Below are 142,971 nucleotides of genomic sequence, written 5' to 3' on the forward strand. Positions count from 1 at the left end.
GTGTTCGGCTGTAGTAAAAGAATTCACTTAACTCAACAGAAAAGGGGGGAATTGATAGGGGGCCATATAGAAAATATATTTTATAACCAAAGATATATCGAAAATATTAATAGGGAGCTACATAGAAAAAGCTAAAACTATTAAAACTTGCTTCCCAGAACTAACATACAGGCAAGTAAGCAATTAGTCACTAACCCCTGCAAATTGCTTGAGAAAGAAGCTGATAAGGGAAACAGAAAGGACAGAAACAAGGACATAATTCATGGTTCAAAGGCGTCAAAGGCAGGAGGAGCTAAGGGCTAAGGAGGGCTCGCTAACACCCATCTCTAAACAAGAACAAAGAGGAGATAGCCAGGTGTGCACACAAGGACAGACCAGGCCGAAACCGGTCTGGGACTGCAAGCTCAGCCAAATTAGAGATTCCAGGGGAGAGGTGAGGAGTACACAGCGAGGAAGACCTATGGCCTTCATCCCTGAAGACCCCTGCCCAGAACCACCAGGAGGAACTGCGCAAGCGCCCCGAGGAGGAGCCCGAGGCGGAGATTATGGAAATGGAGTGACCAGAAGGAACTGCCTTTTCGGGGATAGATCACAAATATGTACAGGCGTTTTGAAATAGGTGATGTTTTAACTGTGTAAATCCTGGACAAGCGGCCACGGTGGGTATGCCCGTGTGTGGAGGAGCGATCCCCCGTGCATCTGCGCGCAATAAACACACCTACTGTGTAACCTTGCAGGTTGTAGAGTCTTTTCTGCACGTCATGTGTCACTTTCCTTATTATCATTTAAAAAAAAAACAAACCCAAACAGGACTTGCTTATTGATGATCATGAAAGGGACTTAGCCCGGCATTGGCTACGAGCTGCCGTTCAGGACTGCCAGGAACTGCCCCCCCCCCCCAAGCCCCTTCCAGCTGTGAGTGAGCGCAGGTCTCACTGCTGCAAGCTGGGGTGCCCCTGGGGTAACAATGCACGGGCCCAGTGAGGGCAGAGCTCGCTTGCCCTGAGGAGGAGCAGGGGGACAAGGGGAAGGAAGCCAGTGCCTTCTGCCGGGCGAGAGGGTGGCATTTCCCAGCACCCACTGCACTGGAGAGCTGGAGCAGACACTGGCAGCAGCACTGAGCTTGCAGGTACTGCAGGAGTTCAGAAGACAGGTCAGCTTCAAAGTGCCCGTGAGGTGGAAGAAGGGTCTGAGCTGAGCTGTGCTGTGCTTCCTCCCCCGTTGCTGAGAAGCTCGGAGCATGAACCTGTCCCCCCGTCTCCCCTGTCCTGGCTCATGTACATAGAAGAGTGGTTGGCAGAGCAGACTTTGGGGGCTGCTAATGCTGCTGCCTCTGAACTCCGAGGGGGAGAGAAAATCAGATGAGGAGGGAAGAAGAATGGCCTGAGGCAAACTGCAGAGGAAGTCAAGCACCAAGTAAACCGACAGCCGCACTCTTAAAGCCAGCCCTCTGCTGTGTTTCACCACGGCAGGGATTCCAACAGCACAACCTTTTACCTTGAAGATACTGTTTTCTTAGATGACTAAAATAAGGTAATCTACCTCAGCTGTTTGATGGATTTTTCACTGACAGCTGAGGATTTGAAACCCCCCTCTAAACTACAGAGTACTGAACTAATAAACTGCTGCTTGAAAGTGGAAACGGGAAAAAGATTAGAAAAGGCTCCGATCGATTGACACTGTGTTGTAGCGCGGTGCTCGACTGCCTTGAGTCACCCATGCCAAGGTGTGAGGCAATGGATGAAGGTTCACAAAGCCTGAATGCTGCCTACAGCAAGGAATCACAGAACTAATTCAGCTCTTTACAAGGTGCTTGTGCCTGGGGCAGCGACAGCCCCAGCCGAGCGCTTGCTTGCGGGGGGGGGGGGGGGTCAGGAGTTTGGGGAGCACAAGGGGGACCCAGCATCCCCGTGTCCTGGAGGTACCTACAAACCGGACGGAGCAGCCGCTCAGAACGGGGATTTATTCCCACCCCACGCAGCCAGCACTCCACCAGAGTGCAGTACAGCTCGGGGGCGGCTGGGAATATCACACTCCGCGGCTTGGCCCAAGAATGCCCAAGTTTCACCATCGATCCTTTCGGCACGATGACCCCACTCACAGAGGGGGAACCGGCCCATGCCCGGTGCCCCGACCCTGCAACCACTCACTGACGGGCGAGGGGTTGCTCACGGACAGAATCTGCGGGGTCTCCACTCACCCAAGGCCCCCGGGGGGTGAGGGCCCTCAGCCCCGGGCAGCGTCCTCGGGCACGTCCCAGCCCCCAGGAGAGTCCCTGGCCGCAGCCCTGCTGCTCCCCGGAGGCCCGGAGTGGCTCCCAGCACCTCTTGGTTGGGCTCCGGCTGCGCCCCCTCGGCTCGGGCTGGGGTCAGCTCTCATGAGCTGGGGCCAAGTGCCAAAACCGTGAGGTAAACGCCATGATCAGATCTTACTGGCCGAACTCCGATCGTTGTCTTTGGCAAGTCCCTGTCAATGTTGGCTCTTTGCCAGGGCGGGTGCATCTGCCACAACCCACCCATGACCACAGCCGTTACTTAACTGGTTTCCTGGGAGCGGTCGTGCAGCCACCTCTTGCCTCCAGCGTTAAAAGCGAGCGTGACCTCGGGGAGCTTTCGTGCTCGCTGTGGATCGTCATTCCTCAATTATCCTTCTGTCCAACACGGACAGAACAGGTTTCAAGGGGGTGCACTCTACCGTTAACAGGTTTCAGTACTGCACGCCTACTCTGGCTTATTACAATACAAATTACAATAATCATAACTGCAGTCACCTAGTAAAATCCAAACATTCCAAAACTTTCCCCGACCCATTAGTCCCTGGTACAGCAACAACTGCCTCCCAGCCTTTTACCACTTTCTTCATTTCGTTGGCCTGATCCCGAGGTGGCATCGACACATCTCGGATGTGGATGCAGCCCTATTCCACACACTCCTTCTCCTTTGGTCACACAGCATTGTGTTCCACTGAGCACCACACTCAGCTGTTGCCCTGGGAATGTTGAAACGCAGGGTAGTGCCATTCCAGTCCCCACCCCACGGTGTCATGAGCAGGTAGGAAGGAATAAGTTCATAGCTCAGGTGAATCCCACTGGCATTTTTGCCACCACATGGTCATCCAGGTCCTGGTTGTCACCATGGCCAGCAGGGACACCAGGGCAATCGCTGTCCCTGTAAGACAACACGGCTGGCCTCAGCTTGGAAACTGGGCTTCAGGGTTAGAAGTCAGGGATTATCCACCGGCACCAATACAGTGGATTTCCCACTCCCATCCAGGACTTCCCAGGCAAATACGCCTTTGGGTTTCGCCAGGGTCATGGGCACAATGCCGAGGGAGGGCAGCCTCACCATTACAGGTTGGCCCACGTATGTCCACAGTGTCCCTTTTATCATCTGGTACAGGGGCGATGCCCATTAATGGTCCCACAGGACAAAACGCTCGAATTTTGGGGTTTCCATGACGCCCCCAGCGGTTCTTGTCAATAAAGACCGCCTGTGGTGGCTGTACATCCCAGTTACGGTGTCAGACATCGGCACATCTTTCAATCAAACCACGGGTTCATTCGACTGCATGGTCAGCCTGAGTATGAGACCGTGGATGAACACCCACCTGATGCCCTCCCCTCAAGCCCAGTGCTGCACCGCTGTGGCCATAAAGTGTGGCCCATTGTCATTTTGGATGCACTCAGGAGTGGGTAAAATACCGTGCCTTGCCGGGCACATTCGATTGCGGCAGCGCAGGAGCGAGCTGCAGGGGCCTGATCCACCCCCAGTTCCCGAAACCCCAATGCTGAGAAAAAATGTGGATTAGAAGGAGAGATGTTAATGCCATGTGTGGAGGAAAAGGAGAAAAAGGAAAAGAAACATCTGCCTGGATGTTGGGGGGTGACAAACAAGAGGATGGGCAGTTGCGAGTCCCTTCTTCCCCTCCCCCGTGTGACCCCGGTCCAAAGGGGAAGAGAGGCAGGAAAACCCAGACAGAGCAGAAAGGACAGAGAAGAAATGGGGAGTTCGGGGCTGTTTCAAGCGGCACTAGAGGGCACTCAGCACACACACACCCCCCCCCCACACACACACAGGTGCCGCTGAGCCAGGCTGTCGGGGTGGATGCTGTGGCATTTTTGTTTCTCCCATCCCTGCACCCCCAAATCTGGTTATATTCCCACCTGCACCCCCAAGTCCAGTTAAATCCCCCACCCTGCACCCCTAAATATGGTTAACTCCACAACTTGCACCCCCAAACCAGGGTGTATCTCTCATCCTGCACCCCCACATCCATGGGTGCCTTGGTGCTGGGGGACCACCCAGGCAGGGTGAGACACAAAAGATGACGCGGAGGCCACGGCCTCGCAGGACGCAGCGTTTATTTTTGGCAGGGGAAACTGAGGCACGGGGACGCGGACAGACCTGTGGCCCACCCCCTGCCACCCCATCCCGGGGGATGCACCTGTGCCTCAGCAGGCAGGGCCACTGCCCCCTTGGGTTAAATAGCTTAAAAAACAACCAACCAAACCAAAACAAGCCCACAGAAAAAAAAAAAAAAAAAAAAAAAAAAAAAAAAAAAAGGAGATTTTAAGGGAAATAAAAGGGTGAGAAGCCCCAGAGCTCAGTGGGGACCAAGGCCGGGGCTCCTAGGAGCCTCGCAGGGGAAACTGAGGCAAGCGGCAGTGTCATGGCCAGCACCCCAAGGGATGCGGTACCACACCTTCCCTGAGAGTTTGTTTAGTGTTAAACTGGGCAGACCGGAGGCTGCTGGCTGGACCTCCTCAGAACTAGCCCTTGGGGTGGGGTCTGCCCCACGGTCAAGGGGAAACTGAGGCACGGGGTGGGAAGAAAAGTCAGTCCCTCATCCCTGCAAATGGGATCCTACTTTGCTGTCAGCAGGGGAAACTGAGGCACGGACTCATCCTCCACCTCTCCAAGGTGCCCCAAACCAGCTCCCAACTGAAGAAACTGAGGCACGGACCCACTGGTGCTCCCCCCCCAAAACCCCAGCCCTGCTCAGCAGGGGAAACCAAGTCACGGATCCACCTCCCCCTCACCTCCCCGCCCCCTCCCCCAACAACTCCAGCAGCCCCACTTCTCCCAGTCGCGCCTTGGAGTGCTCCCCCCAGCCCCGGCTGGTTTTGGGGCTCGGGTGGGGGTGACCCCTCGCCGCGGAGGGCCGGGCCGGCGGCTGCCACTCACCCTAATGCCCCCGCCCGCCCCCCAAACACCCCCGGCCCGGCCGCGTTGGGCGGGGGCAGGTTCGGGCCGCGGAGGCGAGCAGAGAGGTGGGGCGGGGGCCGCCCCGGGCGCGGTTTCTCCTCCCTCATGAGCGGGGGGCAAGTGCCAAACGGGCTACTGAGCCCTGCGATCAGGCTTTTGCAGCCGAGGCCGGTTGGTGGGGGGTTGGCCGCGCTGGGATGACCTGATCTCCGCCACACTTTGGCAACCCCTGGCCGCTGCCGGGGCTTTTCAGGGCAGGGCCACGAGCCACAGCGGGGGATCGGTGAAACCCCCCACTCGATCGCTCTTCCCTTCCGACCAAAGCTCCGGTCATACCGCCGTGTGGGGGGCTGCTCCAGGCGCAGTGATTTGCCACAGGAGAGTAAAATCATTTTGGACGTTGATACAACGGGGAGGAGTCGGTGCAGCTCGGCAGTCAGGAGCGCTGACCAGGATGATGCTGGACTCCCAGTTCATGGGGAGCGTGTGAGCAACCACGCTCAGCTCAGTGTGGGCACTTGCATCATTTAAAGGTCAGGCTCGCTGAAACACTTCCCTGAACCGAAGCCGCACTGGGTTGTGCCCTAAAAACCCCCGGGACCGCCCCGCTGCACCAACCCCAGGCGTCTCCACCGGCGCGCCGTTCCTTGCAGGCTGGCCCGCTCCTGCCAGCGCAAGCCCCGATCCCTGCTGGCTCCTCGGGACGAGGCGGGTCACCCCGCTGCCGCCAGCAGCACCTGCCCCAGCAGCGGGGCCGTGTGCCCAAACCTGGTGTTTCCCTGGCCATGGAAGTGCAGCTGGAGTGAGAGCCGAGGGCCAGCGGGGACTGCCAGCGCTCACGACACCCCTCTCATCCGAAGGGTCTTTGCTGGGGCAGTGCTGAGGGACAGGCTCTATTTAGACCATGCACAAGGTGTATTTATTTTTAATCAACTTCCTTGCTGACAGGTGCACATTTCAGTGAGAAAAGATCATTAAACAGCTTTCTGTACCATGGAAGTCTAACCATGCAAAAGAAAGATTATTCTGTTTTTCCCGGAAGAAAACAAACTCCGAAAACAAGTCTCAGCACTGAAAGCAAATTATTAATTTAATAGCACTGTAAAACCAGATCACAAAACCACACATGCAAGACATACGATTAGGATGTCTAACTTGGAGCCTCTTTCCCTTGAGAATCAAGACAAAACCGATTTCACTAGAACGGATGGGTTATTTCTGTTACAGCAGCAGTATTTGGACAAGGCAGGTGTTACCATTCTTACAGCTACAAAAGCAGGGCCCTTCAGGCTTGACAGCTCCCCACTACTGTTAAGGCCAGAGGACAAGTTCATAGAAACCTCTAAATTGGGCATTACAAGAATTAAAAACCCTCAGATATGTGATTTTCCCCCTATGCCTATGCAGAAGAATTAAAGCCCAGACAACGACCATCAGAAACAGCAACCGCATTAAACAAGACTTCGTGAGGAATTTGCGAAGTAAAATTTTTCATCTTTTTTTTTTTTTCTTTTTTCTTTTGGCAGTATACAAAGAGCCAAACCAAACCAAACCCCAACAGACTTATTTTGAGACCTGACTCTAAGATCTTAAAGTAAAATCAATTATTTTTTCCATTCTCTTTTTTTTTCTTCTTTATTTTAATTTTGCAAGCAAAGGCCTGTAACGTTACACGAACAATCCCTTTTCGATGTGACATCACGTGGCTATGTACTTCCCAGACTAATGCTCAGGAGCAACCACAGCTCAAACACCACCCCGGGGTTTTGTTGGGTTGGTTTGTTTTCAAAAACATTTTATATTCCTCTCCGGTAAGAAAACAACAACAACTTGCCTGGGGTCCTGTGATCAAAACCCCCAAAATTCTGCCAGTGACACAGGGCTCGGAGCCAGGTATTCATCTGATGGCTGTTCCTGTCTCTTCCCTCGTCACTCCCTGCAACTGGAAGGAAAGGAGAACGCTACTTGTGTTCCTGATCCCTTCACCATTCCTCCCAAGACCCTGAAGTCTCTCTTGATTGCCCTTGGACTTCTGGTTACAACTTCATCGCTGCCTACCTGGAAAATCAATCCCGGATAATGTACAGGGTACTAACGGATAGGCACACCCTATGCCATCCCCCCCGCCCCCAAATACTTATAGTCACGCGAATTGGTGGGGTGAATTTCTGTTAGGCCATGGTGCTGAATTTAAAGCAATCACTTAGACGTAAAATACAACTGTAACAGGCAGAAAATGTTCACCTCACTCTACAATGTTCCAGTAATTTAACCTTTGAAGGACAAGGAAGAGATAAATCACCATTGTTCCACCAAGTGAAAATCCAATGACCTATTTTCTGATGATACAAGGTAAGGACCAGACTGCAGTACTGTCATTCTTAAAGTTATCTTTTCAGGGAAACGGTCAGTATTTCTCCGCCCTCACTGAAGAGGGTATTTCAAGCAAGAGTTCATGCAGACAGCTGCAGTGCACAACCATCTGCATCAACAACTCAGCAGCCTTTTGCCACCTTACCCACTGTTTTCTATCACCTAAAACTGTTAGCTGTCCCGCCCTTTTCACCAGCAGGGCGGGACTGCAACATTTCCTGACTGCAACAGATCCAAGATGTTCACAAAATGTACCTCCTCAGGGGACACCACAAGGGTGACTCTGACAGGAAAGGGATCTCCTGGACCAGGTAGCGGTGGCAACAGGTACGAAGGCAAACCAGGACCGTCTTCTTCGAGTAGCTCCTAGACCAAGAGAGGTTTTGGTCAGGCATCATGTTTAGTAACAAAATGGAAACTAGCTTTGGGATGATTCCTGGCACAAAGGAGTTATCTGAGAATGTAACCAGCATGTCTTTGACGAAAAAGATATTAATCAACATTTCCAACAAAAACTTAAGCTAAAAGATAACAGAAGAGAACTAGTTAACTAACACTTTTAAAATAGAAAGCATCTATCTTTGAAATGGTCCTAACACACTGACTTGCTAACTTGGCTGCTGTTAATTCAAAAGTGCACTGAATATGGCATTCCCTTTAAAGAGAGAAAATATTTAGAAAGAAAAACCAAGATAACAGCAATTTACCTGCACGGATTAACCCGAATGCCGTGCCCAAGGCTACTGCAGTTTGCCAGAGCAAGCTATCCCTTACGAGAAAGGCAAAGGATAATTTGACTCCTTAGCCGCCAGCATCATCCCACGTTCAAAACAGATCACAGACTTTGCAGGGTACAGATACCCATTGTCTGGGCAGCACAGCACGCTCCGGTCTGTCGTCTTCTAGACCCTCATATTGTACAGGTTCAGCTCTACGTGCCGTGCGCTCACTTGGCTCAGGACAAAATCAACCTTGGCACATTCCATTATGCCTTTAAAGTAAGGATGGATAGCACATAGCTCAGCTGGACCATAGCTCCGGGGTACAGCTCCTGTCCTCTCTCGTACTTTAATGTCATACGTAACAAAAGGCACAATTTCTCTGAAATAATTTTATTTTTCACACATCTACTTGAACAGTTTTCATTCTGCCCAAAACAAAAAGTGGAAGCAATCAGATACCGATAACTGCAAAATAAAACAGCTTAAAAACCCCAACAAACCCATCTTGATAAATACCGGTAAAGAAAGGACATCTAACTAGATCACAGACACACACAAAGTGCCAGATTTCTGCCAAACCACCAGGAATATTGTGACGGGCCACCTGACTGCACCTGGCTCTGAAGATTCCTCTGAAATTCCTGCTTGTTCCCAACAGAGCACTGCACATCGCCCAGCCGGGCACCCTGGTCACCTCTCGTGCGCGTCTTTGAAAGAAAAACTGCCCTCGCAGCTCTGCTGTTGTGTTACCAGCCCTTCCTCGCTGCCAGCAGGGTGCTTACTGCCAGATCTGCCACACCGGGGCGTGGACAGCCCAGTTGCAAACACTGACCCTAAAAAGGTGTCCTGCCAAGACCGCTCAAGGAGCTACCCGTTTCAAACGGCTGTCCCTCTGCCTTTCCGCCTTTGTGCCTGTTCTTGAAACACCTGAAAAGGCCTCACATTCCTTAATGCATCTTTGAAGCCACAGCCAAACCCCTGAATGTTGAATAGATAATTCACACATCACCTAACACTGCACACTTAATAAGGCAACACAGGAGCGCTTTTCAGCACGAGGAATTCAATCCAAAGAAAGCAAAGGGCAGGCTGCAGGGCAGCGTGTCACCTCGTACCTCCTTCACCACACGCAAAGCTTTGGCCATGAGCAGCCTACATGAGCCCAGCCAGTAGGCTGAGGCATTAAAGACATCTTTAGGGTGAGGAAGATCGAAGTGACAGTCCGGCAAGTCTCAGATCCTGTACTTCCCCGACACGGACAGGGTACCATAGACTTCCCTCTCCTGTTGACAAAAGGAAAGCAGAAAGGGCTTTCTACCCAGGTGTTTGCAGAACGCCTTTCCACTGGACTTGTTGCGAACATCAGCCACAGAACAGGTCTTCTTGGTGTCACAGATGGCGGGACCCACGACCCACACAGCTGGCCTTCAGCATACGGCCACAGTCACGTGACAGCCCCGTCCTTCATCCAGGCCTGGCCTGATAAATCTCTAACAAGGAAACAACAGCTCAGGGGATCGGGCAGGTCTTTCAGTCGTACAGATCACCGGTTCCAGAGGGAATTAACTGCCTGTGTAAAAGTGGGGAACAGGGACAGGAGGAATAAGCCTTCCTGCAAGCCGCAGGGCCCAACCACCTCGCAGTCCCAGTGCTGGGATCTGCAACGCTGCCGGCAGTGCTGCAACACCAACTGCAGCATCTGCTCTCCTACCGTGGAAGCCCACGTGGAATCAGAGGAGAAGGAACCAGCCCTTCGCACGCTGCTGCTTCTACCTAAAGGGTTCTCCCTCTGCCTGAGGAGACGCTGGTCCCTCCTAGAACGGCTGGTGGCTGAACAGCTCCTGGTGAGGCTGGAAGCGCTCAGACGACTACAAGTCAGTCCCATCACAAACGGCTGTGCGTCAAGTCTGTTCAGCACGGCCTTGGCTGTCATTCAGAAGGCAGGGGCTCACTGAATGAACGTGCCCAGGGTGTCAACAGCAGTTTGAAGCGCAGCTCTCCTCCGACCCGAGCTGACGGACTGTTCCAAAAGCCAGCATTGCCATTTCCAGGGGCAGATTACAAGGGACCAGGCTGGCCAAGGGCTCGCTCAGATCATGAGCTTAAAACCTGCAGACCTCAAGCACCTCCCTACGGAGGGGCTGACAGGCAGCGCGGTTAAATACAAAAACAGGCCGTAGGAGGAACTGGGGACTTATTTTGGCTCAGATGCTTGGAAAGGGTTTGTCGTCAACTGCTGTAGAAAAAGTAATTCTAGAAATGACGGTTAGTTAAACCTCAGCTCAGAACAAAGAGATTAAAAACTCGTCTGTCAAATGAAGCAAGGTCACAGTCCCCCAGGCCTGAATCTAGGAGCACAAGGCAGCACCTGCACCTACGCGTATGCATACGAAGACACGTTCACGTGCACACGTTCACCGAGAATGAGACTCGCTGCCGTGAGCTCACCACGCCCGGGGTTCTGGGGTCCTCTCCAACACCCTACTGCCTGCCAGGGAATCTCCTGGCTAATGACTAAGCTGGGATGGTGCTACGGTAACAAAGACCAGCTCCTGAACTCGCCTGTCAGCTCAGCAGAAGCGCATCTCGCAGACAGGAACACACTCTGAAGCAAGACACCGGTGTAGCGGGCTCTGCATAAGCAGCTCATTACCACTGTTAACAGCACGACAACACTCCCAGAACAGACCACAGTCCTTACCAGGTTACCTACCCAAAAACACGCATGTGAAGCAAGGAAGTAAAGTTACTATAAAATAATAACATGGGTAATGGCTGTACTTCACATAGTAACGGTATCCTTCAGCCAACGCAGCGTAGCAGCTGGCTTGTGAGGACGGAGGGCTGCTGAGCCTCTCTGCAGCTAAACCCAGAGCTGATCGCGGCTGAACATTCTCAGAGCTGCAGGCTTCCCCCTTCTGCTGTTCCCGAGGCTCGGCTCCCAGAACCAGCTCGAGCTCTGGACGCCTTGCTCCTTTTCTGGTCCACAAATTAACACCTCCAACACTCATTTTCTTACACATTCTTCTGAACCGCTTATTTCTGGATCGGGTCTGCTTAACGCTACATGCCTTGTGGAGAGCATTCCGGGCTTTCCGAACGCTCCTTGCTTACAACCGCCTTACGCAGCTTGGTGGCTGTTTTCCAAATTTCATTTTTGTTCTAAGGGTACAATCCCATTTCAAGACAGTTTGCAGAAAGTCGCGTGTCACGTGCTGACTTTACCAAAACGCAACAAGAGACTGATTCACCATTGGGGTTTCACCGTTACTCAGTTCTAACACACGCTGAGAGATTCTTCTAACTGCATCACTGCCAATCACGCCACGATTACATCAGCAGTGACAGCAGCGTCCTCTGAAGGGGAAAACGATCCTCTGAAGCAGAGACAAGCAACTGAGCAGTCTTTTTAATGTCAGAGGGACAGCAGCAAGAGACACACCTACACACACAAAAAAGCTCACCAGCTTTGTTATGTCCTGACCCTCTTCAGCAACACAGAACTTCTGACTGCTGTACTCCTTCACCTATTATTCCTGATGCAAGTTAAAAGGAAATTAAAGCAAGATAACAGAAAGTAAGCCTCATTCCACACCCATGAATACATTAAGCTACCTGAACATGGATTTCAACCTCCTCATGTGTAAGTAGTTCTTGAAGGCAATCCACTGCACCTTGCTGCCAAAAACTGCCGATCTGTTGGGTGAAAGCAAGAAAATCGCCACACGTTAAGACGCTGACACTAAGCCTCACACCATCCTCAACACAGGGGCATGAAAATAGGCGACTATCATTGAAAAACTTGGTTGAAAACACCCATCACTGGTTTGAGTTGTCTACAACAGTTTAAACGTTACCTGCTCTTTGGGACACTAAAACTTTCCGTGCGACAAAGCCCACCAGCCAGTTCAGACGTTGAAGTGGCTTAGAAAGAGACTCTGCTTGCCAAGGCTGACCTTTACCCCAGGCATAACAAGGTCTGTGTGCACAATCACCCAAAGCAGAACCCAAAGACACAGAATTACACTCGGAGATAACAGACAACAGGAAACACAGGACACTTTAAAGACTTCTGTGTTTCCCTGCAATATCTGTCTGCGTCCCAACCCGCAGGCCGATAAGCCTGTCTGTCTGAATCTATCCGTTGAACTGCTCCCAGCAATAAAAAGGTTTTCTTTAAGAACAAGTTCAAAAGTGACCCAGTCGTTTCAGTAATTCACCTTTACTAAATGCACCATTCAAATGGGACTAAGGTGTGATGACACCCGAGAACGTTGTTTACATACCAATTACCGACTAACAAAACCCCTAAACCACTCACTCCCATGAGCTGAGCAGCGGTAACAGAGGGTTTCCCTCACAGCTACCTGCAGAATGACAGAAACGCTTTTGCAGGACTTGAAGACTGACAATTTTCTGGCTATTCTGCATTAAGAAATCCAGGCCCCCCTTCTTCTCGCTGCTACTGCAAAACAAACTACCACTCCTGAGTATCATCCTGCCAACTACCGCAGCGTCCCCTCTCACAAAGATTTAATTCCAAGGACAGCTGCTTCTGAAGCACGGTCACTTCATAAAGTAATCCAGCAGCTCCTGGTAAAAGCCTCCCTTGCTGAAACCATCCTCCAGCTGTTCTCCCCATCCTCGCAGGCAAGAAAACACGCCAGCAACTAGCCTCAACCTTGGTGGGACTCAACAGCGTACCAGTTTCAGTAACTACCAGCTAAAACCTCTTCCAAGTCACCGTTGCTCACCGGTACTGTCTTGTGGAGCTCATAGGGTATGCAAAACGCAGGAACACCAGCATACAGCGCGGCTGGATACAGAAGACACGGAATAACCCTCTCCATGTAACCATGGTCTATGTACTGTACCTATAGGAAAAGAAAAGCTTTCCTGAAATAATTCAGTCAAGTTTACTCAGAGAACACGTTCATTGACAGCATTCACTTCTCTGGGGGAAAAAATAACGGTCTGCTGAGAGCAGGTGATGTGATGAGGTGGAAATGAAGGAAAGGATTAAAAAACCGCTATGGCAGGTCAGAAGTTCACTTTCCAAACTTGTCTTGCAAGAGACCCCACGTGTTGTGCAATAACCCACAGCAGTTTAGAAGTGAAAGACATGAAGAATGCGTGAACCAGGCTGGAGTCAGACTTGCAAATCTACGTTGAAAGAGGGCAAGCAGACTCAAGAGTTTAGGTAGGATTAACTGCTCATTCGAAAAAGGAGCTCTGTACCTGTGCAGCAGAAAGCATTCAAAACACACAGCCAGCCCCGACTCTCTGGGTGGGGGGAAGCTAAACCCAAGTATTTTCAAAGCGTTCCACACATGGTAACAACAACAGCAAAAGAAGAAAAAACCTGCAAGGGATTACTTACAGGGGATCAAGGGGAGCTTTTTACTTAAGAACATTTATCATCACCAGGAAAACTACGGGAAAGATTGTGACAACTGAGATAGGTACGTAGAATTCATCTTTAACAGAAACGTTAACATCCGGACAGTTACCACACTTTTAAGCAGAATGAGCATCTGGAAAGTCAAGTCAGCTGAATGAAAAAAAAGGTGTGATCATAAACTGACGGTAGACGACTGGATTATTTGCCTTTTTTTTTTTTTTTTAACATACACGTGCGCCTGTTCATACGCACATGCCCCCTGCCCCCATATAATCAAACTTACCTGGAGACAGGCACTGCTGAGTCCTACAACTCTACCTCGATACCACATGGCATCTGGTCCTCTTACAACACAAGCTTCTCCCTTTGCCCAGCAGTAGGGTTGCAGAAGACCAAGGCACTGGAAGTTACTTTGTATGTCAGTCATCAATTGGTTTAGTGCCGTTTCTGGGGGTGGGGGGAGGAATAAAAAAAATCAATTCAAAACAGTCTATAACATAGTAGTGCAAATGATTTCAGTCACCAAACCCCAGCAGATTCAGGTGAAGACCTGTATAAACAGAAACCACACGTGCTGCTCCAAAGAATATTTTCCAACACTGATACAATCTGTATGTTCGATGTCCAGCATATGCAAACACGCTACTGCTCAAAACAAAAAGCAAACTGCATTCTAATTGGGAAGCCATTAGTATTTCTGGACTCTCATCTCAGAGAAGGAGGGTCTGTAAATTTTGCAATCGACACCTTGACAGCACTAGTACAAGAGCCTCTCCATGACCAATGCAACAGATTGCCAGAGACAGCAGCAGGACACCATGAACCACCACCAAACACACGTCCGGACGACCCTCTGGAAACCGGGAAACTGGGTAGTGAGCTCACGCGGAAAGGGGAAAGTCCAGCAGTAGCTGAGAACCAGGCTAACTCCCAAGCATCTTTAGGCCTGCACCTTCCTCAACAGCGGCAAAACGTACCACCAGCTCCGCGTTCCAAAGCCAAGCACTCGCTGCTGCACCCCAGACTGCCCAGAGAAGAGGTGAGTAACCCGCCTGTCGAAGCGCTCGGGCCTCCTGGATTTCTGGGGCGGACGGAAGGAGGGGAGAGCCCGTTGGGGTGGGTGTCAGGGCACGGCAACTCCTCCGGGGATCAGGGTTTCCTCTGCCAGGGAGCTGCCGGAGCTCTCCCCACCGCTGCAGCGCAGGGGGTGCACGGGCATGCACCCCTTGCCCCCCCCGCCAAAGGCCTCATCGCCTCCCAACAGCAATCCTCCCCAGCAGGAACCTTCCAGAGCCGGGCTCTGGCACAGGACGCGCACACCAGCACACAGAGCTGCCATGTTCCGGTGCACCCAAGCCAGCAGATTCACAGGCACAAACGTATTTTCTTCTCTGGAACCTTACCGGAGGATTTGGGTATTATATAAATAGTTCCATCGCATCCAACGCAACTCACTACAGCTTGAAAAGTCTTCGCTTCAGGTATAAAGGGGGGTTTATAGATTTCACCCATTCCTGAATGACGCTGTGACACACGTGTTTTACACGACTGTTCTTCACTCTCTGAAACAGCGATGTGGTCCTCCAGAGCAGCGCTGGTTTTCACACGTGCCGTTTCTGAACCGCAGCCGTCCAGTCGTGTGTTCCCTTGCTCTAAATGTACTTTAAGATGTTCCTTGGAGACTGAGCGAGCCACACCAGCTTTATGAGTTCTAGCAGGTTCAATCAAAGCATATCAACACATTAACTGGCAAAGAACTTGAAAAGTGCAAAAGAACAAAATAACAGAAGTCAAAACCCAAACACACCAAGATGGCAAATGCTTGTTAAAATACTGCCCAACATCTCATCTACCAGCTGAGAGAACTGAAACGTGCACTGGGTACAACTACGAACGTTATAATCCAAGTAGTTCACTGCAGATGGAGTTCAGCTGCCACATGTGCTGTAGAGGACAGTGCAAACTTCTGGTTTACTCATTAGCTTATCACAATGCAAATATGAGAGTCAGAAAGAACATAAAAAGGAAAGTATCCAAACCTCCTGTTTTGAAAAGCCAAACCCTTTTTAACAAGCTGCTCTGCAATATCAATCAATTCTCCTGTTTCATCTTTGCAAAGAATTTTCACAGGCAATGCACCAGCCACATCCCTTTCCTGGAGAAAATGAGAGAGATCGACAACATATTACACTGTGCAGCTCCGCTAACTACTGGCGTTTTCCATTGTACTGGTACTGGCCGCCAGTCAGACGTCGTTGAACAACTGGTGCCCACATCAGAAGACAAAAACCATTTGATCTGTGTCACAGTTCCCATCGTTTTACCACCTGTTCTAAACAGGTCATTTAAAAAAAAAAAAACAAATCACAGCACAAACCCTTGCTTAGTCCCTCAGCTCTGTCACTTGCATGAGCTGCCAAACACCAGTTTTCCTCCAGCAGGAGCTTTAAGCCCACTTGTAACCACCTGTGCTCACCAGTGCTGTCACTTCCAGACACACTGTAAAGCCTCGCTGGCAGCTGCCAACGGACACTGAATCCATCAACCCCCACAATAATTCCGTTTTGTTTTACCGGTGCAAGCACTCAGTGACTAACGATGCTCGTACAGCATCGGACTCGTTCTTTCCATTTCCGAGCAAACTTGAAAGCTAATAGAGTGGCTGCTGAGACTGTTCTCCTCAAGAACGTGAGCATCTTGCTCACCTGTCCATAAAAGCTGTCAGCATCCAGTGATCCCAAAGATGTAAATATTATTCTTCAGTAACTAAATGTAGCTCAGACTCTGTTCTTTCCGCCCCGGGGGCCAAACTGCTCTAACGCACCAGGGAATAACGAGAGTAAAGCAGAAAACAGAAAAAGCCCCTTTCTCCCCACAGCAAACACCACCTTTCTCCCCACAGCAAACACCACCTTTCTCCCCACAGCAAACACCACCATCTAAGCAAACTCCATTCAGGACTTTTTGAAGAGTAACAACATTCAGAAAAAAGAAATAAAAAACTAAGAGACAACCTGACAGAAAGTTTACAAATCCTGCTGGGTTTGGTTACAAACCTGTAGGATCACTTTGACTCGTGCCCCAGCTAGGTAAGAGGATAAACACTCGCATGCTGTTGCTGTCCACTGCGGGCTTCCACCTGCTGGTCTGACACAGAACAATCACGATCCCTTTAGTACAAGAGAAGTTGGCATCTCCTGAGCTTAACCACAAACCCTGCCCTTTACTCGGCTTTTGAATGTTTTTTGAAACTGCCTGAACTGTCAGGGGGAAAAAAGACAGTTTCCATTACAGTCAACAGGAAAAAGAAATGGTTATTCATCTCTGGATCTACACGACAGGAAGAATTCAAAAATCTAACCCCAAAACTTCAAAATGAGGAGCATCAGGAGGTCCAGAAGGATGACGCCTGTCTGAACAGAACAAAGGAAAATCCATATGTCATCTGCAAATTGGCTTTTTATATTCATTCAGAGAACAGGTTTTACAAACATGATTATTTTTTCTTCACAGCACAGACGGCACATAAACAAAGGCACGGGACGATACCCCGGTTCTCTGACCTCCTGCATGTTTTCACGAGACCAGATTCATCTCAAACTCTGAGACAAGGAAAAAAAGCACTCAGTGCAGTCAGAAAAACCTCTACCATCTGCCCACTATTTTAGAATTCATCCTATAAGTATGCTTTCTTGCTTTCTATAGCCCCGTTTCTGCTTTACTGGTAAGTAGCTCAACCCTTCGGAAAAAAAAACCCTTTTAATAGAGCAAATCACAGCTGCCATCCCGTTTCTTCTTTATTCAAAAAGCAAAGCCCATCCAAATCCCAAATAATCAGTGCTAACACAGAAAAATACTAAGTTATGGCATTATTAGGTGTCTAAGACTGCTACTCCGTATAAGGAAAGGCTACCTTATATCTGCCAAGGAACATTCTGTTGCCAATGGCCTAATGATCTTCAGATTTTCCTCGAGTCTTCTTAGACAGCTGATATCCACTGTTTTTTCAGCTCCAAAATCATAAAGCATTACCTGTTACAGATAAGAAACACAACAGAACAGAACAAAACCCCCCTCTCACTCTTTGCTGTAAGGAACAGAATTCAAAGCATGCCTGAAGAGGTGAACAAAATTCAAACAAACAGTACCAGGATTCACTGAGTGGCCTTTGTGCTGAAGTACTTCCTCACACAACACCGGTGACCACCGCAGCGGGCCGAGAGGACAAAACACACACAAACATGCTCAAAGGGGGTCCAACAACTTTACAGGGCATGTGACTTGAGTAAGAAAAGTTCTTCTCCTGTGCTCCAGTTACGCGGGTGCATTTCAGTTTGTAAACCCAGGAACGGCGGAACAGCTCCTCTCCACCCCCCGCTTTTCACTCCGAGGTGGTTAAAGAGCTGCTCGAGGGCTCTTTGCCTCAGAAAGCAGGTGACACAAACCACAAGTAGAGAAGGTCCCACCGCTGCTCCCAACTACCACCACCCACGGGCATCAGCTGATGAGGGTGGAGAGAACCCATGGCAATCCAGCCCTGGATTATCTGCAGGATTAAAAAGCCACTCTGACTTTTGAGGCAAGTGGTTATCTATTCACAAAATGCCTCTTCTGGTGCTCCTCCCTCTTTTCAAATGAGCGCAACAACACGCCTGTTTAAAGCCGCCCTGTGGGAGAAGCTCCCGGGGAAAAGGTTACCCCTGCTCGGCCCAGGGCGTCACCGCCCGTTTAGGGCCCAAGCAACAGCAGGACGGCATGGGCGCTGGGGTGCTGCTCTCCCTTCAGTTGGCTCCCTCGTTTACTTTGGATGAAGCGTGAACTACTGGGACCCTCAGGCTCACACAGCTGGAATCTAAGCTAAACTATTAGGCTGCAGCTTGGGAATCTGCCATGGTGCAAAGCATCGCGTAAACACCCGCACAGTCAACCTCCTGAGCCCTCCGCCACGGCCGGGCCCCTGCTACAGGCACCTGCGCTTTGATCAGACAGAAAGCTTGTCTGCAGCAACGCACAACAGAACCCGACCTCTCGACAAAAGCAGGAGGCTGGATGAGACTGTATTAACACAGAAGTAAGCAGCAGAGATTTGACATTATTTCAATCAGCGCACGCTTACAACCTTTAGAAATCAAAGCACGAACCCTCCCCCGGCAAGAGGCTTACCTCTGCACAGCTGTCAGGCACAGTCCTGCTTACTCGACCTCTCTGCCACTGTTTCACCTCACAGCTGTAAACAGCACAGTGCGTGCCACGTTCCCACTTCACGGGCTGGGGCTGGGATTCTCTGTAGGTGGTGGCCATCTTCTCCTGCAAACTAACATTCAAGGAAACCACGTTTCTAGTGGCCCAGTTTTGTCCGGCGAATGAAGGGGTATTTAGCCCACCACTGCCCAACTAGCACACAGGACAGTCTCAGTGACCGTTTAACAGACACACAGTATTGTTGTTTTTCTTCATGACATGTTAGAAATACCTGAAGTGGAGCTCCCAAACACATGCCGTACCTAAACACCTGCCAAAGGCAGGCGGATGGATACACCATGTCTAGAAAAGGCCTTCAGACTTTCCTAACAGCCTATTAGAAGCACCTGGAAAGAACGAACTTGACTGAAGCTCTACAATGCAAGATACCGGGATTCTTTAGCAAGATTTCTAACACGGGAACGTGGAGGAGAAAAGAAAGAGCAGAAAGATTTAATCTCTTTCTGGACAGTGTGGCATTTATCAGGCCCCAACATTTACTACACTAGAACTGACCAGAAATAGGAGTTCAACATGTGCTTAATTTGGAATCCCAAATATTTAATAAAACACAACATAGTGCCAATCTGCCTTCTGGCCCTAGACTTTCCCCAACAAAGCCAGGGGAGCCCACAGCACCAGAGTTTGCTCTAACTACACTTCACCAGTTTGTCCTAAGAATGCTTTGGATTTCAGTACCTTTTCAGTGTCCTTTCTGATGACAGCCACTGTAGAAAGATTTTACTGGGAGATACAACATGACTAATTCTCGCTTGTAGCTCCTGCTTAGAAAGGGATTTGAAATCTCCTCCGTCCATGGACTCCACGTCTCTAGGATTTAAAGCTTCCGAGGCTTCAGGAATTTCTAGAGGAACATCCCATATTTCATTGGGCCTTACACCAGTACTTTCAGGGCACCTGTAAAGAGCATAAAGTCATTGGAACGGGAAGTTTAAAGCCATTTGAGACAACACAAAAAAGAGCTCAACCAACAGTTCAACATGACGGGAATCACTCAACGCGGAGAAGAGCGAAGAACAAGTAACTTAGAAAAGCAGACAAAAAAAGGCAAAATAATTTCTAAGTGCTGAAACACTTGGGAGAGTACCTTGCTTTTATTCCCCTTCAGAAGGCATCCTTGCACGTTCTGCTGAGAGATGGCAGCACTACACAGTCCAGGCTGCCAGCAGAAAAGCAAGCCTGACACAAACGGACTGCTGAACATTCACGTTTGCGTCTGGCTTAAAAGACATCAAATGACCGACATCAAGCTTCTGGGAGATCAGTGTTGTCTCCGAGTGAAAGCTGCAACATTCTGCTTCTAAGATGTGTAAGTATTCCTTCCAGACGTGAAGATGACGAACGTCAGCCAAACATTTACCTTTCTAGCGGTCCCTGAGCATACAAACGCACCGCAACCGGTGCCAGCACTGTCCTCAGCAGAGTCCCGAGTGAAATCTGGTCATGCAACACCTTGACGAAAACTTGTTTAAATGGCCTGAACCGGATAGAATAAAGCCCAGCAGCAACCCAGAGGTGGCTGGTAGGTACTTTGAGCCACAGCCCGGCTCAAGACAAGCCTGTGTGAGCTGCGCCAGCTAGAGCCGTAAGAGACTGCAGCTCCAACAAAAAGCTGTGAACACAAAAGAACTGGCTTCTGGTAACCACCGCTGACCAAAGGAGACGGCAAGCGTGAGTTTAACTGTGGGCACTGCTGGGCCGCCAGGAAGAAGCTCTGTTCTCGGAGATCTACCACCCGTCTATGCCTTCCTTCACGGGAAGGAAACAAACTGCTCTGGCAGAGAGAAATTCCCTGAAGCTTTGACTCACCCACTGCCCACTGCCCCACAGTTATTTCTGCAAACCTGCCTGGGGCAGGCGTTTGGAAACCAACGGGTAAAACAGCCGCCTTGTAGAACCAGGGAAGAAAGGAACACCAAAGCTCACAAGCAACGCTTGCCGTGTGTCCAACCAGCCTGAACTGGGAAACGGACAGAGGCAACGTGCCACAGAGAGCTCTCCCAAGTGAAGCACACGTTACGAGTCCTCCAACACCCTCTCTAGTAACTCCAGTACAGCAGTATCACTGCACACCCATCAGCAAAAACCATCTGTTTGGAATGAACTTCAGGCTCCAAGGTTGCTCCCCGGAATTCTGCATGGACTACTTCCTATCCCAACGCAAGAGCGAGGTGACTAAGGTTTGCTGGCCAGCAAGCCAGCTTCAGCGGAGCTGTGCTCTCCCGCTTAGAGTCTCTTCTACCAGTTCAGGGCTGGCCTGGGCATCCCCCAACAACAACCTTAAACACGGAAGAGTAATCCTAACGGGAGCCGGTGGCACCTCTCCTTTCCTGAAGGGCAGAAACGCCAGGGAGAGAGAGGAGGGAACAGAACAGAGGGAACAGAGGGAGAAGGAACCAAGGTCAGGAGAGCAGAGGGTATTGGGGGGGCAGAGGCACGCTCCTGAAGGGACCGAGGCCTGCGGAGGGCCTGTGCTGAAGCACGGGAAGCAAAGAGCACGGAGGAAGGAGCAGCGGGGAGAAACGGCTGGTCCTGGCCCCAGCCCCTGCCCTGCCCATGGCCTCACCGAAGGGACTGAGGGGAGCCGGGGCATCAGGGGAGGAGAGGGGCTTGGAGCAAACTTGCGCTGGGAAAGGGAGAGGGGGCTGCTGTAACTGTTTGGGTACAATGCTTGCACCAGTCTTGAAGGATTTATGCTAATTAGCAATAAACTAAGGTAAATTGAGTCTGTTTTGCCCACAACAGTAGTCAGTAAGCAACTTCCCTGTCTTCTGTCAAGTTGACCCATGAGATTTCTTGCTCCTCTTTCTTCTGTTTTCTCCCCAGTCCAACCAAGGAGGGGGCAGTGAGCGAGTGACCACAAAAATCCACATTAGGCAAGCCACCAACTTAGGCACTTACAGTAAAGTCACACGGCTGCTTGTTTGCAGCTGCCACACAATAAAACACCCCAGTGACAGTGACAAAACAACTCTGCTGTTCAGGTTTCAATAAAGCTCCTTCACTTGACAAAAACCTGACTGAAAAGCGTGACCGGTAAAGAAAAGTCTTCCTAGGACTTAGTCGTATTTCTGAGCTAAGAGACGAAAATCCACTTACTTACTTCCTCCTGAAAAAAGCAAATTCAGAAATTCCCTTTCGGAATCAAAATTTTCTACACAGCAATCTTCTTATTCTCATCCCTATTCAAGAGTTATTCATGAGAGAGTAATGACTGTTTTTCACAAACACAGCCCACGGATTAGCCTTCCAAAAAGCCAACAAACTAAATGCAGCCCTGTCATCTCCTTATCAGCCCCATCTCCCCCAGCAGGCTTCCCAACCCTTCTGTCTGTGGCTGTCACAGCTGGTTACCTCAGTACTTCTTCTCCAACAACAGACCTTCCACAGAGACGACTCACCTCAGCTGCAGGTCCAACACACAAAAGGGGTATTTCTTTCCTTACTACAAGGGAAGGGGAACCTTCACAATAACCAGTTTGGGAGGACTGGGCACTTAAGCACACTACAAGTACGATGCAGACATTTCATCTCCACCTTCTCCATCAACTACAATTCCAATACATGACATTGGTCAAGATTCAGCTGGAGAACTCGATCACGCCAAACTGCAGAGTTACACTCTGTAACTCACATCAGCTGAGGAATGTGACTTGTCATGAATTTATCACAAATGTGGTAAGTTACAGTCACTGGAGGCGACATATTAAAGCCAGAAACTTTACTACACAAATTCAGTATCTCCACATACTTTACGTTACGCACAGAGTACTTACCCAGTTACGTAGGACGCCAGGTCTTCTTTAACTAGCTGGCAGTTAATACTAAAGATTCTTCCAGGAGGAGCAGGGGAGTCCACGAGTTCAACAGACAAGATGTTCTCCTCTAAAATTTCTGTGAATGAATAATATAAACAGAACTAGAGCCACCCAATGACAGTATAAAGACTACTGACGGCTTTGGAGGCAAATGGTACTATAAAAGACAGAATTCTGTAAAATGACGTTTTGTTTATAAAGCAATTGATTCTGAACATCAACAAAATGCAGAGGCTTAGCTTTGCACGTATCTACAAAATTTAACTTCAAATACACCAATAATTACACCATGTTTTTGTACAAAAAAGCCAACTGCTACATGTCATTTCATTTATGAGATGGGCTCCAAACCACCATCCCCCAGGCGCTGAAAAATAACGAGCTACAGGTTAACAATAAATGGTGTTGAGAAAAATCCTATTAAGGCATAGATGTGTTAGCTGAAATTCCTCTTGCTTGTTTCTTCTTTTTGCGATGCTTTACAGCGGCAGCGATCCCACTCCCAGCTACCAGTAAAGTCAGAAGAGCAAAGGACAGCGAGCACTTCTGGAAACAGGCCCCTCTTAATAAACCAGGACACTTATGTCCCTCAAGGCTGGTGTGGTCCGTAAGAGGAGCCATAACCAGAGCTTTTGTCAGCAGTCATCATCTGTTAGGTCTCCTCCAGCTGGCTCATGGTGAGATACTCTCACTCCAGGCCACCTGTCACAAGTACGAGCACAAGCGCTTCCAACAAACACTATCTAAAACACGAGAGTGCATGTTTCAACGTTTGAGTCAATTCAATCATACTGAAATAGAAACTCGATAACTTACCAAAAATTGAACACAGCAGGATTTTACCTTCAGTCATTTCTCCAAATCTTGCCTTGGCTTCTCTGTTCCACTCGTCTGCCCCTTTGCAGGGCTCAATGCCAGCCAGCCTGCACCTGATCGCCTACAGGAGGACTCAAGTTATCGATCTCTCATCACGCACCAAGGCCGTCTCACCACAGCCCCGTCACAGCCTCTGCTTTGCGCTCACGCAGGACAGCGAGACAGCGTGACCTCGGCTTCTGCTGCCACGTCACCGCCATTTGATTGGATCTGAATTAAACACACACACACTATACAGACACCTCCTCACCCCAAGGCAGCCTCAGATTTCATTTAAAACTGGATGAAACTGGATGATCCAAAACAAATTAAACGGGTTTTCAATGTGACAAGGAACTGGCTTAACATTTTATTTACTTCTGAACGTTAACAACCCTCGCCTTCCTCTTCCATCCACCCAGATTCTGTTTATTTTGAGTATTTAATCCAGGCGAGCTCTAATTTACCTTTTCTGGAAAGCTCAGAAACTCCTTTTTAACTCTGCGTATGTCTTTAAGAGTTAAGGTGGCAACATTGCCAAAGTCAACATATTTCACCAAAACTGCTTGATGACTTGGCAGCCCTTCAAGAAAAACAGCCCAAGTTATTAAAACAAAAAATGAGTATCTGATACAGGTTAAAGCACCCGAATTTCAGAGCAAACCCCACATTTACACCATACAATCACCAAATATCACAGCTTCAAGTGTCCTACAACCCAGTTCCAAAACTCTGTTCTTTGAGAGTCAGCTCTGTCACGTTCCTGCAACGACAGAGTTCGCAGTTTGGTCCCCTTCCATCTAACCACTTCATGAGACCCTGGCACATCAAGTATGTGCCCAGGAGACATGCGAGCACACAGGCACGCGGCGCTGCCCACACAGGCAGCACAGGAGCCAGCACAAGAACGGCCAGTCCCCTTCGGGATTGCCATGGGGAATAAGCGACCCACGCGAGCTAGGCTCAGAGGTTGGCTTAACAGACAAACCTGTAGTGCAAACTGTAGCAGTAACAGAAAAATTATTTAAAATAATTAGATCATAGAATTTCAATAATATATAGAAAATGAAGTATACCGCTTCTCTCGATTTAAAGAAAAATAAAAATGCATAACCCACTCCAGTAACAGCAAAAGGTCATAACATGCATTAGTACTACTGACTCTATGAACCTCCCGCCAGTCTAAGAACACCCAGTGAAAACAACAGCTTTGTTACTGCTCACAGCCCGTGATCTAGAGCCACATCTGACTTCCCAACCCAGCGTTAGAGCGAAAGAACCAAGACTTCACCTAGAATCTGCGCTCTGTACCAATTCCCATCTTCCCGCTTTGCCACGCAGGCTTGGCCTTCAACTGGGCAGAGCATCTCCACGTTTGTCCCACGCTCATGTCTATACACCTCCTGAATTTTCTTTGCAGGAGACAGAGAATCCAGGCTGTCTGTCTAAAAGGAGAAAAACAAATCACACACACACACCCCCACACCCCCCGCACCCCTGCCCCGTGGTACTGTTGCTCTCTTAAGGGCCATTTTCTCTAGCAATGCACTTCCTAGGCCTCCCCCAACATGACACAGCGGTTAGGAACACCTCACGTGAATCAAAGAGCCTGACAATTGTTGGATATTGCCCTGTCCAATCTCTGCTTGAAACAGTAAACCACTGCATGCCCGCATAGGAACTAACCATCTAACAAAACTGACCAAAATGTGTTAACCTTCCGGAATTCTAAGAATTCCTGGAATCAAGCTAGGATTGTAAGAATTAATCTCACCTACTAATTCCAGGAATCCTAAAACCGGTTACAAGCGACGGACAGTAGCTTATTTAAGGTGGACGACAAGTAGCCAAACGTTAAAAGGTTTGTTCAGAGTTTTATTTAAACAGACCTTATTTCTAAACTTACCCACTGCAGATAGAAATCACTCGGACTATTAATGTGAGAAACTACGACTGAGACTTCTCTCTCCTGTGGAATCCTAGGTGGGCTATACTGCAGGATGGTACTTCCTAACTGACGGGGAAGCTGTGCTCTAAACCTGAGGTAAATAAAATACAACTTGGAATAAATTCTCTCAAAATTAACTGAGAAGGAACCCTTTTCTATTCAAACGTCAAGCTGCCCGTTAAAAAAGTGCAAAATGGTCTTATCAAAATAACTCGATTCGTGTTTGTATGAATAGCTTGACCTTCCCTTCCTGCAGCTGATGCAGCCAATTCTCTCTCATGCTTGTCCCATCACAAACAGAGCACACGAACGACACATGGCAGCTGGCTCCTCAAGACATTTTGTTATTTGGGATGCCCTAGCGCACATTTAAATTGTTAAAAGAAAGACAGTAAAAGGCTAGAATCCACTACCTTGCCAGAACCTTTGCCTTTTCCTCACTTAGGAGGAAAGGCAATTACCCGAGGAACACAGAGGCTGTAAAAAATGACCTCCTGCTGCTCTCATACGTCACACTTAGATGACATGACTGCTGAAACAATAAACATCTCTATTACTTGTACCATGAACGTGTAGATGCGGTGCTTAGGGACATGGCTCAGCAGCAAACTTGGCAGTGTTACTTTTACGGTTGGACCCGATGATTTTAAAGGTCTTTTCCAACCTCACCGATCCTAGGGAACAATCACAGGATCGTATCGTTAAACGCCAGCCACAGCTGAAAAGCACAGCACAGAAAAATCTCTTCAGCGACACGGGGAAACAGTTGGGTGAAGCACAAGTAAAACCGAGATGTCAGAACTGAAACACTAACTGGATGACCTGGAATGCCAACTGCAATACCAGTATCTGCAGCTTTGCTTTCTTTCATTACACTCTTAGACACCCACTAGCACACGCAGATTTTTTTTTTTCATTTTAAAATTTAATTTCCAATAAATATTTAACCATTAGAAGAACAGGTAAGTTACTGTACCTAGCCTCTTCATTAAAAAACAACAATACTTACTGCCCTGTTGTTCCCCATCCAATCATGCCCAAGTTTTTAAAAACAGATGTCACCTCATTGGTGTTCAGGAAGAACCTCGAGAGAAGAGAAGAAACGTTACAGAAGGTGACGTGAACACCTCATCACTCTGACAGTTTGCCATAGACCGTATTTTTCACCACAATATTCATCGAGGGACAAAGTAAGAGATTAATCACCTACTCCAGTTCCATTCCTCCCCTCCTATTAAGAACCGATTTGGTTGCTCATCTACCTTCACATTCAGACTTAAAAACTCTCTTGCCTTTTGCTTTCTCTCTCTCTCACGCGCAGAGTACTCCAAAATTCACTCGCTGAGTTTTCACCCCTACACCCAGTTCAATTCAACAGATCATTCTGCACGGAGAAAAGGAATTCCCCAACAGTCCTGAAGAACACCACCATAACTGAAGTCCAAAATCTACCTTCTCTTTGTTCTGCTTATCGCTACGCTCACGAACAGCCGCTTCTTTCACCGATGAAAGCCAGCAAAACCCTTTAAGTGCCTTCACAGTCAGACTGACAGAACTGCAAATGTAACTCCACTGAATCAAACCCTCGGCTCCGCTGTCCGGTTACAACAAGCAATTGGTGAAAACTGGAGCGTAAGCAGTACGGAATAGCCCACCTTCTCTTCTCCCCTCACCCCTTCAGGAACGCACCCACCCTTCGCTCTGCAGCACTTCATGTCTACAGAATGGGCCTCAACTCCTGCGCACCTCCTAGTTGTGACTTCTTTCACCTTTGCTGTTATTCGGGAGTGGCACCAGCATGTGAGGCCTCTACCAGATCTCCTTTTTTCCCCCCCTGTTCGAGTTCTTCAAAGGTCTTCCAATGCAAACGAGCTTGATTTTGTCATGTTTTAGCTTTCTTCTAGGTTGGGAGAGGTTGCCATTGTGCATTTCAATAGGCTTCTCCGACATTCTCATTCACCACTGACATCTTCAAAACAGCCCCTACCTACTAAGTCACCAAGTTCACTAGAAGATGATTATGAAGACTCCTTTATCCATATTCTAACGACTCAACTGACACAGCACAGGGGGAGTGGTAACCTTCTCAAGCATTGGAGCAGGCTGCCCAGGGAGGTGGCTGAGTCACCAGCCCTGGAGGCATTTGGCTGAGAGAACTGGGGTTGCTCAGCCTGGAGAGGAGAAGAGGCCGGGGAGTCCTTGCAGCCACCTTCCAGTGCTGAAAGGGGCTTATCCGGAAGATGGGGACAGACTTTTTAGCGGGGCCTGTTGCAATAGGACAAGGGGTAACGGTTTTAAACTATAAGAAGGCAGATTCAGACTAGATATGGGGAAGAAATTTTTTACCGTGAGGGTGGTGAAACACAGGCACCGGCTGCCCAGAGAGGTGGCAGAAGCCCCATCCTTGGAGACATCCAAGGTCAGGCTGGATGCGGCTCTGAGCAACCTGATGCAGCTAAAGATGTCCCTGCTCACTGCAGGGGGGCTGGTCTAGATGGCCTCCAATGGTCCCTTCCAACCCAAACCACTGTATGATTCCACTTGTTTTTCAGCTGAAAAGCACCGAGAGTGGAGACTAACACGAGGGGGCTCCATCTGATGCCTTCGAGTTCAGCTGATGACAAAACCAGGACACAGCGCAGCTCTTTCACCTGCAGCCGCTTCGCGTTTTACCTGCAGAAGGTCCTGGGCAGACCCTCGCCTGCCCACGTCCACCTCCAGGCAGCAGCTCAAAAAGGCCTGAAACTCAGCGGACAGTTGCTCGGGGTTCTGCAGCTCTGGTGTCCTGTTGGTCACTATCAGATCCATCGCCTAGAGAGACAAGAAACACGAGACTCCACCTGTTTCTTTCTTACCCAGAGCTGCTCATAGGGAGCCTGTTTTTTAAGGTCCAGTCTCCAGGGCCAGTTTCTTCCCTGGCAAAGGGTTAGAGATGATTTTTCTATACCTACAAAACAAACCCCGATGCAGCCACAGCTACTCCAACATCAACGTGATCTTGCCTTGACAGCTGATTGCAGTGGCTGACCTCATTAGTAGGAACTACATCAGCAAAAGCACAGTTTGCTTCTCCATGCATCGACACCAGCTTTCCTGGCTATTTTAAAGAGTGAATTCGGGCCAGCTGTATTATTTCAAAGGATGATTACATAAAATGCATCCCTGCAGTGCTCACTGCTCCCTAAAGTACAGCTTCCTTAAAACAAACCTAGTCCAGATTTTTGCTCTATTCTAGATAGAAATGGTAAATGGATGAAATAAAAACTAGATCCATCAGCTTATTCCTTGGATAAACAGAAGCATTTGGAACCTCATTTCCAACACAGACATGTAAGCTGTATGCACAATTTTATTAGGAAGAAAAAACACTATTGGGCAGACAGGAGCCACCTGCAACTATGTCAGCAGTCTCCAAATTCCAGATCAGCAAGTCTTCCTGACAGACCTCAGGCCAAGGAATTAGAACAGAATTTTGCAAAACATGGGGCGAGCATTATCCAGGGCAGTTCACTTGGAACCAAGGTCTCACATGCTGAGAAGCTGGACAGATGAGTTCATTCTGCTTTTGTAAGACGTTCTTTAGAAACGCAAGACAAACGTTTTGAACTGTTTGCACCTAAACTTGCAGAATATGTCCCAAATATACAGCAATAATAATGGAAATAGGCCTAGGAGTCTTCCATACAAATGTCCGCCATGACAAGAACAGCTCTGCGCTACTGGCATTTAAAGAGACGGTGGCCAAAGGGACTTTGCTCTTATCCTCTTAAACACAGAGGAAAAATTCCAGGCCTAAAAAGGCAAATGAACTATCCTAGAGGAAAAACAATAAAAGGAAGTTTCTCTACTTTTCCCACAACAGAAGTGTCACAAAATCAGTCCTGTCCCGTCCCTCTGCAGCTGCCCTCAGGCACCGGGCACAGCGGTGAGCCGGAGGGCCTGTCCTCACTGCGGTTAAATGGTGCTGCCCCAGGGACGTCCCTTCTCCTGCGGTAAAGGAACACAGCACCCATGGCAGCCTTGGGAATTTTATTCCGGCTCCATTCACCTGGCTGTGAAACAGGAGTGCCAGGACAAAGGGAGCTCTTTCAGCTGCTCCTTTCTTCACAGAACTCCAATCAGCAGAGTCATCTGTAGCTGGGTACTGCACCTTTTAAACAGTTCTACGACCACAGAAAAAGATCTAGGGGAAGCTGAAGCACCTTCTTGCCGTGTCTCTTTTGCTTCCCTGTGATCCAGCTGGCAGAGAAAAGCAAGTACAGTACAAAGGAAAGAAGTGTTTGCAGTAGCTGCAAAGGGGCAATAAGCTCATGGATTTCTTTAACGTACCAAGAAAGAAGAATGGATTTGGCATACAGCTGCAGTCTGTGAAAATGAGACCCTAAAGTTATCCAGGGCACCCAGATACATGACGGAACAACATATGGATGATTTAGAAGCCTGAAACTGTAGAAGATTCACAGCATTTGGAAAATATGTTATAGGTTTGAAGAAAATTGATGCAGTGTGGTTAATAAAGGAAAAAGCAAACAGAAATGCCTGGGATTTGGTTTGTTGGGTTTTCTTAAAACTGAAACTGGGGAGGTCCGACCGGCATTTCAAAGGATATTTATCGCACCAGTATTTGTCCCTCAGGCCCCAGGCATACGCCTGGTGGAAGGAAATCACAGTGAGAGAAAACAAACACCGTCACAGAAATATCCAGGCCACTCTTGGCTGGAAAATGGTTCATTCCTGTGAGTTCTGCATCGGCTGGGAAGAACTTGAGCAACAGGGGATGCGTTTGCTCTGCACATGGAAAACAACAAACGCATCGACATTAAGCCTGGTTTTAACTCTACGATTAATGATCCTTTAATGCCCTTATAGTATATTTCGGTATTTCAATCCATGTCGGTAATGGAAGCTGCTGCGTGCCTTGCACTATTGAAACACGCAAAGTTTGAAAGAGCATCCTTTGGTTTCCAGGCTTCGCAGAACTCCCTGGATGGGGTCTAAATGTGACTATTAAACCCAACACCTACTGTGTGCCATCAGCTAAAAACCTGACCTGCAAACACAGGCCTTGCTTATCAGCTCTCCTGTCTGGATGCAGCTGAGAGCTCTCACTGCACTCTGTGATTCCACACACAACAGCAGAGGGATCCTGTCCCTGTTGGGGATGATTCACCTTCATAAAAACAGCTGGGAACTGGGGAACTTCAGGCGGTCCATCACAAGCTGTTCACTGTTCCCAGCTCAGGGGCAACAGCCCCTGCCCAAGAGCCCAGGAAGTGAACACAGGTGGGACCAACTCCAGGTGCCTGATTTTAACCTCCTGCAGTTTGACTCAGACACCTGAAGACACCGTGAAGCTCTGAGTGCTCAAGCTGATCTCAACTCCCGCAGCAGACGAGGCATGTAGGGAGAAAAAGAGCATCTCAAATAATCTGGGCAAGGGCAGGAATCGCTGAATGTGAATTTGATCAGAGATAAGAAATCCAGTTCCCTTCCTCACAGTCGACCTGAAGCTTCTCGAGGAGCCCTAATTAACAGTTGAGGTTAATGAAGCTTGGAATTTTCAGCCTCCAAACCAGGGACACAGGCCTACTGCCACCCTGCCAGCTGTGCTGCACTCAGCTGACTCAGCATCAGGCTGAACCCAAACCTGTTTGCTTCTTCTCCCCCCTCACGAGGTGGCACAGCGCACGCTGCTCCTTCTGTGTGAACTGGAACGAAAAACCTTGGGGCACCTACCAAACCAAAAGAAGTCTTCCGAGAAAACTCAGGAACCTTTGTTCAGAGTGGAGGATTGACACTGGTGTAGCTGTTGTATTCCTTTCTTAAGTAGCCTGCCAGGGGGTATGTCCTGATCCTTCTGCTGTTTCTTCTCTCAGCCTGCAGCACGCACTCTGGGTGCTGTAGAGTAGGGAGAGTGCAGTCTTACTGCTGTGAGAAAAGCTACGCATCATGCTCTATTTTAATTCCAGCCTTAACAAAAATTCTGTGTCTATACACATGGGTCACAATTAATTTCCTCATAAATTCCTGCATCCCTATCAGGAATTAACTGTGCAGCATCTAAGTTTGTTCCAGCTACCAGTCATGAGGTTTTATCTTTATATACATTCCTCCACTATTACACACCCATTTGGGATAAGAGCTGGTCATTTCATGTTAAGAAATGAGGATGAAGCTGAAAACTTCAAATCATTAAAAATACATTCATTTACTACAAGTTTCTGTGCTAAAACACATTTTCAGGAAGTTATTTGCTAATGAATAATTATGGCATTTCTATAAGCAGTGACACCTCCTAAAAGGCTCAGGTAAGCCATCGGCACTGACCCGTTTGAAAAGACTTCTCTGCCTGCAGACACAGCTGGAATGCTTTTCAGAAAAACTCCCCAACTGGAGAAACTTGCCGCTGAAAAATCGCTGTCACTCAGAGATACAGCTCAAAGAGAGTTCAAAAAACATACGAGGTATTTCAAGCCCCGTTGAAGGCAGAAATGGCATGTTTCTGAACTGGATACAAGTCACTGCTCTTTGGAGGTTCTCCCCTTGACGTCACCAAAGCTACAGTAGATGCTGCTGCGCTCCCTGACAGCTTTAGAAGTGGCCCATGGGGGAATTAGTTCCAGCTGATGCGGCTCGGGTTTTGTCTCATGGGGGACTAAACACGGGATAGATTTGAAAGACACTGGTATCTGATTTTATGTGCACCTTACCCTGAGAGGATCTTCACTAAAGTAAGGAGGTTCTCCATCCACCATCTCTATAGCCATGACCCCAGGCGACCAGATGTCCACCTTGGGGCCATAGGCTTCTTTTCTCATCACTTCTGGTGCCATCCAGTATGGAGTCCTGAGCATTGTGCTCCGTCGACTCTGCTCAGGGATGATCCGAGCACAGAAGCCAAAATCAGCTGAGGAGAAAAACAAGTGGTGTTAAAGGCAGCTTGAATTAGGAAGGCGAGCAAAAGAAATCCCCACTCTATACCTGAGAACACGGTGTGGAATCTATCTGGAAAAGCTGCCATGCTCTGTTTACTCAGTGCTGTAGCCACGGAAATACTGATTTGGCCACTTAATAACACCCCTCAAGTTTTCTGCAGTGGCTTTTATTGACTTGAACCGTTAGACTGTAACTGCCTCCCTCTGGAAGGGCCACACACAAACCAAAGCCACTCTTGACACCTTTTTCCTTTCTATGCCTCTCTGCATGTTGGAACTGTCCTCGGAGCTGGCAGCAGTGGTCAGCGCACTGCCACAGGCATCCCTTTTGGGGAACTGGCCATCAGTCAAAAGCAGCCCCGTGCCACAGCCTGGGAAGGCTGTGCCTGACCAGGAATACCCACCCAATTTGACAGACCTGTCCATGCCAAGTAGAATGCTGTTGCTTTTGATGTCCCTGTGAATCACTTGCTTTAAATGAAGGAAATCCAGGGCTTGAAGGCACTGATACGTAAAAAACAAACATGAGGGTAAAAATTAATGACCTGATTTCACCACACAAGAAAGGAAATGCCTCTAAAAGATTTAATTTCTAGATTAATTGTGAGTAACACCCAAATATTGCGCTGTCCAGAGGAATAGCTTGGTGCTTCAACTTACTATTAAAGTAATAACTTTCCAAATAAAGGCTTATCAGGTTTGGAAAGAGAAATGTCCATTACTGTCACAGACTAGCCCCTGAAAGCACAGGCAGGATGGCTGCTGCCCAATCAGTGTGCTATCTCCATCCATATGACAAACTATGTTTTGCCAAAAATGAGAAAGTCCCTTCCTTCGGTTTGAAGTGGATCACTGTTGGGTGGGAGGTTGCAGGACAAAGATTTTATTGTCAGGCTCTATAGCAGGTTTGGAAATAGCACCTTAGTCATTTTTCAGAAGCAAATGCCATTTTGGGTCGAATGCTATCCTTTTAAGCTGAGGACTCTGACAAATGAGTCTCTATTTTTCTTTGCTGTTCTTTTAAAAATCTGCCACCAGCATGTTTGCTTTTACAGGCAAGGAATGCAGTACAGACATGCTCCAGGCACGTGTTTAAAGAGGTAGAGCTGAGAAGAGTAAAAAAAGAAAAAAAAAAAAAGAAAAGATAACACAGTAACAGTGTTTCAGAGTGTAATGACAGAGGACAGTAAGTGCAGCGATACTGGCAGGCAGTTCACTTAAGGTGCCCTTTCTTCTCCATATCATAAAGCAACGCAGAAACAAAGCTCTCAAGATGAAATCCCTCCTGTTCTTACCACCTGTTCACCAGTACCATCCTGTCCAAGGAAGAGGAAGCACACGTGGGATCCCTCACCTCCCTGCAGACAGCTGCCATCTGCTCTTCATCCATACAAAACTGGGTAACAACATCTCTTAAACAGCCACCAGCCATGTATTCCATCACCACCCGGAGCTCATCACCGACCAGGTGGCTGAAAGAAGAAAACAAGGGCACTGAGATGAACAGGCACAGCTAAATTACCTCATGGAAAAGACTGCTGGTGGCTTTTGTTTCCAGGTCATTTTCAAACGAAGACAGAATAAAATGACTAGACGTTCCTTCTAGGCTATACAGGACTTAGAATCTGTGCAGCCTAAATGAGAAAGGCATGCGAGTGAAAAATTACATGTCTTAGATGGCAAGCAAGTGAAAAATGCAGTTTACCAACAGCAAAGATAAATCTGGAACCAGGACATAGCACATCATCTGGTTCATCATCTTAACGCAAAGATTCCAGGATTAACTCCAGAAACAAGGCAACACAACTTTCATAGACATCCATGGTAGGAGGGTGTGTACCACTGAGGACAGAAATTGGTCCACAGTTTGGAAAACCTTACATAAAAAACACACAGAGAGAGGAAAAAAAAATTTAAAACTGGCAAATGATGTGTTTCTGGAAACAAGAACCTAGTCTTCCTGGCATCCACAGTAATGGAAAATAGTGGGAACAGCCCAACGGAAATAATTTCTATGAGGACTTATCAGCACTTATCATAAGACAGAGAAAATATGATCAATTTAAAAAAAAAAGGAAAAAAAAAAAAAACAACAACAAAAACAACAACAAAACAACACAGAGGTAGTGAACTCATGGGCTGTTGTTTTAGTAAGACATGGCTGATGCACATTTTTAAAAACAGTCTTCAAACTATATATGCCAGAAAAGATTAACACAGACAAAACACAATCTTCTCCCAGAAATTGTATATGAGTAGATAAATAATGAAGAGGTCAATCTTCTGCCAGAGACCAGAAGTTTTTTAATCTTTGGCTTGCAGTACGTAAATGAACATTCATGTGATAGTACCAGAACTACTTACCTGTCTAAACAGTTAACAATATTTGGATTCCTATTTTCCCTCATCACCAGGCTTTCGTTAAGAGCTCGTTCCTTTTTGTGCTGTTGTTGGAGATTCATTTGTTTTATGGCCACCTGAAATGACATTAAAAACCATTCATTTGAGCAGTCTGTGGTACGAGATCAGAATGAACACGAAGGGAGTGGGTTTGGAATGACATAGCAGAGCTCTGCCAAGCTGTCTTGTTATTAGACGTAAGAGGTCAGTAACTCACACTACAACGCCCTATTTCTTTGCTAGCTTGGGTGCTGCTTGCAGGACACATGGCCAAATACATTTTGTCTTGTAAATCTGTCAAAATGGTCTACCATTTTTAGGTCTACCTACGTTCTTTTCAAATGGCCTTAGTGTATCATGGTATTATTATTCGTGCACGCTTTCAAGCAGGAAGTGATTTTATTGCTGTGAAAACATAAAACCAGCTGGTAATGCTTTAGCAATCGTGATTTTTGATCATTATTTCAGCAATTGCTGGTGTTCTTGACTGCATAACTGAAACAAAACACAAATGCACGTTACGTGGCAAATGCTGTACTAAAAAGATTACTAAGGTTACACAAAAAGTACGACCCTAGCACTTCCTAATGCCTTGAATTTTTATTTTGCAACTCTGAATGCCATTTTTTAGCACAGTTTAGATTTGCAATTATTTTCTGGGTTAAAAAACAATAATCCATTCATCGGTATTTTATGGATACACCCAGGGTCATAAGCAGAGCTTAGGGCTTTTAGATCCCTTGCAGACCTCTGTCTCAGAGCAGCTGTAAAGTGCAGCACTGCAGGTGGATGAGACACTACCCGTGAGATTCAGATGTATCTGCTGACAGCCAGGAATGATAAATCAGAAAGCTGAAGCTGTAGCCCCAAAGAGCAAAAGGATTCTCTAAGACACCACCTTGTCTAATTATCACTAATATGACCACTTTTGCTCTGAACCGCTGTAGCCAGCCTGCCTCTGCCTCAGCCTGGCTCCTGCACCCAGTGCCACCTTCCCCCAGGCAGCCATGGGCCCTGCTCGAGCTTTTCGTCCTGGCCTCCTCGTGAGCCCACTTCTGCCAGCCCCGTCCCTCTGGGCTCAGCCCTGCTTCCCTCCCTGCCTTCCAGCTCAGCTCCGGCCAAGGGCTCCTACAAACCCACCCCAGAAGAGCCCCCCTACCCGACACGCGCCCGCTGGGGAGACGACGCCCCGGGGCTATTTCAAGTCTGCCTCTTGCTCCCCTGTAGTCTGGCCAGCCTCCCCCTCTGCCCAGTCCTGCTCTTGACATGGCCCAAAAGAGAGCACCCCTCCGCTCTCGGGCCTGGTTTTCCAGCCAGATTTTCAGGCAGTGTTTGCCCATATTCAAAAACGTTAAGATGCCACTTTAAAGGGGCCACTACAGGGACTGTCAGTGTTAACTCTCCTTCAAGAGCTGCTTCTCAACCCCCCGGCCCCCACTTCACTGCAACCACTCCACGGGCTGTAACAGGCTGTCACCGACACTGGACCTAAACACGGCTGTATTCTTTTGGAGAGAGCTTTGGTCTTGAGATACGTCTTCTCATCTGTCAGGTGTGTGTCAACCAGCTTCAGGATGACTAAAGCACAAAACTGAGTCCTAAACACGATCTCTCCTTCATTAGGTCTTGCATCACACTTTGGAGATGAAACACCTGATGGAAAAAATGCTAAACAGTATTACTGCCTGAAGCTGTGGTTAAGGTAAATTGGGACTGAATGACGGCAGCCTTCAGCAGTGAGTGGATGCATCAATATATTCAGTAACTAAGACAGAGCTAGTGTGGCCTTCTCTGAAAGGAGAAAGTGCCCTCCTTGCGTTCTTGCTGGTTGTTAATAAGGACAAAGTGTGTCCAAAATTAAGTGACGTAACGAAGCTATTTATTCCTCACAGCAACAGGGGAATCTGTGACCACCCCTGGGGTTCTCCCGAGGCCTCTCACTGTGACAGATCTTCAGATTTGACGATCTGTATTACTAACCAATCTATGGCCAGGTCCACAGGCAGTTTTACATGCTGTAAATGTACAGAGTTAAATTGTATATCGAGACCAACATTCTCTGTAAGAGCACAACTTCATGCACAGTGGGGAACAGAGATGTAACAATTTCTAAACCAACACATTCACATTGGCAGTAAAAACTATAGTTTTTAGCAGGCCCAAAGGCTTGCTGCGATTTCTTTACAGATTTCTCTCCATTCAAATGCCCAGTCAGGGATGATGTAACATGGTAGCAGCCGGGGACCAACAGCACTGTGGAGAGCACCAACCTGTCCTCAAGACACAGTAAGTAAAAAACCAGTTCTCTTACGATGGGCCTTGGAAGCGATGGGTGAAGCATCAGCCCAAGCACAGAAAGCACCAAGGCTCTTCCTGATGCCAGGGGGACCAGGACCTCCCCCCAGGAATTCGCAGGCACCTTTTCAGGCATTAATCAACCCCTCGGTGCAATGGCTGCTGGAAAGCGGATAGCCACAGGAAGCGTTCAGTTCCTGAGGCACAGAACCACGGTGCCCTTAAAGAGCTGTCCCTGAAAAGCTGAAGACAGCAGACGAGGTACGTTGCAGGCTGACGCCAGCCTGCGCTTCAGAGGAACAGCCTTTGCAGTAAAGATCTCCTGGCGATCCGAAAGCCCATCCGCTGTTCGCACCAGGGGGGAAAGCGCTGAACCCCTGCCAAATCTGCTGGGGCTGTTGACACCTACCTCTTGTCCCGTGCTGATGTCGAGTGTGGTATAGACAGTTCCAGACGCCCCAGAAACAAAAGAGCAGCAGAGACATGAGAAGTGGTTTAGACCCTGGAAGTGAAAGCCCTGACAGGAGCTCTCTGTTGCCTGTAGTGTTTCCAAAACACCTTGGTTCCTCCACTCCTTCAGCCAGCAGCGCACAGCGCAGCAGCCCACCAGCCCCCTGCCATGCAGGCTATCCAAGAGAAAACTTAGGTCCAACAGGAAGAAAAAGGGCTGATGCAAATCTCCAGAGTTCATACTAAATTCTTTCAGTCCAAAACTGAAAGGCGGGGTGCCTACACAGACTGGAAAATAATAGATTTCATTCTTTTCCCTTTTTCTCCAGTTTTGCGCTGTTGGGTTTTATTTTGTCCCTTTTTTTTTCCTGCGGTGTGTTTGTGTGGGTTTTTTCCGGAGAATGTAACACGCACACAGTCTAGCTGTGCCTTCTCAGATCTCTTCTTTGGATCTATCTGCAAAACTCAGGCAACACCACGCAGTCGTTCTGAGAGCCCTGAACACACGTGCCAGCCATCTGAGGAAAGGACAGTGCATCGACACTGCATGTATTACTGAATGGTTGGTTTTCACTACCTCTGCCAGAAAAGAGAGCTGAATATTTAATCTCTGGTTGCAGTTTCTAAACTATGCCGTTATAATCCTGATCACTAAATACTTTTTTAAAGCAAAAGATTGGAAAGAAATGTTCTTGAGAAGTGTTATTTATCTGACAGCTATCAGGTTCTAAGCTGCTCTTTCAGGCAATAAAGATTTTTCTCCTTTCTTTAGCGTGGCCGTATTATTTTGAGACACACAAAAATGATTTCCCCTAAGAAAACAAGCAAACGAGTGCCAGAAACTTGAGGGACAGTAGATCTTCCAGGTCCTGCCCCTCGCTGCAGACAAGACGTTGCCAGCATCAAGTGCTCTTTGACGACGCCTTCTGACCACAGGCACCAATTCTGATCAGTACTGAGAGACAGGAGAATCTAAGCCCAGGGTCTGAACACGTTTGGAGCTTGCCCGACTTCACGCTTGATATCACACCAGCAAAATACCTGGCGCGTGCTTTTGTGTAAGTAGCTGTGACTGGACTTACCCTTGCCCGACTTGTTCAAATCGAGTGTATTTCTGCTTAGGATCTGCCACGCTCACAGTGCTCCCTGAAAGAAACAACATTAAAAATGGAGACACCCCCTTCCAGCAGATCAGAAATGCCGCCCCACTGTCTGGGGTTGGGAGCCGTTTGTAGGCAGCTGGGTGACAACAACGATACAGGCAGCTCCGCAGCACAGAGAGTCTCCACGAAGACTGATTTTTACAGTCCTCTGGAGAGTCACCCGGACAGGAAACCAAGAACTTGGAGAAACATTCACAGGAGCCACAGATCAGAAAAGAACAAGTACCAGTGCAAGTGCTTGTTGTCTCGAAACACTAAGGACAGCTGCAACAACAGAGCCTTCATCTTCTTAGCAAGAAATAGTCTGTGCGATTCCCCAGAAGGTTTAAGACTTCTGGAGGTTAACTGCCCCTTGGGTTCTGGAATCCATTCTGATGAACAGGTGCCACTTGCAGACAGGAAGAATATTGCAGAGTGTTCCCAGGAGGGGATCTTCTCAATGTTTCAGCGGCTTGCCAAAAGAATGCCGTTATGTTTTTAGAGAACAGCGTCTCCTGTTACAAACAAGAGAGAAAAAGCATCTCAGGCAAGAAGCCAGAGAGATTGGGAACAACAAGGAGGAATGCAGATTGGGACAAAGAGGCAGTGAACGAAAAACCAGCCATGCGCTGCAGGACAGAGACAGAGGAAGGAAAAAAGAGGGGCAGGGAGCAGGACAGAGGGAGAGCAAGGAAAACCAAAGGGGCAGGTAGAACAGCAGAACAAGAGAGGGGCTTGGAAACCAGAGAGGGACAAACAGGGAGCAGGGGACAAGAACAGACAGAAGAAGAAAGGTACAGGGAAGCAAAAGAGTGACGCCAGTGATGGAAGGTGGGAGGGCACAGGCACAGGGAGGCACCCGGAGCACAAGAGGGGTGACACGGCCCCAAGTGTGGACGGAGGGTCGCAATCACGACAAATTTATCTACACACTTGCAGATAAGCCGGCACGTCTTTATTGCAGCGCTGGGAAGCACAGGGACAGCTCCACCCGACGGGCTTCAAAGTTACATCAAAAATTCAACATCTTATACCCTTTTTCTGCAAAGTCAGGATCTTTAACAGATTTTAACATAAGCATGCATCTTATGCTCGCTATTAATTTTGACAGTTACAATGATTGGTCCGCCCTATTCTATAACTTTCTTAATAGTCCTATCCTAACCTAATCATTGGTTATTTTACTGATCAAAATCTCTGATATACAAATTAGGATGGGGAGGACGGGAGAGTCTTCACAGCAACATTCCTTTGTTTCGATGGTTTCATCACATAAGAGAACTAGCTGAGAACGTACAATTTCACCCCTTGTACCTGCCTCCCTCCCTCCTCGTTCTGTGTTCTGTACAGTTTCCCAATCCACAGCAGCTTCAGCTTTGGCCATCTTCCTAAGGCCTGCATCTGCTGTCTCTTAGCATAAGTGAGGTTTTGTCTACTCCTTACCATAATGTAAATTATTTGAATCAGGAAATAATTAACTATAAGAAATTAGTTGTTTATTCAAAACAATTAATTATCAATGAAATTCAAAATTCAGATCTGATTATAACACAAGGGCCCAGGACTCACTGCCGCTCCCGCTCTTGGTGCTGCTGGGAGGATTTTACTGTTGAGACACTTCTGTCTCTGCCTCTCTCAGCTCTTACAATATGAGGCTTCCTACATACACAGCCTCACTGCGCACACACACACCCCCCCGCCCCCACAGCTGTACCGTGCTTTGGTTACGCACACAGACCCCGCGGTGCATGTTGGTGACCAGCTCTGCTGAGGACTACTCACAGGGACCCTTCCTCACGCCGAGAGGCCGGCTGTCTCTTGTCTGCAGCTGGGGGCAGCTCGCAGCCGGATCCCCTTCGTGTCCTTCTCCGGCTGCTTTTCCTTTTGCCCATCTCTTCAGCTTCAGCCTGAGCTGGATGCAGCTGACGACATCCCCAGGGCAGGAACAGACCGCCGAGCCCTGGCACGGCCTCTGGCAGAGGGAAAGAACCCTGACTGTCACAGCCGGCCCCAGGCTGGAGCCCCTCCTGCTGCAGCCGCTCCTGCAGACCCCGCTCCTTCCCCGCACTGCTGCTGAAGGCCCCTGGGTTAACAGAGCCCTGGGCCTGCCCGAGGCCCCGCTCGCCGCTGCCAGGACAGGCCGTGGGGCAGCCTGGGGCTGCGGGACTGGCCTCAGGGGAGGGGCTGGGGACGGGGCAGCTGCAGGGGGGGAGCGGGGCTGGGGGGGCTCAGGGGGGCTCTGAGAGTCGGCGTGTCCAGTGCCTGTGCTGGGGGGTCTGTCTCCCTTCTCCTTCCCCTCCCCAGCTCTCAGGTCACCCCCGGGGATGCCCCAACTGACCCGGCTCCGGCTTGGAGCTCCCACCCACCACCCCCGGGCAGCCAGCAGGCAGGAGACACCCCCTCCCCCGTGCAAGGGCCTGGCTCACCTCAGGGGCAGCCCCAGCCCTCACCTCAGACGGGCCATGGCTGGAGCAGAGCCTGCACCTCCCGGCACCAGCCCCTGCCCCAGGACTACAGCTCCCAGCATGCCCCGGGGCTCCTTCCTGCTGCCTGCCCCTGCAGGGACACTTCCCCCGGCCCTGCCCCGCCCCCGTGGGCCCCATGGCCCCTCCCCCAAGCCAAGAGCAGGGCGGGAAACATCCCCCAGAGCCTGAGGGCCAGCGGGAGGGGGAGTGTGGGGCAGGGCGGCAGAGAGGGACCGAGCAACGGTGGCCGCCGGGGTGGGGGAGCAGGGGGAGCACGAGGGGCCGGGGCAGGCAGGGAGGAGGCTAAAAAAGATGGGGACAAGGAGCCAGAGTGAGGAAGGGGAAGAGAAGCAGCACAACAGGCTTTAAGGCAGAAAGAGAACAGCTGGAAACCAGGGAGCCAGAGCCTGGGAGAAAGGGAGAAAGATCAAAAATACCGGCTGTGGGCACTGCTGCCATTGCTTGAGCACTGCCCAGGAACTGCACGGCCAGGAGCCTCAAAATAGGGGTGGCCTGTGAAAGCCCTGCCCCGGGCCCGCTCCTGCACCCTGCTGGTGGTGGTGAATGTCGCCTGGCAGGGTGGCCAGGGCCTGGGGGAGACAACCCGTTGCAGGGTGGAATTGCCCAGCTTTTTTTTTGTTTGCTGGTTGCTTTTGCTTTTTTTAAAAAATAGCATTACAGCTCTGAATACAACCTGCAAGGAGAAAGGAACCAGGCGTACCGGGCTGGGCACATTGAAAGCCCAAACCCGTTCAACAGCCGCACAAACCACCGCTGGCTCCCGCTGTGCACACTCCACTGCCCGCCTGCAGGTACAGGCAGCCGCCGTTTCTTGAGCCTTCCCCAGGATCGGCACCACCGGGCAGCTCAACAAAGCGGGTGGGCTGCAACCACAGGCCATCTGCACGACTGCAAGGGTCTCTCTCCTTTGCTCGTGAGCTAGTCCAGCTTCTGGTTTCCCTAGTGAATTGCACAAACACACAGCGCTCCGAACAGTAGCTGGCCCGAGACACTCGCTCTTGCCCACCGCTGGGTCGCCGTGGCCTGTGTTCCCTTCTGCCCTTGCTGGCCGCCAGCCCTCTGGACCCACCCGTGCCCTGGGTGCAGAGTGGGGCCGCACACGAAGGAGTGGGAATCGCTCTCCAAGAGGAGGTAGGACGCACTGCGGTGATCACCTGCAGGGCTCAGTCAAACAAGCACACCAACCAGCAGTTTGCCTCTGTGGGGTTGGCTCCTTGATCCCCCCCTCCCCTCCTTTTTCCATGCCTATACATGCCCCTCAAATGCCTTGACTCCCCTCTTTCTCTGCCCCTGTCTCCTCCCAAGCAAGGGACCTCCCCGCGGGTATTTTTTCCCCCTTGCTCCCAGGTTTGCCACAGCCGTCCACAGGTTTGGTGTTTCAGGCGCTGTTAGCTGGGTCACCTCGGACTTCCACGGCATTACCGATGCAGTTTTTTCCTGGGTACTGCTGTCCCTGCCAGACTGCTCTCCCCAAAACCACCCCAGCTCTTCCTTCAGTTATCTGTCAAGTGTGGCCACCTCCCACACCAATCCCCCTTAACTACCTGTGAAATCCGGCTCTTCCTCATGGCACTCTGACTCCCGTCAGCTTCGCACTCGCTTTGCTACAGGCAGCAATAGCTCTTGGCATGCTCAGGCGTTTCCCACGGTGTGTTCAGTAAGCGAAGGCTCCCGGCAGGCCCTAATCTTCAGCTTGCGTGCCTTAACGCATACCCCCAACGCTGGCTGGGTGTCACATCATTTCCTCCTCTCCTCTTGCTAGCCTCCCTCTAGCCAGTCTTCTCCACCCCACGGTGGCTCTGAGCACCCTCGTCTCAGACCGGGCACGGTTTCAGCTTTTGGAGTGACTCTTTGCCCGTGTGACCGACTTGTCTGCCTGCAGCCTCGTTCTGCAGGTGCTGGGCATGGAAGTCCTTGCCTTGCACAGGAGACTGGACTGAAGCCTGGTTAGCTGTGAAAATTGTCAACTTTATTTCAAGAACTAAGTCAAGAGCAGCTGTTGTGTGTGCCCTGAGAGGAGCGTGGGCAGGACCGAGCAGGCCACTGGCACTGAGGCTGCCTTTGGATCTCAGCAGGCATTGCCCCAGGAGGAAAGGGTGGTGCTACTCTGCAGCCTGCACTGGATCCTCTTCCTCTTGCTGCTCAAGCCTTTTTCCCCCTTAGCACCTGCAGGAGCTCCTGCACCCGAGTAAAGAACTCCACCAGCTTCTGGAGTGGGAATGGGCAGGAGCTAAACGTGCCCGACTGTGTTGGGATCGGCCTTGGCCTCTGCACGGGGGTGGAGGCGGTGAGAAAATGACTCCATGCCCGCGCCGTTGGAGCAGCCCGGACTGCTGGGTGCAGTCCCATCTGTACCAGGATCCAGTCATAAAAGTGCTGCGTGGAGGTGTAGACTCCGGGCCGCCTGGCTCTCGCGCAGCCTATCCCCCAGCTGGTCACCCCCACGAGCCAGAAGTAGTCGGCGTGCTTGTCTTGGCAGACGAGAGGACCACCGCTGTCACCCTGCAGCGGAGCGGAGGAGAGTCAGAGGGTTCTGGTGGTGTTGGGTGGCCCCTGTCAGCACTGTGGCCGGCTCCTTCTCTCTCCTGGCACCTGCCAGAGCTGTACCCAGTGCCCAGCAAGGCTCTGCTCAGGTGCTGGAGCCTGCAGGACCTTGTCTGGGAGGGGGTGGTGGGCCTGCAAGGTAGGGCGCTCTCTCCTCTCTGCCCGCTGATCCTGGAGGTGTGGAAGGGGGACGTTCCAGGACTGGGATGCAGACTTCTGCGCTGGGGCAAGAGCACTGGGTGGCCTTTCTGGGCAGAGTGCCGGGGCTCTGGGACAAGAGGGGTGCTGGGCAAGGGCCTGCAGACGGGGAAGGGAAGGCAAGCCCCGACAGCGGTGGGGACCCAGCGGCAGGAGGGCGACTCGGCAGGCGCAACACGCGCCGGAGGATGTTTGGGCGCTGGCGACAGGGCTGCCTGTGCTGCTGAGGGCTGGCGCGGAGCACGCTCCTACCTGGCAGGTGTCGATACCGCCCTGCGGATAGCCGGCACACAGGTTGTGGGGGTGGACGGCCCCTCTGTACCAGCGGCTGCTGTTGCAGACCTTGACATCGATGAGGTGGACCTGGGCCTCCTGCAGGACAGCGGTCGATCCTCCAGCTGTGAGCACAGGAAGGAGTTAGCAGCCAGCAGCCCTTCTGTTCCCAGTTCTCCTCCCCTGTGTGGGCGAAGTCCTTCCCTAGGGCTCGCCTTTGCCCCTGCAGAGGCCTTGTGCCGGGCTTGCCCTTCCCTCTCGCTTTGGCTAATGGCTCGGGCCCATCTCTCTGTGGCCGTACGTCCCCGCAGCCCGACTCTGGTTTTCGCCGCCGCCGCTGCCCAGAAGCCCAGCCCGCCTCCCCAGCGTGCCGAGCTTACCCTCGGCACACGAATACTCTTTGGGAACTCACATCTTGCCATGGTGGCACCCCAACCGCTGACGTAGCAGCTCGTCAGCTCTGACACTCTCAGTGAGGCGTCGGGCACGCAGGCCAGCTGTACGTAGTAGCCGCACTGGACAGGCTGGTCCAGTTCCAGCAAGGCGATGTCGTTCCTCTCCGTGACGTTATTGTAGTGTTCATGAAGTATCAGCCGATAAATACCGCGCACTTGGGTCTCAGGGCCCAGCTGACCCAAGTGGGTGGCCCCGATCACCACACGCCACATGGTGAGGTACCTGGAAGGCAGATGCAGAGAGGCCTCAGAGGGAGTGGAGCCACGTGCTGCAGCAGCCCCGCGGTTCCCTGCCTTCTGCTTCCCAAGGCAGGGAGGAAAGCAGCGCTGCGGAGGGTGCCACTGCCCTAGCATGCCTTGGGCACCAGGAACGTGGAGCTGGAGGCTGCTAGGAAGCGGTGGCACGAGCCCAGCCTTCTGCGGAGCAGTCTCTCAGCTGGGCTCGCCAGTGCCCTGGCACCGGGCATACTGCAAGGCAGCGGGATGGCAGGAGCTCGTGGGGCTGCGGACGGGGCGCCTGCTGGTGCTGTGGGGATAGCCCCCTTCCCTGGTCCTCCTTACCTGGCTGCGTTGAAGCAGTGGGCTGCTGTGAGGACCCACTGCGGGCTGATGAGGGACCCTCCGCACACATGGCCCCAGGGGCTCTGGATGCTGACGATCCAGGGCCAGGCCCCTGGCTGGGCACCCGAGCCACCCACGACGCGCGACATGCCGTAGCTAGCCGCCATGGGCCGGAGCCCGCAGGTCCTGGTGTAAGAAGAAACTCATGAGTGTGCTGCTGGACGGCTGTGCTGCTGTTGAGGCTGAAGGTCAGCCGTCTTCCCTCCCCCCGAGGGGCTGCACGGACGGCAGGGCCAGGGAACCCCGTGGCTGTGCCTCCAGCCCTCTGTCCGCTGTAGCCCCGTAGACGGGTTGTGCCAGCAGCCTGGGTGCTGGCAAGGAGCTGAGGCTCCCACAGGGAGTTTGGGAAGCTGTGGAGTGGCCACAGGAGCCGCGCGGGTCCCCTCCAGTGAAGCCTGTCAAGGGCTGCCCGAGCTCCCTCCCAGAGCCTCGGCCCACTTACCCACAGCTGTCCCACATGCCGTGCGCAGGCCGGCACACGGCCAGCAGGACGAGGAGGGCGAGCAATTTCATTGCTGCTGGCGGCACGTGTCAGCGTCAGCTGCAAGAACGAGGTCTGGTTGCCTCCAGCGCAGCCGCCGACGTACTGCCCGCAGCAGTCTCGCTGCCTCTGATGGCCTTGGCCCTGGGGCTGATGTCACAGAGCCGCCGTTTCTGGGCGTGGGGCACGGTGGCCTCTCAAGGGGGGGTGGAGGTGGGGGTGTCAGCAATACGGGGGGTTTCCAAGCAGGAGGGGAGGCGGAAGCTGGGATCGGACAGCCCTGACAAACCCCTGCTGAACACTCTGCCTGTGGGATGAGGGCGTGCAGGCCCCGTGGCTGGCAGCGGCAGAGGCTGGGCTTTCTTTAAAAATGGATGCTGCCCAAAGGAAAAAAAAAAAAGAAATGAACCATTACTTTCCAAACTCAGTTACTGACGGGCTCAAGCAGTGTTCTGCTGGTTACCAGGAATATGCAGAAATGGGACTTAGGGGACCACCTGCACCTGCGTCTGCAATTCCAGTCCCTTGCTATCCCAGGCCAACATGGCCCGTCATTCGATTAATCCATTTATCAAGGTGTCTTCAGCTTGCTGGCAATTTTGCCCTGCCAGTGCTCTGGGAATGCTGCTTGCTGTCCCAGGGCCTTGTTCCTCTCAGGAACCTCAAAATGCTCACTTAGGTTCCTGTTTGCTACAGACACGGGCTCTTTTAGTGCTCAGAAAAGATGAGGGGCACAAGCCACACCTCAAGGAACTCCAGTACCTCTAGGACATGTTTATCCCAGCAATATTTAGGCCCACGTGTTCTTCTGAAGGCCACTGAGGTCGAGAGAAGAGCAGGGAGACAAGTGACAGAGCGCTGATGCACTCAGATCTGGGTTGCAGGGACAGCAGTGTCTACCACCCCATGTCCTGCCCCTCCTGCGCTGGCTGGCACCTTCACAGCAGGGACAGCCAAGGGGCACACGGTGCCACCCCCTATCTGCCACAAAACCTAGCACCAAACCTGCAGCAGTTTTCATCTACTCGACTATGCCAGGCAACAGAAGGAGCTGTGACAAGTCCTGCTCAGCCATCCCCGTTTCGCTGGCAGAAACCTCTACAAGTGGGGCAGGAGGGACAAGCCGGGGCCCCTCTGATGCTCACAGGGAGCACCCGCAGCCCCTTCCTTCCCACCGCCAAACCTCTGTCCGCTTGGCTGGGACTGACTTCACCGCGTTCCTCCCTGCTCATCTCTCGGCATACACCAGTCCCCAACCCCATTTCAGGCCTCTGCACCTGCTATCGTTCCACTGCAGGTACTTTGCCACCCTGTAAACCTGAACTTCCTACCAAAACACAAAAGAGGGCCACGAAAATGACCAGAGGGATGGAACACCTCCCCTGTGAGCACAAGCTGAGCGAGTTGGGGTTGTTCAGCCTGGAGAAGAGAAGGCTCCGGGAAGACCTTCTAGCGCCCTTCCAGTGCTTAAAGGGGGCCTAGAAGAAAGATGGGGACAGACTTTTTAGCAGGGCCTGTTGCAATAGGACAAGGGGTAACGGTTTTAAACTAAAGAGGCCAGATTCGGACTAGATATAAGGAAGAAATTTTTTACGCTGAGGGTGGTGAAACACAGGCACAGGCTGCCCAGAGAGGTGGCAGAAGCCCCATCCCTGGAGACATCCAAGGTCAGGCTGGATGCGGCTCTGAGCAACCTGATGCAGCTAAAGATGTCCCTGCTCACTGCAGGGGGGCTGGACTGGATGGCCTCTAATGGTCCCTTCCAGCCCAAACCACTGTAGGATTCCACTGATTTTTCAGCTGAAAAGCACCCAGAGTGGACACTAACACGAGGGGGCTCCATCTGATGCCTTCGAGTTCAGCTGATGACAAAACCAGGACACAGCGCAGCTCTTTCACCTGCAGCCACTTCGCGTTTTACCTGCAGAAGGTCCTGGGCAGACCCTCGCCTGCCCACGTCCACCTCCAGGCAGCAGCTCCAAAAGGCCCGAAACTCAGCGCACAGTTGCTCTGGGTTCTGCAGCTCTGGTGTCCCGTTGGTCGCTATCAGATCCATTGCCTAGAGTGACAAGAAACACAAGACTCCACCTGTTTCTTTCTTATCCAGAACTGCTCACAGAGAGCCCATTTTTTAAGGTCCAGCCTCCAGTGCCAGTTTCCTCCCTGGCAGAGGGTTAGAGATGATTTTTCTATACCTACAAAAAACCTCTGATGCAGCCACAGCTACTCCAACATCAATGTGATTTTGCCTTGACAGCTGATTGCAGTGGCTGACCTAGTTAGGAGGAACTCCATCAGCAAAAGCACATTTGGCTTCTCTGTGCATTGACACCAGCTTTCCTGGCTATTTTAAAGAGTGAACTTGGTCCAGCTGTATTATTTCAAAGGGTTCGGACATAAAATGCATCCCTGCAGTGCTCACTGCTCCCTAAAGTACAGCTTCCTTAAAACAAAGGTAGTTCAGATTTTCCCTCTGTTCTAGATAAAAATGGTAACTAGAGGATAAAAAAGTAGATCCATCAGCTTATTCCTTGGCTAAACAGAAACATTTGGAACCTCATTTTCAACACAGACACGTTAGCTGCGTGCACAAATATATTATGAAGAAAACACATAACTGGGCAGACAGGAGCCACCCGCAACTCTGTCTTTCAGCAGTCTCCAAATTCCAGATCAGCAAGTCTTCCTGACAGACCTCATGCCAAGGAATTAGAACGTAATTTTGCAAAACATCGGGCGAGCATTATCCGGGGCAGTTCACTTGGAACCAAGGTCTAACATGCTGCGAAGCTGGACAGATGAGTTCATTCTGCTTTTGTAATACGTTCTTCAGAACGGCAAGACAAATGTTTTGAACTGTTTGAACCTAAACTTGCAGAATATGTCCCAAATATACAGCAATAATAATAGAAATAGGCCTAGGAGTCTTCCATACAAATGTCCGCCATGACAAGAACAGCTCTGCGCTACTGGCGTTTAAAGAGACGGTGGCCAAAGGGACTTTGATCTTATCCTCTTAAAGGTAGAGGAAAATTTCCAGGCCTAAAAAGCCAAATGAACTATCCTAGAGGAAAAACAATAAAAGGAAGTTTCTCTACTTTTCCCACAAGAGAAGTGTCACAAAATCAGTCCTGTCCCGTCCCTCTGCAGCTGCCCTCAGGCACCGGGCACAGCGGTGAGCCGGAGGGCCTGTCCTCACTGCGGTTAAATGGTGCTGCCCCAGGGACGTCCCTTCTCCTGCGATAAAGGAACACAGCACCCATGCCAGCCTTGGGAATTTTATTCCGGCTACATTCGCCTGGCTGTGAAGCAGGAATGCCTAGGATTTGGTTTGTTGGGTATTTTTAAAACTGAAACTGGGGAGGTCCAACCAGCGTTTCAAAGGACGTTTATCGCACCAATATTTGTCCCTCAGGCCCCAGGCGTATGCCTGGTGGAAGGAAATCCCAGTGAGAGAAAACAAACACTGTCACAGAAATATCCAGGCCACTCTTGGCTGGAAAATGGTTCATTCCTGTGAGTTCTGCATCAGCTGGAAAGAACGTGAGCAACAGGGGATGCATTTACTCTACACGTGGAAAACAACAATCATATCTACATTCAGACTGGTGTTAACTCTTTGATCAATGATCCTTTAATGCCCTTAGAGTACATGTAGGTATTTCAACTCCTGTCAGGAACGGAAGCTGCTGCGTGCCTTGCACTGTTAAAACAAGCATTCACGAAAATGTGAAAGAACATCCTTTGGTTTCCAGGCTTCGCAGAACTCCCTGGATGGGGTCTAAATGTGACTATTAAACCCAACAGCTACTGTGTGCCATCAGCTAAAAACCTGACCTGCAAACACAGGTCTTGCTTATCAGCTCTCCTGTTTGGATGCAGCTGAGAGCTCTCGCTGCACTCTGTGATTCCACACACAAGAGCAGAGGGATCCTGTCCCTGTTGGAGATGATTCACCTTCATAAAACCAGCTGGGAACTGGGGAACTTCAGGCAGTCCATCACAAGCTGTTCACTGTTCCCAGCTCAGGGGCAACAGCCCCTGCCCAAGAGCCCAGGAAGTGAACACAGGTGGGACCAACTCCAGGTGCCTGATTTTAACCTCCTGCAGTTTGACTCAGACACCTGAAGACACCGTGAAGCTCTGAGTGCTCAAGCTGATCTCAACTCCCGCAGCAGACGAGGCATGTAGGGAGAAAAAGAGCATCTCAAATAATCTGGGCAAGGGCAGGAATGGCTGAATGTGAATTTGATCAGAGAGAAAAAATCCAGTTCCCTGCTTCACAGTTGACCTGAGGCTTCTCCAGGAGCCCTAAGCAACCTTTGAGGTTAAGGAAGCTGGGAATTTTCAGCCTGCAAACCAGGGACACAGGCCTACTGCCACCCTGCCAGCTGCGGTGCACTCAGCTGACTCAGCATCAGGCTGAACCCAAACCTCTTTACTTCTTCTCCCCCCTCAGGAGGTGGCACAGTGCACACCGCTCCTCCTGTGTGCACTCGAACCAACAACCCCGGGCACCTACCAAACCAAAACAAGCCTTCCAAGAAAACTCAGGAATCTTTGTTCAAGCAGAGCGGAGGACTGACACTGGTGTAGTTGTTGTATTCCTTTCTTAAGTAGCCTGCCTGGGGGTATGTCCTGACCCTTCTGCTGTTTCTTCTCTCGGCCTGCAGCACACAGTCTGGGTGCCATAGACCAGAGAGAGCACAGCCTTATTGCTATGGGAAAAGCTACACGTCATGCTCTATTTCAATTCCAGCCTTAACAGAAACGATCTATCTATACACATGGTCACAATTAATTTCCTCATACATTCCTGCATCCCTATCAGGAATTAACTGGGCAGCACCTAACTTTATTCCAGCTACCAGTCATGAGGTTTTATCTTGGTATACACGCCTTCACTATCACACACTCATTTGGGATAAGAGCTGGTCATTTCATTTTAAGGAATGAGGATGAAACGGAAAACCTCAAAACATTAAAAATACATTTGTTTACTCCAAGTTTCTGTGCTAAAACCCATTTTTAGAAAGTCATTTGCTAATGAGTAATTATGGCATTTCTACAAGCAGCGACACTGCTTACCTGAAAGGCTCAGGTGAGCCATCGGCACTGATCCGAGTTTGAAAAGACTTCTCTGCCTGCAGACACAGCTGGAATGCTTTTCAGAAAAAGTCGCCAACTGGAGAAACTTGCCGCTGAAAAATCGCTGTCACTCAGAGATACAGCTCAAAGATAGTTCAAAACGCATACAAGGTATTTCAAGCCCAGTTGAAGGCAGAGATGGCACATCTCTGACCTGGCTACAAGTCACGTCTCTTTGGAAGTCTTCCCCTTGACGTCACCAAAGCTACAGGAGATGCTGCTGTGCTGCAGTGACAGCTTTAGAAGCGGGCCATGGGGGAACTGGTTCCAGCTGATGCGGCTGGGGTTTTGCCTCACGGGGGATTAACGGGATAGATTTGAAAGACACTGGTATCTGATTTTATGTACACCCTACCCTGAGAGGATCTTCATCAATAAAAGGAGGCTGTCCTTCCGCCACCTCTATTGCCACGACCCCAAGGGACCAGATGTCCACCTTGGGGCCGTAGGCTTCTTTCGTCACCACTTCTGGTGCCAGCCAGTATGGAGACCCGACCACTGTGCTCCGTCGACTCTGCTCAGGGCTGAGCCGAGCACAGACGCCAAAATCAGCTGAGGAGGAAAACAAGTGGTGTTAAAGGCAGCTCAAATTAGGAAAGCGAGCAAAAGAAATCCCCACTCTATGCCCGAGAACACGGTGTGGAATCTATCTGGAAAAGCGGCCATGCTCTGTTTGCTCAGTGCTGTAGCCACGGAAATATTGTTGAATTGGCCACTTAAAACCCACCCCTCAAGTTCCCTGCAGTGGCTTTTGTTGACTTGAACCGTTAGACTGTAACTCCCTCCCTCTGGAAGGGCCACACACAAACCCAAGACACTCTTCACACCTTTCTCCTTTCTGTGCCTCTCTGTAGGTTGGAACTGTGCTCGGAGCTGGCAGCAGTGGTCAGCGCACTGCCACAGGAATCCCTTCTGGGGAACTGGCTGTCAGTCAAAAGCAGCCCCATGCCACAGTCTGGGAAGGCTGTGCCTGACCAAGAATACCTACCCAATTTGACAGTCCCATCCACTGCAAGCAGAATGTTGTCGCTTTTGATGTCCCTGTGAATCACTTGCTTTGAATGAAGGAAATCCAGGGCTTGCAGGCACTGATAGGTAAAAAGGAAACATGAGGGTAAAAATTAATGACCTGATTTCATCAATCAAGAATGAAATGCCTCTAAAACATTGAATTTCCAGATGAATTGCGAGCAATGCCTGAATATTGCCCTGTCAAGAGGAATAGCTTGCTGCTTCAACACTATTAAAGTAACAACTTTCCAAACGAAGGCATATCAGGTTTGGGAAGAGAAATGTCCATTACTGTCACAGACTAGCCCCTGAAAGCACGGGCAGGATGGCTGCTGCCGCAATCAGTGTGCTATGTCCATCCATATGACAAAGTATTGTTTGCCAGAAATGAGAAAGTCCCTTCCTTCCGTGTGAAGTAGATCACTGTTGGTTAGGAGGTTGCAGGACAAAGACTTCATTGTCAGGCTCTACAGCAGATTTGGAAATAGCACCTTAGTCATTTTTCAGGAGCAAACCCCATTTTGGGTGGAATGCTATCCTTTTAAGCTGAGACTCTGACAAATGAGTCTCTCCTTTGCCTTGCTGTTCTTTTAAAATACTGCCACCAGCATGTTTGCTTTTACAGGCAAGGAATGCAGTACAGACATGCTCCAGGCACGTGTTTAAAGAGGAAAAGTTGAGAAGAGTCAAACTAAAAAAAAAAAAAGTAAAAAAATGTAATGCAATAACGGTGTTTAAGAGTGTAATCACAGAGTACAGAAAGTGCAGTGACACTGTCAGGCAGTTCACTTAAGGTGCCCTTTCTTCTCCATATCATAAAGCAAGGCAGAAACAAAGCTCTCAAGATGAAATCCCTCCTGTTCTTGCCACCTGTTCACCAGTACCATCCCGTCCAAGGAAGAGGAAGCACACGCGGGATCCCTCACCTCCCTACGGACAGCTGCCATCTGCCCTTCCTCCATACAAAACTGGGTAACATCTTCGGTTAAAGCACCTCCGGCCATGTATTCCATCACCACCCGGAGCTCATCACCGACCAGGTAGCTGAAAGAAGAAAACAAGGGCACTGAGATGAACAGGCACAGCTAAATTACCTCATGGAAAAGACAGCTGGTGATAGGGGGCCACATAGAAAATATATTGTATAACCAAAGATACATCGAAAATATTAATAGGGAGCTACATAGGAAAACAAAGCTAAAACTATTAAAACTTGCATCCCAGAACTAACACGCATGCAAGTAGGCAATTAGTCACTAACCCCTGCAAACTGCTCAAGAAAGAAGCTGATAAGGGAAACAGAAAAGACAGAAACAAGGACATAATTCATGGCTCAAAGGCGTCAAAGGCAGGAGGAGCTAAGGGCTAAGGAGGGCTCACTAACATCCATCTCTAAACAAGAACAAAAAGGAGACAGCCAGATGTGCACACAGGGACAGACCAGGCTGAAACCAGTCTGGGACTGCAAGCTCAGCCAAATTAGAGATTCCAGGGGAGAGGGGAGGAGTACAGAGCGAGGAAGACCTACGGCCTTCATCCCTGAAGACCCCTGCCCAGGACCACCAGGAGGAACTGCGCAAGCGCCCCGAGGAGGAGCCCGAGGCGGAGATTATGGAAATGACAAGTGACAGGAAGGAATGGCCTTTTTGGGGACAGGTCATGAATATGTCTAGGCGTTTCGAAATAGGTGATGTTTTAACTGGATAAATACTGGAGAAGCAGCCACAGTGGGGATGCACGTTTGTGGTGGAGCGATTCCCCGTGCATCTGCGCGCAATAAACACACCTACTGTGTAAACTTTCGGGTTGTAAAGTCTTTTCCCTACGTCAGTTTTGGCGAGCCAGCCAGAAGGCTCTCTGCTCGGCTGTGGGATCGCCTGGGGAGCGGACGCCCCTGGGCGCACCCCAAGCACTTTCCTCGGAGGAGCCTCCGCTGCCAGCCGCTCACCGCGGGAGCAGACAACAACCTCCTGAAGCCGCGGATCAAACGGTATGTTTTGTGAGAGGGGCCTGTAAGTCGTACGCGTGGCCGGGGCAGCTGGTAAATCGAGCAGAGACATCTGGCGTGCAGCATAGTCCCCGTATGGGAGGAGGGTACCCTCCATGGTAACAGGGGGATTTGCTGACTGATAGGGCGGCCGCTAGCGATCTTGGCAGTAGATCGAGCAAATCCGAGGTTGCCGCTGCATCCCAACATCGGGAGCCAGGACTGACCTGCTAATGACTGGTATATAAGAAGCAGGAGAAGGATAAGTGGGCCTCTCACGATCATGTCATCTTTCCAATATTTGCAGCTGCTTAGAAGGGTGTTCACTGGGAAGGCTAAATAACTAAACTTAAACCCCACAATCTTGCCAGGGGATGTTGGTTATGACTCTTGTCCAGGGAAGTCAGTTTGCCTGTGCCCTGGATGAGTAGGTGGACTCCATCACCTGGCAACAAAAGGGGAGGTAATTGTATGATTTGCCTGGGGATCAACATGAGTCGTTTGTGAATGGCTTTATATGTTAGTTGAAGCTTCCTGCAATTACGATTCCTGTCGTTACTATCAAAACTGTCCGGACATTCTGAGTGTATGAGTGAGTGAGACGTACGAAGTGAGTGAGGAGCTCTATCCGCGGTTCCGAGCTGGGGCGACTGAGGCGGCCGGAGAAGAGCGAAGCAAGTGTAATAACTTGAAGTATGAATAAGGAGTGCCGTGCCCATCCTTGATACGTCTGTGTAACACGTGGATATTGATAAGTAGTAATGTTGGTCCGTGGAAAGTAGAGTTGTGCGGAGAAGGAAGGAAAAGATAAGCGAAGGGTTCGGGTATGAAAAACAAAAGATGGGGGGAGGAAAGGGTAAACCTCATGAAAAATCCCCTTTAGGATGTGTCCTGACACATTGGAAAGACAGAGCAGGACAAGGGGGCACAGAAAAGAAGAAAGAGTTAATTAAGTATTGCAATCAATGGTGGCCGCTTTATAAGCTGGAAGATGGGGCAAAATGGCCTAAGGAAGGTGGCACGTTAGACTATAACACGCTCTTACAGTTAATGTTGTTTCTGAGGAGAGAAGGGAAATGGGATGAAGTAACATACGCTGATATGTTCTTTGTTCTCCGGGACAATCCTGAGTGGCAAAGGGACTGCGGATTAGTACCCCCACGAGAACCCATGGTCCTTGCATTAGAAAAAGAAAACAAAAACAACAACAAAAATAAATTAAAAGGTGCTGTTCGGCTTGTAGCATTGGCCAAAGGTGTACAGAGAGAAGTCAAACTAACCGTGGATCAGAACAAGATCTAAGTGATCTATTTAGGCCCCCTCAGCAGCCACAAGGGCGAGATGAGGACTTAGAAAGGGTCCGTACCCCTCCACATCCTCCCTCCTCCCCACCAGATAGCCCGATATCTTCCCGAACCCGGGGAAGGCAGATAACAGAAACAGTTCTCCAAGCTCCTCTCCAGGACGCAGGTGGACCGGATGGAGAAACAGGAAAAGTCAAAATACCATTCTCTGGTAACGAGCTGAAGGAATGGAAAGATGCTGCCCGAAAATGTCGCAGTGACCCAGTAGGCGCTACTCAAAATCTCCAGTTTATAATAAAACAGTACAGCCCCGATTGCAATGACATGTAACTGTTATTGGACTGCTTAACCGAAACAGAAACACAGTTGGTTATAAAAACTGCCGGGGATTTGGCAAAAGAATATTATGAGATAAAAAGGGGTGATGTTAAAGAATACTTCCCCTTGCAGGACCCAAACTGGGACCCTAATTGATCAGCTGATGTGGATACATTACGAGCAGACCAAGGATGGGTAGTGAAAGGAATGGAGAAGGCAATTCCAAAACCTATAAATCGAGCAGTGCTATATGCAGTGAAACAAGGTCCCTCTGAGTCGCCTTCCAAATTTCTGGATAGACTAAGGGACACGATGTGTTGTCATACACCACTGGACCCCGGGTCAGCAGTGGGAATACAACATCTGGTATCCCTATTTCTAGGACAATCTCAGAATGATATCAGACGTAAATGACAAAAATTACGTCCACCAAATAGTCGAAACTTGGAAGTGTTATTGGAAGAGGCTTGGAGGGTGTTTAGCAACAGAGAGGACAATTATAAGCAGAGTCTAGGCAAATTGGTGGCAGTAGTTAGAGAAGAGAGAGAATGGAAACCTAAATCCAGGATGAGACGTGGACCGGCGCCCCTGAGCAGGGATCAATGTGCTATATGTAAAATAACGGGTCTCTGGAAAAGGGAATGTCTGGAGCGACAGCGTCAGGGGAACAATAGGTGGCGGGATAACCCAAGAAAAACGATCGCACATGTAATGGACTGATTAGAGGATCCATTGATTACAACGAAATGAGGAGAAAAACAAACAAACAAAAAAATGGAGTTTCTAGTTGATACGGGGGCAACATACTCAGTTTTGAATCAAGCTTTAATGCCTTTAGGAAATGACTATGTCATGGTAAAGGGAGCAACTGGCCAGAGTGACAAAGCTTATTTTTATGAACCATTAAAATATAAACTGGTCAAGCAGGTAGGCATCCATAAATTTTTGTCTATGCCAAATTCACCGAATTCCCTGTTGGGAAAAGACCTATTGGAACAGCTGGAGGCCACGATAAAATTCAAAAAGGGTGAGATTACTCTGGAGGTAAATGATGATCAATATGTACAAATAATGAGCTTGTCTTTGGTGAATATTCCCATAGAAGGACAAATCGACGAGGAGATCATTAATCAGGTCTGCCCCGGGGTTTGGGTGACTGATGCCCCAGGACGTGCCAAGAATGCCCAACCAATAATAATAAATTTGAAGGATGGACAGAGAGCGGTAAGAATCAAACAATACCCACTAAAGAAAGAAGACAGGCAAGGGATTCACCTGAAAATAGAGCGATTCCTAGAACTGGGCTTATTGAGGGAATGTGAATTGGAGTTCAATACCCCCATTCTCCCGGTCCGAAAACCAGATGGGTCCTATCGAATAGTCCAAGATCTGAGGGCCATTAACAAAATAACAGAGGTTCTATACCCCGGGGTTGCCAATCCATATACCTTGCTAATCACCTTAACTCCTGATTTAATTTGGTTTACAGTTTTAGAAGTAAAGCCTTCTTTTGCCTCCCTCTCCATGAAGCCAGTCAGAAAAGTTTTGCATTCAAGTGGGAAAACCCTAAGAGCGGTCGGAAGACCCAGCTCACAAGGACAGTGTTGCCACAAGGTTTCAAGAACAGCCCTACCATCTTTGGGAACCAACTAGCAAAAGATTTGGGATTATGGGAACCACCATCGGAAGAAGGAAAAATACTACAATATGTGGATGACATCCTCATTGCAACTAAAACCAGAGAAGCCTGTGTCACCTGGACTGTAAGTTTATTAACTTTTCTTGGGCTTCAGGGGTACTGAGTGTCCCGAAACAAGGCACAAGTGACTTTGCAGCAGGTTACATACTTAGGGTATAAGATCAGTGCAGGGCAACAGTCCTTGGGGCAAGCCCAGAAAGAAGCCCTATGCCAGACCCCTCGGCCACAGACTGTAAAAGAACTGCGGACCTTCCTGGGAATGACGGCGTGGTGCCGGCTCTGGATACATGACTATGGCCTGCTGGCCAAACCACTGTATTCCCTGATAAAATCCAGTCAAAGTCACCTCCAATGGGATGCTGAGTCAGATCAGGCATTCCATCAGCTGAAGAAGGCCCTGATGTCAGCACCTGCACTGGGACTCCCTGATGTGAGTAGACCATTTCTCCTGTTTTCCCATGAAAAGCAGGGAATAGCGTTAGGAGTACTGGCACAAGACCTGGGACCATACAGACGAGCTGTGGCGTACTTCTCCAAACAATTGGACGCTGCTGCCAAAGGGTGGCCTGGCTGCCTAAGGGCGGTAGCAGCAGTCATCCTGAATGTCCAGGAACCTCAGAAGTCTACCCTGGGTCAGAAAATGACTGGTTTCCTATCTCACACAGTGTCTACAGTCCTTGAAGTGAAAGGGGGACATTGGCTCTCCCCACAGAGATTCCTGAAATATCAAGCTATCATGGTCGAGCAGGATGATGTTGAGATTGTGACCACTAACATTGTCAACCCAGCTTCATTTCTTAGCGGGAAGACTGGAGAACCAGTGGACCACGACTGCCTCGAGACGATTGAGGCCACGTACTCTAGCCGCATGGACCTAAAGGATACCCCCATGGATGGGGTAGAGCACTGGTTCACAGATGGGAGCAGCTATATCCTGGGCGGAAAATGACATTCTGTGTACGCCATCACCACTGCTGAAAAGGTAATAGAATCTGGACCACTACCGGCTGACACTTCAGCACAAAAGGCTGAGATCATAGCCCTCACTTGAGCCCTGGAGAGGGCCGAAGGAAAGGCTGTGAATATTTGGACTGATTCTAAATACGCCTTTGGAGTGGTACATGCCCACGGAGCAATTTGGAAGGAGTGAGGACTGTTGAACTCCCAAGGAAAGACTATCAAGCATGCAAAGGAAATTTTAAGACTTTTGAATGCAATCCAACTTCCTGAAAAAGTGGCAATTATGCACATCAGGGCACACCAGAAAGCGAGCACTGAATTGGAAAGAGGAAACGAACTGGCGGACAGAGCGGCAGAACAGGCAGCTAAAGAAACAGTAAAGGTAGAGGGAGCACTAGTCCCAGACGGACAGATAACCCTAGAAGGTAAGCCAGAATACACTAAGGAGGATCAAAAGTTAATCACAGATTTGGAAGGAACAGACAATGAGGATGGGTGGGCTGTAACATCACATGGGAAACTCATAGTCCCCTCTTATATGGTTTGGCCATTCGTCTGGGAGGAACACAAGAAGGGACACTGGGGGGCGGAGGCATTACACAAATACCTTATCAGACACGGGACAGCTCGATATTTATACATCACTCTCAGACAAGTGACTCAGCAAGGTGACCTTTGCCTCCAGACTAATCCAAAAATTGTCCCAAAACCAGAAATGGGCCAAATTGGGAAAGGGAATTGTCCGGGACAACATTGGCAAATTGATTTCTCAGAACTTCCTAGAAAAGGGGGGTATAAATACTTGCTTGTACCAACTGATACCTTTTCAGGCTGGCCAGAAGCCTTCCCATGCAGAACAGCTAAAGCTCGAGAGGTGACCAAGGTGTTGCTACAAGAAATCATACCCAGGTTTGGAGTCCCAGCAGTGATGTCCTCAGTTAGAGGGCTGCACTTCATCTCCAAAGCTGTGCCAAAAATAAGCTACCATCTAGGGACAGATTGGCAACTACACACTCCATACCGGCCACAATCCAGTGGCCAGGTGGAGAAAATGAATCACTTGATTAAACAACAGATTGTTAAATTAGGACAAGAAACCAATTTGGCCTGGCCACAATCTCTACCCCTAGCAATGCTATGGATACGAACTAGACCCCGAGCTAAGGAAGGGCTAAGCCCATTTGAAATCCTATATGGGCGACCCTATGGGGTACAAAAGGGAACCTCTTCACAAATTGGTGAAGAATTGATGACTTCCTATATGGTGGCATTAGGGAAACAGCTTCGTAAATTTGAAAACCAGGTGTTTGGAACCCGATGCAGGGGTTTGGATGGGTCAGTGCATAACATACAACCTGGAGACTAGGTGTATGTTAAGTCTCTTACAGAGAAAACTGTGGAGCCACAGTGGGAAGGACCATACCAAGTGCTTCTTACCTCTTTCACGGCAATCAAGATCAGGGAACAAAGCGCCTGGATTCACCACTCCTGAGTGAAGAAAGCTCCTAAAACTCCTTGGAAAGTAACACAGGGTGAGGATGAACTGAAACTAAAGCTTTGCTGAGCGAAATGAGTATATTGCACCCAGAAGTGTTTAGTAACTCGGCCTGCCAAGATTTAGTCAGGAAAATTGTTGTATTTGTAGTTATCGTAACCCAAGGGTCGAACAGTAACACCCCAGAATGGCCATGGACCCAAGCTCATATTGAATATACTGGGGATATGGGAACGCTCTCTGATAGAAAAAGCTTAAGCCTTGCCACCGTGGTTATGCATAAAAATGAAGTGTAGCCCAAAAATTATTGGAGCACAGACCTTCAGAGAATGATGCTTCAACTGCAGGGAATGCGGGGTCAAAACATAAGCGTAGGATGCCGAGGAATTAATGGAACTTCCTACAAAAGGGCAAACCAGATAGCTGTATCCAATATAATAACAAACACAACAAATAGAAAGCCTTGCAGTATCTTGGATTGTTGGCATAATTTTACTCTAACACAACCTGTCTTTGTAACCTGGGTCTGGGCACGTGGTGAAATAGGATTACCATTGAAATTGAAGATGGATGCTGTACCGTCTACGACAGCGGGGCCCTGCACAACCTATACAGCTGATACTAGCACTCAAACAGTCCGAACCCAAACTAAACTTGAATCTAAGATTTATGAGATTGGTCCGTATGTCATCAGAGATACAGGTCAGCTACAAGTATTATTTAACCCAGAGTGGTCTCTAAAAAGGGTGGAACTGATGATGCAAATTAAGGTTTCAGAAATACAACCATTGTGTTCCCCTTTCTTACGGACTTCCTATGAAGGGTGGACCACTTGGCTACGCAGGAGAACGGGTATTTTTCAAAGGCGAATACCGAGGGATGTAGCTGGGGTGTTAGGGACAGGACTTGGGGTTCTAAATACCACAGATTCAGAAGTGATAATGAACAAATTAGCTGCCTCTACTGCTGATCTCTCCAAATTACAACAGCCATCACAATCCTCCCTATTAGCTCTAGGAGCTCACCAATGGTTGGTGTCGGAAGTTCTACCCGGCTGGGAACGGACAAACATAAGGGATCATAATATCATTATAGCTGCAATTGGAGGGCTCCAAAGGAATATCTCATTGGCCCTGAGCTGCATCCAGGCCCAGCTGTGGATGCAATCAATAACTGCACCTATTGTAAGGGAAGGAGAGGAAGGGGTCTTCCCCACGGAGATACGGAAGATAGTTTGGGATAGTGCCACTGATAGGGAAAGAGAGCTCCAGTCCTGGTGGGAAATGGTAAACTTTACCTATAACCCCACCACACACACAGTCACTGCCCTCGTGTTAACTATCCACAATGCATCAGTGACTGTAATACATCCCATAATAGCCATGGGAATAAATCACGGTCAAACTTTGCTTTATCCTTTTGAACACAGGACATGGGCCCGAAAGAGAGAGAACAAACGGCAAACAGTTGACTTAGAATCCTGCGTTGTACAAGAGCAACAGGGATTTCTCTGCGAAAGCAATACCATGAGGGCACAAGACATTTGCTGGATACCGACCAAAAGGTCTGTCACCTTGAAATTCGCCCGAATGCCAGTCCAAAACCGGTTGTCGTCTATGCAGGAAAAGGTTGTGCTTGTTTAAGAACAACATGTCGCTTTGTGTCTGTAGGAGGAGTAGAAACAGACACCAGGAATCACTCGAATTTCTGTATTTGTAATTTTACCACCATCACAGGATGTGACTTTAGCTACCTTGCTCCTGTGGTTTCTCATCAAATCCTGAGATCAAACTATACACTGATTTCTGAACTAGAACCCACAACTATAGGGATAGACCTAGCAGTGATAAAAAGATTGTTGAAACACCCAGACTTAATATGGATATTAGAGGAAGCCAAGAATAATAGACCGGAAACTGTAATAACTGTTCATCATGAGGCAAATGAGGTAAGTAGGGTCTTGAAAAGGGTCAAAAAGGACGAGGAACACATATGGTGGGATACACTTTTGGGGTGGTCACCTTCAGACACCGGACTTTTTCAACCTCCTAATGCATCCAATAGTAGTGTTGTTGATAGCTACCGCTATTTTATTATTTCTAGTAGGGACCCTGTATATGTGGGTTTGGCGTATAGTTAGAAGAATAACTTCAATGTACGAAGCATTATACCAACCAGAATAGCCAAGTAAAAGAATTCACTTAACTCAATAGAAAAGGGGGGAATTGGTAGGGGGACATATAGAAAATATATTTTATAACCCAAGATATATCGAAAATATTAATAGGGAGCTACATAGAAAAAAGCTAAATCTATTAAAACTTGCTTCCCAGACCTAACATGCATGCAAGTAGGCAATTAGTCACTAACCCCTGCAAACTGCTCAAGAAAGAAGCTGATAAGGGAAACAGAAAAGACAGAAACAAGGACCTAATTCATGGCTCAAAGGCGTCAAAGGCAGGAGGAGCTAAGAGCTAAGGAGGGCTCGCTAACATCCATCTCTAACCAAGAACAAAAAGGAGACAGCCAGATGTGCACACAGGGAGAGACCAGGCTGAAACCAGTCTGGGACTGCAAGCTCAGCCAAATTAGAGCTTCCAGGGGAGAGGGGAGGAGTACAGAGCGAGGAAGACCTATGGCCTTCATCCCTGAAGACCCCTGCCCAGGACCACCAGGAGGAACTGCGCAAGCGCCCCGAGGAGGAGCCCGAGGCAGAGATTATGGAAATGAAGTGAAAGGAAGGAATGGCCTTTTGGGGGACAGGTCATGAATATGTCTAGGCATTTCGAAATAGGTGATGTTTTAAGTGGATAAATACTGGAGAAGCGGCCACAGTGGGGATGCACGTTTGTGGTGGAGCGATCCCCCGTGCATCTGCGCGCAATAAACACACCTACTGTGTAACCTTTCGGGTTGTAAAGTCTTTTCCGCACGTCAGGGTGTCACAGGCCTGGGGGACACAGGATCACCCCGGGGGTGGGGGGTGGTGGTGGTGTGTGTGACAGGGCCTGGGGACACAGGATCACCCTGGGGGGGGGCAGCAGGTGGCAGGGCGAGCATGAGGGGCACAACAATGGAGCTGGGGGTGCCCCCCCACCACACACCACTGTCCCAGTTGTGGGACCCCACGGTCACCCCACCATCCCCACCCCTCCTCCTGCCCCACACACAGCCCTGAGGGGGTTGGTCTAGCTGTGACCCCAGCCCCACAGGGCAGCCATCACCCCTTTAAACAGCTCTCCCGTTCCCCCAAGCGCCCCAACCCCACCCTCAAAGCAGGGGGCGACCCCTGACCCCCCTCAGATTCGCAGCGCAGTCACAGACCAGAGCCAAGGCTTTCCCTCCTCACAGAGTTATTAAACAGAAATGTTTAAAAAACCCAATAAAAACAGACAAGACATGGGGGCACAGGGGCCATTCCCCCCTCCCCAGCATGTGGTGCTCTGGCAGCAGCCACTCTGGGGTGGGGGTGAAGCCCCTCCTGCCCCCCCAAAGTTAACCAACGGGGTGGCAAAACAGAAGAAGGAACTCCCCAAATAGTCAGTGACCAGTACAAGGGGCACCCCCCAGCCCCACCCCCTGCAGCACCCCCTGGCTGCAAAGGAGGTTTAAGTGCTTTTCTGTAACAGTTCTGCCAACTGAACTTTGCTGAGGGGGGGATCGCAGCCCTCAGGGACGGGGGTCCCCACCTTCCACGGGGACACCCAGCCTCCCAGAGAGGGTCTGCCCAGCTCCATGGCACCCCCCAGGGCTCGGGGGGGTGGGGGTGGGGGAATGTGCTGCAGCCCCGTGGCTTGCCCAAAGCTGGCAAAGCCACCCCCCACCCAGCCCAGGGTGCAAGGGGAAGGGGGGCACTGGCTTGGGGGGCTGCCCCACAGCCCCCGAGCCCCATCCCTGATGCTGGGGAGGGGAGGTAGCCTGACCCCCACTCCCAGAGGAAGGTTCAACCTGGCAGGGATTGAGCCCCCCTAGGCATTCCCCACCCACATGCTACAGCCCCCAGCCACCATTTGGGGTAAAACCTAAACCCTGTTTAGGTTAAAAAAGGGGTAAAAACCCACAACCATACCCCCCGGTTCTCACGCTGCTGAGGGGGGCGATGCTGGGCAGGGCACCCAGCACAGAGCTGGGAAGGCTGGGGGGGGTGGGGGGAGGGGGGCAACCAGGTTTTGGGCTGGGCAACCGTGAGCGCCGGCAGCCCCGGGTAGGGGGTGGGCAGGGGGCTGCGGGGGTCCCTCAGAAGTTCTTGAGGCGGCTGTAGAGCTCCCGCTTGCTGCGCTCGCCCACCCAGCTGCGGCTCTTCTGGCGGAACTTGCGCAGGTCCTCCTTGAAGTCCTCGTGGTCCATCGGCCGGTAGTCCTGGGGCTCGCAGTGCATCTGGGCACCCACAGCTCTGTCAGCACCTGCAGGCCCCCCTCCCCACCCCCTGGGGCAAACCCAGCACCCCCCAGGACCCCCAGCACAACCCCCTTCCCCTGGAGGTACCACCCTCATGGAGGATGCTCAGAGCCAGACCCTTTCCCCTCACAGGGCAGGGTTTTGGGGAGCGGAGAGGGTGATTTCCCCCCACCCAGCACTCTCACCCTCCTGCCAGGGACCGCCCCCCCTCCCACACAGGGGGTGAAAGGTAGGGGGGCTTACCTGGTACTGGGGGAAGAACTCCCGGTACCCCCCCTTCAGGACATAGAGCTCGGGGTAGTGGAGGTGGGGGTACTCGTTACAGGCTCGGTCCTTCTCCCTGATGAACCGGCACCTGCGGGACAGGGGACAGGATTGGCACCCAGATAGGATTCTGCCATGTCCAGGGGGTCCGGCAGAACCCAGCGTCCACCCCACCTCCCCCAACCCCCCCAAACTCACATCCTGGGCCCCCTCTCGGAGGAGAACTCGCAGTGGAAGATGACGATCACCCTCTTGCTGGCGTCGAAGGGCACGATGGGCTGCTTCAGCAGGAACTCCTCCACGTCCTGCTCCAGCGGCAGGTTGACGGCGCCCTGGCGAGGGAGAGGGGCCCCTTTCAGCCCCCCCCTCCTCCCATTTCATCTCGGGGTGGGGGGGGGGGGGCCTTCATACCCTGACCCCCTTCTGCCCCATCTGCTGGGAATGCCTTCACCCCCCTCCTCCTTCCAGCTGGGGCTCAGCACCTCCAGGGGTGCTCAGAACCTTTGGGGAGGCTCTCAACCCCTCCAGGGAGCTCAGCACCTTTGGGAGGGGGCATCAGCCCCTCTGAGGTTTGACAGGTTTGTGTCTCCCCCACCCATGACCACCCTGTCCCCAACCCCGAGGGGCGCAGCAGCAGTTCTGACCTTGATGTGGCCTCCCTCGTACTCGTAGGGGTACCTGCAGTCCACAATCACGCAGCTCTCGATGAGGCTGCTGAACTGCCCCGTCAGCACTGCCACCATCTGTGGGGGGAGCCCGTCACCGGGGGGGGGGGGGGGGGGGGGGGGCAGGTAGGCAGCCCTGTGGGGGTGTTTTTTGGGGGAAGAGGTCACTGCTCCCTTACCATTTCGGGGGAAATGTACTTCAGGTCCGGGTGCTTCCCCTCTACCGTCTGCAGAAGGTAAGGCTGGAGGAGAGGCGGGTGCTGGGTCAGGATCTGTCCCTGGGGAGACGTCCTGGCTGCCACCCGCTCCCCCCAGCCCAGAAGACCCCCCGCCTGCGAGGTTTGCTCCCTCCCAAGAGGGACGGCGCTGCGGCACTGGAAGAGCAGCGGGTCAGGCTCTTCAGGCTGGAAAGTCTCAGCCCCAAGTCCCCTTGGTCCCAAACAAGGGCCACCAGCTGTATTGGGGCTCTGGCACCAGCACAGGGCTCCACTGATGGTCCCCCTTTGTTTCAGGAGAGGGGGGCAGGCGGCACCCCCAAGCCTGCAGCACCCCCAGCAGCCCTACCTTGGAGAAGTCCCCGATGAGCTCCTGATGGTCGTTAGCCAGCAGGTTCTCCATCTCCTCGTGGCAGAAAGACCTGGAGCACAGCAGCCGTGCTTTCTGCGGGGACATGAACCAGAGACACCCCCCTCGGCGTTAGCGAGGGCGCTGGCAGAGCCGTGGCACCGGGCAGTCCCACCCGGGATGGGCAAGGACGCCTCACCCCGAGGATTCCCCATCACCCACCGGCTCCGCCGCTGCCGCCTCCTCGCCAGGGCTACCGGCCACGCTCCTCCGTCGCTTGGTCTTGACGGGGGTGTCCCGGTCCTGGGGTCGGTCTATCCGCTTCAGGATGGGCCTGATGACGCTGCTGGGCATCGAGGGCGAGCGGAAGAGCTGCCGGCACTTGCCGCGCTTCACCGGACACTGTGTGGGGAGAGAGCCCGTGTTGGTGCCCAAGGGTCCGGCATTCCCCCCACATACCCCCCCCCCCCCCCCAGCACCACGAGAACAAAGGCAAAAGGGTCCCTCTCTAGTGGCTGCACATCACCCAGGACAAGCCCAAAGCCCTGGGGGGTGTGTGCTGCTCGCCAACCAGTGACCCTCACCCCCAGACCCCACCTTGGAGACCCAAGGAAGGGGGAGCCTGGGGCCCCATCCACCCCCCGAGACACCCAACGTACCGGCTCAGCCTCCTCCTTCCTCACCAGGGGCGCAGTCAGTAGGTTCTCCATCCCCTGTGGCCCGTCGGTATCGCTCTTCTGGGGGGGCACCTGGTGGGGCCACAGGGGAGAGACAGAGGAGAGCATGAAGGGAACGAGTCCCACTGCTGCTTCGCACCCCCCTGGGCAGGGACGGAGCCCCTGCCCAGGGTCCATCCAACTGCACAGATGGAGGAGCCCTCCCTACTTTCATCTCCTCCTCATCCAGGATCTCCACGAAGCCATCATCTTCCTCTTCAGACATGGAGGAGGTCAAGGAGCACCGGCGCAGGATGATGGGGCTCTCGCCCTGGGCGGCGTTTTCCTTCTTGGGGGTGTCGAACTGGGGAGGGGACACGACACAGCCCATGGCTCAGGAGTGGGGCCAGCCCCACACCAGCCCTGTTTGCAGACACAGTGACCCCAATCCCCCCAGCTCCCACACCCACAGGTCTCCAGTGCAAACAGGGAGGCTGGAGCAGCAGGTCCCGGCTCAGCAGCCCCTGCAGCAGGACCACCCACCCCCAGTGCCCCCCTCTCAGCGCCCCCAGCCCCTCTCACCAGCAGGCCGGGTGCAGAGCCGAGTCTCTGGCTGAGGGGGTCCCTCCCCGCAGCCCCATCACTGGCGGGCAGCCGGCTGCGCTGACTTGGCCTCTGCAGCTTCTTGAAGACAAACCCCTCCTGCAGCAGTGGGGGAGGGGGGGGTGGGCACGGCATCCCCCTACCCCTTCCCCGGTCCTGCCTCCCTCTCCCCAGCCTTGCTGTCCCCCCTCACCTTGTCCTCAGGCTTCCTTGGGCCCCTCTGCTCCCTGGCCCCGTGGCTGTTGAACTCCCGGCAGTGGGAGATGTTCTTCAGGACTGGGCTGGCCCCCAGGAGCTGTGGCTGCAGGGTGGGTTGGGAGGGGTGAGAGGTGCTGCACAGCCCCTGCGCTCCCCAGCTCCATCCTCCTCCTTCTCCTCCTCCTCCTCCCAGCTCAGCCAGGGGCACAGCAGGATCCAGCCGCCCTCAGCTCAGCCCTGCAGAGCCCCCGGGACTTACTGGCAGTGAGTGGATCCTCCGGATAAGGAGCTTATTGCTGCAAAAAGAAAAGGATTGAATGAGGAGAGAAGATGCCCTGGACCAGCAGCATCCCACCCCCCCCACCGCCCCGAAGCTGGCATGGACCCCCTTGTCCCCTGGGTCCCCACAGTGGGGTGAGACCTCCCCGGACAGGACCCCAGGGCAGCAATTCCTCCAGCCACTGAGCAACACCAACAGCTTGATCCAAACCCCAGGGAAGGGCAGACAGACAGCCTGGCTTTCGGGTCTGGGCACAGGGACAGAGCCCCTTCACTTACTCTTTGAGAGCTCTCCTGGATTCTAGGATGGCTGTCTCAAAGCTGCGGGAAGAGAGGAGCCAGGGTTAGGGGGGATGGCACCCCGTGCCCCAGCCTGAGCAGCCCAGGAGCCCCGGGGATGGGCAGCCGCAGCCCTTACAGGGACCCCAGCCCACACAGCGGTCATCAGCCCCCCCAAGGGGAGAGCAGCTGAGCGGCTTTCAGCCCCACAAAGGGTTAAAACCCCATCTGGAAATCACTGGTTTCAGACGGGGGGACCCCAATCTGGGCTGGGGGGTTAAGCAGCACACTGGGGTGGTCCAGGGCACCCCGCTGACCCCGCTCGGGGCCCAGATGTAGCTGGTGGCAGTGGCGCCCGCTCTCCACCTGTATGTAAATCCGGCAGCGGGGATGCTGGGGATGCTGGCCGTCGGCCATATGGCCATGCAGCTGCACACTGCGACAGGACGAAGGGGGCACTGGCGTGTCCCCTGCAGCCCAGCCCACCCAGCCCCAAGGCTGCCCCAGCATCACCATCTGCCCCCAGTCACTCAGTCACCAACATCTGCCAGAGAGGGGCTCTGCCAACGGCCCCGGGAGTGGGTGAAGCCACCGGCGTGGCACCCAGAGCCCTTCAGCCCTGCAGAGCTCAGCTCTCAGCTGATCCCTACACCCCAAATCTGCCAGGCCTGGGCAGCAGCACCCCAAGGAGGCTGAGGCGGGGGTGCTGGGAGCCCAGGGAGGTGCTCAGCACCCTCACCCCGCTGCGTGGTGAGGCAGCGAGCCGTCTGCCGGCCGTCCCTGCCAGAGGAGGACTTGGCACGGCAGCACCGCAGAGGCTTCTTGCCTGCACCCGCTGCCAGACCCCTGCCTGCAGCAGGGCTGGGCCGAGCACCAGCACTGACACCCCCACTAGAGGTGGTTTCTCACACCAACCCCCCACCAAAAATCAATTTTGGGGTGGAGGGCACAGCTGGAAGCACAGCCCCCCAGCAAGGCTGGGACAGGCTGAGCGTGGGCACTGCAGGCAGCCTGGGGAGGGTGAGCAGGGGGGACACAGTGGGCAAGGGTGGAGACCTCCCGGAGTGGGGGGACGCGGGGCGAGGGACACTCACACTTCCTCCAGTGCCGCGGGGTCCTCCTGCGTGGGGGAGTCCAGCCCCACTCCTGCGGGAACAAGGGGCAGGGGTAGCATCGGGTGGGGCGGGTGGGAGGCACGCCGTGCCCCTGGGACCCTGCTCCAGCACAGGTCCCCCCCCGCTCCTGTGGGGCGCTGGCAGGGTGCAGGGGAGCCCCCCCACCCCAGCTGTGTTCCCTTCTAGTGCTGGGGAGGGGGCCACAGGGTGGGATCTGCTGTGTGCTCAGGCGGGACCCTCACCCAAAGCTTCTCCCGTCCCCCAGCATGGCAAAGGGACGACCCTGAGACCACCCATCCTGGCCAACATGTCCCACATCACCCTGCCCAGGGACCCCCACTGGGGTGGTCCATAGCCGAGCCCCCCCCCGGGGTGCAGGCCTGGGCGGGTGGGGGGGCTCCCACCCATCATCCAGCACAGGGAAGGAAGCGCTGGGGAGGAAATCCCCGTTTAAAATCCCAGTTTGACTCAGAGCATGGCCAGGAGCTGAGACAGAGCGGGGGACCCGGCTCCCACGTGCACCCCCAGAAAGACCCTTCCCCACCCTCAAACCCCTCCCCTGTCTTCCCAGCCCCCTCCCTGCATGCAGTGACCCCCTGCCCAACGCCCACCCCCCCGGCACAGCTCCCCCTGCACACCCCCAGCCCCGGGGAGGAGGGGGGTCGGGGCAGGGGCGGGTGTGGCAACAGCACCCATCGCTCACCCGCGTCCGAGGACTCGGAGGAGACGGAGCTGCGGGGGGAGCCCAAGGCTGCCGACCCCCGGCACGGGCTGGCCCGGCGCCTCTGCAAGGACAGCCCCGCCACCCGCCGCTTCGGGGTGTCCCAGTGGCTGCGGGCAGGGCGGGGGCGGCGATCAGCCCGTGGGGACCCACCGGTACCCCTCGGGGTGCCCCCCTCGGGTGGGGCGGTGTGGTGTGTCCCCCCCCTCCGCGCTCAGCACTGCCCTGAGCCGGCAGCATTCACGCGTGGGGGGGAGGGGGGTGCGGTGCGGGGCAGCCCCCCCGTCTCCACTCACCTTCCCAGTCCCACCAGCTTGTCCGTATCCAGCGTCAGCGGGGTGACCGGCGACATGCCCGCTCGCCTCCTGGCCACTCCGGCTAGCCCACGGCCACCGGGGCCGCCCTGCGCCGCCATGGCGAGTGCAGGAAAGGAAGGGAGGCGTTAATTACACCCGTTGGAGCGACCGTTCCCGGCCCCGGCGGAGCGGAGCGGGGCCGCGCCGATGCTCCGCCGTCCGGTGCGCGAGGGGGGGGGGGCGCGCGCCCGCGGCCGCCCCTATTTATATTCGAAAACTAACAGGGGAGCGGCGCGGCGGGAGCCAATGGGGAGGGGCGGGGGGCGGGGCCACGGCCGGGTCGGGGGCGCGCGGGCAGGGGAGCGGAGCCCGGGGGTGCGGGCAAAGCACGGGGGGAGGGGCCAGCAGGGGTGCAGGGGCATGGCTGGAGGGGCTCAGGGGGCATCGCCCAAAATGGGGGGGGGGCATGGCTGGAGGGGCTCAGGAGGCATCGCCCAAAATGGGGGGGGGGGGCATGGCTGGAGGGGCTCAGAAGGCATAGCCCAAAATGGGGGGGGGGCATGGCTGGAGGGGCTCAGGGGGCATCGCCCAAAATGGGGGGGGGCATGGCTGGGTGGGGGGACATGGCTGGGGAGCACAGGAGAGCTCGGCCCAAAGTGGCTGAAGGGCATGGGGGGGGCACGGCTGAGGGGGTAAATGGGAATGGAGGGGTGCGTAGTTGGGGTCTTGAGGGGCATACGGCTGGAGGGGCACGGAATGGTGCGTGGGTGGGGAGACATCGCTGGGGGGCTGCACGTCGGGCGTGCGGCTGGGCAGGATGAGGGGTGGGTGTCCGTCAGTGAATGTGCAGCCCAGGGGGGAGCCCAGTGTTCGGACACTGCCCCCACCCCCAGCCACAAGCCCCCAGCCATGTGGAAGTCTTTGCAGTAAAGATCTCCTGGCGATCCGAAAGCCCATCCGCTGTTCGCACCATGGGGGAAAGCGCTGAACCCCTGCCAAATCTGCTGGGGCTGCTGACACCTACCTCTTGTCCCGTGCTGATGTCGAGTGCTGTATAGACAGTTCCAGATGCCCTAGAAACAAAAGAGCAGCAAAGACATGAGAAGTGGTTTAGACCCTGGAAGTGAAAGCCCTGACAGGAGCTCTCTGCTGCCTGTAGTGTTTCTAAAACACCTTGGTTCCTCCACTCCTTCAGCCAGCAGCGCACAGCGCAGCAGCCCAGAAGCCCCCTGCCATGCAGGCTATCCAAGTGAAAACTTAGGTCCAAGAGGAAGAAAAAGGGCTGGTGCAAATCTCCAGAGTTCATACTAAATTCTTTCAGTCCAAAACTGAAGGGCAGGGTGCCTACAGAGACTGGAAAATAATAGATTTCATTCTTTTCCCCTTTTCTCCAGTTTTGCTCTGTTGGGGTTTAGTTTTTTCCTTTTTTTTTTTTTTTTTTTTTTTTCCTTGCAGGGGGTGTGTGTGGATTTTTTTCCAGAGAATGTAACACACGCACAGTCTAGCTGTGCCTTCTTAGACCTCTTCTTTGGATCTATCTGCAAAACTCCGGCAACACCATGCAGTCATTCTGAGAGCCCTGAACACACGTGCCAGACAACTGAGGAAAGGACAGTGCATTGACACTGCATGTATTACTGAATGGTTGGTTTTCACTACCTCTGCCAGAAAAGAGAGCTGAATATTTAACCTCTGGTTGCAGTTTCTAAACTATACCATTATAATCCTGATCACTAAATACTTTTTTAAAGCAAAAGAGTGGAAAGAAGTGTTCTTGAGAAGTGTTATTTATCTGACAGCTATCAGGTTCTAAGTTGCTCTTTCAGGCAATAAAGATTTTTCTCCTTTCTTTAGCGTGGCCGTATTATTTTGAGACACACAAAAATGATTTCCCCTAAGAAAACAAGCAAACGGGTGCCACAAACTTGAGGGACAGTAGATCTTCCAGGTCCTGCCCCTCGCTGCAGACAAGACGTTGCCAGCATCAAGTGCTCTTTGACGATGCCTTCTGACCACAGGCACCAATTCTGATCAGTACTGAGAGACAGCAGAATCTAAGCCCAGGGTCTGAACACGTTTGGAGCTTGCCCGACTTCACGCTTGATATCACACCAGCAAAATACCTGGCCCGTGATTTTGTGTAAGTAGCTGTGACTGGACTTACCCTTGCCCGACTTGTTCAAATCGAGTGTATTTCTGCTTAGGATCTGCCACGCTCACAGTGCTCCCTGAAAGAAACAACATTAAAAATGGAGACACCCCCTTCCAGCAGATCAGAAATGCCGCCCCACTGTCTGGGGTTGGGAGCCGTTTGTAGGCAGCTGGGTGACAACAACGATACAGGCAGCTCCGCAGCACAGAGAGTCTCCACAAAGACTGATTTTTACAGTCCTCTGGAGAGTCACCCGGACAGGAAACCAAGAACTTGGAGAAACATTCACAGGAGCCGCAGATCAGAAAAGAACAAGTACCAGTGCAAGTGCTTGTTGTCTCGAAACACTAAGGACAGCTGGAACAACAGAGCCTTCATCTTCTTAGCAAGAAATAGTCCGTGCGATTCCCCAGAAGGTTTAAGACTTCTGGAGGTTAACTGCCCCTTGGGTTCTGGAATCCATTCTGATGAACAGGTGCCACTTGCAGACAGGAAGAATATTGCAGAGTGTTCCCAGGAGGGGATCTTCTCAATGTTTCAGCGGCTTGCCAAAAGAATGCCGTTATGTTTTTAGAGAACAGCGTCTCCTGTTACAAACAAGAGAGAAAAAGCATCTCAGGCAAGAAGCCAGAGAGATTGGGAACATCAAGGAGGAATGCAGATTGGGACAAAGAGGCAGTGAATGAAAAACCAGCCATGCGCTGCAGGACAGAGACAGAGGAAGGAAAAAAGAGGGGCAGGGAGCAGGACAGAGGGAGAGCAAGGAAAACCAAAGGGGCAGGTAGAATAGCAGAACAAGAGAGGGGCTTGGAAACCAGAGAGGGACGAAGAGGGAGCAGGGTATGAGAACAGACAGAAGAAAGGGACAGGGAAGCAAAAGAGTGACGCCAGTGATGGAAGGTGGGAGGGCACAGGCACAGGGAGGCACCCGGAGCACAAGAGGGGTGACACGGCCCCAAGTGTGGACGGAGGGTCGCAATCACGACAAATTTATCTACACACTTGCAGATAAGCCGGCACGTCTTTATTGCAGCGCTGGGAAGCACAGGGACAGCTCCACCCGACGGGCTTCAAAGTTACATCAAAAATTCAACATCTTATACCCTTTTTCTGCAAAGTCAGGATCTTTAACAGATTTTAACATAAGCATGCATCTTATGCTCGCTATTAATTTTGACAGTTACAATGATTGGTCCGCCCTATTCTATAACTTTCTTAATAGTCCTATCCTAACCTAATCATTGGTTATTTTACTGATCAAAATCTCTGATATACAAATTAGGATGGGGAGGACGGGAGAGTCTTCACAGCAACATTCCTTTGTTTCGATGGTTTCATCACATAAGAGAACTAGCTGAGAACGTACAATTTCACCCCTTGTACCTGCCTCCCTCCCTCCTCGTTCTGTGTTCTGTACAGTTTCCCAATCCACAGCAGCTTCAGCTTTGGCCATCTTCCTAAGGCCTGCATCTGCTGTCTCTTAGCATAAGTGAGGTTTTGTCTACTCCTTACCATAATGTAAATTAATTGAATCAGGAAATAATTAACTATAAGAAATTAGTTGTTTATTCAAAACAATTAATTATCAATGAAATTCAAAATTCAGATCTGATTATAACACAAGGGCCCAGGACTCACTGCCGCTCCCGCTCTTGGTGCTGCTGGGAGCATTTTATTGTTGAGACACTTCTGTCTCTGCCTCTCTCAGCTCTTACAATCTGAGGCTTCCTACATACACAGCCTCACGTGCACACACACACACACACACTACATGGCTGTACCGTGCTTTGGTTACGCACACAGGCCCCGCGGTGCATGTTGGTGACCAGCTCTGCTGAGGACTACTCACAGGGACCCTTCCTCACGCGGAGAGGCCGGCTGTCTCTTGTCTGCAGCTGGGGGCAGCTCGCAGCCGGATCCCCTTCGTGTCCTTCTCCAGCCACTTTTCCTTTTGCCCATCTCCTCAGCTTCAGCCTGAGCTGGATGCAGCTGACGACATCCCCAGGGCAGGAACAGACCACCGAGCCCCTGGCACGGCCTCTGGCAGAGGGAAAGAACCGTGACTGTCACAGCCAGCCCCAGGCCGGAGCCCCTCCTGCTGCAGCCGCTCCTGCAGACCCCGCTCCTTCCCCGCACTGCTGCTGAAGGCCCCTGGGTTAACAGAGCCCTGGGCCTGCCCGAGGCCCCGCTCGCCGCTGCCAGGACAGGCCGTGGGGCAGCCTGGGGCTGCGGGACAGGCCTCAGGGGAGGGGCTGGGGACGGGGCAGCTGCAGGGGGGGAGCGGGGCTGGGGGGGATCAGGGGGGCTCTGGAAGTCGGGGTGCCCAGTGCCTGTGATGGGGGGTCTGTCTCCTTCTCCTTCCCCTGCCCAGCCCTCAGGTCACCCCCGGGGATGCCCCAGCCGGCCCGGCTCCGGCTTGGAGCTCCCACCCACCACCCCCGGGCAGCCAGCAGGCAGAAGACACCCCGTCACCCACCCAAGGGCCTCGCTCACCTCAGGGGCAGCCCCAGCCCTCACCTCAGACGGGCCACGCAGCATCCCGGCAGAGCCATCCCAGGAGCACCCGTGCCCCCCGCCCGTGGCTCGGCCCTACCGATGACGTCCAGGTACTGCCGCACCACGCTCTTGGGGTCAGGGCCCAGGAAGACGTAGAAGTCCAGGATCCCGCCCGTCGTGCGCCAGGTCAGGGCCGGGCTGGGCTGCAGGAGCACATCTGGTGAAGCACGAGCGCCGGAGGAACAAGCTGAGGATGGGGACGTGGGCCAAGCCCATGCCCAGCACCTCCATGGGACTCACCCATCGCGTTGCTGTTCAGCAGAAAGACGCCGTGAGCCGAACCGCTGTCCTCCATCACCAGGTAGAAAGGGTGGGAGCCGTAGAGGTTGACCTGGGGCTGGAGTAGAGCACAGCGCAGTGCGGGTGAGGCTCCGTTGGAGGCCCCAGCACAGCACCCACCCCACCACCTGCCTGCCACTGGCCAGAAGCACCGTCACGGCTCGGGGTGCAAAGCCAGGGCTTGCAGCCCCAGACACTGCCTGAGTCAGCAGAGCTCTGCCCCAAACAAGAGCCCTGGACCGTGTCAGGGAAAGCGGCTTCTGAGCCAAACAAGAGCCCCAGGGGGGACAAAGCCTGACTTGGGGACAACGGTCCCACGGGCTTGCCCAGGGCTGAGGCCAGGTCCCAGAGCTCCACAGCCACCGATGCCTTTCCCCAGCCCCAAACAAGATGTCAGAGGTTGCAGGGCCACCCCCACAGGCGCAGATGAGCCACCTCCCTCTCCCTCAGCCCCGCTCCGTACCACAGGCGCCATATCCCGATTCCAGAGGGTGACCCTGGTCCATGCCGTGTCGAGGACCAGCGGCGTCTGGTGCTCCCCCAGCCCAGAAATGAAATGGGAGGGCAAAGAGGTGGAGATCTGCAGGAACTGGTCTGCGAAGAAGAGGGGCGCGACGGTGGTGTTCGGCCTGTTGGAGAGAAAGGGAGACTCCGGCAAACAGCCCCAGCGGTGCCCAGCAGCCCGGTTTCGACTGATCTCTGGGACTCCTGCTTCCCTTCCCAGGCACCGAACCGCAGAGGGGCTCAAAGCAAAGCCCCCGCAGCCGCTGACCGCCACCCCACTGCTGTCACCGCCATCCCCTGCCGCATCCCTGCTCCGTCCCACGCACCGCTGGGGTTGGGGCCAGGACCCGCTTCCAGACCAAATCCCTTCGGGAAGGCTCGGGGCAGGACGGGCACTTACAGGACCTGCCCGTCGCGCTGCCGGCAGACGACGAGGCCGAAGGGATCCTGGTTGATCTGCAGCCCGTAGAGCGGGGAGGCGGCTCGGCCGCTCGCCCGCGGCGTGGCCAGGGGCACCTCGTACCGCTGCCGGGCCGGGTCCCGCAGCTGCGGGGACAGAAGGGAGGGGGGGGGTGTCAGCGGGGGGGTCCGGAGCACCGGGGCACCGGGCCCGGGGCCGGCTCGCACCGTGAAGCGGAGGCGGGTGGGGGTCTCCAGCGCCACGTCCAGCCGCCAGCTGCCCACGGCCCCCGGCAGGAAGCTGGCGGCGACGCGGCGGAGCCGGGTGGCGGAGCCGGTGGCGGTGGCCGTCAGGTTCTCCGCCCGGTAGCTCCGGTAGCCGCTGGGGAAGAAGCACCAGGGCGGGCCGGGGCTGGAGCCGGGGCTGGAGCCGGAGCCGGCGGGTGCGTAGCAGCAGCCCCGCTCCTCGCAGTCCGCCCGCGACAGCAGCCGCTCGGGGCCGCAGTCGAAGCGTTCGCCCGGGGGCACCTGGCAGCCGGCGGCCCCGGGGCTGCCCGCCGCGGCGGAGCCCAGCAGCGCCAGCAGCAGCAGCGCGGCCGGGAGCCCCGGCCCCGCCATGGCCCCGCCGGCCCGGCCCGGCCTCCCAGCAGGCGCGGCGGGACCGGCCCCACGGCACGGAGGCGTCTGCGGGGCGGGACCGGCCCCGGGAGCGGGCGGGCGCCTTCTCCCGCCGGGGCCGGGGCCTTCCGCCTCCCGGAGCTGCAGGGAAAGGCGGTGAGAGAGGGGGGGCCCGGAGGGGAAGGGGGCGGCTGCCCCCAGCGCCCCAGGCCAGGGGGAGGGATGAAGCCACCCTTGTGCAGCCAAGGAAACAAAAATCAGTTGCACTGCTACAGCTTTGGTGACCACTACCTGCTACACAGACTTAGTTTTTAGATATTTGTTTATTTACAAAGCCTGCAGGCTCCAGCAGAACAAGAGCTGAGGGTTACATGGACGGGGTTGGTGGCAGTCAGGCTTCCTGCGAGCCCAGCCTGGAGCCCAAGCACTGTCTGAGCCACTGGAGAGTCCGGTAGTGCTGGGGATGGTCCTGCTGGATCTGCTGGACGATGGCATCGATGGTCTGGAGCCGGTGGCGCAGTTTCTGGTGCTCATTTCTCCAGGCTTGCTCCGTGCGGCACAGGGGAGTGTACGTCCCTTCCTTCAGCGCCTGCAGGTGCTTCCGGCGAGTCTGGTAGGACACGATCTCCAAAAGGTTCTGAGGAAAGCAACAACAGAAATTGCTTTGACAGCAGGCCGCAGAGAGAAAAGCACTAAGAAAGGCAGGTGACTTTTGTCACCGGTACTGGAACCATCACATTCTGAAAGGGAAGGGCTTCTGAAGAGGGACAGGGCTATCAAGTCCCCCTTGTACCGGCAGAACAGCTGCTAACGGGTACAGCCAGAGAAGTGGTTAGGTTGGAAGAGACCTTTAAGATCATTGAGTCCAACCATGAACCTAACGCTGCCAAGTCCACCATTAAACCGTGTCCCTAAGCACCACATCTACACGTCAGCTAATAGAAAAAAAAAAAAAAATTAAATGTTCATCACAGAATTCCATAAACCAGAGAAATACCTGCATGCACAGGGCAACCCTCGCCAGGACAGAGTTTGACCAACTTACAACCTTTGCAGGAGGCCATTCAAGACCTTCAGCTGGCTCTCAAATCTGTGACATATGAGCAGCCAGAAAGCACTCACAGAGGAGAGCTGTGACCGGGTATTTTCAAGACACAAACCATGTCCTTCAGGCTGATGTCTCCAGGTGAATGCTGCCTCGCTAAGAGTACAACTGCAGCCCAAATTCAGGACCCCCATGAGCCCTCAAGGTGTGCTCAGTCAACTTAAAGTGCCGCTAAAATGCCAAGCACACTCAGTTCAGGATGGTGGCGAGACAGGGAGATGGGGAGCTGGCACCAGGAGAAAGCAGCCGGTCCCGTCGGGCTCGCGAGCTCCAGGGAGCGGAGCCGCTCACCCGTCGCTTCCTGTTCCGACGAGCTTCTGCGTCTGCATCGAGGCCGTCGCACTCAGGCTCCAGCCTGCGCAGTTCTCGCTGCTTTTCCAAGAAGGCGGCACCGAGGGACGCCTGGGCGCTCTCCAGCTCCAGGAGGGTTGCGTTGCAGTCCTGAATGTTCTGGCAAACGGAAGAGAAGGAAAGGGCAGAGTGTGGTTCTTCGTCCAGCTGCACTCCCAGCCATCTCCCCAGAACTCTCCTGTGGGGTTTTTTAAGGAGCCTCCAAAGCCTGTCCCGTCTGTGTCCCGACACCCCGCGTGTCTGCGCTCAGCCCACCCTGGTGCTCCTTACAGCCCCGGTGAACTCCTGCAGCCCTGCTCTGCTCGCTCACCTTCTGGGCTTTGCTGATCTTCTTTCTCAGCTCCTGTTTCTTGCAGTGGAAGACGCTCTTGGGGACAAGCTTCTTGTCTCTTTTGTTCTGACCCTCTCCACGAAGCGCTATCACCTCTCTGCGAGAAACAGATGCCTCCATATCACGAATCATCTTCTCCTGCTGCTTCATCAGCTGGCCATAGCGGACCTGCCGTGTGTCAAGATATGAAATAGGCTGAAAGTAACCAATGTTCACAAACGGCACCGAACCGATTCTGTGCGGCACATCCCCTCCACATAAACCAGACATACGTGACACGTGAGCGTTGGCAAGCCAAATTTGCTCTAAACCCAAACCCGGTTTGCCCTGTGTGGATCTAGAAAGCAAAGGGCTGGATTATCAACTCGTCTAAAGTAATCTTCAAAAGGTTTCACCGGAACTCCTTAGCAATAGGAAAAGCAGAAGAGTAAAGTAACCTGGGAACAAAAGGGAAGAGTTGCTTTGCCAGAAGACAGAAGGCTTCCCTAACCAGTGATTAAGATGATGCAATATTTAGTCATCAACATTCCTTTGCTTATAAATTGGGGTCACGGCATAAGGTGGCAAACATATTATGTTTTAAATAGATTTCTCAGGTGTCTCTAGACTCTGCTGCAGCCCATTACACGGCAGGCGCAAGGAAGGCACGAAGAGCACGCACGCTGGATGTATTTCATTCAGCCCAGCTGGAGGGTGTACGATTTCCAACATTGCTGTGGCCTGGCAATGCTGCTTCCCCAGCCCGTTTCTCATCTCCTGCCTTCAGCAACGCCGAAGCTGAATCCATCGTGTGCAGCTTCCCCTCCCCAGTGCTCCTCCCCCGGGGCTCACCTGCATCCTGTGAATCTCTGTTCTCATGGCGTGGAGCTCGCCGTGCCCTGACTCAGACTCCACCGCCGCACGCATCTCTCTCGTCAGCTGGATCTTCTTCTCCCACAGCAGGATTTGATGCCTTCAGTGACAGAAAGGGAAAGCGGCACCTTTGTCAGCGCCCGAGAGGACGCTCGCTCCCTGTGCACGCGTGGCAGCACGCTCCCGAGCTCAGTCCTGAACATGGAGCTGAAGGTTCAGCAGAACCTGAGGGTTTGCATGTGGGACACGTAAAAGGGCAGCCAGGAGCAGCGTGGAACCAGACAGGGAGCTCCGCCATCCACAACGTGGCACGGTGGTGGCACGGTGACTAACAACAAGCGTGCCCAGGCTGCCGGGGGCTGGTGGACCCCAGTGAGCTGCCCAGCGCAGCACGCTCGCTCCGAGTGACTGGCGGAGGAGAGCGCAGGCAGAGTCACCCCATACAGATCTCAGCAACGTCCAGCACGAGCCTGCTGGAACTGTTAAAGCCGACATCCTCACGGCTCTCGCTGCTTGCAGAGACAGCTAAAGCACCTTTCAGCTTCTGCGCCCCAAAATCCATGAAACTCCTTTCATCTTCTCCGAGAAGGACAGAAGCACATTTGCTGTTGCTGGTTCAGTTCGACGAGCAGAGAGGAAAGGTGACATGGACACCTACATTCAAAGAGGGTGGCACAAAGCAAGAACCTCTCTGGTACCTACTCTGCTTCCACCAGGCTGTTTAGGAGTCTTTCCTTCTCCTCAGTCAGCTGACTGTGCTTCTCCTGCATCTCAACCGACTCTTTTTCTGCTGCCTAGGTTTGGGAAGCATAACATTGTCAGACAACACAACGTGGTCAGACTAAGAAAGATTTACACGGTCACTGTCTGCCTCCGATCTGCACGGGAGGCTGAGACCTGGAAATGAGATGTCTGTACCTTGAGAGAGCGCACAAACTCGTTCTCGGTGATCGTGTTGCCATATTGCAGCTCCTCGAAGCTGCTGCTGTTCTTGTGGATCAACACATTCAGCTTTATCAAGTCATTGGACATGTTCCTCATGTGACGTTCGATGTCTTTCTGCTCTTTTGTTTCCTGCTGAATTTCATCTACAGGTGAACAGAAAAAAAAAAAAAAAAAAAAGTCTTAAAATTCCCACAAGCAGCAGGTGGAACACAGGCAAGGCGTGACAGACTGCCATCAGACCAGACAACGCTGCCTGCAGAGCCACCTGCGTCCCACGTACCCAGCCAAACCGTTTTTCCACAAGCCCAAAACCCAAATACGGTTTTGAAGGAGACTGCTGTGGAAAAGAGCTGGTTTGAGCCAAGGGAAGCGCCATCGTGGTGGGGACATTTACCCACCAACTACTTGCAAACGTTATTTAAGAAGTGTAGCACGTGACACGGCCACTTCGGTTCGGTTGTGCCCGTTAAGGCAGCGGGATCAGTCGGGACAGGGAATAACGCCAGGCAGAGCAGCAGAGGTGCCTGGCTCGTAGCCCCAGAGCAGCGCTGGGGCCGCCTGCGTTACTGCTCACATGGACGTAGGAGCACGGCGCATTCTCTGGTGAAGGTCTGGCTCACCCGTCCGTAAGCCCTCGCTCCCTTTTTCCTCCATTCACAGCTGAACGTTTTAAAAAGAGTTGGGGAATGACCTACTTTCCCTGCGCACTTTCTTCTGCTGCATTACTGTGATCCGTTTCTTTAACGTATCCAGGGAGGCTACTTGTTCCTCCCGTTGGTGTGTTAACTTGACCAGCTCTTGCTGCTGATTGAGCCAGTGCTTTTGTAGCGTCATCACCTCAGAGTGATATTCTTCTATCTGCTTGGACAGCTTGTTGATCTCCATTTCCAGTGGCCCCAGTTCTTGACCCTGGATGAGGGCAAGGTTGGGGATTAATCAGGCAGAAGCTGCTGAAGCACTTTTTGCAGAAGGCCGGTCCAGCTGCTGAGATGCCTACCGAATACTTCCGCTATACTGTTACTTCCTTTGTGCCTCTATTTCCCAGGAGCTGGATGGGACCAATCATTCCTGACCTCACGGGAACAAATGCAAGGGAAGCCCGAACAGCTCTCAGGCTCTGGGGCGAGAGGGGCCTCCTAAGCTCCTACAACAGGCACACCTGGGTGTCCAAGAGTCTGCCACAGCACTCATTCTTGCATTGGGCTCTATAAAGGTCTTGCAGCTCACGGTGCCAGGGGCAGACCTGGGTATCTATCAGCTGAATGGGGCCAAGCACCAAGTGATCTACATCACCCCGCCTGCTCCATTCGCCCCTTGTCAGGATTTGCAGGTTTTCTGATGAGACCCTAGTTACTCCCAGAGTATTGATGTCATTCAACGTTTTCATCGGGCGCAGACAACTCCCTGTAGAAATCTGTGCTGGGCACACCCTCATTTCACAATTCCCTCATGCCAGCTCCTCCCCCCCGTGCACTAAGAGCTGTTTGACAGACGTAAACATTTACATTAACTAGTGCAGCTTTTAAACCTCTATACTGATGCCTGAAAGTTTTAACTACTCAGCACTTACACAGTTACATTTATCAGGGGCACCTCTGGTCACCACAAAGAATAAAATCAAGCCTGGGACTGAAATGGGAATGTACATACCCCCTGCCGCGCAAGAATCTTCTCCAACCTCTTGTTGTACTGGCTGAGCACCGCTTGCCTGTTCTCGGTCAGGAGACTGCACCTTGCAATCTCGCTTTCCCTGCAGCTGATCAGGTCACAGGTATTTTTTACTTCCTTGTCCAGCTGACAAAGTGTGTTTTGGAGAACTGTCAGCCTGCAGCTGGTATGAGTTGCATTCAGAATAACCTGGGCCACATCATTCTCAACCTTGGAAAAATGCAGCTCCTAGGAACGCCAACAGACAGAAAACAAATTACTGTCACCAGCAGCAGCCCACTGATTTGGAACGCCCGCTTCCCGAGGCACAGGAGTCAGGGGATTTAGATTCTCCTCCCAGGTCTGTGCCACAAGCTGCGAGCCAGCCACTTACCCGCTCTGTACCTTTGTTTCTCCATCTCCTGACGGAGATACCAACATTTACCTCTGCCATAAGGCTGCTGAAGAGCATGAAGGAGCCCAAACATCCCAAAGCCTTTAAGAGGCCGCGCTCATCACCTCTGCAGTTACCTGCCCTGCCTGGGTGTCTCCAGCTGCCCGGCTCACCGGAGCAGGACATTCTCCACCACACCCGACAAACACGTCCCTCACCGAACCACCACCGCAGCAGCCAGAAAGGCGGGTGCCTGTTGAGCGCAGCGCGAATGCAGCCGGGTGACTTCTGCTGCCCCCGCGCCGCCAGCAGCCACGACTCTCTGGCTACATCCAGCCGTGCACCGCAGGTGCTGATGGGAGACAACGCGAGTGTCCGCTTGTTGGTGTGCCTGTGGGAAGGGGGCGGGGGGCCCCTCTCTCACAACGGAAGCCAGCCCTGGAACTCTTCCTCTTGCTCAAGATAATGCCCCCGATTTAAAAATCCCAGGGCCAGGCTGAAGTAACCCGCAGAAATACAGAGGTGTGGGTGCCTTGTTAGTGCCAGCCCACACAACTCAACACCACAAACACTACGCTGAATCTTCTAGTTTTTCTATCTGTTCCAGTTACACACTCCCAAAGAGAGCAACTGATCGTGCCACAAAGAACTGTGGGTCTGGTTCGATTGCTCCTTGGGCTGTAATCCTCACTCAGGAACGAGAGCAGGCCTGTATCGCATTCCATGATGCCGGACAGAGATACAGGTTAGTTCAATGTGGAGTACAGCAGTACTACATATCCACTGTCTTCCTCCAATACATAAGAACTGGTACTACTTTATGGTAAAAACTCCCAGAATTCATCGTTCTGTCCCGTTTTTTAAGTAAAGAAAGAACAGTACATTATGTGTCAAGGCCTTTTTGGCCAAACCCTCTCGCGTACACCAGAATCCCGCAATAAGAGCACTGGAAGAACCAAACTGAAGTCACAAACTCAGCAGACCTTCAACTGCAGATCTGAAAAGCAGAACGAAGGCGCGGACGAAACACACTTGAGAAACACCGCTCAGGGCGGTTTCCTTCCCCCGCCCTCCCAAACGGAAGAGATAACACACCAGGTCTGTTTTTCTCCTACGGAGCTTTGCAGCCAGCTGCGAGAAGTGGTTTGTGGCTTTGCTGGACACCATCTGGTCCTGAAGCTTTGCCATGATTTCGTTCTCCATCTGCACTTTGGCATCAGTTCCTTTCTCTATGTCCTTACTGATGGACAGCAACTGATTCAGACAAGCAGCTTGATCCTAAACGCAGGAAAGACAGGAGACAGGGTCACTACAACTGTTTGGGGAAGGGGATTAAACATCTGTGTCTGATTTGAAAGGTTCTTCTTCCAAGTAACTCTCCTCACCATCCTGGTCCTGTTGAGGGCCTGCTCTGTCTCGTGGAGAACGCGAGCGTAGGTGCCAGATTCCACCTTCAAGGCCTCCTGCCTGGAAAGGCACTGGGCAATCAGCTTCTTTGTCATGTTGGCATCGTTCTGTGAACGGCTCAGGATGGCGACAAGCAACTCATTCTTCTCCTCCTCCTTCCTGATTGACTTCCTACAGCCATGGATGTCCGTTTCTAGGGACTTGAGGTCATGTCTGTACTTGCTGGAGAGGCAAAGAGGATGGAAAATCACCACAGGGGTAGACTCACGCGCTGAACAGTCATCTACAAATTCCTCTTTTCAAACACGCTACTGCAGCGACAACAGACCAAGGAGGAAGATCTTTACAAAGGCCACCCTGCTGTGACAGTGCAGAGTCATCAGAAGATGGATGGAGACAGAAGACTGAAAAGCAAACGTACGTAGGAAAATTAATTCCCGCTTTCAGTCCTGTCCCCACCCCCCACTCTTACCAGGATGCCACCATCAAAGCACATTGCAGGCAATCAGCCAGGCTGACTCCAGAGCAAATAAGCGCTTCCTTTGGCAACAACAGGACGGTTTTCCTGATGATTTCTGAAGGCATCACAAAACCCTAACTGAGAGCGACAGGTAAAATCCCTCTTGAAGTCTAGCTCTTTGGATTGAGAGATGTTGCAAAGGTGAAGGAACTCTTCTAAAGGACTAAAATATGAACAGAAAAACTCTAAACAGCTTTAAAAACCCCACACATTTTGGGGGAGAGTTGTGTTTTGGATACAGAATAGTGACGAAGAACTGTGCTTCCTATCCTTTAACCTTACTACGTGCTTCAGAGCAGCAAACTTGTTCTGCTTGACATATCCTACACGCGCAGCAATAAACTGGAGACGCACTGCCCCTTTCAGCATCCCTCCCGTCCAACCCGTGTGAGGTCTCTCCTGGGACTGTTCTCAGATACCGTACCTCAGCAGCGCTTGGGTGGCGATATAGGCCTCATCTCTCTGCTTCATTCCCGCCAAGCTGCTATTCCAGTGGTTCATCAGTCGCTTTTTCTCCATGTTAATAGCCTGAACCTCCATACAAGCCTGGGGGAGAGAGGATTTGTAGACAGGATAAATCTATACTAGGCTGGGAAACCAAATTCACGTTACAATGCCTTTTTTTTGGTGTGTGTTCATAATACGCTGGGCAGGAACAGCTTCAGCTAACGTGCCTCTGGTTTATGGTCACCCCCGACCACAGAGCATAGGTCTGCAAGGAAAAAAATGCAGAGAGGGTGGGGGAGGAAGTGATTTATAGGCAATTCTTGAGGACAAAGGGAAAGACAAAACAAACCAAAACAAAAAAGTCTTCATTCCTCCAAACAGGAACTGATCATACAACTCTGTCCTACACTGTAGCTACCACGTGAGCATGAGCCAACGGGGTCGGTCCTTCCAGAGGGAAATATTAACCAGAAGCAAAAAAAAAGCATTCTCCTACCTCATTTGCTGCTTGCCGAGTTACTTTTGTGTCCTCTGCCTGAGCCACAAATTGAGCTTCGAACAGAGCAATCTGTTCCTGCAGCTCGTAGGCTTTCCGGGTCAAGCGGTCTACCAGAAGATCCTAGAGAGGCAGAGCCAAACAGCTCAGGATGAGTAACATAATCTCAGGCTTAACCAACTAAATTCTACAGCAATAACTTGGGCTGAAAATGAATTCAGTTAGCTTTGATTCCTACTGAAACTCTTCCATTCCTATCCAAACGACTCCTGAATGCAGCAGTGACAATTTTCAAGAGAACAAAACCTTCTTTGCTGGTTTTTATCGTTCCACCCACAGTAGGAAATTGGTCCTTCAGATCTGAAGCAGCATTCATCCCTGCCAGCATGGGTTACATTGCGCCACCTCTCCAGCAGCTGGGAATCTTGATAATTTATGGTTTAAAATCCTTTGTTAAAAACCATCTAAACCCATTCCATCTCAACCGTTTGCCCGCAATTCTGCATCAACAGTAATTAGTTGGTGTCCTGCTGCAAGCAGGAGGCAGCAGAGGGAGCTCCAGCACACCGACCGCTCAGTTCACCTTCCAAGTTCGCTCTTCCTTGGGACTCAGAGCAATTCTCCAGACTTCAACATATGATACTTCTTTGCTAAATATCTTTCTGCCCCCACACCCCCGTTGCCTGCGTGAAGAGTGATCACTACTGATTACTACTTCCTATTATAAGGCTCATAAAAAAATTCTGTTCAGTACATGCCACTATCTTGGTGGTGGGGATTCTTCTCATTTTCAATTATTTGGGGAAAATATCCCCACGCACCTTCCATGGTGTCTGTATATTCACTACAGCCTTCCTTCTGCCAAGGCAGCACGTCCTCCGAGACTCGCCGCTAGCTGTCACCTGAATTCATTTATTTATTTGAAAGAAGAGAGTTTTACTTGATACCTGTTTTTTCTTTTCCACGTCAGCTTGGGCCTTCTCCAGCTCAGCCCTCTTTGTCGACCGTTTCGTTAGTAAAATATTATGGTGCATATGGGCCGTGTTCTGCACGTAGAAGAGGTGCAAGGCCAAGTTTTCAACCTGGGTCTGCATTGCAGAGACTGGGGAGGCAGGGGGAAAAATATTTACAGAAAAGTATGTTTGTAAGACACACTTTAAACAGAGGTAAAAGGGAAAGAAACACAGAAACACCCAAAGCCAAATTCGCACACTGACCAGCCAAATCAGCCCCCCTGAAATGTGAATTTGCATCGGCTTTGGAGTACAGCTCCACAAGCACAGCTAATATCTTGGTAAGCAATTCATTGCTTCCCAGCACTCAGAAGCCCAGGAGATCAAAGAAGGGGCGGCCTCAGGAGGCTGTGACTCCACTCCTCTGCCCCAAAACAGAACTGTCTCTTTCTCAGTCTGTTGAACGCTTCTCTATTTTTTTCAGCAACCTGCCAAACCTTTCTAGGCAGTTTATCCTACGCTGAGCTACCCTCGCCATCACAGTTGTTTTCCTGTCCCCTACCCACAGGCCTGCAGCACAACCAGCATGAGTCAAGTCCATTTCTTTGGCTGGGACGGGTTCCCACACGGATGGCACTCTCAGGCTCCCGCGTGCCCCTCACGACCCACGACCTTTGCGATCTCGTCACACCCTTACAGAGACACAGGCAAACGTAACAGAGCGACAGGATCTTCCTCCTTCTAAGTCACAGAGCAGCCCATCTGCCCGGAACAGTTTTAGTCCTAAAGACCTTCTCAGAAGTACAAGGTAGCCACACGGTCTTAGAAACAACCAGGAATACCTGTGAAAGGTTTCAGCGAGTGCCTGATTCCTGATCAATGTTACTGTATTTTTCAATCCAATGCTTGACTTGGATTCAAATAAATCCCTTTCTCCACACAGTACTAGAGCCAGGAAACCTGGCAAGGGCTGCCTCGGTCACCTTTCTGGCGTTCATCGTGTGTGTTCTGACACATTTGCTTGTAAGTAAGCCTGAGGCCCTCCAGCTCCTCCTCCAGCTGCTGACGTGCTGTGGCCACCTGAGAACGGCGGTCGTGGCTCTTCTCCAGTTCCAGCTGCAGGCGGGCCAGCTGCTGCTGCGCTCCGTAAAGAACCAGCCCAAGCTCTTCCCTCTCTGCTTGCCCCTTCTTCGCTGCTGCCCTCTGCAAACACAAGAGGAAACCAGTTACCTGGCTTCAGCTCGGGCAGGGGTGGGCTGCTGCGGGAAGGCAAAGTAAGAATGCCACGTACCAGTTCCTGAAGCTCTAGGCTCACTTTTTCCATCTGCTTAGTGAGGTGACTCTTCAGGGCAGCCTGGAATCTTCTCATCAGAGGCTGTCAAGAAGTATGACATTGATACAAGTCAACGTACTTGTGTAAAGAAATTATGAAGAAACCTTACTGCTGCCCCCGCTGTTAAATAACACAGCGTATTTTCTGCCACAGACCCTTGCATTCTTCCTTTAGCTACGCTCACTGTAACGAGTGAGAGGAGTTACATAGTGGGTATTTGTTGACAGCAGAAAGCCACTACTGAGGATATCTGAAAGTCAGAAACACATCAGAAGAGCTGCCTCTGAGAGCCCATCCCCTCGCTCTTGCTGACAGTACTTCTCTTTCAGGAGCACTGAGGAGTATCAGATTTACCCACTACACGGCTCCCTCCTGAGCCTCCCGTTTGGGGTTAACCCTGAGGGAGCAGACACGCTCAGAAGTCAGTACTTCTGCAAAAGCCTGTTTTAAACACGTGGTTTCAGCCTATGGCTGAGCCGCTGCTGACAATCTACCTTGTGTATTTCATACAAATAAAAACAGCAGGTCTGCGAAGAAGAACGACAAGATTGGAGGACTTCTCACATGTTCTAGATCCAAGACAACCAGCTCTGTTTCTTCTACGGTTTCTTCACTTCTTCCACTCATTTCGTGCCCCTCAGCTCCACGCTGCTGGCATGTCTGTTCCCGCCTTTGGTCACCATGCTCACTGGTGAGCTGATCCAACTGCTCAAAGGCAGTCTCTGAGCAGAGAGAAATGGGTTCTCCAATGTCACCTGGACCCCACCCCCCAAGGAAAAAAAAAAAAAGAGAGAAGAAAAAGACAAAGAAAATGCTTAGATTTCAAAGCGTTGTGCCTCCAGTTGGACTAACAATGACGAGAAAGGGAGAAAACTAGAAACTGTGCTTGACGGGTGGTATGGAGTGTTGTACTGTTAGCAAGGGACTGAAGGATACCTGACTCTGTGCAGCTGTTCCGCTCCGCTGACCACGCAGACACCTGCTGAGGAGCTCCTGAAGGAAGGGGAGGGTTTTCTCTCTCGGTTACTGGCTGCTCCATGTCACCCAACGCAGGAGGACAACTGTCTAATTCGACTTTGTCCAAGAAAGTCTCAGGGGATTTTTTCTGAAACGTAAAATCCACCACCTGAAACAGCTTTTCAGTCTGCCCTGACAATCTGCTTGTTTCTGTCACCACGAGACAAGAACGATGCAGACACAGAATCGGCAAGAGGGCCTTGTTCTAAACTCAGCCCACAGATACACTGGCAAAGCTGTGCCTCTGCCGATTCAAAAACCACCTTTACCCACATGCAGCACGACAGAGGAACCTCTCCAGCTCTGTCACAGCTTTTGTAGACTTTGTGCCTGACCAGTTAGCTTCTCTCTGTTCAGTTCTGGTCGGGTTTGTGTTGGCAGCAACAAAACCGCCCCAGGAGAATTTGAAGTTACAAATACCGGCCATGCCTTCTGTGAATAAGATTGTGTGTGTTGTTAGTGTCTCACCTCTGCAGAACTAACAAACAGCTCTGTAGCTCCTCTTTCTGCTGGTGGAAATGTCTCTTTTTGGTCCTGCAGAGGAACGGACCCTTCTTCTTCACTGTCGCTCCCATTCTCCGCCTCTACTGCCTAGCACACACACAGGCAAAAAGCAGAACAGCAGCGTTACAGCAGGTTGTGCATTTGGTTTAATGCTCATGCTACGGTGCTGTAACAACTGCTTTTTGTCATGGGAGTTTAATTTTGAAGTTTAATCTCGTTCACAAGAACAGTCACCCAGGCAGCATGAAGACGGTAAAGATCCTGACAAAAATTCTACACACCACTTTTAATTTCAGATGTGTCTCTGGCTCACGTCTATTTTTTAAAAAAATGCCCTTAGGGATTTTAGTCCTCCAGCTGGTGCTACATGTAGCCAAACTATTATCTTCTTTTTAAAGAGACACCGTTTTATCCCGTACCATCATTTGCCAAATTCAAATATCGTGCAGTACCAACAGACAAAAAAAACTTAGCACCACCAACCTCGAACACAGCCCCCGTACGTGTGTCTGTGAGATGGGGGCAACCTCCCGTTTAACATGCCTACAGCCATCTGGGAGCTGAGTGAGAAGCACATGCTTCAGGACGCTGCTGACACACAGAACTACAACTACATTTAACTTGGTTTTTTTAATAGGCAGGGCAAGACTTCAACAACCGCTCCCTTGTTTTACTTCTCCCTATTGAAACTGCTTCCACGAAGCCATCACTCTGCAAGGAGAGCGTAGGAACACCATGCTGCCCCGCGAACGTTCTGAAGGAAATCACCTCCATAGCAAGAGGCAACGGAACTCGGACGATATTCCGCGCAGCGGAGCCGGATTCCACCCCAGAGCCCTCTGCTGCGCCACCGGCGGCCTCCTCCATATTGCTGGGCTGGGGATGGCCTGTGCCTGCAACCAGAGCGGAGGGAAGAGTGAGAACCAGCCCAGCTCCCCGGGGCCCGCCAGCTGCAGGCCGCCGCGGGGCTGGGCACGGGCACCCGCGGGGCCGGGGAGGCCGGGCGGCCGAGGGCCGGGCGGTTCAAGGCCCGGCCGCGGCCCAGCCCCGCACTCACCCGCCGCCGTCTGCGCCATGTTCCCGTGTTCCCGTTGCCAGGCGACACAGCAACACCCGGTCACGTGAGCGCGCCGGGCCGCACCACCTCAGCCCGTGGAGGGGGGGGGAACGCGGGCCGCACCACCTCGGCTCGTGGAGATGGGGGGGGGGGCTGTGGGGGGGGCGCTCGGCCCGCACTACCTCAGCCCGCCGGGCCCGGGGGGGGGCCCGCGGCGTCCCGGCCGCCCTGGCGGCGCCAGCCCCGGTGCGGGGCAGCAGGTAACGGCGCCGAGGGCTGGAGTCCGGGCGGGGGGAGCTGCGGGGACGAGGCACCCGGGACGCTGCCCAGCACCCCGGGGACGCATCCATTTTCTTTTATCCCGCTCTTTGTCTTCCCTTCCCACCGGAGCCCCGAGGCGCTCGGTGTGCTGCCGGCTGGGGGCTGGCGGAATGCGAAAGAGTTCATTTTAACTTTATTTTCTGCTGTTCTGGGCTGGCTCCCTAAAGCTTGGGGTGTATTTAGGATTGCCTTCCTTTTGGGGAGGGGGTCCTCTCTCAAATTGCCCCAGTATCTACCTCTTCCTTTGCTGTTATCAGCAGAGACATGAAGGTGGATGGTCGGTGTAATAAGTAACATATTGTGCTTTGTTCATTAAACCTGTATGGGAAGGTATGGATGGAAGATTTATGTGCCCGCAAGGCTTGATAGCCCAACCGAAGGACATCCGGCAAAGTCAACAGGACCCGCAGCTGAGGGGGTTGAGTAGTCACATTCTTGCATAAGTTCACCCACAGGGCAACGAGGAAGACCTTCAGCCTTCATCCTTAGGATCACCAGGAGGCAGAGAAAGACCCCCCAGCAACAGAAGGAACATGCGCAGAGTATCGACCTGATTGCGACATCGCGAATGCAGGAAATGAGACTGTATATAATGTGCTTACACGAGGCGGGAAGGCGCGAGCCGTTGGCGGAGCGCAGACTCCCCGGCCGCCCAGCGCTGCCTTTGCTCTTGTTCGCTTGCTAATATAATAAAATTCGCATTGGATTTTTACACTTTAAATTGTCCGTGTCTCTACTTATCACAAACAGAATGAGTTAAAAAATTTCAACAAAACAAGGAACAAAGTCTGAAATACAAATTACTGGGATAAACCTATGTTAAGGCAGGTTTATTAAATGCAGTTATTCTGTCACAGAACAGATTGACAGAACAGTCGAGGTTGGAAGGAACTTCTGGAGACCATCTAGTCCAACCTCCCTGCTCAAAGCCTATGACCTCGTCTAGTCTTTCAGTTGGCTTTGGATTTTTTTATTTGACTCCAGTTTCTACACAAAGGTATTCTGACAAGTGTTCAAGCCATCCAATCACAGTTAACCTTAAGCCCAACAACAAAGAAGCAAAAGAAAAGGTAAGTGAAGGTAGTTTTTCTTCAAGGCAATAAATACTATTAAACATCACCAATTAACATGTGTACGCCCTGCAACTGAAGCATCCTGAATTGACAATAATTATAGCAGTAAGTCTAAAGTTTTACAATACTTACTTCAGAAAAAACAATTCCAAATCTAAGACTTTGCAGCTGTTTAGTTTAATATCCACCTACACCTGTTCTTTTACTCATTTTATTGACTCTATCAGCCTGTCTGGGCTCTACATTTTTCAGAATGCAAGATGTATATAGATATGGTCCTACTTTCTATCTCAATGAACAGTGACACAGTAAAGTACTCGGACATTTCCGATCATCACTCCAAGCTGGGCTAAAAACTGGCTGGATGGCCAAGCACAGAGAGTGGTGGTGAAGGGAGTTCAATCCAGCTGGCGGCCGGTCACAAGGGGTGTCCCCCAGGGCTCAGCACTGGGACCGCTCTGGTGTCACATCTTGATGGATGAGCTGGATGAGGGGATCGAGTGCTCCCGCAGGGAGCTTGCAGATGACACCACGTTGGGTGGGAGTGTCGATCTGCTGGAGGGCAGGGAAGCTCTACAGAGGGATCTGGACAGGCTGGATCGCTGGGCCAAGGCCAGTTCCACGAGTTGCAACAAGGTCAAGTGCCGGGTCCTGCACTTCGGCCACAACAACCCCCAGCAGCGCTACAGGCTGGGGAGGAGTGGCTGGGAAGCTGCCCGGCAGAGAGGGACCTGGGGGTGCTGGTCGACAGGCGGCTGAACGTGAGCCGGCAGTGTGCCCAGGTGGGCAAGGCGGCCAACAGCATCCTGGCCTGTGTCAGCCATGGGGTGGCCAGCAGGAGCAGGGAGGTGATCGTGCCCCTGTACTGGGCACTGGTGAGGCCGCCCCTCGAATGCTGGGTGCAGTTTTGGGCCCCTCAGGACAAGACAGACACGGAGGTACTGGAGCTTGTCCAGAGAAGGGCAGCGAAGCTGGTGAGGGCTCTGGAGAACAGGTCTGATGGGGAGCAGCTGAGGGAGCTGGGGTGGTTTAGTCTGGAGAAGAGGAGGCTGAGGGGAGACCTTACTGCTCTCTGCAACTGCCTGAAAGGAGGCTGGAGTGAGGTGGGGTCGGTCTCTTGTCCCAAGTGACAAGCCATAGGACAAGAGGAAATGTCCTCAAGTTGTGCCAGGGGAGGTTTAGATTGGACATGAGGAAAATTTTCTTTACTGAAAGAGTGGTCAGACATTGGAACAGGCTGCCCAGGGAGGTGGTGGAGTCACCATCCCTGGAGGTGTTCAAAGACGCACCCATGTGGTGCTCAGGGTCCTGGTTTAGTGGTGGGCTTGGTAGTGTTAGGATAACGGTTGGACCTGATGATCTTAAAGGTCTTTTCCAACCAAAATGATTCTTCTATGTTGCACCAGGGAGGTTTAGACTGGACAACAGGATAAATTTCTTTACCGAAAGGGTTATCCAGCATTGGGACAGGCTGCCGAGGGAAGTGGTGGAGTCACCAGCCTTGGAGGTGTTCAAAAAACGTGTTGATGTAGTGCTTCTAGACATGGTTTAGTGCGCATGGTGGTGTTAGGTCAACGGTTGGACTTGATGATCTTAGAGGTCTACTCCAGCCTAATGATTCCATCATTCTATGATCACTACTGGCACAGTTTTAAGAATGGGTCAGTTCATACCTCAGAGCTATTGTTTTAAGGTCTCTGACAGCTCAAGCAGACAGTGTGTTACTGGATTGACTTGGTTTTGGTGTTGAATGTTTCCTGGCAACTACAACTACAGAACTGGTTCTCATTTGAAAACAAAATCAAAAACACAGGTCTACCTCTGTTCCCAAGATACTTTCTTTTATGTCCCCTGGGATTGCTGCTATTATTCTAAGAAGTTTGGCTTTACACAAAATCCTGCTTAAATTGAAGATGGCAAGGAACAGCATGTATTACACAAATCTGCACACAAAGTTCCACCAACAGAACTTCATTGATTCAGGTTGTGAAAATTTATGGCTACTGATCACCATGTTCAGAAAAAGGAATCAAATAGCTACACAAGTTCACTACAAATATTTCAAATCTTACTGTATTAAGCCTTTGAGTGGAATGGATCATCAAAAGCAACAGGACTGCTTAAAGAATGGAAGAGAACTTGCATTTCCAATGCACTGAGAAAAAAAATAATAACCACCATCATCATCATTTAGTCAGATCAAAGTAAGTCCTCGCTTTTTATCTGTTATCTGTTTAAAGGCTCCATATTTAATAACAGAGCTTTAATAAAGAACAGAGGACTTCCCACATTTAAGATACCCAGAGGACTTCCTTAAGCTCCTCAGTACAACCTGACACCTGAAATAACAACATCCAAACAAAACACAGACATCTCACTGCGTTACTCAAAGGTCCATGGGGACTAAGGGTTTCTGTACAAAAGCCGGGGTAGTACAGATCTGGAAAAAAACAAAACCCATAAAGCACACTGGAGACTTTTTGGACTAAATAGTCGCCAAAGGAAGGTGCAATGGAGAGGGGATAAAACTAAACGAAATACAATCCGTTTAACTCCCAGGACACTGTACACTTTGTAAGTGAACAGGACAAAGTCTCCTTATCACAGTAACAGGTAAAACTTGGGGATAACACTATAGATTAGCCATGAGAGGTAGTTTTATGCATTTTATGCATATGAATATAACTTTTGATGAAGCTATTACAAAGTAAACATTTGAAGCCAGTTTATTCCCTACTAGTTGGTTTTCTGTAGTGGTTTTATTGCTTTTTACCCAAGGGCTTACAGAAATAAGCATTAATTAGGTCTTTTTTTTTCCGCTGATGGCAGAATACACACATGGTAATCTGCCCAAACCATTGTTTTCCCATGCTACAGCTACTGGCATAGTAGAAGCTAGCCCTAAAAGAAAAAAAGAGAGGACTAGAAGCTACTGAATATATTTTCCTGTTCATTGTCAGAGAAGTGATTGTCTCGATCTCTTTCAAAACAGACTTTGCTTTATACCCCTGTGTTTAGATACCCTTGCAGCTGGTTACCCTATGGAGAACTCCAAAGATTAACAACCAAATCTGAAGACCCAGGTGAACCTTGTAAAACACCATTCAGTGATTCTGCACCTTCCACACTGGTTTTGTTCAGCCATGTGCCTCTAGTGGTATATTCTACTTTTTGTAGTGAGATGCTCTAAGAGCTTTTACCGGCACATTATGTCAGCTTACGTGCCCTGTCATGACAAGCTTGAGTAAGGAATGCACTTGAACGCCAAGCTATGACTTTTCCTAAAGTCACTGGACGTGACCAGATCCGAAAGCACGCAGGGTGTTAACGTCAACAGTGTGATACACTTTGCAACAGCCCTACTGCTCATTGCTTAGTGAAGACACACCTCAAAAGAGCACTTAAGTCTTCCTCAGAAACTATCACTGACATTTCCAAGAACTGAAAAGACAGGCTGTCTTTCTGAAGCCGTGCAACAACTTCATGCTAATCATCCAGTGTCAGGAGACAGATCAAGAAGTTGTACAAGTTCAGAAGTACACTGACAAATCCAAGTTTTTTGTCCCCAAGGTCGGTTGGAGAGTTATCGCTGCACTGAACTCACAGTCCACAAAGATCACTAACTAGTAAAATGTTTGGGGGCTGTTGAACTATAAAGTTGCAACTGTCTCTCACTCAAAATAAAAAGGTTGTCAGGACGCACTCAGTTTTGTAAAGCAGTCAGAGTACTACTTAACTAGAGGCTCTAGTTTGAGACTGGAAAACTCTCTGAACACCAGTATCACAGAACACAACTATTCCCGTTCTCGTGTTTCAGATTTGGAAGTATTTGCATTTTATTTCCAGTACTAATGGCATCACTTTTGTTCTAGCCAGTTTTATTATTTTGCTGTCCTGGCTCCCGGTCCTTTTGAGAGAAAGGTTTCATTCAATCCTTTGAACAATAACGATGAGGTTACTAACAATGAGTTTAAGAAAGAACTGACACACACAAACTTGTTCAGGCATCCAGAACAAAAGAACCTGGAAGTGTTGAGAGCAAAGTTCAGGACGATGAAGAAAAGGATCTATTTTTCATTTGTAATTAGACCAAGAAGGGAAAATGCTATAAAGTAGATTCAAATCATTTAGATCAGATTACCAGTGCAGCACTGTGCCAAATTATAAATTAGGAGTTTACTTCATTTGACATTTTTATCGATATTAGAAGCATTTTCCAAAGCCTCAGTAGAAATTGATGGAAAAACCAAAATCTGAACTCTCACACCCTAACCATCAGACTGCTCTTCAGTCAACACTTACTCTTCCAGTGGTCATTCCAACACTTGGGACAACTGAAATAAACAGACTGTAACCAGGAATAAAAATCTGTGCTTTAAAAGTATTTTGCATAGTTAAGGCCAACACTTGACTGATTATTGCAAGTCCTGGCCAATTAACTTGAATATATCAAAAGTAAAATAAACACAAAGTGCATTGAGAGCAAAGCACAAACCAACGGGAACTTCTCACACAGGTGACCGCCACAGCATAGTATTAATAGCGATGGCTGGGGCTGGGACAACCACCTGAAAACCTCCTATTGACAGAAAGTAAGACTAAGGCTTGTGCAACTCTACAGAGAAGCTGGCCATTCAAATCCCTGGGGCTCTAGCCCTTTAAGAGACAAAGAATTCCTTTATTTCTAGGAAAAGCAGAAAAGAATTGCCATCGAAACCACCAGAAGACCTTGAGATCTAAAACCACAGGTCAGGCTATTTATTTTGTCGTGGCTTTGGTCAGAAACTCATTCATCAGTGTCACCGGGGTGTTTCTGCACTGTCCTGTTCTAAAATGAATGCTCCAGCAAACTTCATATTCATTTCTTCAGAAAAAAAACCCAAAACAAAACAAAAACCAACCTTTAAGAGAAAAACCCACTATATTTCTAGCTCTTTGATGACAAAGGCAGACTTCCAAATAAGAATCATTTCAACCCTGTGCCTGTAGAAAAATTGTTCCTCTGCCTCCTCTGTTGCTATTCAGAGATTTCTAAGCAGCTACGAGTCCCGACCAGACAAACGTAACAACTTCAAACACTCCTGGCAGAGGCCTGTTTATTATTTTCCAGTATGACTGTCTGCCAAGTTTCCCTGTCCAGGGTTTGGCTTGGCTTTGTTTGGCGCTTTTTTTTTTTAAAAAAAAGAAAGGAACTGTGTGAGCTAAGCTGTGTCAGGGACTCTCCTTCCAACAGTTCTTGCAGAAAGTGGAAGTGCACCAGCACGTATGCAGACTTGTATCTGAATACGGTTCAAAACCATTACAAGACACAGCACAGTCAAAACTTTAGTCTTCAAAAACCAAAATGCTATGCTGTGAGTCTTGGAAATCATTTACCAGTACAGAATACTCAAAGTTGTTCTTAACACTTGATGAAAAAAGCATAAACTTTAACGAAATCAAGCTGAAATTGATGAACACAGACATCTTTGGCTCCCCTCAAAATACAACCTTTTAATAACACCTTTGGTTTGACGACTTTTCAATGCAATTCTACAGCGCCTGTTTCCAGTCTATTGCCCATCAGTTTAGCTGTACAAATCTGCACACAGCGTTACAGCACAAAGGCACAGATCTGGTGAGGGTTTCTTAGAAGCACTGCTGCACACTGTTATCTTAAATGATGGTCTTGTGATTAAGGCACCTAAAGGCAAGAAAAGGAGGACGAACCCCCCTTCAAATCCCTCGCGACCCTGTACAGGTCATCCAATCCCTCGCTCTATATTCCACATCTAAAATACCAAATTAAGAATTGCTCAAATATTTAAAATTTTTTAAAATCATTTGCTAACTGCATACGTGGCACTCAGACACAAATGCAGTCAGGCAGTCTGTATGTGCGATAAACACTGAAAACAATTTCTTTGCAGGAGTAGAATTAAAAGCAAGAAAAAAATCAAGAGCCTTTGCAAAGGTTCTGCACACAATTCTCAGCTTTCAATCTGAACGCAGTCTGGAAAGGCCAACGTGAAGGAATCATCCTCTGGCGAGAGTTTAATCCAATTTCAAATAACTCCAGTAAAAGCACCCAACAACAGAGATATTGCTTAAAAGGGCAGTGGTTTGACACGGCAAGCCTTTTGATTACTCTTGCTATTAGGAGGTTTTCAGGTCTTGAGGTACAAAACTCTGTTCAGGACATGAACTGGGGAGTTGTGGGGGAGACAAAACCCTGAAGTTATGACTGCATGAACAACAGCAATCACTTCAAAGTTACCATCCTGAAGAACTAAAAACTTAAGCCCATACACGACTCACAAATGAGACCGTGGGTTCTGCTGCTTCTCTCCTACAAATAAGTAACTCTCCTTGACAATTATGCATTAGAAAAATGCAGGGCTCCAATTATTGTTTCTAACTAAAAACATTTGTAGCGTATTTCTAGGAAAAAAGGATTAAGGGTGGAACTCCTGGAGGCAGCCAGACATACACTGATTTTATAGGAATTGTGATCATTCTATACTTTTGAAAAACCACGTTCTCGATGTTATGGAGCCAGACCAGGCAGATCATCTCCTGACAAACTTCCTTGCACCCAACGGAAGGATTGCCCCTTGAAATTTTAATCATGTCTCAACTATTAAGAAACTGTCTTAAAACAAAAAGATAGATCTAATACATGATTTCCTACAACAACGGCAAGCTAACAAAAATATTTAAAGGTGACATTTTGGACACATTCATCCTGTTATTGTGGCTGCTACTGGTCAATAGCCAGGGATCAAGGTCTCTGTTAACACAGACAACTCCAGAACATAATCCTCACATGAATACACTACCTCTAGTGCTAGCAGTACCCTGGTTTGAGGAGCTGAAACAGCAGAATTCCTCTGCAGAGCTTCAGTGTGTGCAGCATTTCAGGACACATAACTGGTAGAAAATCCCCTGCCCTTCTTTAGTTACTCATCGCAGCATCCACAGGCAGATCACAAAATACTCTGAAACAGTAAACTACTTTCAGCTCCAGAACAGCTCAAACCTCCATTAGGGCTAACAAAGAACTCAGTCATTTGAGGACAACAGACTGAGTCGACCTCCCGAAGAAAAAACCCGAACCAAAACACCCCCCAGCCCTCCTCAGCTCAGCAAATAAATCGCATCAGGCTTTCCCCTCTGCTTCCCCCTGCCCCACAATTCTAAGTGACTTTCTAGTCTAAAGGCACTCACAAATAGCCACACCGTGCCTTTGTCCAAACAAGCCCAATGAAATCAGACGGCTTCAGAAAGCAACATTTACGCCGTGTGACGGCTGCTGCAAACCCTCGCACTAGGAAACTCCTGTTCACTATTGCACACCACGAAACATCTAGGATTATTAACGAAACATAAAAGAAAAATAATGCAAGCTACTGGATTTGAAAACTCAGCCATCCACCTTCGAGGAAGGTGCAGATTCAACTGTATGACCAAGCTTCCAGTTTCAACTGATGGCTGCTGCAAAGCAGCTGTAAAAACGGCCAAAGTTTTGTACTACTCAGTTTGAAGCATTACTTGTGCTTCTCCTGACCCTTCTACACCAAATTATCTATCTTCAGATAATAAAAGCATTACGCTGCAATCTTAGTCGCCAAGGTTTCTCCTAAACCAACTTCTTACTAAAGGGTCTTTGGCCAACGCCACTCTGATCTACTGTTACTTTTCCATCACCATTTTATCTCCACAATTTTATTGTCAAATGTATAAGCTTCGGCCTCTCGCCGTCAATGTTCTGCTATCAAAATACCAAGTCCCTGGTCATGAGGGTACTACAAGTAAAAAAATCGAACCGCTCAACCTTTAGAAACTACAGAATTCAAACATTCAGTGAAATTAAATGGTTTACTATGAGACAGATGACTATTGACAGAAACCAGATTATTAATAAAATTAAAATATCGCATTGCTAGTGGTTTCCACAAGAGAATGACATTCTGAAAAAGCCAAAGACTATCTTGGAAAGAATCAGATGTTGCTAAGGTTTTCTTTCAACAACTCAAGCTCCCACAAAACAAGTAAGGTATTTATGGAAGCAACTGAAGAACATGACAAACAAACAGGCTACAGAAAGCCCCCTGAGCCGAAAGAAGAGATGATCAGTTGAAGAAGTGACCTGTTTCTCACTGTGTTTGTGTTTTGTTCTGGTTTTTAAGTCTGCCACATAGGCACCTAGATTAGGCAGCTCCACCAAGCTTTCTCCGCCAGCAAAAGTATTTTCTTGTGCACGCATCACCCTGCAGTCAGGCTTGAAGTCTGGCTGGGTTTAGTTTATTTCTGCTGATACACGGGGAAGATGAACACTAGATATTTGGAATCCATTTTATTTACATTTTCACATCCCTTAACCTAAATATAACCACCCAAATTTTCACGAAAGCAGGCAACACAAAACATGCTCACAAACTGCACAGTGCTCACTATGTTCAACACCTCTTGGACACTTCTCAGCCAGGGGGACTTTGTTCTCCTTCTCTCCTCTCCCACTGCACAGAGCAATCAACCTCACCTAACACTTCACCTACTTCCAGCCACAAGTCTGGAGATAAGAAATTCCAGGGGATGAGTCAGCCCCGTGAACCAAAGCAAGCGAAACCAAAAGGGAGCACCTTGGATCACTGGTCCCTGTTGTTGCAACTCCCACGTCAGCATTTTCTGCAGCCCTGGCTCTCAGCACTCTCTTCCTCCAGCCACCCCCACCCTCCTCCCCACCTCACCTCACATGCTCTGCATCTCCTTTTCCGCTCCCAGCCTTCCTTTCAACACATCCTCCCCTCCTCCTGTTTGTCCACTCGGGCAATCCCTCCTACAAAATCCCACTTCAAAATGACGACTAACAATATTGCCACGCCATCTGTCTTCGTAACATATCACTCTTCCTACACCTTTTAACTCCTCCTTTTATAGGGAACAGAATTCTTTTGGAGTGAGGACTATCCACCATTACACTGTCTAAAACAACTCGTTTCTGTTCTTAAGTCTTTCATCTTTAATATAGCCGTGGTTAAAAACGACTATGTATTTCCTTGATTAGGTTTCCAACTGCTGGCATAAGAACACAAGCTCACCAAAACCTGACATGCTGGCACAACCACTAAATGCTTAGCAGAGCTTTAGTCTGTTCTTCCCATCTATCCTATGGTGGGCGGTTTTGTTGGTGGGTTTTGGGGGTGTTTCAGGCATCAGACTCAAACCAGAAATCTAGACTGTAAAGGTACTAAATCCATCTCTGCATGGGCATTGCAGGTTCACAAACATACATGTGAATGCACAAATTCCTTAAGAACCATCCATTAAAAAAGAACATAATAAAGAATGACCTGAATTACCATGGCAAGTTAAATTACTTTATGCACAACATATGCCACTCTTCTGAAGTAAAGAAAACATGGGACAATTTAAAACTGTATTTCTGGTACAGAACACCTTCTTAGTCAAATGATGACTTATATTCAGTTATTTTAGATCATTCCTGTGTTTTCTGTTCAGGTAACACATACCATCAAAAATCAGAAAATACAGCCCCGGGATTTATCACTTTTACTTTAGTCATACCATACCCAAGATATCTACATAAAAGTTTTCTAAAAGCTACAAAACAAGCCTTGCTGTAATCAGAAATGACATGCAGCGCGTACACGTTCACCCCAGAGGACGACGTGTTAAAAAAAGGAAGAGGTAACAACAAAACACACCCTGGAGAGCTCTAAACCAGATTTGGCTGTTATGCAGCGGAGAGAGAAATGAAACTGAAGTGAGGAGAAGCAGCCTTGCGGTAACGCAACACAGAGGCCAGTCACTAGTGGTGCTCCAGAGGTCAACACTGAGGCCAGTATTGCTGAACACCTTCATTAACGGCCTGGACAGCGAACAGGTGTACCCTCAGCAGGTCTGCAGATGATAACATTTGGAGGAGTGCCTTACACACCAGAGGGTTGTGCTGACATTCAGCAGGACCTCGGCAGGCCGGAGAAACGGGCAGAGAGGAATCTCCTGAAGCCCTACAAGGGGAAATGCAAAGTCCTCACCCGGGGAGGAATAACCCCGTCCCTCACTGCGGGCTGGAGGCAGACTGTCTGGAAAGCAGCTCTGCAGAACAGGACCCGGGGTCCTGGGTGAAGCAGCCAGCAACGCGCCTCGGCCACAAAGGCGGCCAACAGTGTCCCGGGCTGCATTAGGAAAAGCACCAGCAGGTCGGGGGACGTGACCCTTTCCCTCTGCTCAGCACTGGTGAGACACATCTGGAGTGCTGGGCCCAGGTCTAGGCTCCCCAGTACAAGGCAAACACGGACATACTGGAGCCCGATTAAGGGCTTGGAGCATCGGACATACAAGGGAAGGCTGTGTGAGCCAGGATTTTGTAGCCCCAAGAAGGACGGGGGGTGGCGGGAAAGAATCTTATCGATGCGTATAAAAACCTGATGGGAAGCAGTAAAAAAGAGTGGGTCTGACTCACCCAAGTGGTGCCCAGTGAACGGACAAGAGGCAACAGGCACAACTGGAAACACAAGAAACTTAAAAAGGAAGTTTGGGGTGGGTTTGGTTTCTTTCTTCCCCCCCGCTCCTTGCTGTTTGTTTTGTTTTTCTGTGAGGGTGGTCAAACACTGGAACTTACCCAGACAGGCTGTGGCGTTTCCATCCCTGGAGCTGGTCTAGGTGACCCTGATGGGAGCAGGGCGCCTGGACCAACTAAATGATCTCTAGAGGTCCCTTCCAACCTGAACATTAATCTGAGGGTAAAAAACCCACTTCTGTGGTAGGAAACAGAGGAACAGATAATACTCGCAGCAGAACTGGGTTAGTTTTCCTGCTGCTGTTTACACCTAACAGTAAAGATGATTAAGCCTCAGTACTACAAAGCTAATTCAAACAGCTCAAAAATCCAAATATTTGATACCAAGTATTTATAAAACCAGCTTCATTTTACCTCAGTGTAAGAAACTGCCTGTAATCTCTCTCAGTTTCCTACAGACAGCACACCAGGTTTCACTGCTTACAAATGTGAATGCCACAAAACTGTTTGCTTAACGGTCGATGGATAAAACCACACAAGAACATGAAGGAAGATTCACCTGTGATGAAAGTCTTTTGTAACATTTTAGCTAGGTTAAATATACAGCTTTTTAAAAGGAAATACAAAAGCTGCTGTATCGAGAACTCCAGAAAACAACCTCCTCCACTGGATGACAAATATAATAGGGGTGGCAGCAATAAAAACGTGTTCATTACTGATCTGAAGGCAGGACCCGCAGAAGTGAGGCCCGAATCAGTTTCCAGTTCCCACTGCTTAACCAGAACTGTGCTACACAGAAACCCACCTCGGCAGTTTCAAACACAAAAGGAAAGACTCATTGTACATCTCATCATACACAACTCAGAAAACTCGTATTGCAAACCTCCCCTGAGGAGCAATGCCAAGCATTATGGATTAGCTGCAACATCCCACAGCCCTTTCAACATTCCCACTGGGTACCGCGTACTGATATTGCACCTGAAACAGGACATACAGCCTTGCTGTAGCACACACTGGTTTAGGCAGCAAACAGCACAGAGGCACAACTGGGATGGAAATAAGCAGGGTCTGCTCCTACTTTCTCTGCAAGTTTCAGGAAAAGAACCTGTCACTGAGGAACAAACCCAAGCTGACATGGGCTCTGGAGTTAATCTCTTTCTTTTCTTCTGCTTTTCAAATCTAAATCAGTTTTCACTAACAGCGCCAAAACCTGCCAGTAACTTTTACAGCTGCAGGGTCATCAACTTCAAGACAGCTACTTGGCAACCTTTCCACACCATTTGGATGCAACTGTGTTCACCCGGACACACAAACAGGCTGTACAGAGAGAGACAACATAAGACAGACAACTGTTTTCAGGCCAGCATGTTATTTTGAGGAGGTTCACTTTACACCCTGAAAAAGAAGATGTTTCAACAAGCAGCCAAAGAGCACCCTTAAGAAGTATGTGACAGAACTGGAAGTTGTAGCTGAGAGAGATAAGCTGTTAGCCTGCTTCCAGGGGCACTGATCATAAACATCAGTCCCAAGTTATATGTTAGACCCAGTATAGATGCAGCTACTTTGTGAAACGCTTTGAAGTCTGCAGCTGATGGAGTTCTAAGCATGCAGTGTCAGTTATACATGTGGTTTTTTGGTTCAATTACAAAAGCACAACTATATTCAGTGACTTGATCAAGAGGTGACCCACAGTAGCAAACCGAAGAACGGTTATGAAAGCAATATCTGCATTCTAGAACATCGATTTTCTCACAGTATTTTAAGGTTTATTCAAGAAACAGAACTAAAGCAAGCTGTATATACGGTACCACAGATGGGTACTGAATTTGCTACTGAACGAGTTTCATGCCAGCAGAGCTGAATCTCGCAGTCTATTCAGGCAGCCTCTCATTGCTCAAACAACTCAGCAGGCAATCTATACAAAGTATGGAACAAACGCCTCAAAAAAGGAGAAGGTTCTCCAAAAAACACCCCCACGACACACCAGACAACACATCCTTTTAAGAACCAGGGAAGGTAGAGGCTAATGACCTCCCATCTCATCACTGACAAAATTCCAACACTGAAAACAATCTCAGAATAACTACACGGTCTCCAATTCCTCAGTCCTACTCCAGCCCTATTCACAGCTCACAGAAGCTATAAACCTCTGGAGAAAAAAAGAGAAACAAAAGGACAGGAGGCTATTTTCCAAAGAGCTCTTCAGAAGCACGAGAAGCCTGCCCGTGCGAGGCGCAGAAATGGTGTGCTGGAAGCGGAGCTACACTGTACGATGCCGACAATCTGCGAGGCCACGCTGCAGCCCGCAGAATAACCCCCTGTCCGGAGCTGGACGCTGGGGTAGTTTGGGAGAGGGTGTGAGAAAGGAAGGCAGAGGCATAAGCCGCACCACAATGCCTGTATCCGCTTTGCAGCCTCAGCCCCTCCCTATGAAACCGCAGAAGGGACTGGAAGGCTGTGGACAAGAAGTGCCCACTTCTGAAAAACAGAACACGGGAAGTGACGGCAACTGGAACGATGCTGGGCCGTGAGCACTGGGACAGTGAACCAAGGAGGCTACGGGGCAGGAGCACTGTGGGAAACGAAAAGTTAATCCCGAGCTGAGTGTAGAAAGCAGCGAGTTCCTGCCATGAGCTCATTCCTTCTCAAGTGAGCAGCAGTGGAGGAGAGACAGACACTTGGATGGCATCAGATACACAGCCCAGGGGAGGGAAGGGAAGAACAGAGGAAAGAAGAGAAGCAGGCCCCCTCACTGAGCCAGACCAGAGCTACTGCTGCTAGAAGGAAGCCGGATTAGAGCTGGAGCACTTGCCTCTGCTTTTTTCCCCTCTCAGAAAAACAAGGAGAAGCCACCAAACTTAGACCCCTACCTGAAATGCATTCAGATTTTGCTGACTGCAAACCCCTACTCTGAATCACACCTAGCCTCAGAAAAACTCGCCATCAAAAGCACGCAAGAGTGACTTCAGAACATCCTCCTCTTTGGCTGAGTGTTTGTGCTGCCTTGAAGTAAGATTCATTCTTGGATCAGTGATTTCATAATGTAAAATACAAAACCCTTCAAAAAGAGACAAATACATAAGGTGGCAGTTGAGGACAGCAGTTATAATATTCCTCAAATTACACGTTGCTTTCTCTTAGGTAAATTCCTAATCTGCCTTCTGCAAAGGCCCTCCTGTCAACTGAACACACATTTCTCAGGCTAACACCCTTCAAATGCAATTTTAAAACGTGTACCTATTTCTGTAAAATTTGTCACGTAGCAGCCTCAAATCAGAATTCTGATTTTTAAAAACACTTCACCTATCTGTTTTACAACACTCACCACACACCAACAGGTATCTTGTATGCTGTTTACTCTCAGTGTCCTCAGCTGCTTTGCACTCAGGCTTGTTAAGCAAAGCAGTAATTTAGCAACGTCGGCTCGTTTGTTAATGTCTCCCCTAACATGACATCTAGTCTCCCCCTGATTTCTTTACGGCTGGATTTACAACTTGGTTCTGTCTTCCTGCAATTGAATAAGCACCTGACAGAAACGCCCAACTGAACAGTCACATACTCATTTTGAAGCAGTCACGGAAATCTTGAGGAAAGACTCAAGAGCTTGAAATGGCCAAGAGCTGGTAGGAAATAAATCAAAACTTTGATACCTCCATACACCACAAGTTAGCAACAAGAACAATTCAAGAATCACCAACTAAACAAAAGGCCGTATGTAAACAGAAAACCCCATTTTCATTATGATTTTACTCTAATAAACAGGCCTTGCAATTTCTCAAAGGTTTTTTTGTGTGTTGAAAGGAAATACTGCCTTAGAAAGTAATGAAATTTTGTTTCATACTTCAGCATTGCCTAGTGAATTAAAAGCTATTGTTTCTATATATAAGCAGCAACATTGTGAGACTCCTTTAGAGATACAAAGACTACCGCATCAAATAATACGTACAACCTTACACCTCAAAGCATGAATTTAACTCTGCTTTCATTGTATTACCACCACGGCAGCGTTACAGCATTTCTGAAATTACACTTTTGTCCAAGACACTGTGTCAACAGACAAGCCAGTCTGCTCCAAGCACCGAAGGGCTAAAATGGAATAAAACGGCTCAATCAGCTAAGATGCATTCAAACATGAATTCTAGTGGTGCTTCACTTCACTTTGCTGCTGTAGTCAAAATTTTACTCTCTGTATTTTACAGAGCAACAGAAAATCGTAGGCGGATTTTTGGGTTCAAACAAAAGTTTGATGCCTTGCCTTTCAAGCTCTTACTACGTAAAGATGCAGGACATCAAGAGAGGACGCCCATAGTCTTGCCAAATGCAATGAGATTTCTCCTTCAGAAGACCTACAGAAGTTGTCAAACCTTAGTGCCAGCACAGTCCATTCGAGGAGCTGATCCTTCCACCATTTTCAATTAAAAGTCAGGGTTTCACTTCCCCCAACCACCACAGCACAAACCACTTTAACTTCCTAGATTGTACCAGCAAACCTTTACAAACCGATGGCTGAGCACAGGAGCACACAAAAGCCCTCAGAGAGAAGAACACTGGCAGGCCTTGTTCATACACCTCGCTGAGCACAACCCCTCCAGAAGAAGAGGCAGAAAGACTAGGTAGGCAGCTTCAGAGCCAGCGCCCACAGCTGGCACTAGCCACGAGCTGCAGCGCTGCTGGACGTTCGGCTTCTGAACATCCGCATCAGCCGCTTCCACCTGCCCATCCGCCCCTTCACTGCGCAGGTGGAACGAGGAGCCTGGGCTGACCCTGACTCCCCAGGAGCTGCCCAGCCTGGACACCCAGCCTGACACAGACGGAGGCTGGTGCAGAGCTCCCCACGCCACAGGAGCAGCAGCCTGTACAGGCAGGGTGGGTGGCTGGCAGGCAGGCAGCCCGGCAGCTGAGCGCCTTCCTGCAGGCAAGACACGCACGTCAGACCCCGTGAGAAAGGGGCGTTCTGATCCCTACCAACTCCAGGGAAGACAAGCATCGCGCTGCCTGCGAGCCAAACAGGAAGGACACTCCGCTCTCTTGTACAGCAGGTTAGAAGTTGTTTCTGCTATTTCTTTCTCCTCAAGGAAAATGTCAGTGTAGACAGAGGCGATTACACTTGATTTCCTTCTGTATTTCAACTCTCAAGCAAATAATTGGATAGGTGCCTCTGAAGTCACCTACAGGACTTCTGACAACAACCGTGTGGGTCCAACACCCCTGAAAAGAGACAGAATTACATTTATCTCCTTTTTTTAAAAAAAAAACCAAACCACAGATGTAATAAGAAGTTCTTGAAGCTTATTAGCAATCATCACTAAAGGTATAGAAAGCAAAAAAAGCCATTAAAAAGTTTCACATGGAAACAGATAGAAAATGGCCAAATCACACTTCCTTTGCAGACTATAGTGAAGGGTCTTCTCTAACCAAGACAAATTAGAAACGCCTGTATTATGCAAACTCATATCACAGTTTATGGCTTGAGAAGCCAGGGATTTCCTACTGTGTTTCTAACAGCTGGACAACTAAACTACTTCACTGTTTACTTTGTGATGCCGCATTCGTGATATGGCAGAGCCTAAACATTTTCTTAAAAGAAAATGAGCCTGAAGGAGTTAACCTCACACACAGAAAGCCTGATACCTGCCAGACCACCTCAGGCTCTACAGTTTTTAATAATGAATAGTTACTCATGCATTGCATAAATATTATTACATCATATCTTGTATGTATGCAAAATCAGAACTACAATAAAATAGGCTCCTCTGTTTCAATATTGTATCAATTAACCCACTCATCCACTTAATTTGGAGCTGTAGATGCATCAGGTCACAACAGCTTTAACACCTCACATGCCTCTGTGTCTAAACAGGAACAGACAGACCATTCTAAATACAAAAAAAACCCAACCCACCACCACCAACAACAAAAGCCCCAACAAAAAAAAACTTGCTCTACCATAATAACTGGGTGAGAGGAAAGATACCATTACTGTGCTTTTTTATTATGTTTTTGTCTTGCCTAACACCTAATGTACATATCAACACCTCACTTTCAAGATGTAAGTCAATAAAACACGCAGACATACCTTCATCCCCAAGGTCAGCATTACACAACGTGAGTATAAAATGGATCACAACAAGGACGCTGAACATGGCTCACATCTCAAAGAACACGGCTTTTTTTCCAACTCGGTAATTAATGCATGAGTAAACTACAATAAGTATTACATTCATTTTCCTAAATATTAAACCCGTTAGAAATTTGTTCTGACGGTCAGAAACACACTTGAGACACGGGAAGACTGTAACCCTGAGCCCATGGAGAAGGGGCAACGAAGAAGTGGGATGTGACATGAGGAAGTCTCGGGGGCAACACGGGCCAGGGGTTAGGACGTTCCCTTCTGCAGCGCAGCACCAGTGCCCGCCGTTGTAGGCAGTTTGTACCACGCTAGCGTAGGACCACCATAAAACCCCCACTTTGCAAGTCCTGCACAAGTCTCCCTTGTGACTACGCCCAGAGGTTTCCCCTCGCACGCTCACCCTTTCGCCACCCGCCCCGCAGGAACACACCTCCTGCTGTGCCGCCTCCACCCCCGCGCCCACAGACTGACCCCCCAGGTGACAACCCAGGAATCATTTACAGCCACATGAAACATCTGAATTCGAATTACTTCACATCTCCAGCTTCTGACTAGCAGCACAAAATTCAGTGGCTTTAATTGTGAAACAACCTTTCCTAATTCTAAGCTGCTGAAATAGGCTGCTGAGTCAGCACCGTATAAAAACTTAAGTCTTACGCTAAAGGGGGAGATGAAAACACAGGAATTTGTGCCCCCCTGTGCTGCACAGTAATCCCACCCCGAAATTCCACTCCCCGTGGCTGAGCGTAGGCTGTATCTAACAGACCCCAGCCTGGCACGAGCAAACCTGTCCCCACGGCATTCCAGAAGTCTGGGCAGAGACCGACTGCTGCTCCTGGCCCCGGCAACTCGGACCCGGGGGTCTCCCTCTTCACCACCTGACGTTGCCCTTGGCAAGCGAGCCCTGGTTTGAACACCTCCCCAGCAACCCACCAGCACAACTGGTCTTGTACCAGACAGCTGCCCTTTTTCCTGACAGAAGCAAGGGGCTCGAGGAACTGGAAGACCAGCAGCCAATTATCTTTCCTAATCACAAAACAACCCTGCAGACCCTTACTTCAGCTGATGGCAAACTCCTTCCGTTCACAGCTCAGTCCTTGCACAGTCCTCACCATCCTCCAGGAAACTGGGTGGGCCTGGAAATAACTGGGTTCTCTGGACATACACACACTCTTCACCTTGAAGGTGTACTGATAGCTACACCCACAAGGTACCCCAGGGGTCACAGCATACAGGCCTGTTCTTCTGCCAGAATAAAACACACAGCGCACACCTAGAAACCTGTACCGTGAACTCTGATCTGAGAATCAGAGCTTTTAAAATCCCCAGTTGCTGACACTGCTGAACTGGTAAAGCACGGCAGAGGTGTAAAGCTTTTCCAAGAAACTTCTCTGCCTACGTTGTATTTACGTGCACAGGCTACAGGTATTTAGAGGTTCTTATTCGTGAGTGCCTAAATTTTAAACAAACCTTCTGAAGCACAGCAAGTTCTCCACTACTTCAGGGTTCTTTGTTTTCGAGGAGACTTTCACACTTGGAATCAGCCTGTCTCTAGCTAGATGAAGCTAGCCATTCCCCTCCCCCTTCATTGCCAAAAAAGCTTGTTTCATGTCCCCCCGAGATGGAGGTGTTTGTTAACTGACCTGCTCCCGTCTCTCCAATCCCACACGTGGGACCAGTCCGTAAGTATCGCCTCGGGGTTGCTCAGCCACAGCTTTCCAGGCTCAGCTTCTCCTCGTCCACCAAGCACCTCGTAGAAAAAGACGTAATTACAAAAGTTACTGCCTTTGCAAAGTTGTGGGATTCTAACTGGGCAGAAAAGTTCCCCAAGTCATCATACTACCCAGTGTTACAGCACCCTCAAACACAGGGCTCAACTGGCGGTTCACAGGAAGGCCGAACACTCCTGCCTCGAGCACAGCCACACTCAGAAGCACCAGGAACACCTTTGGGGGCTGTAGCAGTTTGGGCTGTCTAATTGCAGTCCACGGGCCCCACTCCGTTAGAGTTTGCATCCAGCAGCGTGCCTGGCTACGTCACCCCTGAGCCATGACTCTTCCCAGTCCTTCTCCCTCCACCTCTACCAGGAGAGTTGTTTCAAGGGACACAGGAAAAGTTGTGTTTAAAAAAATCCAAACAAAACCACAAAACAAAATAAAACAAGAGATAATTCTAAAGCCTCACTGATTGATGTGAGCGAGCTTAAAGCTTTGCAGAAACTTCAGGCAAAGCACCTAGAAACTGAAATGGCTATTTTTATCTTCTTTGCTGGAGGCACCCACACAAAACTGTTTAGAAACTCCACCCAAAAGGGAGCGATTCCTAGGTACTGCCTTTTGATTTGGGTTGAGGTTTGGGAAACTGTAGAACAGTAGGTACACCAGAGACATCAGAGAGGACTTCTCTGAAGGAAGGTGAGGCTAAGAACGCTTCTGAACACACTGCGAATGGTCAACACAGCATCAAATTGTGACTGCAGACAGTAAAACAGTGTCGAGTCCTTCATACCAAGTAAAATACCATCTCCCCTCAAAACCCACACCGACAAGCAGCAAGGGTTACTGACACTGGCATTACTGAAGCTACACAGAACTGTGCCTGCTGCAGCTCAACAGCTGAAATTTTTACCTCACCTACAAAGCCAAAAGCTAGAACATTATCTTCCCATGGAACATACTTATTTGCCACTTAAGAGGCCACCTGAATTCAAAACCATCGGCTCCGTTCCCGCAGCTTTCAACAGCGAGGGTTCTCCTAAGGAAAACCCACTGTGTGCTGTAAGAAAGCACAACCAGGGGCATTGATTGTCATTTTGCTTCAGTTAAACACAACCGCATCTCCGAGTCCAACGATTCAGCTCTGCCCTCCCTCGCTTCCCGGCGAGGTGACCTCGAGTACGGCGTCACGGCCAAGGTGACAAGTCCCGAAAGCTGCGGCTTCCCAGTTCAGCTCCCAGCCCCCACGGTCTGCAGTTACGGCAAGGGCCGTCAAGCACTTCCCTCCCTCCCTCCCTCCCTCCCTGCCTCCCCCCCCGGCAGCGCCGAGATGAAACCCTCTCACCTCCACCCCGCCGCGGCCGTCCCCGGCAGGCGGCTCTCCGAAGGCACGGGGCGGCCAGGGAAGGGGAGCGGGCCCGGCGGCAGGGACGCAGAGAGCGGGACCGGAGGCCCCGCGGGCGGACGCCGCGTTACCTCGCTCCCCTCCGGGGCCCCGCAGCGGCGCTCCCGCCGGGAGAGGCCTCCCGGCCGCGGGGCTGCAGCTCCCTCGGCCCGGGCCGGGGCTGGTGTCGCGGCAGCCGCAGCGCCGGCCCCGCCGCCGGACGGCGAGGCGGCCCCGGCAGCGCCTCTTCCCCCGGGCTCTCACCGCAAGTGCGAGCGGCGCAAGAGCGCAGGCGCCGGCGCGGCGCGGGGAGGGCGGCCCGGGGCGGGGGGGGGTCGGGGGGCGGGGCCGGGGCGGCCCCTCCGCTGCCCGGGGGAGGGCGGGCGCGTCCGGGCCGCGTCTCCCGCCGTGCCGGCGCCTGCGGGACAACGGTCCCGGGGCTGCGAGCGTCCCGCCGGTTGCTTCCGCCTTCGGTCCCCGCTGCGGCGATGAACGCGCTCGCGGGGCGGCGGGCGGGAGGCACGCGCGGCTCCGAGACAAAGCCGCGATCGGGCACAGGGTCATCGGCCACCGCCGGGGCTTGGGGCCTGACCCCCCCCTCTGACGAGGCTGCAGAGCTGGCAGGTAGGAGGTGCCCTTGGGCCAGCGCCTTGTAGCTCCTTTTTAGCTGTTTTTCATCTCAAAACGGAGCGCGCGAGCTGGGGAGGCTCGTGTGGCGCCGTGGGGGATGTGGCTGGGGAGCTGACGTAGGCAGGATCTCCCTGCGGTTCCTTCCCTCGGGCAGAAATCAATCTGAAACTCGACTTTCCCGGCTGAGTTCGCCTTCCCGGTGGCAGCGTGGGATCCAGGAGCAGCGTCGTGAGTGATAAACCTCATGTTCGCCTCCGTGGTCAGAGCTGAGGCTTCTGCTTACCCGCTTCAAACACCCCCCCCCGCCCCCCGTTCTTTTTTACCTTCCAATCTAGAATTTATTTTCCTCTGTGAGAGAAGGGGAAAGTACTGTTTCGGTGAGGTACATAGTGGTAAGGGGATGGCACGACTTGCAACTGAGGAAACGGTTTCAACCATTGAGTCTTGACGGTGCTGTAAGCCTTTGTGTTCTGTCTTGATGGTCACTGCTTTTTAAACAAGATCGAGCTCGTTTTATACTTTAGATATAGGGAGGAAAGGATTGTAGAAGAGTTGGATTAGTGGGACAACAAGAGGAGGTAACTCATCCTACTTCTACTTACAGGAGAGGGAGTGGGGAGAGGGGGTGCTTTGCGGGGTTTTTTTGTACTTGGTATTGATGTCCTCAACTTGATCGTCATTTAAAAATCCAGCCAACAAATGAACCAAACCCAAAATCCACAACCAAAAACAACCAACAAAAAAAAAAAAACAACAACAAAAAAAAAACAAAAACAAAAAAAAAACCCAAACTGGTTTGGATTTTGCGTTTCAGTGGGGTTTTTTTCACTATGATAAAAATTCTTGTTTTAAGACAGCTTATAGTAGCTTCTCAGTACCTCCCTACTTCTGGCAAATTTGGAAAATCCAAGCCTTGTTCTACACCTATTATGTTCTTAAGTTTAGGCTGTAGAAGTTGTAGGCATTTGAGCATCTGAAACTTGGGCCATTTTTTGGTTTAAGTATATGTTTTAAGAAAGTTTTAGTCATGTGTTTAGTGCCATTTGTGTTCAGAAAAATCACAGAATCACACGCTCTGCTGACTTGTGCGTCCGTATATCTCTTTAAATGTGTGTTTTGAAGCTTAATTTGCCTCTGCATAGTTAAAATCTTGATGTTTACCCAAACTGAGTTTTTCGTGAGGCCACTTCACCTCCAGAGCCTGGGAAGCATTTGCTGAAGCAGTGCTGTAACTGACTCAAAGAAAACTCACTGACAACTCAGTGTTATTAAGCAGGGATTCTGTATTACGGTGCCGGGCAGCACGGGGGATGGCTCCTTCCACCCGTGCTCCAACGGGTTAGCAAAACACATCAGTTCCTATACACAAAAATCATACGTTTGTGAAAATGAATTTGTGAAACATACCTTTGTGTAGAAACTGGAGTCAAATTAAAAAAATCCAAAGCCAACTGAAAGACTAGACGAGGTCATAGGCTCTGAGCAGGGAGGTTGGACTGGATGGTCTCCAGAAGCTCCTTCCAACCTCGACTGTTCTGTCAATCTGTTCTGTGACAGAAGAATTGCATTTAATAAACCTGCATTAAAAGAGGTTTATCCAACTAGTTTGTATTTCAGATTTTGTTCCTTGTTTTGTTGAAATTTTTTAACTCATTCTGTTGTCTTCAATGACAAGAAGGAATACCTGAGTCATTTCCACGTAGTAGAAATTAATGGAATCAAAACTAAAACCAAGTTTTCAGCTCTTCCTCAGTGTTGAAAGTTTTACAAGACCTTTTTTAAAGGTGTTTTTTTCTTTTATTTTATTAAGCTATCTTGAATATTCCATAGTAGACTAAACAAATCTAAGAGGGAGATGGTCATAGACCTAGGGATTATTAGTCAGATGACTGAAGAACTTGCTGAACACTAGAAAAAAGAAAACAAAACCAACCCAAACCCCTCGCTCTTGCCAGATCCAGTCCCTGAGCACCTCATCACACACCTGAGCTCAGCACTGGACACATCTTAGTGCAAGGCAGCAGCAGCAGCTCATGCTGCTGCAGAGCTACACTTTCAAACCCCAACCTGTTTGTGAGGTAGCAGGGTCTGGTTAAAGCTGCTGGTTCTCTGAGTTCATTGATAATGTCAGAGTTAAAGAAATTAGACTGAAGCCATTCAGTACAATACTTGAATGTGTAGTGCGTCAGGCAGAGGGCTTTTGAGCCGTGATTGAGTTGCTTACAAAGAACAGAACCAGGATTACCTGGGGCTGTTCTTTGATATTTTGGGATTTTCAGTCCTTTGCCACCCATGTGTGTAATTTTCAGCTACTTTGTTTTTTATTGTGAATGGACACAGTGAATACCTGGCTATCAGTGCTTTTAAAGCCTTACTAAAGCATTGAGTAATAAATAAATAGGGCTGGCTTTTTCTCATGTTGCTATTTCTACATGCAACATTTTGTGATGTCTCGAACAAGGTGACAGTTCTTAAACTTTTGGGGTTTTATGCTTCCTGTACTACTTGTGGCATCCTCAGGCAGAAAGCACGATACCCAGAGCAAAGCAGCAGACTTTTGAACTGGGCTAACTTGGATTCTTCCCTTAGTTCTCTTGCTGCAAAGCACGTTCTAGTTACTCCTCACGGTTAAAAGCTTGGAGGCACAATTACCAGCTGACACAGCTCCCGTGTCATTTCTCTGTTTTCCCAGATGTTGAAATAATAATGCAGTGCCTCTTTCCTGCAATGACGACCGGGAAAATGCTCACCAGCTGCATGTTATACTGTGTTTTCTTCAGTGTTCTGCAAGTCCAACAAAACTACAGTTTAGTAAACGCTTGTTCCCTGACTGCAGCATGGCCATCCGCACATGTTGTTGCAGCCTGTTGGGTGTTTATTTTTCCATAGGTAAAAATTAGAAGTACTTGATTTTCAGTTATTAGGGCTAAATGATGAGGAAACACATGGAAAAGATCCACTGTATGTGATAGAAAATGTACCTTAAAAGCGAGAGCGTGGCTGTTTATTTTGGAAAACTGGTTGTCCGTGTTTTAAATTCAGGAAATGTGAGTGTGTACTCGCACAGTTGGATACAGCCGTGTTTACTCTGCATTTCTGAAATTACGGTGACTATATCCAACCTGTTGTGCAGTATCGTGTGGAGTCCCTGGTGCTGCGTATTTGAAAGCCAACGAATTGTGTTCCTGGGACACCCAGCATCCAGCAGCGAGCTCAAGGGAAAGCCCTGCAACGTGCTCCCTCAGTACCGGAGCCAGAATCCCGCTCCTGCGGCAGTGCTGTTCTCGTGTGAGCCTTCCAGCCGTTAGAGCCCTCCGGTGGGATAGCACACAGCTACTGGTTTTCAGCCTGCCTGGGACAGGTTGAAAGCTTAGGGAAGTAAGTGGTTCATCTTTTCTCACAAACTTTAATCTTTTCGAAGGTACTGAGAACCCTTGGATTTCATTGGAAACCAGGGGCAGGTGTGAATAGCACCATTTTCTGCTACACAATAGAGATGATAAAAATCTACCCTGTGGGTGTGTGCATGCACACACACATACCTATGCACATCAATAGGTATTTTTAATTAAACACAGAATTAGACTCTGTTCTGTTAAAAAAAAAAAAAATCAACTCTGTATGTCCATGTGTGTACAGCTGTCCCATTCTTGTGGTGAGGCCGGTTTTTCCTATTGCTTCAGAATAAGTTAGAATGTCACATAAATGTACTCCCTGTTTTCCAAACTGGACTGGTATTATTCGGCTGTATGTTAATAAATGATTGTTGTTCTCTTTTAAAAGTTGTAGTTCATTCTGGTCTTAACTATGCAAAATGGAAAGATACAATGAGTTACTCTGTGTGGCCTCTCTGATGGAGCTTAACAGCGATTCTGTTGATTGGAAATCTCATGGGTCATTATAACGTGTTATTTGTAATTGTACGTCGCTAAGAAATTTTGAATGAGAGTATGTTTGTTTATAGCTGAGATTATAATTGTGACTGTATCCTTGGTAGTGTTACCAGCATTTAATGTGAGTTGGTGGGTTTCCTTGCTCGGGCTGTAAATGAAAGAATTGTCTTCATATTTCATTTTCCTCTCTATCAGACAGGATGCATTCCAATCTGGCCGTGCATCTCTCAGAGCCCTTCCTGACTGACTGTACCAGATTAGAGATGATACCCCAGTGTCACCCAGTGGAGGAGCTTTTGTCAAGGTGACGCTATCAGGGCTCTGTGACAGGCACTTTCCCTTCCTGTTGGCCGAGCAGCTGAACTTCAACTTGATCTTGTGGTTTCTCTTTTGCTGCATTACGAGCAGACAGAAGGGGGGGAGGTTCAGTCTCCCATTTCCCCATGTTTTTTGGTATTTCTCAGACAGCTGAACTTCTGGCAGTTCAGGAAATATTTACACTTTATGCTTTCATGTACACTGAAGGCTCATTTCATCAATAATTCAACTGTGTTTTACTTGTGCAGTTTGGGGATCAAACAGTAATTATCTGTGTGTAACACGTCATTCTTCTTCTGCCTGTAGAGCAGAATGTTTTCCTAGACAAAGTGTCATGGTTCGGGAGATGAAACTCCCTGACCTGCTTTCTGTTGTTCTCATTTTATATGAGATGTCTGCTGGCTGCTTGGTAAGGAAGTAATAAATATGGCCTGGAACTCTTTCAAATAATTAGCCAATCACCAGCATACACCTATTTAACGTAAACCACAAACTTCAAGTAAAGAATATTTGCAGAATTTTTAAACAGTGTTCCTTTAGCATTTAACATTTTGAGAATGAACAGGTAAGTCTTGAACTCCCGTTTCAGTTAACAAGGGTATCTAACCAGGGGGTGAGTGGGGCTGATGAGAACAAAGAAGCAGCTGTTTACCCTGCCCTTGAGAGCTTTGCCTGCATTCGGAGTTGCTCGTTGTAGTTGTGGGAAGAGCCAAACCGTTGGTGCCTGAGGCACCTTGCAAACTAATTTGTCCTCTAAACAGCGATTATCTTAACAGTTCTGGGGTTTGCTTTTACTGCTCACTCTTTAGGTTGGGCTTTTGATCGTGATTTTTTCCCTTGGTTCCCTTTGTGGCAGCCTTCAAGAAGAAAGGGTGTGCTGGCGGGAGTGCTGGGAGGGATCTTGGAGCCGAGGACGGCGGTGCAACAGCCCGTGAAGGCTTATGAGCCTGACAAGGCTGTGACTGGAATGCCTGCAGCTCGGCAGTCGGGTCTGGAATTTACAGCTGACGTCACGGGCGGTGCCAGCGGTGCTGATGGCTCTGGAGGAGGGCCGGCGGGGGCGGGGCGGCGCTGCCGCGGCGGGGGCCGCCGCTGGGGAGAGCGGGGCCGGCCCGGGCCTGGGCTGGCGGCCGGGCTGGGCGGCGGAGAGCGGCGGAGCCACCGGCTGCTCGCTGGGGGCTGCTGGGGAGCGGCGGCCCCGGCCCCGGCGGCGTCGCGGGGCTCCCGGCGGGCGGGCGGTGCCGGACTCCGCTGCCCGGGGCGCGGGGCGGCGCAGGCGCAGCGCGGACCCGCGCGGGGCCGGCCGGGCCGCGGGTGCCGGTGCCCGCGGGGCAGGAGGAGCCGTCGGCCGAGCGGGAGCGCCGGGGACCGGGGCAGGCGGGGTCGCGGTGCCCGCGGCGGGGCCGGGGCAGGGGCGTCTTTGGGCCTCGGGTAGCGGCGGGGGGGGCGGCAGGCGGCGGCAGCGACCGTGCGGGAGCCGCCCGGCCCGGCCCGGGTGCGGGGAGGGGAGGGGAGGAGCCCCCCGGGTGGCGAGCGGTTTCGCTGCGGGTGTGGAGCGAAGGGCGCGGTAGAGGTTTCCGCGGGGCTGCCCCGTCCGTGCGGGCCAGGCGGTCTGGGAGCCGTTCCGGCTCGGCCCCGCTCTCTCCCGAGCCAGGACCCCCAGGGGTGCGCCCTGGGGCTCCGGTGGCTTCGCGTCAGGGTCGGGACGGGCCGTGGCGAGGAGTGAGGCGGCTCCGACATGGCCGGGCTGGAGCTTGGGTCAGCCCGTCCTGCCCTCCCCGCCTGGGAGCCTTGTGGGGGAAAAAACAGCTTGTCCCGCGCTTTTTTCTTTTTCTTTTTTTTCTTTTTTTTTTTTTTTTCTTTGATGACCAAAGGACGATGGCTTTGTGCTGGCATCAGAGCCGATAATCCCGGGAAGTTTTCATTCCCGCTGAGCAGTGCTTGCACAGCGTCCGGGTCTTTTCTGCTTCTCCCACTGCCCCAGCAGCGAGCAGGCCGGGCGTGCGGAAGAATTTGGGAGGGGACAGAGCCAGGACAGCGGGCCCCAGCTGACCGAAGGACTGTGCCGTACCGTGTGACGTCATGCTCGGCAGTAAAGAGCTGGGGGAAGAAGAAGGAAGGGCGACACGTTGGGAGCGGTGGCGTTTGTCTGCCCAAGTACCTGTAAGGCGTGGTGGAGCCCGGCTCTCCTGGAGGGGGCTGCACGCCTGCCTGCCGGTGGGAAGGGGTGACTGGAGCCCTTGTCTCGCTTTGCCTGTGTGCGCAGCTTTTGCTTTGCCTCTTAAACGGCCTTTATCTCCACCCACGAGTTCTCTCACTTTTACTCCTCCGATTCTCTCCGCCGTCCCACCGGGGGAAAGTGAGCAGCGGCTGTGTGGGGCTGAGCTCCCGGCGGCGGTTAAACGGCAGCTGTGCCGACGGCTGCTGTTCCTGCCCAGAGGAAAAGCCGGCAGGGGATTAAGTGTGGAAGAGGCGCGGGCTGTTGGGTTTGCTGTTCAAAGTGCAGACAAGGATAACGAAGGGGTTATGACTGCGAGGGCAGAAGGAGGGTGGGGGCGCTTTGGGAGAAGCCCCGGGCTGCGACACTGCGAAAGTTGGGCAAGTTCCTCCCCGCGGGGCAGGGGGAGGCTGCAGCCGCTCGCCGCGACCCTCTGCGTGAGAGCCCGGCCGGGAGCCGCTGCGCTTCGCCTGCTCCTCGCTGCGGGGGGAGATGCTGCAGCCCAGGAGGTCCCGTCGGGTCTGGTTCAGCATCGGCTGGGGCAGAGCCCAGGCGCTGACGAACCTCCTTTCCCCGCGGCGAACGCGCAGAGACGCCCCGGCCTCCGCGGTGCTGCCGTTGGTCGTGTCCGTCTGAGCGAGAGGGGTGCGCAGCGCGGTTTCCGGGACAGAGCGGGCCCCCGGGGAGCCCCTGCTGGCGCCTGGTCTGCCTGTGCGTGAGCCGGGCTGTGCCGGCGAAGGACGATTTGAGAGAGGCACCTCTGTCTGGTCGGGGGCGTTTCCAGCCCCCGCAGCCCAGCCCCCGCCCTGCCCCGCCCGCCCCCGCGCTCCCAGCGGAGCCGCAGCCGGCGGGGACTCGCCCGGCGCCCGGCACGTCCCGCCCGGCGCCCTCAGCCGCCGGCCGGGCTCGCCTCTGCCGCGGGCGGACCGGCCCCGGGAACGGCGGGGAGCGGGGGCGGGAGGCGGGGACGGCAGCGGGACCCCCCGAGCCCCGCCTCCGCGGGAGGGGCCGGCGGGAGCGGCTGCCGTGAGCGCTCCGCTCTCCGCACGCCTCCGCGGGGCGCGCTGGCGCGGGCGGTTTGCGGGCAGAGAGCGGGGTGTCTGTGAGGGGCCGAGCACGGTTTGGGGGGAGGTGGCAGCCGCTCCGCCCGGAGTCGGTCACTGCCGAGCCGCGGCGTCCCGGGGGAGGGGCGCGGCGGTGACGGCGGGGCCGGGGCTGAGCGCTGCCGCCGGGGCCGGGGCTGAGCGCTGCCGCCGGGGCGGGCGCTGGGACGCGGCACTGTCCCCCGGGCGCTGCGGGGGTCCCGGCTCCCGGCTGGTCTCCGCTGGGCGCAGGCACCGGGAGAGGGTTTAGGGGCGGCGGGCGATGCCGATCTGCCAGGTCGGAGCCGGGCGAGGAAAAGGTCCGGTCTTTCGCTGATTCACGTCAGTCGTTGCCGTTAAAAGGATTCGCGCCTCGGGGTGCGAGCCCTCGGCCCTGCCCCCTCGGCGTGTCCCCTGAGCTCGGCCGTCCCTCGCCCCCCCCCCGAGCGGGAGCGCGGCCGGGGACGGAGCGGAGCGGGCTCCCCTGCACCCCGCGCCCCGCAGGCGCCTTTCGGGTGCGTCATTAGTGATAATAATATCCGTTCTTTTTGTAGCGAGATTGAGGATGGATTGGGGAAAGCGATGGGAAATAATCGCCTTTTTCCGGTGGAAATAAGGAAACGTGAAAATCATGCACTGGGGGGGGGATTTCAAACAGAAAGAAAAGGCTTTTATTGGGAAAAATATGTCTCTAATCAAACCTGTCTAAATTAAATGCTGTGTACAAACCAGAAGTCACCAACCAGCAAAAAGTATACGCGTTCAGTTCGGTTTCCCCTTAGTTTCATAGTTTTGCTTCCGACTCGAAATTTCCAAGTGATTACCGCTCCCGATTTCAAGGCTGAAAGAGCATTTTCTGTAAATGTTCGGTTTATAAGTACAGGGAGAAACACATATTTGGGGATCCTGATATTCAGGCGAACGCGCCAAGAAGAAACCAGCTGCCGACGGCGGAAGAACAAATGAACGGGAGAGAAAGATGCGGGGGATGCCCTGCGAATAAAGCAATCGCTACAGAGATATTTAGATGTATTTAATGGGATGCGTTATTCAAAGGCCCTGCTGACTGGTCTAATCATTTAGAATCGCCTGTTTTCCTAAAAACTTTACCAAATATTTACACTCAATAAACATTAATCGATTAACAAGCCGGTCGTTCTTTTACAGCACCTTTCCTGTGGTCCCGCCGTCGCGTTGTCCCCGCACGTCTCCACCGTTTTGTCGTTTTGACAAAGTATAAACGGAGCCCTTCAGGCGGTGGTGTTTATAAACCAGCTCGTTTGGGCTCGGAGTGAGTCTCTCCGTCCATCCACATCACCAGATAGAATAATAGTAACGAATCAGACAGGGAATATCCGGACTGAAGCACCGGCCTTTTCCCTTTTTCCCCAGGGGTACTGAAGTCCCGAATCACCAATTCTTCTGACTTTCTGGCCGTTGATCCACGGGAATTCGTAGTTCAATGTCAAAGGTAACAACAAAGCATTATTCGACTGTTCGACAGCTGGAGGAAAAGGGTAACTCCTGTGTACGAGCTGCTGCTGAGCTTGGCCAGATTGAGGGGAAAAAAGGGCGAACAGCCCGGCGGGGTGACGTCAGGCGCACCCAGCGCGCTGTCCGGGCTCCGGGGCTCCTTTCCCGGCGGGCCGGCAGGAGCCCCGGCGGGCGGCAGCCACTGCGCTCTCTCCCCCTGCGCAGCCCGCGCCCTCCCGGCCCGGCCTCCCGCTCTCCCCCGCGGCTCCTCTGGCTGCCGGTGGCGGGACCCGGCTCCCACGGCCGTTCCCGGCTCGCTGTCCCGGGCAAGGCCGGCACCGCGCGCGGGCTCCGGCGGCGGATCCCGCTGCCCCTTCCGAGGCGCGGTGAGACCCGAGTCCTCCGGCCGAGGCGGGGGAAGCCGCGCTCGGCGCCGCTCCTCGGGGCCGGGCCGGGGGCCGGGTGCGGAGCGGAGCGATGCTCTCCCTGAGCCCGCCCGGGGCCCCGCTGCTCCTCCGGCCCCGCTGCCAGGGGCGGCCCGGAGCCCCCTGGGAGAGCCGAGCGCTGGGCGGGCGGCCGGGCCGTCCCCGCCGCTCGGGGGGAGGGAGGGGAGCGGCGGGGCCGGCGGCGGCCGAGCTCCCGCGGGGAGACCCGCCCGTCCCCGCCTCCCCATCCCGGGGCAGCGCCGGCGGGGCTCGCCCGCCCCGGGACGGCTGCGGGCGGTCTCGGGGCTGCCGCTGCTGCCCACCCTGCCCTCCCCGGGCGTTTGCGGGGCGGACGGACACCCGCCGCCAGGGCTGCCCGGTGCCGGGGATGCTCCCGCCGTGCCCCGGTCCCGCCGTGCCCGGGGCGGGGGGGCTCTCGCCCCTGCACCCCCCGCAAACCCCCTCTTTTCTTTGCCCCCCCCCGGCGCCGCCGTAAAAGGCGGAGCTCTGCAGGGGGCGCGTCGGGGACGGGCGCGGGTGCCCCCGAGCGAGAGGCGACTGCTGCCGGGCGGCCGCTGGCCTCGCCGGGACCGGCGAGGGGCCCGATCCCGTCCGGCCGCGACTTGCCGGCCGAAGCTCTCCCCTCCCGCTGGCAGCGCTTCGCCGGCGCTGTCGTGCCGACCCGGCGCTCCGCTGTGACGAGCTCTAGCGGCAGCGGCGCTTCCCCGTCCGCTCGTCCCCTCTTCCCGGCCCCACCGTCGATTATCCCGGGCCAGCCCGGGAAATGTCTCGAGGGGCAACGGCCGGGGGCCTGGCCGGGCCGCGGAGGGTGGGTGGGCTGCTGCGCGCCCGATCCCGAGACAGCTCCGGGACTTGATTTTCGCGGGGGCCACTGCAGCGGCGGAGCCCGGGAGAGCGGCGCTCCCCCCCTCCCCTCCTCGCCCCGTGTCCCCGGCACTGGTTTCCCCGCGGGAGAGGGGAGCAGTCGGCCCCCTCTCCCCCGCACCGCAGCCGGCGGCCCCGCGGCTCCCCGCCCCCTCGCCCCGACCTCCCCGCTCCGCTCCGCTCCGCTCGCCACCCGGGCCCCTCCGGGAAGGGGCTCTGGCCCTGTCGCCCGGGTCCTGCCGCTCTGGCCCCCCCGGAGGAGGGCAAGGAGGGGCCGGGGGAAGGAGCAGGAGCGGCGAAAGCGGCGTGAGAGGGAAGGAGGACACTGCCCCTTCCCGGGCTCTCTCCCCCCGCCCCGTGGGCAGAGCCCAGCTCGGCCAAGGCACGGGCGGGCCGGGGCCGGGCCGGGCGCTCTGGGGGTTCCCCCGCGGCGGCACCGCCGCCCGCCCTGGCAGCCCCTTCCCGCGGCCCCCCGGGGCCCGACGGCGCCGGCCCCGAGCCGAGGGAACAGCGCGGCCGCGCTCCCGGCGGCACCGGCAGCGCGGGCAGAAACGGCTCCGACCGGAGCGGGGCGCCGGGCGCCGGGCGCGGGGCCGGGGCCGCTGCGGGGGCGTTTGCCCTGCGGGACAGCGGCGGGGCCGGGGGCTGCGGGGCGCTTCCCTCCCGTGAGATACGGGGAGGAAACTCTTCCCGGGAGGGCGGCGAGGCGCTGGCACAGGCTGCCCGGAGCGGCTGGGGCTGCCCCTGCCTGGCAGGGCTCCAGGCCAGGCTGGACGGGGCTGGGAGCGACTGGGCTGGTGGGAGGTGTCCCTGCCCAGGGCAGCGGGTGGCACTGGGTGGCCTTGGAGGCCCCTTCCAGCCCAAACCCTTCTGTGATGGGTCTGTGAAAGAAGCAGCGCAAACACACTGTAAGCACCAAACTAGTATATGTTAATCCAACTTTGTGATGAGAACGTACACTGCAGCCTCTGCCTTCCTCAGTCAGTACACATGCATTACATCAGCTGCACACATTAAAATTAGGGAAAAAAATCAATGTCAGACTGGTGACTTCAGCTCTGTTCGCTGCACAGATTCATACAGGAAATGTGTCTGTTCTGCGAGGGAAACAAACAAAAAAGGACAATAAAGCCAGTAAATAAACCTCACAGAAAAGTCCTTACACCAGAAAGAAAACAACAACAATTCAAACGAGAAGAAAAATGTCAAATGATTCAGTCTTCTGGGGATATTCTAAAACCTGATGCTTTGGGGTGGGAATTAGCTTTGTATTTGTTCTGGCACCATTTACTCCAAAATATACCACACTAAAGCATACAGCCCTAGTGGGGGAGAGGGCAGGGAACAACACCCCAAAACCAACAAACAAAAACATGGCTCTGCTTTTATTCACTTAACATCCCGGAGAAGTTAGATAATGGAAAAGTAATTCTGTGGAGCCTTGCTAAGTTTTAATGCATTTGTAATCATTAATTATTCTTCCAATACATTTAATTTCTTCACAGTGCATATGAACAGTTTAAACATCTTGTCTCTACAATGGAAAAATTATATATTTATCACAATTATTTGTCAATATTAGAAAATTGTTTACTCTTCCTCCGTATGCAATCTCTCCAAGCAGGCAGAGAGATCATTCTTTCTAGTCTAATTCTGTTTAGGATGACTGAACATCTACACAGAACGTTAAATGCTGCTTGCAAAGTGCTCTCAAAATATAAGTAACCCTCTTCACCACCTCTTGAGTGGGTAAATATTGCACCTTTTTTTAAAGGGAGTAAATAATGTCATTTAAATCTGTTTATGGTAGTGTAACCCAGGAAAGATCTCAAAGGAACTACTTTGGTATACAAGCAGCAGGTACCCAGAACATGGCTCAGCCCAGTGGGGTCGGTAATTTTCAGGAATTCTGACTAACTGTGATTATTTGAGTGTTGGATGCAGTTCCCTCGGCTGCAATGAAGAGAGCTCACGCTTCAGTTACCACACTGACCTAACTAAAGCTTCGGACAGTGTTAATCCGCAACTCGACTGAATGCGAATGGCTTTTCCTGGTTTTTGTTCCCACTCGGTCCACTTCGTGGAAAAGGCCACTTTTCTTCACGATTTGAGGATTTGCCTTTTCCTGAGCTTCTTTTTCCTGGGAGGAAGGCAGAAAATTTTTTTCTCATCTTTAGAAAAGGCACCCAGACAATGTGGGCTCAGAAGGAACTTGTGTACCCCTTCAGTACTGCAACTCGTGATGCCTGACATTCCTGAAGGTGTTACTCTTGTCCATTTGGTGGCATTTTGTTGTGCAAAATTTGGGTGCAGAGTAGCTGCGCTGAAAATGCCCCCTGGGAAATCCCCAGGCCCCTTCCCACTCGTCAGTGGTGCCAGGGAATTTGTTGAGCTTTTTAAATGACATTGGCCAAACCCGTAACTGTAAACCTCCAAATGATTTAGCACTGCAGATGATCAAGGTCCAGTTCACGGGAGCACTCGCTGGTGCTGTTTAATTCAATACCAGAGATGCTGCCAAAAGGGCTCCCTCAGACAGCACCTCACGCTCACAGACACCGGGTAGGTTCTTCCATACCCTCTTAGAGCAGCGGTGAACAGCAGCAGAGGAAGGCGATGTGAGGAACCCAAGCTCATCCATTGTCTCAAGGACAGAAGAGCGGCTCATCCTCTTAAGAACACAGCCTAAAGAGCATCTGGCTTCAAACCGCTGCTGTGATGAACAGGTAGAAGGTGTACAGGTTTTTGTTGGTTTGGTTTTTAAAACCTTTTACTTTTAAATAAAAAAGGGAACAAAAGGTATTACGTGTCTACAAAGAGACAAGGCACTGTCAGAAGAGTAGGATCTAGTAACAAGCAGTGACGGAAGAAATAGAGACAGAAAATGGGAAGGCTCAGCAAGTTCCAAAGCACGATCCACAAGTGAAGTGATCCTGTCAGCAGAGCACTTTTTGCCATCAAAATACTTGATCAGCAAACAGTTCAGTCCTTCAAACAAGGGACATCCGAGCAATGAAAAAGTGAAAAGGGAACACGTATCTTGAAAGACAATGCCTGAAGAGGCAGTTCTTTCGGAGGAAGGAGAGATTGGAAGAGACCTCCAGGCTCATCATAGACTTACTGAACTCCGTATTAAGCAAGAAGGGGTTGGCTGGTTGCTTTCTCCTTTCTTTATTCCCATTGGAAGGCCGTTGCAGAATCCAAATCTTCTAACCATTATGAGTCTTCTTGTAGTTTTCAGCTTAAATTCACTCAGGGCCAGGCGGTACACATTTTTTCTAGTGCCCATACCTTTCAGCTTAGTAACTGTTCTCCCTAAAGCGTTATTTCCCTCATCTGCATTTACAGCACTCACCCCACTCTTCTTCCACTTGCTTTTCTAGCCTAAGCAAATCAAGAACTCCTGGTGTCATCACACAGGTCCACCCCCCATGTCCCAGCAATCCCTGCAGCTCTCCTCTCCAGTTTTTCCAGGGGGAGTTCGTCTTGCTGGTACGTGAAGGGTCAGCAGGGAAACCACATCAGCCCAGCTGGGCGCTGTTCAGGGGCAATAACTCTTCTCGAGGGCTCCTGAAAACACTTGCCCTGACACACTGCAGGGCAGCACTTTCTTATCCCCACAGCACACTGGTGTCTCCCAGCTGCTCTCAAGTACTTCCCTTCAGCTACCTGCAGGTCTCCTCCCCCCTCCTCAGTTCTGGCCAGCTGAAGCACATCCAGCTTATGGCTCTAAAATTCTTTCCCCCTTCTAAATGTTTCCTCGGGGGTCTCTGCCCTTCAAGTAAGTAGCTTATTGTAACAGGACAAACATAGCACTGGGGGTCTCCCCAAGTAAGCAAACACTTAAACTATTAATTTAAATATAAAAATTAAGAGGAAGGGAGCCTGGCAGCTTAATTAGGGACAGGAAAGGTATTTGCACGGCAGTCCCATGTGCAGTAAGGCAAAGCGGTGTCACAGTTCCATTTCAATGCCGCACCCACCCTCCAACAAAACAAGGACACTGCGTCTGAGTAACATGGATGAAAATCTCACCTGCCATCCCCAAGTTAAACTGGGGCATTTCTTCACTTTCTGTCACTTCCCTCTGGCTTGGTAAATCTTTTGCAGAGTCTGATGCCAAGGCCCGCAGCTTTTTCCTGTTTCTAACAGCGGATGTCTTGGTTTTCACAGGTTGGTTTGTTGTTGGGCACCACTTGTACCCGGGATTTGCCTTCATAAATTCATCCTTGTGCTAGAAAAGAAAAGGAAAAGGACCCGTTACGCCAGTCATGGCATTATACTATTCACAGGGCAACAGAGCGCACCCCTTGTAAGAGGATTTAATACAGTAAATAATCCTTAAATATCTTGATTTTTAACAGTTCAATCACATGCCGAGAGTCTCACTGACAACACAATTTAATAGGAAGAAATAATAAGATCAGTAGAGCTGTATTTTAAAAAGTGGGTTTTCTCTTCCCTCTCCTGAGGCTCTATCACCCAGAGGAGGCTGAAGTTCTGGTCCTGCAAGCTGCTCTCCAGTGCTTGTACGCTCACTCTGGGAAACAGACACCATTCCAGTTCTTTTGCAGGTACAATCTTGGTTTACTTTCTAGTTTGAATGCAATTAAAACATACATTTAGCAATAAATGCAGCATGATGCTCCCTAACTGGCACTCATTGTTCTCTAGGAGATCTGTATTTTAGAATAGTTGAGTATATGCTTTCCCAAACCAGGCACCAAATGTAAACCACTACCAGTATCATTTTGTTTTCAGTAATTTCTGATACATGATCCCAGTGTTCCTTCCAAATGTACCGTGCTGCATGGCTGCATACAATAAACTGGGACCATTTAAAACTTTCTTTGGCCCAGAGCACACCGCACACATCTCACTTGTTTGCTATATTCGTGGTAGCAGGCACCAAAACAAACAAAGCCAGGCTACACGTAGCAGGGTGGGGGAAAAGCTCTGGATTCTCAACAGTTTGGGGAGTAGGGGAAGGATGGGGACCTATTTCGTTCACAAAACGCAACAGTGATGTTTTCCAAGTATCTTGCTGATCTTGCTGCAGATGTCTGCCTGACGGCTGACAGGGGTGTACAGCACTGGCTGCTGTGGGAGGCCACCCAGCAAGGACCAGTGCTGACCCCAGGGAGGAGGAACCCAACACCCACCACCTTCCCGGGCACTCAGCAGCTCTCGATGGCAGCAAAGGACCAGAAGAGCTGTTTTACCCTGAAGCACACGGCAGGGCAGCTGCAGGAAGTTCTCCTGGGCTTGCACATGTTCCCACCCACCAGCTGCCGCCAGGCCCCACCACGGCACAGAGAAGCACCTACGTTTCACGCGTGTGCCTGCACAGAAACACGCGCAGAAGGAAGAAAACCCCTTGGGTGTCCCACACAGAAACAGCTCCGGGAACCTGGCCCTCTGATGGAGTCCCTGCAGTGGTTCCCAGCCCAACACCCCGCACGCCTTGCGGCAGGATCACCATCGCACGTTCGTCGCTTGCTTTCATTTCCATCTGAACCTGCCAGCCGGCATTTGCTGCCTGCAGGCTGTAGCAGGGGGGAAAACTATTCAGTGGCCAAGCAGCTCAACGCCGAGTGAACCCGCCGTGTGAAAGCCTGGATTTACAGGAACGGCTGTAAACAACAAAACCCTGCAGGGCCCGCTGACCCCCCCACACCCCCCGCCTTTTCTGAATAGGGCCCGTGTCTTTAATCTGCAGCCTGAGGACTGCAACACTTCTCACCCTGCCCCTTTCCCCTTTCCCTTAGTTCGGTTTGGGAGCTCAGTACGCCACAAAAATAGCCTGGTGGAGGGAAGGGAAGAGAAGGGGGTAAGGGAAGAGGTGGGAGGGAAATACACAGCGAAGCAGCTCTGCCTCCCCTCGTTAAAGCCACAGCCCACGCAGGAATCACGTTTCCAGCCTGCAGAGTGGAAAGCACAGAACCGCTAGCAATGAGGTGTGTGAGCTCTTCGTATCGGCCTTGCTGCTTCGAGTAACCGAACTGTTCCACAGAGAAATCCGACGAGCTGACAGGCTGTCCATCACAGGAGAACCGGAACGCCTGCCGTTCGCCAGACAAGGCAGCGATCAGCTTTTCGTCGGTTCCCAACAGGAGCAGTTCAAGTGAGCTGCTGTATGAATGGATTTGCTCTGCAAAGCCAGGGCTGAACATTAACCGACCTCCCCAAAGGGGAGGGAGCAAACTGCGGGAGGGCAACACTTGTCCCCTCCTACCGCAGGCGGCTGCCAAAGCAGCAGCACAGCAAGGACAGGAGCTCCCAGCTGGGCTGCCTGTACCTGCGGAACCGCTGGCCGAGCACTCACGGGCAGAACCGTCCAGCTCCGTCACTGAGCAGCAGCAGCCGGGATTCATCAGGCTGCTCCCTGCAGGAACAATCCCCACTGCTGGGGTCTTGCTGACGCACGGCCGTGTTTAAAAACGACGGGCTTTCTCGCAAGGGAAACGGGGCTTGAGCAACCGTAACCTGGCTGGCGATTTTCCAAGGCAGCTGGATATTCCCAGTAAGGCCTGTGAGAGTTAACAGAAGAACACTACCCCTGTTATGGGAGTAACTAAAAACGCTGGAGCACGTTTACGAGTGGCCAGATTTCATTTTCCCCTCGGTGAAGGGAAAGGCTAACGAACGGCAGGAACGCTTGTGGTTCCACTTGATAAATCCTCTCAGCTAACGGGCTTATATCCTAGATCGTGGAACTTTAAAAGTTAAGTTGATCAAGGGAATCTGCAGGATACAATTAGAAAGCCTGCTGCTAAGGAAACCACCAGCAGAAGCCAACACTGAGTTCTACAGGCACAGCACGAGCTCTCCAGGGCAGGTGTAGCTACAATAGACCATAAACCACAAGACTCAAAAGAGAGGGAGCACGGGGCCAGTTTTTCTAGGTGATTAAGACACTCCAAGGTGCAGACAGGTACAGAATGGGATTTTCCAAAAGTGCCTAAATGAACTATAGACCCTCAGTTGGAATCAGGGATAGATGTCCAACCCCCTAGGAAATTTCTTGTAATTCCACTTGGCAAAAAGTCTGGGTGCCTTGCTATCTTCCAAAATCCTAAGTCTTACATTTAGCAAGACACACGTAAGTAAACATACAAATGCCTTCATTTGCACACTGCTGAGATAGTATCCTGGCTGGTACTAAGCAGGTAAGAAACGGAAAGCTTCTTGCTTGTTTGCTTGATCCAAGCTAACTGGCTTTGTAAGCTATGGCTTCAAGTAGTGAAAACATTCTCAAGACTGTAAACCAACTGCAGCAGGGACCACTTCTGTCAGGCCCATTTGTATCACTGGAAGAGCAATGCGGATGCTCAGGGTACACAAGACATGTTGTAGGGGTAGCAGACATGGCACAGGGTCCTTTGGGAGATGTGTGCCCTGACAGGACGGCAGCTAGAGGCTGTGCGCTGAAAACTGGAAGCCAAAGGGCACTAAAAAGCTACGTTTAAGCTACAGAAGCTCATCCACTATATTTTAAACCTCAGTGAGCTTATACATATAGGTAGTCCAACAGAAGATTACTGGTACTACGGTAATTTTATGGCCTTCCAAAGGCATTCACCTTCTTGGCTTTTAAATGAGCTCTCCTTAGGAAAAATACCAATAAAGGGCTCGCACTAGAGCTGACGGACAGCTTTTTGACAGTCTCAGCAGCCAGCCCAACTACAAAAGGGAGAGTGAAAGCAAAGCAACCGATCCACACACACGGAACAGGGCTGGTGGTGAAGAAGGCCCAAATATATTCAATAGCACATTATAGCTGCTAATTATTGTTGCAACGTAGACCTGTTTAAAGAATAAAAGTTATATGCTATCTCTCTTCTACATGTTCTTGGAACCAGTTGTAATGATGCAAACTACTTAGTTTTATTGTTTTGCTTTGGCTTTGAGTATGCAATTTGTTCTTCATGCCAAGAAAAAGAAATAAATCAATACGGGAGCAATGATTTCTACAGCAGTATCATTAATAGTTTCAAATCTGTCACTCCATGCAGAACTCCTGCAATTATTTTCCTTGTTAATGAATGAGTTTCCTTCATTCAAGACAAAAGGCTAAGAAAAATAGTGAAGGATCTCCTAACTGCCCTTTTCCCACACCTTTCAGAAAGCATCACCAATTTGTGAGTGGGAATGCAGAACAAACCAGGAACAGCTGGACAAAGCTGATACTCAGGTATTTCTACACTGTGTCATTGAGGATGGATGGGGGAAAGCGATGGGAAATAATCGCCTTTTTTCCAGTGGAAATAAGGAAACGTGAAAATCATGCACTGGGGCGCGGGGGCGGGGGGTCGGGAGGGAGGGAGGAGAAAAGTATTTGTAATTTGAAACAGAAAGAAAAGGCTTTTATTGGGGAAAATACGTCTCTAATCAAATCTGTCTAAATTAAATGCTGTCTACAAACCAGAAGTCACCAACCAGCAAAATGTATACGCGCTCAGTTCTGTTTCCCCTTAGTTTCATAGTTTTGCTTCCGACTCGAAATTTCCAAGTGATTACCGCTCCCGATGTCAAGGCTGAAAGAGCATTTTCTGTAAACGTTCGGTTTATACGTACAGGGAGAAACACGTATTTGGGGATCCTGATATTCAGGCGAACGCGCCAAGAAGAAACCAGCTGCCGGCGGCGGAAGAACAAATGAACGGGAGAGAAAGGTGCGGGGGATGCCCTGCAAATAAAGCAATCGCTACAGAGATATTTAGATGTATTTAATGGGATGCGTTATTCAAAAGCCCTGCTGACCGGTCTAATCATTTAGAATCGCCTGTTTTCCTAAAAACTTTACCAAATATTTACACTCAATAAACATTAATCGATTAACAAGCCGGTCATGCTCTTACAGGACCTTTCCTGCGCTCCCGCTATCGCGCTGTCCCCGCACGTCTCCGCCGTTTTGTCGTTTTGACAAAGTATAAACGGAGCCCTTCAGGCGGTGGTGTTTTATAAACCGGCTCGCCTGGGCTCAGAGTGAGTCTCTCCGTCCATCCACATCACCAGATAGAATAATAGTAACGAATCAGACAGGGAAGATCCGGGCTGAACCATCGGCCTTTTCCTTTTTTTCCCCAGGGGTACTGAAGTCCCGAATCACCAATTCTTCTGACTTTCTGGCCGTTGATCCACGGGAATTCGTAGTTCAACGACAAAGGTAACAACAAAACAGTATTCGACTGTTCGACAGCTGGAGGAAAAGGGTAACTCCTGTGTACGAGCTGCTGCTGAGCTTGGCCAGATTGAGGGGAAAAAAGGGCGAACAGCCCGGCGGGGTGACGTCAGGCGCACCCAGCGCGCTGTCCGGGCTCCGGGGCTCCTTTCCCGGCGGGCCGGCAGGAGCCCCGGCGGGCGGCAGCCGCTGCGCTCTCGCCCCCTGCGCAGCCCGCGCCCTCCCGGCCCGGCCTCCCGCTCTCCCCCGCGGCTCCTCTGGCTGCAGGTGGCGGGACCCGGCTCCCACGGCCATTCCCGGCTCGCTGTCCCAGGCAAGGCCGGCACCGCGCGCGGGCTCCGGCGGCGGATCCCGCTGCCCCTTCCGAGGCGCGGTGAGACCCGAGTCCTCCGGCCGAGGCGGGGGAAGCCGCGCTCGGCGCCGCTCCTCGGGGCCGGGCCGGGGGCCGGGTGCGGAGCGGAGCGATGCTCTCCCTGAGCCCGCCCGGGGCCCCGCTGCTCCTCCAGCCCCGCTGCCAGGGGCGGCCCGGAGCCCCCCGGGAGAGCCAAGCTCTGGGCGGGCGGCCGGGCTGTCCCCGCCGCTCGGGAGGAGGGAGGGGGGCGGCGGGGCCGGCGGCGGCCGAGCTCCCGCGGGGGGACCCGCCCGTCCTCGCCTCCCCGTCCCGGGGCAGCGCCGGCGGAGCTCGCCCGCTCCGGGACGGCTGCGGGCGGTCTCGGGGCTGCCGCTGCTGCCCACCCTGCCCTCCCCGGGCGTTTGCGGAGCGGACGGACACCCGCCGCTGTCCCCGCCGCTCGGGGGGAGGGAGGGGAGCGGCGGGGCCGGCGGCGGCCGAGCTCCCGCGGGGAGACCCGCCCGTCCCCGCCTCCCCATCCCGGGGCAGCGCCGGCGGGGCTCGCTGCTGCCCACCCTGCCCTCCCCGGGCGTTTGCGGGGCGGACAGACACCCGCCGCCGGGGCTGACCTGTGCCGGGGATGCTCCCGCCGCGCCCCGGTCCCGCCGTGCCCGGGGCGGGGTGGCTCTCGCCCCTGGAGCCCCCGCAGCCCCCTCTTTTCTTTGCCCCCCCCCCCCGGCGCCGCCGTAAAAGGTGGAGCTCTGCAGGGGGTGCGGCGGGGACGGGCGCGGGTGCCCCCGAGGGAGAGGCGACTGCTGTCGGGCGGCCGCTGGCCTCCCCGGGACCGGCGAGGGGCCCGATCCCGTCCGGCCGCGACTTGCCGGCCGAGGCTCTCCCCTCCCGCTGGCAGCGCTTCGCCGGCGCTGTCGTGCCGACCCGGCGCTCCGCTGTGACGAGCTTTAGCGGCAGCGGCGCTTCCCCGTCCGCTCGTCCCCTCTTCCCGGCCCCGCCGTAAATTATCCCGGGCCGGCCCGGGAAAAGCCTGGAGGGGCAACGGCCGGGGGCCGGGCCGGGCCGCGGAGGGTGGGTGGGCTGCTGCGCGCCCGATCCCGAGACAGCTCCGGGACTTGATTTTGGCGGGGGCCACTGCCGCCGCGGAGCCCGGGAGAGCGGCGCTCCCCCCCTCCCCTCCTCGCCCCGTCTCCCCGGCACTGGTTTCCCCGCGGGAGAGGGGAGCAGTCGGGCCCCTCTCCCCCGCGCCGCAGCCGGCGGCCCCGCGGCTCCCCGCCCCCTCGCTCCGACCTCCCCGCTCCGCTCCGCTGTGCCCGCTATCCGGGCCCCTCCGGGAAGGGGCTATGGCCCTGTTGCCCGGGTCCTGCCGCTCCGGAGGAGGGCAAGGAGGGGCCGGGGGAAGGAGCAGGAGCGGCGAAAGCGGCGTGAGAGGGAAGGAGGACACTGCCCCTTCCCGGGCTCTCTCTCCCCGCCCCGTGGGCAGAGCCCAGCTCGGCCAAGGCACGGGCGGGCCGGGGCCGGGCCGGGCGCTCTGGGGGTTCCCCCGCGGCGGCACCGCCGCCCGGCCTGGCAACCCCTTCCCGCGGCCCCCCGGGGCCCGACGGCGCCGGCCCCGAGCCGAGGGAACAGCGCGGCCGCGCTCCCGGCGGCACCGGCAGCGCGGGCAGAAACGGCTCCGACCGGAGCGGGGCGCCGGGCGCCGGGCGCGGGGCCGGGGCCGCTGCGGGGGCGTTTGCCCTGCGGGACAGCGGCGGGGCTGGGGGCTGCGGGGCGCTTCCCTCCCGTGAGATACGGGGAGGAAACTCTTCCCGGGAGGGCGGCGAGGCACTGGCCCAGGCTGCCCGGAGCGGCTGGGGCTGCCCCTGCCTGGCAGGGCTCCAGGCCAGGCTGGACGGGGCTGGGAGCAACTGGGCTGGTGGGAGGTGTCCCTGCCCAGGGCAGCGGGTGGCACTGGGTGGCCTTGGAGGCCCCTTCCAGCCCAAACCCTTCTGTGATGGGTCTGTGAAAGAAGCAGCGCAAACACACTGTAAGCACCAAACTAGTATATGTTAATCCAGCTTTGTGAGGAGAACGTACACTGCAGCCTCTGCCTTCCTCAGTCAGTACACATGGATTACATCAGCTGCAGATATTAAAATTAGGGAAAAAAATCAATGTCAGACTGGTGACTTCAGCTCTGTTCGCTGCACAGATTCATACAGGAAATGTGTCTGTTCTGCGAGGGAAACAAACAAAAAAGGACAATAAAGCCAGTAAATAAACCTCACACACAAGTCCTTACACCAGAAAGAAAACAACAACAATTCAAAGGAGAAGAAAAATGTCAAATGATTCAATCTTCTGGGGATATTCTAAAACCTGATGCTTTGGGGTGGGAATTAGCTTTGTATTTGTTCTGGCACCATTTACTCCAAAATATACCACACTAAAGCATACAGCCCTAGTGGGGGGGAGGGCGGGGAACAACACCCCAAAACTAACAAACAAAAACATGGCTCTGCTTTTATTCACTTAACATCCCGGGGAAGTTAGATAATGGAAAAGTAATTCTGTGGAGCCTTGCTAAGTTTTAATGCATTTGTAATCATTAATTATTCTTCCAATACATTTAATTTCTTCACAGTGAATGCGAACAGTTTAAACATCTTGTCTCTACAATGGAAAAATCATATGTTTATCACAATTATTTGTCAATATTAGAAAATTGTTTACTCTTCCTCCATATGCAATCTCTCCAAGCGGGCAGAGAGATCATTCTTTCTAGTCTAATTCTGTTTAGGATGACTGAACATCTACACAGAACGTTAAATGCTGCTTGCAAAGTGCTCTCAAAATATAAGTAACCCTCTTCACCACCTCTTGAGTGGGTAAATATTGCACCTTTTTTTAAAGGGAGTAAATAATGTCATTTAAATCTGTTTATGGTAGTGTAACCCAGGAAAGCTCTCAAAGGAACTACTTTGGTATACAAGCAGCAGGTACCCAGAACATGGCTCAGCCCAGTGGGGTCGGTAATTTTCAGGAATTCTGACTAACTGTGATTATTTGAGTGTTGGATGCAGTTCCCTCGGCTGCAATGAAGAGAGCTCACGCTTCAGTTACCACACTGACCTAACTAAAGCTTCGGACAGTGTTAATCCGCAACTCGACCGAAACCAAACGGCTTTTTTCCAGTTTTTGTTCCCACTTGGTCCACTTTGGGAAAAAGGCCACTTTTTTTTTGATTTGAGGACTTGCCTTTTCCTGAGCTTCTTTTTCCTGGGATGAAGGCAGAAAATTTTTTCTCATCTTTAGAAAAGGCACCCAAACAAAGTGGGCTCAGAAGGAACTTGTGTACCCCTTCAGTACTGCAACTCGTGATGCCTGACATTCCTGAAAGTGTTACAGATTATTTATTTGTTTATTTTAACCTGGATAATGATGATACTGGCCACTAGCTCCTCCTCGCCCACGGTCTTTATACTACCTCTAAAGTCAGGATCTCTTGAGGTAGAAAAGAAGAGAAAGAGATGAGGAGATTTACACTAATCAATTTCCCTAAGTCAGAAATATCTTTTTCTTTTCTGACTGTTCTAGTTACACCTATAGCTCTACTAATCAGAAAAATACATTTCAAGACATCTCACTGAAGTCTTCCAGAAATTATCTCAAATTTATACTTCCACGAGGTAAAGGGTTCTCGCTCACCACCTGCAGCAAAGCTCACCACCAAAGCACACCCATCTGCCTCTCACAGGACTGTGAACTCCGCTCACAACCACAAGAGCTGTTTCCATAGCAGCAAGCGAATTGTTCAGGGTTACAGATGACAGAGCTCCTGCATCCCTCTGTCAGCAGGCTGACAAATGAACCAACAGAGCCTTCAGTCAAAAAGCTGCCTCTCAGACCGTGAGGGACAAAAGGGGAGACGTTAAGTTTCTGAAGTAAGTAGGAACACAGACAGCAGGACTCCAGAAGACCTGCCCTGGACCGTGGAATCCATCACCTCCACCTGCCCCCAGCATCTCAGGTGACCAGGCCCAGCATTCCCATCACACAGTCCTCAAACTCCACCTTAAACACGGACTTTGGCTTTTCCACCCACTCCAGCCAGGCTTTTGCAGTTCAGGCTGTAAACGAACCACCAAAGCCACCCACCTCTGTCCACACCAGCGTGCAGGCATGTCAGCAGGCCCTCTGACACCAGGCTTTTACCAAGAGCACCTTTGCAGATCTCGCTGATTTCCTGCAGCCACAGTCACTGCCCTCTGGTTTGCCCTGACCTGGAAGGCTTTGGGGTGCTGCCTCCTCCGTTGGGGTCAGGGCTTCTACTTCCACGCTACCAGAAGTCTCACGTGGTACTTCCCTGCTGGCTGCAATACTAAGGAAAGCGGGAGGCTCTGGTTCTTTGGTGGTCTCCATGGGTTTTTCCTTTGATGTTTTCTTCTCTGTCGAGCCAGATCCCCGCTCGCGGTGCCTGGAGGCAGTTTTGTTCCTGCCCGGCCTGGCCTGCGTAGCTTTGGGCTGTCCCCGCTCGGGACGTCTGCTCCAACCCCTTGTTCCTGCTCCGCGGGCAGTGAGTCTTGCTCCTGCCCCGATGAGGCAGCTGGTTGCTATTCCTGCCCCACTTGAACTGGCAGGTTTGGCCCCTGCCCCAAACTGAGGTCACCCAGTTTTCCCAGTGTCCACTCGGGGCAGTTGGTTTTCCTCCTGCTCAGCTCAGGGCAGTTCGTTCTGCCCCTGCTCCACCCGGGGAGACTTTCTTCTTTTTATTTATGCCCGCTGGGGCATCCCGTTTGGCCACAGCCTTGCTTGGGCGCCTTTTGCTCATCGTGTCCCACTCGGTTCTTCCCCTCCCTTGCTTGGGGAGGCTCCTTTTGCCCCTTCTCCACACAGGCTGCCTGGATTTACTCCAGCCCTGCTCCGGTGGCTCTTTATGCCCCTGCCCAAATCAGGGTGGCTAGCTTTGCTCCTGCCCCACTTGAGGCACTGAGTTTTGTCCCTGCCCTGCTCCCGCCCTGCTCGGAGTGCCATTTTTTGTCCCAAAAGCCTCATTTTTATGCTCCAGACCCTCCTTTTAGGGTACAAACTCCTCCCTTAGAGAACAAAGCCTCATTTTCTTCATGTCCAAAGCCTCATTTTTAGGGTCCAAAAGGTCAGCTTGACTTGCAAAATCTCACTTTCAGGCTCCACAGCCTCGTTTTTAGGATCCTGCCAGGCATTTTTAGGGCCCAAGCTGCATTGTGAGTCCAAACCCACATTTGGAGGGTCCAAATCCCTCTTTTAGGGCTCAAAGTCTCAGTTTGAGTTCTGAAAGACGCATTTTTACGGTCCAAACCCTCCTTTTAGTGTACAAGCTTCTCCCTTAGGGCTCAAAGCCTCATTTTCTTCATGTCCAACGCCTCAATTTCAGCACCCAAAGACCCATTTTTAGGCTGGAAAGCCCCATTTGTAGGGCCCATATCCTCCTTTTTAGGCTCCAAGCCTGCCTTTTAGCACCCATAGCCTTTCCCCATCTTCCTCCTCCTCACTCTGAAGCTTTTAACGCCACAGCCCTGCACACAGCAGAGCAGCAGCGCAGCAATCCTTGCTGCACTCCGGAGCTCACCTCAGGAAGAGCCATTTGAATCTCTCCACACTGACTCCCGTCTCTGCTGGATCGCATCAATATTTCGTCGTGAAACCAGCTGCACCCAGGGCACCTCATCCCGCTGCTTCTTCCGCTTACAAAACAACAGGAGCTGCAAAATGGTGTCAGAATGAACAGTCCCGAGCCATGAGCATTTTTCCCTGTTATCCAGGGTATCAGGTGGCCACCAACCATTCCAATACAGAATGAGGGGGGGCCCAGACATACACACACACAGAGCCCTGCAATCAAAAGCTGGTTGGGGACATGGGGAGTGACACACGTGGGACACGGAGGGACAGGAGGGGACAGAGACACAGAAGTGAGTTTATTGCTTAACTCAGCGAGCGCTCAGCTGGGACGGTCACTGTCCAGGCACAAGCACCTTGTGAACAGCTGAATTAATTCTGCAGTTCCTGCTGCAGGCAGCGTTCAGGCTTTAGGAGCCTTCATCAGTTGCTTCACACCTTGATGTGGACGACTCAAGGCAGCGGAGCACCGTGCTACAACACACCACTGAATTCCGCCTCGATCCGCACTACAGCTGACCACAGACCCCCGTTATTGCTGGGTCTCCGTCTGTCTCACCGCTTCAATTACACTGGAGTTGCATAAAACCCGGATTGTGTTTATGCCTTCCCAGCCTTATCTTCCTCCCCTGATGCTCCTGGTTTCCTAAAATACCTGTCAGCCTAGGAAAGAAATCGTGTGTAAAGACAAAGCTTGATTTGAGGTTATGCTCCATGCCCGGTGTCACTTCAGGACACCTCTCCTAATGAAGCTCATGGGTCACAACCACCTGGACCTGCATATGCAGACAGCGAGGAGACACGGCCAGAAATGAGAGCTTGGCCCTCTGAAACTCCACAGGGCAGAGCTGTGAAAGAGGAAAGAGTAGGTGAGTGCGATGGCTCGATGCTGACCTCTCCGTAATGTACTCGTTCGGTTGAAAAGGTTGGGAAAAATGCGGCTCAGCCCCTGTTTTTCCCCAGTGGGACATGGAAAAAAGCGGGTCCTGACGGGCAGACCGTAACTACGACCTTCTTCAGTGGGGTGTGAAGCAGTTACACCTGATCCAACAGCGGCGATACCCTCCGTCTTCTGCATTTTGCTATCGGTATTTAGGCAGACGTGGACACACGCATATAAAATTTCTCACCAGTTATGTCAAATCTGAACTGGTTTCTGCAGAGTTATTATTATGCTGAAGCTCAGACATACTCTGACGGCTTAGAGGTCTTGCAGTTTCCAAACGGACGAATGGGAAAGAAATCAGCCAACCCGGCCACTCCTCAGAATTGCTGCCCAGATACACACCTGCATAAATCAGCATATTGTCCCCAAAGACACTTCAGAGAAGCATTTCCTGATGGCAAGAAAGAAATTACCTTCCCTGATCAAACTATGAAGAATTATTTAGGGATGGGCAAGAAGAAAGTGTCTTTCCAGACAGCGCTGCTGTTCATATCCAGCGGCTTTACCTCTTCAGGTGCCCAAGGCTGCTGCTGGGAGAGGAGCAGTTTGGGCTCACTGACAGAGGCAGGGTGTGGTGACAGAGCCAGCTCGAGAAGTTCACACTGGAACATACTGCACTGTAAACATGGATGTACTGCTGGAAAGTTGGATTTTGATGGTTTTTGATAGCTTGGAGGAGACATAAAGGCTGAATAGCCATGTGTATTTCTTCCTACCCTAATCTGAGGGATTTTTCTCGCTTGTACATAGTTCTGGAGAACATGGGAGAACCAAGGTGGTGCGGCAGGCAGGTCTGACGGACAGCTGATAACTGAGAGCACTCAAAGCATCACAGTTTACACTCTGCTTGGCCTGCTGCAGCAATAGACTTAGTGCAGAAGAGGTGTGGTAGAGGCTCTCAAGTATAAAGAAGTCAGGTCAGTTTTGCAGAAACAGGTTTTTGAGTACCAGCCAGCTGGGATGACACTTAACAGGCTTTACACAAACATCGTATTTTTAAGTTCTTCCTTCATTTAGGCTTGCATATTGAATGTTTTTTTCTGAGATTAAGCTGAAGCCTATATATAGTCCTTTTTTTTTTTTTTTTTTTAAATACTTCTACACATTTCTTTAATGCAGAGATGGAAACAAAACTATGGAGCTCAGTAATGGCCAGAGAGAAGTACACACATCACAGTTCAAGAGACAGGAGCACCCAGAGGGTGCTGTCACGACCGTACCTGAAGGGACAGCAGGAAAGTACGTACGGCTCTGGGAGAGTCATGGCCAAGGATGGTGATATCACCAGGGGCACCGATTGCGGGTAACGTCAAAACTGTTGGGAGTGTTGGCACATCAGCAAAAAGAACGTACATTCCTGTAAGCAAGAGGAGAAACCCCTTTAAGCTTGTTGTGTATATATTGTTTACAGTTTTCCTGAAATAAAATTGGTTTTCAGTGGGTGTCAATCTATCAGAGCTTTTCCTATTTTTTTCCCATTTCTACTTTTAAGCAGCAGTTTATTGGTTCAGTGTTCTGTCACATGTAGTTTAGAGGGTCGGGTTTTTTAAATCCTCAGCTGTCAGTGGAAATCCATCAAACAGCTGTAGATTACCTTCTTTCAGACATCTAAGAAAAAAGAATCTTCAATCCAAGGGAAAAGGTTGTGCTGTTGGAATCCCTGCCATGGTGAAATACAGCAGGTGGCCAGCTTTAAGCGTCCGGGTATCAGCTTACTTGTTGCTTGACTTCCTCTGCAGTTCGCCTTAGGCGATTCTTCTTCCCTCAGAATCCCATTTTCTCTCCCTCTCACAGTCAGGAGGCAGCAGCATCAGCAGACCCCAAAGTCTGCTCTGTCAACTGCTCCTCTACGTTCATGAGGCCAGGACAGGGGAGACTGGGGGACAGGTTCATGCTCCGAGCTACTCAGAAATGTGGGAGGAAACACAGCAACAGCACAGCTCATCTCACCCCGTTCTTGCACCTCACGGGCACTTTGAAGCTGACTTGTCTTTTAAACTCCCGCAGTACCTACAAGCTCAGTGCTGCTGCCAGTGTCTGCTCCAGCTCTCCAGTGCAGTGGGTGCTGGGAAATGTCACTCTCTCACACAGCGGAAGGCACTCGCTTTCTTCCCCTTGTTCCCGCGCTTCTCCTCCGGGCAAGCGAGCTCTGCCCTCCCTGTGCCTGCGCCTTGTTACCCCAGGGGCACCCCAGCTTGCAGCAGTGAGACCTGCGCTCACTCACAGCTGGGAGGGGCTTGGTGGGGCGGGTGGGCAGGTCCTGGCACCCCTGAACAGCAGCTCGTAGGGAACGCAGGGCTAAGTCCCTTTCATGAGCATTGATAAGAAAGTCCTGTTTTGGTTTGGTTTTTATTAAATGAAAATAAGGAAAGAGAGACATTCTGAAGCCAGCACGCGACAGCTCTACTAGGTGTTTGCACCAGCACACGGCACGTGTCTGATTAACCCCAGAGGGTGCCCTAAAACTGTGAGGGGGCCCTTCCGCTGCCAGCACAGACAGGCCGGCCACCCTGCAGCAGCCTGAGCAACACGCCTGAGGGCAGTTTTGCACACTTCTTTCACGTGATCTTGAGGGAAGAGACGTACATAAGGGTATGTGTGTACGTGCGCAGGAATGGGCACACGCCGAAACACAGGAGGTTCCCTCTGAACATCAGGAAACACTTTTGTACTGTGAGGGTGACCGAGCACTGGAACTGGTTGTGGAGCCTTCATCGTGCCTGTTTTTTCCCTGATAATCTGGGCAGCGTTCTCTGTGGGGAGACCGAAAGGGGCTGAGCCGTAAATGGAAGGGAAATACTATGTAGGAGTAAGTCAGAGGCGACCTTTGGAAGCCAGCCAGGCACGGTTGCTTTGGTTGGCGGGAAGCCGTGGGAACGTTAACAGTTACCAGGGCTCGCAAGAGGGTATAAATAAGTTTGTTACTAAATAAAGTATCTCTGCTGGGTATAAGTAGGTTGTTGCTAAATACAGTATCTCAGCTGGGTATAAATAAGTGTGCCTGCTGAACAAAGGTGTCTCCGTGTGAGCTTTCACCTCAGCCTGAGCCCGTGCCTTCAATTGCCACAATACCACACTAGTACAATAGAGACATCCACAAGGGCCCTGACACACGGCAGCGGGAAAGGAACACAAGCTTGCAGGCGCAGGCTGAGAAACCTCCTGTCTACTCCAACACGTTCCAATGAACACTGCAGCTCCCGGAGGAGTAAGGAGGTGCAGGGACACCCCAAACACATCCATCTCATCACGACTGAAAACAGAAAACACAGCAGCAACGCAAACATGTTCAGAACAAAGGCAGTGACACTCCCCTACCCCCAACGACTCACTCCCAGTTCCAGACGGGTACTGCAGAAGTCTGTCCCCAAACAGGCCTGAAACACAAACAAGAGTGACAGCACAGTAATGAAATGGTCACCTCCCCTCCAAGCCTTCTAACAGGACACTAAAACAAGAGTGCCCAGCACCAGCTGTTCGTCTGTTTTGTTCACAAACTGACTCCTTGAGACGCCCCTCTTTCATCCTACAACAGAAATCACAAGCTTGAAGTTCTGACACCCAAAGAAATGACGGAGATGGAACAGGGACAGGTTTCAACGGAAAGATCCGGCTCAATCAGAAGGCAGCTCGTCCTTTTCTAACCTCTGGGAGTTTTGGCATTTTAGCAAACATTTTAAGGAGCTATTACTAAGAGCAAGTGAAAAGTACGTCTTCAGAAACATGGGTATGACACCTGCCAGGCAGTACCTATCCAGATTATTCACAAAAATTTTGGTCTCAAAATTTTCATCAGTTTAAAACCTGTTTCCCCAGCCTGACTTTGATAGATCAAAGCATCTATTAAACAAAACAGAGCCCCAAGAATATCGCACAGCGGTGCACTGCAGAGGTTAACTCCACTTTGCCTTCAGAACATGTTCTTTGGTGGGTTTTACGTGTGTCTCAAATTCAACTGCCCGCACCTTCAATTCTGGAAAATACAACAAGGCAAACAACCCAGGACAACCCGGGTTTCCTTTCAGAGTTAAGACACAGGGGCAGCTCCCCACAGAAACAAACCAACCCACAGTGGAGCACCCACCGCACAGAGGTGTTTTGTGGGAGCCCCGCCTGCACAGCGCTGACGCAGCCCTACATTTCTCATCCCGATATCCAGGACATGTTCTGGAGGAAGGGGTGCCAGAGCCTGCTGCTGACTCTGCCCGGGAGCAGTTGCCTGCAGGGGGTTGTCCCACTGCTCATACCGAATGTCACAGCCCTGGCCCACCCGCACGGCGCTTCCTCAGGGCAACAGCAGTGCAACCACTGGGAGAGGCCGGTGCTGGAAACGGGGGTGTTTCAAACATTGCACAGAACAGGGTGCTGCAGAAATCACCAGATTTAGGATTTTAGAATACTGCTTAGAAGTCCCCTTACTTTTCCCATTTTGATTTGAATATCAAGAATTCTAATCAGTGGATATTAGTAGGAGAGACTAATGATTATTTTGGGAAAATAAGTCTCAAACGGAATAAATGATCAAATTGTCTGTACTGCCAATGCTGCTAGGATACTCCTGTAAAGTCCCAGACCTGAGGTATTCATTAACCAATGATCTGTTAGTGGTTAGAAACAAGGATAATGTGTTGCAGTCCAAGATGTCTGCTAGACAGGATTTCTGATGGTTCCCGCTGTGTATAATCTTTGAATCGCGACCAAAGTAGGTACGAGCCAAGAGCCTACGAGCCAAGGACATGTTCCTTGACCAAACATGGTCAATTCGAGGAGTGGTCAAGACCTCCGACTCATGGACCACCTACCCAAATTATACCCCCTACTCACAAGGGAACAATACAAGACTACAACAGAGGCTCCATGCTAATTTGCATCAGAAGTGAGAGAAGAAGAACCAATCATCGAGAAAAGGATAATGAATATGCATTGTATATTGAATCTGTATGAATTCAATGTATAAATATTTGTTGATTGCAACGTGCAGGTGGATATCTTTGGGAAGGATCCCATGTCCCTGGTGCGCATCGTTAATAAAGGACATCTCTACTGATCTGACTGTGTGTAGAGGAGTTTTTCTTAACCACTGCAGATTTGCAACAGGG

At 51.4% G+C, this 142,971-nt stretch overlaps 2 protein-coding genes across 2 annotated transcripts; both read right to left on the bottom strand.

The window, feature by feature from the left end:
• Positions 1–11,905: 11,905 nt before the first annotated feature.
• LOC147413073 (RING finger protein 17-like) lies at positions 11,906–75,608 on the bottom strand. The gene is made up of 22 exons (XM_086480700.1): positions 75,583–75,608; positions 75,274–75,439; positions 74,772–74,868; positions 74,493–74,688; positions 66,663–66,696; positions 66,336–66,425; positions 65,677–65,730; positions 26,253–26,257; positions 25,542–25,674; positions 24,927–25,080; positions 24,103–24,218; positions 23,597–23,717; positions 22,739–22,856; positions 19,641–19,859; positions 18,864–19,014; positions 17,614–17,732; positions 16,757–16,847; positions 15,740–15,855; positions 15,104–15,411; positions 13,984–14,147; positions 13,054–13,173; positions 11,906–11,995 (listed from the first exon to the last, which is right to left on the bottom strand). Exons 1-22 carry the CDS (start codon positions 75,606–75,608, stop codon positions 11,906–11,908), a joined length of 2,688 nt encoding a protein of 895 aa, XP_086336826.1.
• A 2,170-nt stretch (positions 75,609–77,778) lies between these two features.
• LOC147413074 (coiled-coil domain-containing protein 40-like) lies at positions 77,779–87,762 on the bottom strand (the record flags this gene model as incomplete). Its single annotated transcript, XM_086480701.1, has 15 exons — positions 87,677–87,762; positions 87,071–87,154; positions 86,763–86,982; positions 85,774–85,928; positions 84,827–84,949; positions 84,308–84,429; positions 83,342–83,585; positions 83,052–83,234; positions 81,566–81,811; positions 80,611–80,824; positions 79,889–80,058; positions 79,673–79,764; positions 78,950–79,070; positions 78,098–78,286; positions 77,779–77,886 (listed from the first exon to the last, which is right to left on the bottom strand). Coding segments are annotated over exons 1-15 (2,334 nt in total), but the record flags the coding sequence as incomplete, so codon positions are not given.
• Positions 87,763–142,971: the final 55,209 nt, after the last annotated feature.

This window comes from Leptosomus discolor, unplaced genomic scaffold (genome assembly GCF_034619465.1).
Source record: "Leptosomus discolor isolate bLepDis1 unplaced genomic scaffold, bLepDis1.hap2 HAP2_SCAFFOLD_130, whole genome shotgun sequence".
In the NCBI taxonomy this organism is placed as follows: Eukaryota; Metazoa; Chordata; class Aves; order Leptosomiformes; family Leptosomidae; genus Leptosomus; species Leptosomus discolor.

What these genes read in the sequence shown, in the direction of transcription:
- LOC147413073 (XM_086480700.1), bottom strand. Translation starts at nt 75,608, where the DNA reads ATGGCGGTGACAGCAGTGGGGTGGCG. An exon ending in GTGACAGCAGTGGGGTGGCG is followed by an intron (nt 75,440 to 75,582) that starts GTCAGCGGCTGC and finishes TCTCTCCAACAG; the next exon opens with GCCGAACACCACCGTCGCGC. An exon ending in TCAGAAAGGACACTGAAAAG is followed by an intron (nt 19,015 to 19,640) that starts GTACTGAAATCC and finishes CTTGAATGTTAG; the next exon opens with TTTGCAGGAGAAGATGGCCA.